The 133,169-nt window shown below is 34.7% G+C and overlaps 5 protein-coding genes and 1 pseudogene across 11 annotated transcripts; 4 read left to right on the plus strand and 2 right to left on the minus strand.

The window, feature by feature from the left end:
* Positions 1-3,175: 3,175 nt before the first annotated feature.
* On the plus strand, positions 3,176-28,882 carry LOC128231721 (uncharacterized). 5 transcript variants are annotated; one of them, XM_052944842.1, is made up of 33 exons: positions 3,176-3,497; positions 3,976-4,083; positions 4,265-4,467; positions 5,619-5,665; positions 6,092-6,270; positions 6,565-6,681; positions 7,088-7,249; positions 8,428-8,487; positions 8,621-8,721; positions 10,491-10,502; positions 11,555-11,697; positions 11,970-12,231; positions 12,826-12,918; positions 13,586-13,709; positions 13,940-14,016; positions 14,538-14,649; positions 14,906-14,998; positions 15,227-15,319; positions 15,738-15,758; positions 17,193-17,274; positions 17,555-17,628; positions 18,385-18,509; positions 19,142-19,257; positions 19,491-19,748; positions 20,351-20,523; positions 20,818-20,897; positions 21,307-21,373; positions 21,625-21,795; positions 23,280-23,349; positions 26,507-26,616; positions 27,309-27,494; positions 27,728-27,918; positions 28,372-28,882. In XM_052944842.1, the coding sequence occupies exons 1-33, from the start codon at positions 3,462-3,464 to the stop codon at positions 28,511-28,513; spliced, it is 3,888 nt and encodes a 1,295-aa protein (XP_052800802.1). In that variant the 5' UTR covers positions 3,176-3,461; the 3' UTR covers positions 28,514-28,882. The 5 variants fall into 5 exon arrangements, with proteins under 5 accessions (XP_052800802.1, XP_052800799.1, XP_052800800.1 ...); XM_052944839.1 differs by lacking the exon at positions 10,491-10,502 and adding an exon at positions 10,660-10,695; XM_052944840.1 differs by lacking the exons at positions 10,491-10,502; positions 15,738-15,758 and adding an exon at positions 10,660-10,695.
* Positions 28,883-28,888: 6 nt separating this feature from the next.
* Positions 28,889-53,732, minus strand: LOC128231722 (uncharacterized). 2 transcript variants are annotated; one of them, XM_052944845.1, is made up of 19 exons: positions 53,487-53,732; positions 51,787-51,906; positions 51,488-51,608; positions 51,145-51,264; positions 50,637-50,763; positions 50,348-50,521; positions 49,536-49,619; positions 48,960-48,974; positions 44,202-44,330; positions 43,630-43,739; positions 43,214-43,366; positions 42,247-42,419; positions 40,769-40,901; positions 39,701-39,831; positions 35,661-35,767; positions 35,180-35,282; positions 34,528-34,670; positions 32,652-32,829; positions 28,889-32,432 (listed from the first exon to the last, which is right to left on the minus strand). In XM_052944845.1, exons 1-19 carry the CDS (start codon positions 53,637-53,639, stop codon positions 32,307-32,309), a joined length of 2,400 nt encoding a protein of 799 aa, XP_052800805.1. In that variant the 5' UTR covers positions 53,640-53,732; the 3' UTR covers positions 28,889-32,306. The 2 variants fall into 2 exon arrangements, with proteins under 2 accessions (XP_052800805.1, XP_052800806.1); XM_052944846.1 differs by lacking the exon at positions 48,960-48,974.
* LOC128231724 (transcriptional adapter 2-alpha-like) lies at positions 53,731-64,328 on the plus strand. 2 transcript variants are annotated; one of them, XM_052944848.1, is made up of 13 exons: positions 53,731-53,810; positions 55,435-55,643; positions 55,810-55,901; positions 57,329-57,426; positions 57,608-57,658; positions 57,831-57,998; positions 58,232-58,295; positions 58,572-58,615; positions 60,160-60,270; positions 61,032-61,192; positions 61,651-61,738; positions 62,216-62,289; positions 63,240-64,328. In XM_052944848.1, exons 2-13 carry the CDS (start codon positions 55,458-55,460, stop codon positions 63,423-63,425), a joined length of 1,323 nt encoding a protein of 440 aa, XP_052800808.1. In that variant the 5' UTR covers positions 53,731-53,810; positions 55,435-55,457; the 3' UTR covers positions 63,426-64,328. The 2 variants fall into 2 exon arrangements, with proteins under 2 accessions (XP_052800808.1, XP_052800809.1); XM_052944849.1 differs by having other exon boundaries at positions 53,747-53,810; positions 55,439-55,643.
* A 93-nt stretch (positions 64,329-64,421) lies between these two features.
* LOC128231723 (A-kinase anchor protein 10, mitochondrial-like) lies at positions 64,422-88,940 on the minus strand. The gene is made up of 14 exons (XM_052944847.1): positions 88,803-88,940; positions 86,813-86,893; positions 86,188-86,262; positions 85,141-85,866; positions 84,800-84,898; positions 84,548-84,632; positions 84,126-84,249; positions 83,271-83,404; positions 82,721-82,865; positions 80,220-80,334; positions 78,154-78,352; positions 74,961-75,099; positions 73,405-73,567; positions 64,422-72,581 (listed from the first exon to the last, which is right to left on the minus strand). The coding sequence occupies exons 1-13, from the start codon at positions 88,825-88,827 to the stop codon at positions 73,439-73,441; spliced, it is 2,076 nt and encodes a 691-aa protein (XP_052800807.1). The 5' UTR covers positions 88,828-88,940; the 3' UTR covers positions 64,422-72,581; positions 73,405-73,438.
* LOC128231045 (uncharacterized) lies at positions 67,032-68,488 on the plus strand (annotated as a pseudogene).
* A 22,428-nt stretch (positions 88,941-111,368) lies between the features above and the next one.
* LOC128231046 (interleukin-1 receptor-like 1) lies at positions 111,369-111,902 on the plus strand. The gene has a single exon (XM_052943466.1). It carries the CDS (start codon positions 111,369-111,371, stop codon positions 111,900-111,902), a length of 534 nt encoding a protein of 177 aa, XP_052799426.1.
* Positions 111,903-133,169: the final 21,267 nt, after the last annotated feature.

The following is a 133,169-nucleotide window of genomic DNA, read 5'->3' on the forward strand; positions in this document are numbered from 1 at the left end:
TCACATACAAACAAACACCACATGCATCAACATGGATGAGAGACACTTCACATACACACAAACACCACATGCATCAACATGGATGAGAGACACTTCACGTACACACAAACACCACATGCATCAACGTGGATGAGAGACACTTCACGTGCAAACAAACACCACATGCATCAACATGGGTGAGAGACACTTCACATACAAACAAACACCACATGCATCAACATGGGTGAGAGACACTTCACATACACACAAACACCACATGCATCAACATGGATGAGAGACACTTCACGTACAAACAAACACCACATGCATCAACATGGGTGAGAGACACTTCACGTACAAACAAACACCACATGCATCAACATGGGTGAGAGACACTTCACGTACACACAAACACCACATGCATCAACATGGGTGAGAGACACTTCACGTACAAACAAACACCACATGCATCAACATGGATGAGAGACACTTCACGTACAAACAAACACCACACGCATCAACATGGATGAGAGACACTTCACGTTCAAACAAACACCACACGCATCAACATGGGTGAGAGACACTTCACGTACAAACAAACACCACATGCATCAACATGGGTGAGAGACACTTCACGTACACACAAACACCACATGCATCAACATGGGTGAGAGACACTTCACGTACAAACAAACACCACATGCATCAACATGGATGAGAGACACTTCACGTACAAACAAACACCACACGCATCAACATGGATGAGAGACACTTCACGTTCAAACAAACACCACACGCATCAACATGGGTGAGAGACACTTCACGTACAAACAAACACCACATGCATCAACATGGATGAGAGACACTTCACGTACACACAAACACCACATGCATCAACATGGGTGAGAGACACTTCACGTTCAAACAAACACCACATGCATCAACATGGGTGAGAGACACTTCACGTACAAACAAACACCACATGCATCAACATGGATGAGAGACACTTCACGTACAAACAAACACCACATGCATCAACATGGGTGAGAGACACTTCACATACAAACAAACACCACATGCATCAACATGGATGAGAGACACTTCACATACAAACAAACACCACATGCATCAACGTGGATGAGAGACACTTCACATACAAACAAACACCACATGCATTGACATGGATGAGAGACACTCAGTCACGTACACAAAAACACCACATGCATCAACATAGATGAGAGACACTTTACGTACAAAAAACACAACATGCATCAACATGGATGAGAGACACTTCACGTACAAACAAACACCACATGCATCACGTAAAAGAAAACACTGCTGTTGGATGGTGTATATAACGAGTATTCGAGTTTCACAAGACGGTTGAATTTACGAAAAAGACGCAATCCATGTCCATTGCAATATATATAGAAAAAACTAATGACATAAAGGACTTTATGGAGACGAGCCCAGACGTAAGAAAAAAACTATCATGATCAAGCTAAAGGCGAAAGGGTCAAAACCTAACACAGGTAACGTCACAAGAGAACCAAAACATAGCACAAATGCTGAAACATCAATAATGGCTGGGTACTTGCCTTTGAACATTTTAGAAAATAGTTCACTAGGGGTAACATAATGGACCATAAGGGTTAATTAGTAAAACAATTTTTAAAATTATCTAATATCAAGAATGCTCGAATTTCTGTTGGGACCTGAATCTACTGAGTTTAGAGTTTATGATAAATATAATAAGCAACATAAAACTTTCTTGATAAGTTTTTAATACTATTATAATAAAAAAAAATATTTTGTATTAAATGCCTTAAAAAGATAGTTTTGTCCCACAACAGTGCGCGCTGACGTTTAATATGGAAGCCAGCGAGGCTAAATTTTCATAACAGTGAGCACTATCAAAATGTAATTTCACTGTTTGAAACAGAGATTATATAATCAGTATTCACTGATTAATCTCTACAGTATAAATCACCAGCAAAAAACGACAGATTGGTAAAAATTGGTAAAAAAATAAAAAAAGTTTGACCCTAGGGCCGTGTTTTTCTTACCTATGCCTCTGTAGAGACCTAGGGCCGGATTTTATACATACCTGAAACATAGGGGCGATACTATTTCCCGGTCCCGGTCTCATCCGGTCTTTGTTTTCCAAATTTTATAGTAGCTATCGGGCGTGATCGAGAAACATTAGATATTTGATGATAATTAGGTCACCATTTATTTCATATTTTATATCAATAAAACAAATAATGAATTGAGGCAAAGATAAAAACATAAAATATGCACATGTACTAAAATCAATGTCATGAACAACAAACACATTGTGTGTTTTTTTCATATTAAATCAGTTATATATATACTATGGATAATAGTAATACAAAAAGAAACAATGCATGAATAAATGTAAATCAAATTTGTAATTTAACTCAGTACTTAAGGATTTCTATTATTTTTGTTTTGTTTAACTATTGATTTTGTTGCAGCAGATGCACGGCCACGACCAGTTGTCTTAACTATCGACGAATTCTGGCATTTCACATGAATAGAATGTTTTTATTTAGTTTTAGGGATCGCGACTTTTCATTTTCTTTATGAAACGGATTTTTTTAATTTTCTAGACAGCTGATTAGTGTTCCCTCATTACACTTACAACAAAATTCCACAGCATTAGCAATTGCTAAGACACCACAGGCATGTACATTTGGTTGTTGTAGAACTCATGGAACTTAAATCATAAGCTGATATTTCTTACTTTTTATAAATTAGTAGCATCGTAGTTCCACCGATCATGACGACTTTAAAAAAAAATATTCTTGTATCTTGTTAGTTACATTTCATTTGTAAAATAGCCTTCCGAATATTTAAGAAGTTTATGTAGCAAGGTGCATATTTCAGTATTTTATCAATTTGTGTGTTAGGTATGGTTCTATATCGTATATTGTTTTGTATTGTTGTGTGTTTATTATTATTTTATTTTGTCAAGGAACTCTTCATAACAGGTTTATGACAATACACAATAATGTCATACCATGAAAGGTGTAAATGCGTAAAACACCATTGTGTACACACCGGTCTTACACCGGTCTTACTGACTGTCTATTTTTGAGACCGGTGTGTACACAATGCGTAAAACATCATAGTAGTATGTAGCCCCTGAAGTCCATATATACGTGTAGTCAATGTAAACAACTTATTTTTTTGCAAGAATTCACATCTTTCAATGCAAGCTTAACACATAAAGGAAATAATTTGCCAATTCTTCCAAAATAGAAAACTGATAAACTATTTTAAAACTGTTTTCCGATAAAGAATAAACTTGATACTGCGTTAGTCTTAAAGGAGCTAAGATGAGCGGTATTTCGGATATTCAGTAAGCGATTTAAAGTGCTAAAGCAAAGACATATAAACTAGTTTATAAGTCCGTGGTTAAATTGACAAAGTAAAATACTGCAATAAATCAGAAAAAAATGGCTAAACCAAATAGTCGGAGCGGCACATCAAAGGTAATATCATAATCAAATGGATTTGATTCCCTTATACCTGTATATTATGCACCAGTCAATTGTAACCACGGCCCTCCAGGTCTGGGGAAATGAGCCATATTTTTCCTTTCAGGTGGCCCCGTAGTGCCGGGACAAATAGCGGGGAATAGGCCTTATGTAGTGTCCCTGGGGTGTGGTTTTACGAGCATTTTGTCCCCACCGGGCAAAGATTTTACCCGGGCTTGGCTGGACCGAAAGAAAAAGTCCTCGCTATTCCCTGGACCTGGGTGGGGGGGGGGGGGGCATGGTTTAAATTGACTGGTGCATTATAAAGTCTAGAATCTTGTCAACAAAACGTTTGCCAATTGTGAAAATACAGTACATGTATCAACTTATGGTTTTGTTTAAGGGTGCTTTACTTGAATGTAAAATACAATGAAGGTAATAAATGTGGTGACTTTGCATGTTTATAATATTCGGCTACCTATTTTGTTTTAAGACTTCTGGATCTAAGCCAGTGCCAAGTAGAGCAGGTTCAATACGTTCAGGGATGACTGCTATCACAGAAGATGATGATGATGATGATGGGGAAACACTGGGAACTGAAGTAAGACCATTAAAATGTTTATTTTACGAAATTACAAACTGAATTATCTATGCGGTATTATCCTGTTGTATTCAATCAAACGATAAAATCCTTTTTTGGCAAAAAAATGCTCCCTGCATGATCATTTAAAACATGTTCCTGTGTTTATGTCATTATGTTGTACACCACATGTGTTTAATAGTTGTCAGCAATGGTGCCTCGAGCAACCTACAAACCACCAGCAAACTACCACAGCCCCTCTATGGCCAGGTTTGAAGCCTACTTGGAGAAGACAGAGGTTCAAAATATCTTCAGGAAGCTTTTGCACATGCTCATCAGTCGACCGGAGCTGCCGTACAATCCCTTCCCAGGGTTCAGTGGACGCATTAGGATGTACCAGGAAAGGTATGAGATATATATGCAAGCAGAATAAAGGAACTCTGCATAGATATATCTTTGCCTAGGGTCTTGATAGGAGTTGTGCATATCACATCCAGTTCAATCATGCCATGTTCAGTTCAATCATATTGCAAAATCTTGGGATGCATGTAGCTGCAAAGACATTGCAGACACTTAGAACTTCATATAAGTATGGGGAATTGTGCACCTGCAATTTTGGTGACATTGCACTTTGTCTTACAAGAGTTATGGCACTTTACTTAAAGATGCACTCTTACCCCCAAATAAGATTTACCACAATTAATACTATTGTTTTAATATTCCAAATAGGATGAATACATGTCGAAAACAATGGTTCTCATGAAGGATACCAAGTTGAATTTGAAAGAAATAAGCATAAAACATGATATCTCTACCTTATAAAACTATAGTAGACCACAGTAAATCTTTTAGCATTCACCAATCATTTAATATTTTTGCGCTTTCTGCTATTAAATACACGGTTACAATCTTGTTATCAGTAATTAATATTTTTAATAAATGAATTATTTAGTAAGTAGTTTAAGGTTTATCAGTCAAAATTTATGTTTGTTATACATGTGTAAATATTGATTTTGAATAAGACTGTCGCTTTGATAAAATATGGTCTAAAAATGTTGTGGTGTATGTAGCAAATATTGCATCTACACTCATTTAACTTCATAGGGTTGTTGGTCAGCATTGGAAATTATGCACATGCAATTTGTGTGACATTTCACTTGTTCTTACAAAAGTGATGGCCATCACTTGTAAAAAATGGTCTGCAAAATTTTTAGGCTGACACAACTATGGCAGAATGATAAGTATGATAATGCGCATGCTCATGTGGTTAATTCCAAGTTATAATTTTTATTCATTCGTGTGTCCGGGCAGTATTTGAGGGAATTTATCAGTTATGTGATAGCTCTTTAATCTACATTAGTTCTCAATGGAGCAGAGCATAATAGTTTACCAGGGCATACGGTGATAATAAACCACAGCTCTCCAGAAAAAGCAACTTTGAATTATGTTGAATTTTAAAACTGTTGCATGTTCTCTGGTTCCATGCTTATCAGAGTTGCATAGATTTTATATTAACATTATTTACTTTGTAAAAAAAAAAAATGATATACTTTCAGATTTCATTTGCAAAGGGACTCCAAAGAACACATTCTGCGGTGTTTAAGTAAGTCTTTATACTCTGCAGTGCTTGAAATGCAGTACAAGACTAATTCATTAAATTGGTAACATAATAAGGGACCCGCAAAAAATTGTCTGTACCTTATTTGGTCAGAATGTGTATTGGCATAATACCTTAGGAAAATTTGATAACTAGCCATATCATTCCACTCAATTGAGAGTTATCACCCTTTAATTATAGAAATAGTCAATTTGCACTCCCTTTTAAATATGCTATCATTCAGGACCCTTATCACTTATGTGAAGGCTCCAGATTTATATCACAAACACAATGACAATTATTATGTTTTATACATGTAGATAAAATTTCAAACAGATTAGCCTAAATAGATCTTGCAAAAGTAGGTGGAATTGTTGGTTTGCTCAAATATTCAAGTTTTCTCAGTCAATAGTTACAATCTTTTCTCTGCAGATAATGATCTGGAAAGTAGCTATATTCAAAATCTGTACACGATAAAGCATTACCGGAATGTGTGGGGGGCAATCAGCATACTGAAAGTAGTCAACCCAGATGCCCTCGAGAAATACCGGTGGCTCATTGATGACCTTACACCGCAGTTAGATCAACTACCAGCCATGGAGGGATATTCAGTATGATTATATTGTGCACTTTTTTATTAAACACTTGTTTCAGTTGGTCCATCCATAGAATATGTTTCACAGGAAGATGTCCACTTTATAATTCATATGTTCACATCAGATCTAAGTGAAAAGAAATGTCTGCTTTTTGATAGAATATGGTTGCATCTGATCTAACTGAAACTTGAAACATTTAATATCAACTGTATCAATATTTAAATCATATGAATTCTTCATTTGGTTAAACCTCTCATATTTTTCCTTAATTTATCAAATCAATGTCTGTGATGAAGAATCTGGTTTCAGAATCAAGTGATGGTTGCTTTGGTGGGGCCTGCAGTGTTTGACGGCTCCTTCTACTCCTCGGTACACTCCATACAAGTACGCCTTGAATTCCTCGTCACTGGCTTTGATGTCACCCAGGTAGGCTTATTGTCTTAACCTTTCATCTTTGTGGGAACTAAATAAGTGCACCAATCCATTAGCACTAATTGACATAGATAACAAATTTCCTTATCCCACAATTGTTTGGAAACCAGGGGTATTTCAGTTGAGCTACTGTCCATATTATAATTTTTGCTTGAATGTTTATCAGCAAAATACACACCAGTACTTGTTTCTTGCCAGGAAACTGACTTGAGAGTGATTCCTATCGCTTAAAGATGTCTTATAAATAGGGCTTAAATAAAACACATGTGTAGCAATTTCTTTCAACCTTTGTGAATTATTTGTAGATTTCATCAGCTTTAAAATGAGTATAAAAAAGTATTGATATACCAAATTCATAATCGTTGTTTTACATTATATGTGAACCCTTTGTCACTTTCAGGGAATCTCAATCTTTGTTAACAGCCTGATGAAGGAGATAGACCTCATGTTCAGCAGTGAGCATCATTTCCTGTTGGGGGTCAGCGTCCCAGCTCTCAGCCCCCTCAACCCTGAGGTGTGGGTCAAACATTACTGGGAACCAGAAAAAATACAGACAGAAAAGGTAACCTGTAGATCCAACTCACTGTATGTCAGCATCATAGAGATGCTGGAAAATAACTGTGTGGTTGGCTAGCAGAGATCAAAACAAAATATCAAAATTTATATCATAAATGACGTCACCATTATGAAACAATGCCTTTATATATTTTTGACATAGAACTAGCCAAATAGCTTTTGATGGGACGTCATAAATGATAAGCATTGGAAATGTGCACACTAAAAAGTGATGTAGTATATGTTTAGCACTGTAAATCATGGCAAACATGCCATATCCCTCGGCGGGGGAAAAAATCCCCCGGAATTTCGATCCATCCCCCGGAATTTATAAGAATTTTTTTTTTTTTTTTTTTTTTTTAGAAATTTTACATCAGGCAATAATGACAAAGTAAGTGAAACCACAGTATGTGAGTGAAACTGAATGCAAAGAAACAACTCCACGAGGGTGAAATGCCAAAAGGAAACTTACAACAAGTGATCAATTAATTTGTAGTAATTATCAAAGGCAAAGAAATATTACTATTTTGGAAGAAAGAAATTAATTATTTATTCTATTCTCTTATTGTCTGAAAGTCATCAAGCTGATAGAATTAAGCACATTTTTTTAAAAGACTTTGGAGGAAGGTAAATTTAATTTAATTGTCTCGAAAACATATTTTTCCAATGACATATTTCGTTCTGCAAGTGCATTACAGTATGACATGACAGTGTATCATAAGAATGTGATAAATCATGACATAAAATAATTCTGTATAATGAAAAAGTTAAGAGGTTTTCAAAGCAAACTATATGTGAATACATTTTTTCGTACTTGCGTCTAAAAATACTTAAAAATTTCGCCAACTTAGACCTGCTAAAAAAATCCCCCTGAATACAACCAAAATCCCCCTGAATTTTCAGCCTTTTGAACAAATCCCCCTGAATGGTCTCCAGAAAATATGGCATGTATGTCATGGAATTAGTATTTATGATGTAAATAGAATATAACATTCATGGTTATTTAATGTATATGTATATTAATTTTATTCTTGTATACTGAAATTGATATTAAAATAACAATTTTAGGAAACTTGTAATGTACTTTATGCAATCCATTTATCTTCTAATGTTCCAATGCAAATCATTAATCTTTATGCTACTCTTTTTACAAGTTACATCTGTCTATTTATCACTACATTTCAGGAGACATTTCTGCAGAGACTCAGTGACGCAGTGATTGGCAACAGATATGTGTCTGTGGAGGTATAAACTTACCTTTCACATTTCTTATATGTAGTATCAATATAAAACCTATAGATTTAAACATGTAATGATCAGTTTCCTATACAGTTCAGTTTCCGGACTGATTATGTTTGCTTACTATGATATGTTTCAGTGCATATTCCTGCAGGACCCATCATACATGTCATATGTCAGGGGAGAGAAGCAGTATGGCTTCAATTTCATTGAGGTTATTGATGAGATGAAGGAGGAAGGGTGAGTTGTTTCCCTTGATGTGCATTTCACAAAACTTATTTTAACAAATCATCATTTTATCAAATCTAGGACTGAATATACCTTACGAATGATATAGTTGTACTAATTGAGTGTACAATATGGGTTAGAGTATGTGCCAAACTCCAGAACTATTAATGACTCAAACAAAAATGAATGATTTGATTTTTAGCTTGACTATTCGAAGAATAAGGAGGGCTATACTACTCGCCCCAGCATCGATGTCTGGTTAAAGTTTTAGGGCAAGTTGGGATTTTCACTTATAAGTCCAATACCCTTCATTCAATTGACTTAATATTTCACACAGTTGTTCAGGGCCATCAAATGTTGAGGTCAGATAACTCCATATTATCCTTAATACAAATTATGGCCCCTGATTGACTATGGAACTTAGGTTAAAGTTTTAGGGCAGGTAGGGATATTTATTAATTACTTCTACACCATTCGTTCAATTGACCTAATACTTCACACAGTTGTTCAGGACCATCACCCAATGAGTTAACATAACTCCATATTATCCTTAATACAAGTTATGGCCCCTGATTGACTTAGGTTAAAGTTTTAGGGCAAGTAAAAGTTAAGGGCAAGTTGGGATTTTAATAAAAAAACTTCTATACCTTTCATTCAATGCACTTAATTAAATGCAAAATTATTGACGACCATCTAACAACAAGAAACATAACTCCATTTTAACCCTAAATACAAATTATGGCCTTTGAATATTTTTTATTTTTTTTTTATTTTATTTTAATTTCTTTTGAAAGGTACATTTTTATATTCTTAACCAGGTTTTCATAAAGGAAAAACAATTTATTATAATGACTAGCGTCATTGTTCGGGCGGGCTGGTGGGAGGGCAGCATCAAAGTCACCTTATGTATTGAATAATTTTGGCTAGGTTTGACATAAAGAGACCAAACTTGGTATATATGAAGAGTTTATGGAGACCTTTTATGGAAATGCGTTTGAAGCCCCTACAATCAAGGTCAAGGTTACTATTAATAGAAAAAGGGTTGGTATTGAATAACTTAAATAAGGTCTACATATTGTGACCAAACTTGGTATATAGGAAGAGTTTATAGAGACCTTTCCTGAGATTGTGTTTTGGGCCCGAGAGCTATGGTCTAGGTCAAGGTCACTGTTGCTAAAAAAGGAAATATGGTTATTACTGTATAACTCAAGTAAGGGTTGACATAGTGTGACCAAACTTGGTATATAGGACAAGTTTATGCAGAGCTTTCATGGATTGCCTTTTGGCCCCCTAGGGTCAAGGTCACTGTTACTAAAAATAGATTACTGTTTCAGTTATGGTTGACATACTATGACCAAACTTGATATGTAGGAAGTGTTTATGGACAAATTTTCATGGGATTGTGTTTGGGGCCCTTAGGATCAAGGTCACTGTTACAAAAAATAGAAGAAAGCAGTTAATACTGAATCTCTTCTGCCAATCATTAAAAACCTGGTTTTTTCACATCACGATTCTTGTTCACTTTTTAATTTGATTGTTTTATTGTTTTTGACAGGCACATATTACATCGTTATTGTATTCACTTCTAAGTCAAAGCGGCGTAGTCGAGCGCGCTGTCTAACGACAGCTCTTGTTTTATTATACACTCAGATTTTCATTTTATACTGGTTTATAAACAATAACACTTAGTAAGAGTTTGGTAATGAAACTGGATCATTAAGGATTAGAATATTGTTGTAATTTTTATGATGCTCTGAATCTAGGAATTTTGCATTTTACAGGGACGATTTTTGGTATAAATAGTTTGTATATTATAAACAAGAAGTGTTGGCAAACGCATACTTAAGCTTTATTTTAGTTGCTCAGAATAGTTATAAAAAATACTATTAAAACTATTAACAAATGTGATATAGTGCTGAATATTGAGTATGGTTGAAATGTGTTTTAAAGGAGAAGGCTAGTATTTAAAAGAAGACTTAAAAAAAAGTAAGTTCTGTGCACTGGGCTCCTCAATTGTGGGTTAAGAATTTTCAGAATATTTTACCGCACAATTCTATCTTTTAGAGTACAGTCATTGCCCATTGGTGTTTTGTTTACTTGTGCAACAGTGGGATGAAAGTAAGAATTCCTCAATAGTACAATGGAATAGTCTTTCATTTTCATCTCTTTATGCATTGCACAAAAGAAAAATGATACAACCTTATTGTTGAAGTTCAAATTGGAATTATTTTAGGCCCTGATATCACAAAAATACTTGTTCTTGAGTCCAATTTATTATTCTTGAGTTATTACTCAAGAACATTTTGTACTCTAGAAATGATGTTTATCAACATAATGCATAAGAGAATGTGCTTTAAAAAGAGTAAAATATTAATAATTTGAATGATGTCATGCTGTAATGTGGAGAAATACCTTGAGTATTTTCGTGATATTTGGGCCAGGCCTTAAGTACATGTATTTGTAGAGATGTTGAACATTGCTGTGTTTGTTTAGAGTGACCGAGTTCGTCAAAAGACATGCTTTATGTAGTTATAGTAACACAATGCTTATTTTTCACTGTAGATAATTGTGTGAACACAATGTGTTATTGAGTGTTTTGCACAGCTATATGAATGTATGCAGATAAATAACCTTAAAATAATGTGAAAAAGCAACATTTATAACTTGATTTCTCCTGAATCTGTTAATTCTGCCCATTTGTGTATTTTTAAGTTCCTCCATGTATATTGACTTAAATTACTTACAAATGTTACATTATTAAGAAGCATGATGTGTGTACATCATCCAGGTCTACTCCTCACATAAATCTGTACAGCTGGAATGTTAATGATATATTTGACTCTAGGTTGTCGAGTTTCTGCGAGTATCCTATGTCGAGCCTACACGAGGGTGTATTCTTCGATCGTGCCCATGCAGAGGCATACATTTCCATTTTCCACCCACAGTTCGATGATTTTGAAACTGCAGAACCCTATGAGGCAGGGGAAGGTATGATTCAGTGTCAGGAAATTATATTCAGATTAATTTTATGTAATGACAACAGTGCATTGTTAATGGCTTAACGTTTGTACAAAAAAGACAGGTGTTGCAAACATTGTTGGTAGCATTAAGAATATTACTTCCCATGTGAAATGGTATGTAATAAAGAGAAGTTATCTGTTTATAAAGGGAAAAATATCTTATCTATATCACAATTTGAAGAGTAATGAAAGTCATAACTTCACCAAATATTAGCAAATCTTTCAAATTAATAAATTCAGGAGCCCCACCCAAGAGCCCTGGGATTGTGTCTCTGGGTGAGGGTACAATGGCAGGGAATGACCACCTGTCTCGTGCTGCGACCGCTCGCTCCATGAACCATCCCTTCTCTAGCACCCAGCAGCAGGACGTGAACAACGTCCAGCAACACGTGCACAATCGGCTTGACCACATGAATCCTCGCCGAGTGAAGATTGACGGCTTCAGGTTCGGGGATGAGAAGTCATCAGGGCCGTTTAGCTGGCAGATCACCACACCCATAAAGTAGGGATGTCATTTTTTAAAACCAACATGTGAAATAATGTACTTGTATTTTTAATGTTTGTTTTAAAGACTAAATTAATTGAAGTGCTGTTAATTTAAGAAATAAATGATTGCCTTTAGTATACATATTACTGATATATATATAACTTTTATAATTTGCATATTTACATTGTTCAGAATTTGTAAAGATATGATGTGGGTATATTTATTTCTTATGTTTTTTTTGCTTCTGTTGTTTTTGTTTTCAGTAAAACTTGATTGTGTTCCTTATTCCCCTGTTGAATTTGTTAATTTCATTTTAGTGTATGTTTTTAAACAATTTTAACTCATAATCTTCACTCTTATTGTGCATCCAAAGGACTATACTTTTTCTAATACAATTGAGTCAAAATCATTATTGAACACTTTTCTACTGGAAGATGTAGATGATACCCCCATAAATCACAATCCTTTCGTGTATCATCTTCCTGTAACAAATATAAGAATGTTTGAAAATTCAAGCCAAATAAACATAAATGCACTTTTACTGAGTCTATTTTTAATGTATTTCTAAATGATTTGCTCACTGCACTGTATCATTCCACTGTGCACCAGGTCAAACTACCAGAGGAAGATCTCAGGCTACTGGCGCGAGGTAGAGCTGTTTGAGATTGCATACAGCGTCATCATGCTCGTACTAATGGACAGGTCTGTGGCACTCAATTTGTTCTACTTACTGCATGTACAAGTTTAAAAAAAGCTGCAGTTTGATTGGAGCCCTTAATATTCCATTTCTGTTTCTTTGATGTGTTTTTGTATGTGATCTTAAACATTTGTAATTAAGCCTAGTTACTTCTTTTTGTGTTGCCTGTGAGGCATGGCTGACATATCAGAATTGCTTTGTCATGTGTCACACTTGTTTCTGGTCAATAAATTTAAATTATTTGATGTAGAGTCTTCAAACTTGGTTTACACATTGGTCATGGTCAGTTAATGACCTCTATTGATTTGGGGGTCAATAGATCAAGGGTCACCATGTACATTTCTGAAAGATACGGGCAAGGCGATTCCTGGAATTCTATTATTAATTAATTCTAACACATACTGCTTAGTAAGAAACTAGTTGTCAAAAGGACACAAGGGTTGTGTAAAAAAAGAAGACATGTTTGCATATATATCTACTACAATTTTCACCCATCGTACCCCGGTAAGTACATGCTTGTGATATAAATTTGAACTGGTGTAATCTTGTTTACTTCCCCATCCCAGGGAAGCGGAGGTGATGAAATTCATGTTTGCATATATATCTGCTACCATTTTTACCCACCCACAAGTATAAATTTGAACAGATGTAAACTTGTTATCCCCATCCCAGGGAAGCCTTTGGTGATGACATACTGGTGGAGGTTTGGCGTCTCCTGCATGGCACAAGTGGTGGGCTGCACCTGCTCATGGAGTACAATAAGGGGCTTAGGGCCATCATACAGGCTGTCGCTAATGTAAGAGGGCTTCATTTTCCACTGAATCTTGTCATTATATGTTTACTAACCTATTTATTGATTGCTTTGAAAAGAGGTAAATATTTGAAATAGATTGCATTAAGGGAAATGAAATGTTTAAACTTTCATGTGTCAGTTGTAACCATGTGAATTATGTAATAATAAATGGTATTTTTATGTAGGTTTTATATTACATTTTAGAAAATATCATTTGATGTTTCAATTTGCAGACATCAGATTACCCAATGATTCGTCCATTACTGAAGCAGTACCAAGAGTCAGTGGAAAAACTGTTCCTAAATCCTCTGTGAGTACATATAGTTGCGTACATTTATTTTCAATTACATTATAAATTGATTTTAAATCATAAATTAAGGAAAATGTTTAAGTGAAAATGTGAAAAATAAATGTCTAAGTACATGAACAAGAGCCAAAAACTGTAATGATTTGCTCACTTGCCATAAAGGGTACCACTGCATGCCCACGCAATTCCTTTAGGGTTTAAGCCAGTTCATGGTGCTGCAGAAGAGGGACAGGGTGTGAAAGGTGAAAAGGGCACATTGTATCGCGCTGTGAAGAACATGAACATTATGAATAATTATTATAATTATATGATGTTTTTTTGATGTTATGAAGTTTTAATCAAAACAAAAGAAACATTTGATTATATAAGGCACTTTGTTCTATGAAGGCAAAAGGGTGCACATGCTTGTAGAGAGGTATCATAAAGAACAGAGTGCAGTACCCTGCCATAACACTTAAGATAAATCCCTAATTCCTCATAATATGCCTCAGTGTATCCTGTACAATCTCTCCCTTGTATATCAGGTTGGAGCGAAGTCAGGACCAAATAACAGTGGGACGATCCATCGCTGCCAAGGTGGAGGACATGATCTTCGCCCCTGACATGGAGTTTGCCTCTGCATCGCATCTCCAGTTTGTATGTGGCTTATGCTGTAGCTATGTTATATAGTCTCCTTTTAATCAGCATTTTAAAGCTATATACCAAGTGAAAATGGTTCCATTTTAAATTTGAATTATATTTCTGACTTACATTAAATTTATCCATAATCATTTCCATTCTTATTGGTAATTTTAAAGCCCTTCTATTTGTGATTGAAAACTTTGTACCACTGTAACTGTGCACTGAGTAGAATCTTTAGTCGCATATTGAGTATTGCATGTATATTGTGCAGACACTACGAGGACTGAAGAACATCAACCTGTACCTGATACCCCTGCTGATGGAACTGGCAGAGGACAGCCTGCCCACCTGCCCAGAAATCACTGTATGCCTTTCCCATTATGTGACTCACTTAAGCATTGCTTTGATCATCTATCTTGGTTGGCCACTATTGCAACTATTGCCAGTTAGTATTGTCTAATTTCAATGAACTTGAATTTTTTATATATTTTTACAGTTAAAGTGTATTAATTTGATGTGAAAAACAATGGAAAAAACAAAAGTGTTTTATGTTAAAAAGAATGGACAAATATGATAAAATCTATGTTTGCAGAAATTGGTGACAACATTTGAGGATGCCTTTCCCGAGGAGGATCCGCGTCCTCCCACCCGCTACAAGAAACGCGCCCAGGCAACATCTTTCCAGGTATACATCAATATCTCAACTCTTATAGTATTTACAGCATAAAGTTATTATCTAATGAATGTGAATTGGATTTCAAAATTGTGTTGAATTCAACTCTGCTGTAACCCAAAGGGAGGCATACAGTAGTAGCACTATCCGTCCGTTGGTTTGTGACTTTGTCTGTCTGTCACTATCCTGTCACACCTGTAACTGGAATATAAAGCAGCTTTGGTAGTTGTGTTGAACATTCATGCTCTCACCTAAAACTACCGGTAACCACAATTTAGTTATCACTTTTTTTTGACAAGGCAAAAGCTGGCACATTTGTCATGTTCCTGTGACAGCTATGGCTTGTCTAAATAGTGAACCTTACAATTGATGTACACTAAGTATATTGATTATTTTGTAAGTAAATATAACTTTAAAATGATTTTTACAGAAAAAGACAGCAAATAAAACAGTAAGTTCTTGCACTGTGTGAGCATTAGTGCAAAAGCTCTCTTAAAAGAATGAAGGATTTTTCTGAATGATCTATCTTTCAGCTTTTAGAATAGAAGTCTTCTAACTATTTTTCTCAATTTTTTTCGATTTTGTGGTTAATTATAATGACAATTGATGTTACAAAATAAGCTACTTTTGTAATACTTCATTTCAGTCTCAATGTGAAAACAGGTTAGAAAATATTGTGATTGTGTTTAAATAATGAATAATGTATGGCTTTTATTAAAACATGGTTACGGAACTTTTTTGTCATAATATAAGTGTTGCATGAAAATGCAAGTTGCATGGTCGTATGACTTTCTTTATTTAATGCATGTCCATGTATACATATGTTATAATGTATTATGTGCTTATGTACTGACTTTAACTCAATTACTTTTTGTTTGTGTTATTGTTGCTTTGTACAGAAATAAAGAGCCTCCATAGTTATAACCAACTAGTATTGGCTGGTATTACTTGCATGCAGCAAGCCAACATTATATACGATAGCATTTGAAACATTTACTATTTTCCTTGTATGAACTTTTCTTTATGGGTTTCATTTTTAACTACTAATATTTGTTGGCAACAAGGCATTTGAAATGTATATGGCTTTTTGTTGGTTTAGGAACTTGCACTAACATTGTACTTTTTCCTTATATAGATTGACAATAACATTTTATTAATGTCTAATTTATATTTTGATAAGTAATACAGTTTTCATATAAGAGGAACATTTAATTCAGTAAGATGATGTAAGGAAAGACATGTTTTTAAGATTACTGACTTTATCAGTGTCTCTATAGTGTCACTTGACTTTTAAATGGATTGGGTAAGTTCTGTAGAGGCTTCTTCATCATCATCATCATCTTCAGAATTCTCATCACTCAAGCAGAGTATTCTTGGTTTTTTTTTCCAAAATAATGTTGGAACAAGGTCCCTGGGTGAGAATTACAGTGTATGTCACAATGTGATTCCTTAGTCATTACAGGTATCGTACCCCATGTGTCTTGGTTTGAAAGTGGTGATGTGTAGGTTAGCTCTTTACATTATTGTATCGTTAATGTGTTTAATGTAAAATATTCTGAAGTGTGCTATTCCCTTGTCTACATTTGGTTACTGAGTGACGCACTGAACCTTGTTGAAAGTAGGGATGTAAAGCTTGATGTATTCTGAATACATGACTCAACACCTTTTGCATTTACCCTGAGGGGAAGCTAGGGAAAGGGGGCGGAATTTATATGGGAAATTTATCTAATTATACCATGTAACATGTGACTCGCAGGCAGGGCCACAAGCAAATTGTATTTTGGACTCAGGATCACTCATTATAATACATGAAAACAGACCCTCTATTAAGCTATTGGCGATTATTATTATCATGTATTTAACCCATGTACCATGTTAAATACAGGCTGGACAGCAGGAGGAGGTGGAAGATGAGGTGATCAGACACGGCGTGGAGGACGAACATATCAAACGACATGAAACATCTGGTGAGAACAAGTCATACTTGAAATTCAGTTTTGGGGCAAACATTTTATTGTTATTATCCCAAAGATGTTAAAATTGATGTTTTAAGTTGATGGATAGTCAATGATTCTGTCCTCATTAAAATTCAGTATAACATGTTTCTTTATTCTATATTTGTTAACATTTTTCACTTTGAGTAGGTATGTTAGTTACATTGCAGCCTTTCCCTTTATACACAGCTAACTTAATACTGTATACACTTCAAAGACAGATTTACTTTTTACATGGCTGTTTTGTTTTCAGTGATTAACATGAAGGCATGTATTGCCAGGGACATGTCACCACAGGCAATGGTGAAGGAAAATGTCCTCATGAAGGTTTGTACTTTGCAGTGGTACTCTTGGCAGAGAACTCTCCCATGCTTGAATTGTTATATATCTATAATATATTACATACGTCAAATTTTGATTGGTCCAGAGGTGTCACATGAGAAGTTGATAATGACAGCTCAATAATATTTTGCTTTTTTTAAATAAAAAAATCAAGCAAGCAATGACAACTAAACAAAAAGAGGAGAGATGCATAGCCTTAACTTGCTTTTATGTTATTTCCACTGTAAACAAATTGTATACACTTAAGGCACATTGACTGCTAAATATGTTGGGTGTCAAGATTTTAATGTAATTTACTGCTTTGTTATCTCTTTTGCAAATTACCGGTAATTTGGTTGTGATATAACAATAAGAGACCACTGTTTTGGTCAATATCATGATAACATAATTTGCTGACCTATTAAATGATATGGACTACATGCATCCTTGGTCAGTATCTTTTGACAGGTGGCAAACTACATATTGAAATCAACAGAAATCGATGATTGCATACTATTTTAACTTGTCAGTTTTTATAGAACAAGTTTTGAAGAAAACCATTTGGAAGTATTGTGATAGCCTTGGGGTCTTTGTCATTTGCAGCTTCTTCATTTTGCACAAACTTATACTCACACCTGTAGAAAGGCCCAGAACTGTAGGCGTAAATAATAATTTAGTAACTCCCTTTATCGACTGAAAAACACACATATGCAGTTTGAAGATCCTTTGACTTAAAATGAATTTGTTTTCCTATTGTTTCAGTACATGTTGGATTGCCACATAGATGATGTATGGAACAGTTATCTGATAGAGCTAGCCGGAGGAGACGTATTTCCTCCCAACCCCTTCCCCAGGCTCATATCGATACTTAGACAGTCCGCTATGAAGTAAGTGATGTGTGAGCTATGTCAGAAACTATTCATTAATCAGTTCTTTCTCTAGACGGAGGGTCAATTTAATTCTATTGTGTCTAAATAAAATGAAATGTGACTGTCAGTAGTTTTAAGAAATTAACCTTCCACTTATTTTATTTTAGCTTGATTATGAAACAGTTGTGAGCTGATATCAATCATTTTTAAGTCTGTGGAGTACTGGTGTCCTTTATGATATGTGAAAAGAATGTGCAAAGTGGACACCTATAATGCTAGACTACTCTAAATCACTTTATTTCCAATCAGCATTTTGCCTAAACATCCGTGGCGGATTCATGGTTACAAAGTAACACACTTGACTGTCAACCCAGGGGTTGCAGGTTTGAACCCCTGCTTCATCACCAAAAATATTTGTAAAATCTTCTGGAAGGGATATTAAACCAGGGTACTGTGTGACAGTGCTAAAGAACTAGTGTAGCTCTAACCAAAGTTAAATTCCGTCCATGCATTTTGCCCTATTATCTTACTGACTGATACTCTCCCTGGAGCTGAAGCCCATGTATCAGGCCAGTGGCGTCTTAAAATATTCACCCCTGAAGATCACTCGCATTTAGAGTTTCATTTGTGTTGTTGTCGTTGTTCAACAGGATGGATCTGTTCTACGACAAGTCATCCGTGGTGACAGAGAAGATGTTTAATCTGGAGGTGAAGCTGATTGATGCAGAAAACTTCATCTACAATGTGCCAGGCATCGACGCTTATGGTAGTTATGCTTCTTTATTTTAAGTTGGAAAGCAGCGGAATGAAAAAGCTTTCTCTAAGAAAGTTTGACAGACTTGGTTCATGTTGGTTATAGATTTTAACATGCCAAAGAGATATGACTATTTGCAAGTTTCCTGGGAAAGCTTTGAAACACATGTATGTCCAGTGTATTGTTGCATATTATTATAAAAGATATTTCTGGTTCATACTAATTGTTGTTCATGATCCTTTTAGGCACCCTGACCTCCCTGATGATGCTAGACACAGGCATCTACATTCCGCTAGCCCAGATCTTCCAGAAGTTTCAGCAGAAATCGTACATACAGAAGAAAGGCCCATATCGTGTGGGTATCTGCCTTGCCCTCAGTGGTCCAGGTGTCTATTACGGGCGTGTCCAACCTTACCTGACTGAGATAGAGTTTCATGAACACTACTACATACAGGGGCCGTCGGGATGCTCTGGAGAGGCAATTCAACTGTGCTCCGTTATAGGTTAGTTGAGTCTGCTCAGTTGTAATATTGCATTAAAGAAGAGATAATGACACAACTTTCATAAGTAGGGTAAAACCACTAGGACCATGCAGTTCTACTTTTAAAAGAATGGATTATTGAATTGTTTAGTTTTTTGTATCAAATCCTAATTTGTTGCCATCAGTCATTCTAATTTATGTTATGGAAAGATTAGCTCAAATCTGTTTATTCATTTGCATGAATTATATGACTTCAAGTCAAGTCAACTTTTTAATTAATAATCAAAGGGCACTGGCCCAAAATACATTACATACATTCAATAAAACAATACATAAAATTAAACATTTTTTGAACATGTTTCTCTAGTTTTTTCTTAAGTTACTTTTGTTGTGATGGATGCTTGTCCATTTTTTATCTTTACATACACATAGCATCGGTGTGATAAGTTTTATTTTTTTTAAATTTAAATTACCGGGGGTAGGGATAAGTTTTTTAGATCTACTCCTCGTAGTATAAATTAATGCTAATGCTGCTTATTTTTGTTGGCAGAATGACAAATGATGTTAACATAGTTTCTGCTAGAATTAAGCACATGGCATTTGTAACGCATTGTTTGTCTTCAGTCCACAATCACATGGTGGACATGATCACAAAGTCAGGGTTGCCGGTGATGGGCGTGTACTTCGGGTCCCCGTCCCCTGACCACTGGACTGCTGATGACATCCTTGGCAAGAAGAAGGGATTCATGACCCAGTTTGCCTACACATGCTCTCTAAAGCAACCCATCTATGCTAAGGTAAAATACTCAAGAGGCCGTTTTTCACATATGTCTTGAGCCTTAGTTTTAATATAAAAAATGTACAATAAAATTAGGATTTTCTGTTTTAAGTCTTTAGTTTCAAACTCCAACCCAAGACACTAGTGAATACACACCCTGAACTTTACTGTGGGCTTTTTGAATGTTTTCAGTATAAAAAATGAACAAAGTAAAGTCAGGTCTCTTTACGTGTACAGTTATACTCTTAATCATTTTACAGACAGATGAAACAAAGTCATATCATAAATAGTATAGCAGTAAATATATTTGCAGGCATATGTGCTTATTGATGGCTGGCGATATGTTACCTTGAAAAAGTACTTCAAACTTCACTTCCTAGAGAATGGTGCAAGGTAATAGATTTGACAAAGAGCGATTTTCGTAGACATATTAAAACACCATATTGACCTGTCTGATAATAGACAGGAAACAGTTTATTATATGACATCATAATAATGCTTGAAAATCACTTAAAAAAATAATAATTTACTTGTCTTTTGATAGACGTGAAATAGTTTATCATATGACGTCATAATATATCATGTGGCATCATTTAATAAAACAGTTATTTACTTATCAGCTGTGAAACATGCAATTTATATCAATCCCAAATGGTATAAAAGTTGTTGAATTTTCCACCATATTTTCAGAAAGGCTTTCCACACAAGCATATTTTAGATGCATCATGCATCTTCCAGGCGTATGTGTTTGATATCAAAAACATTTACAAGTGAGAATAACATACTTTTTTTTACATTTCAGACCTGAAATATTTTACCCTGATGACCCAGCCTCTTTCTTTCAGTCGATTTTCCTTTCTAAAGATAGGGTAAGTTCTTCATTAAACTCAATACTAAGTGGACGGTCAACCTCTCAAATAGTACTATGTAGCCACTTTTTTTATATTTCATGAGGTTTTAATTACAATCTGTTTATTGTTGTGTTTTGTAAAGGAATAATGTGCTTGCTTTTTTTTAATTCATAATTTGGAGATCATTGTTTTTTTAATGTTTATACAAATGAAAGAGACACTACTGGAATACATCCTAACTTTGTAAACTACTTAATATATTTGTGTAGGCTGCGTTCCACTACCAGAACTGCGGGCCACCCCAGGGAGGGGACCCTATGAGCCTGGCGAATGTGCGGGCAGTGACAGGACACGTGGAGAAAGCCATGTTTGAGACCCAGCGGAAGGGCGACTGGCTCCAGTTTTACCGACACCTCCTCCTGCGGGATCTCATCAGTCAGGTACATGGATGTCGTACACTTAGCAAGGATGGGTGAAGTACTAGATTGTATCAAGAACCTAGCAATGGCTTTTGTTGGTCTTTGACTTTGTTAGAATCATCATTCAGTAAATAAAATGTTTTGACACCACAGTGCAGCATGTAATATTGTCCTGTATTTGACATTTGTTTATGAAAGTTTTCCATTGATATTGAAAGCAGTCTTGGTGATTTAGACTGTTTAAATTTAAACAATTCCGAAAAGCAAGAATAGCATTATTTAATAATACATGAACTAAGCTACTAAAACATAATAAAAAGTCTTAGATGTACTACTAGCTGTTGATTTTTTTTTTCATTTCCAGCTTATCAATTGTTCGTAGAAAAAAGTAGAAGTATTGTCAAAGCCTTGGTGTCATTGTTTGAGGCTTCAAAAACTTAACTTATCTCATATATTTATCTAAAACTTGATAAAGGCCAGTAACTCTGACTTTAATAATATTAAGTTATGCCATCTTGTTAACTAAAAATCAACAGATAAGCACTGTTGTTAAACTGTTAAAGCTCCAGTTGTATCTTTCAGAAATCATGTAAGGTATAGGGAATAATGTACAGTGGAAACTCACTAAACCGGACAAGGTCTGGACTGGGCAAGATTTCCGGTTTAGTGAGGATTCCGGTTTAGTGAGGATTTGATGTACGGAGTAAGTTTACTAAAAAATATTAACTGAGTTAACCTTAAGAGGGAAGTTGAAAACTGGAATAAAATGAAAAGGGACAGTTCAATTCTTCGACGTTTAGACGGAGGTCGAGACATGATTAAAGCACATGCAAAAGTGATAAACATAATTAAACATTTCTGCGTTTTTATAATCATCTTTTTTTCCAAGTCTTAAAATAAAACAACTCGCGTAATTTAATGCTTGTTAAGTATGTTTGATAGTTTAATTAACGCACCGCTCTGATTTGATTCAATCACAGAAGTCTTTAGATAAAACAACCTTCCAAAATGATCACTTAATAACCGTTTCTAGTTCTTTATTTTCTGCAACAAACAAATTAATGTTTCAATCAATTTTCTTTTCACAAGTTTGATTATCGCACGGCAGTCACTCCTAAGCGCAATCATCATTATCGATTATCGAGTTAACACAACATCACAGGTGCAATATTTAACGACGCACCAGCTGTCAAAACAAAGTGACATGCGATTCGCGAATTCCTAATACACAAAATCATTTTGACATGTTTGAACAAATATACATCCGGTTTTGTGAGGAAAAATTACGTTGACAACTAACAAGTTTTCTCGATTTTTTGTCCGGTATCCGGAATTCCGGGGTTCCGGTTTTGTAGGGATTTTTTTACATTAAAAATAGAAGGGGAAAACTTGGACTCTGAAAAAAGTCCGGTATCCCAAGGATTCCGGTTTTGTGGAGATCCGGTTTAGTGAGTTTCCACTGTATTTTCAATGTATTTCAATTGCTATAATCATCTGCTTTAAAGGACCAGACCCACCTAGCTGACTGTTGGCGTGTTCTGCACAGTATGGCTGGACAGGTGGAGTATGTTGTCAGTAAGTCAACTTTTAATGGTGGCCTTACATACACAATCCAATGATAAAATTGAATGCATGCATTATAGGTTCTTCATTTCATTAGTTCATACATTTATTGCAATATTAACCATGAAACAATTGTATGTTTTGTGGCATATTTCAGTATCCACAATACTTTAGGTGTAATTGTATGTGTGTTGCCACCATACATTGGCTATAAAATGTGTCTATAACCATGTTGCAGTACCCACCATACATTTGGCATAATAGTGTGTGTGTTGCCTGGTTGCAGTACCCACCATACATTTGGCATAATTGTGTGTGTGTTGCCTGGTTGCAGTACCCACCATACATTTGGCATAATAGTGTGTGTGTTGCCTGGTTACAGTACCCACCATACATTGGGCATAGTAGTGTGTGTGTTGCCTGGTTACAGTACCCACCATACATTGGGCATAATAGTGTGTGTGTTGCCTGGTTACAGTGCCCACCATACATTGGGCATAATAGTGTGTGTGTTGCCTATTTGCAGTACCCACCATAAATTGGGCATAGTAGTGTGTGTGTTGCCTGGTTGCAGTACCCACCATACTTTGAGCATAATAGTGTGTGTGTTGCCTGGTTGCAGTACCCACCATACATTTGGCATAATAGTATGTGTGTTGCCTGGTTGCAGTACCCATCATACGTTTGGCATAATAGTGTGCGTGTTGCCTGGTTGCAGTACCCACCATACATTTAGCATTATAGTGTGTGTGTTGCCTGGTTGAAGTACCCACCATACATTTGGCATAAAAGTGTGCGTGTTGCCTGGTTGCAGTACCCAGCATACATTGAGCATAATAGTGTGTGTGTTGTCTGGTTGCAGTACCCACCATACATTTGGCATAATAGTGTGTGTGTTGCCTGGTTGCAGTACCCACCATACATTGAGCATAAAAGTGTGTGTGTTGCCTGGTTGCAGTACCCACCATACATTAGGCATAATAGTGTGTGTGTTGCCTGGTTGCAGTACCCACCATACATTGAGCATAATAGTGTGTGTGTTGCCTGGTTGCAGTACCCACCATACATTGAGCATAATAGTGTGTGTGTTGCCTGGTTGCAGTACCATCCATACATTGGGCATAATAGTGTGTGTGTTGCCTGGTTGCAGTACCCACCATACATTGAGCATAATAGTGTGTGTGTTGACTGGTTGCAGTACCCACCATACATTGAGCATAATAGTGTGTGTATTGCCTTGTTGCAGTAGCCACCATACATTGGGCATAATAGTGTGTGTGTATTGCCTTGTTGCAGTAGCCACCATACATTGGGCATAGTAGTGTGTGTGTTGCCTGGTTGCAGTACCCACCATACATTTGGCATAAGTGTGTGTGTATTGCCTGGTTGCAGTAGCCACCATACATTGAGCATAATAGTGTGTGTATTGCCTTGTTGCAGTAGCCACCATACATTGGGCATAATAGTGTGTGTGTATTGCCTTGTTGCAGTAGCCACCATACATTGGGCATAGTAGTGTGTGTGTGTTGACTGGTTGCAGTACCCACCATACATTGGGCATAATAGTGTGTGTGTTGCCTGGTTGCAGTAGCCACCATACATTTGGCATAATAGTGTGTGTGTTGCCTTGTTGCAGTAGCCACCATACATTGGGCATAATCGTGTGTGTGTTGCCTGGTTGCAGTACCCACCATACATTGAGCATAATAGTGTGTGTATTGCCTTGTTGCAGTAGCCACCATACATTGAGCATAATAGTGTGTGTGTTGCCTGGTTGCAGTACCCACCATACATTGAGCATAATAGTGTGTGTATTGCCTTGTTGCAGTAGCCACCATACATTGAGCATAATAGTGTGTGTGTTGCCTTGTTGCAGTAGCCACCATACATTGAGCATAATAGTGTGTGTATTGCCTTGTTGCAGTAGCCACCATACATTGAGCATAAGTGTGTGTGTATTGCCTGGTTGCAGTAGCCACCATACATTGAGCATAATAGTGTGTGTATTGCCTTGTTGCAGTAGCCACCATACATTGGGCATAAGTGTGTGTGTATTGCCTGGTTGCAGTAGCCACCATACATTGAGCATAATAGTGTGTGTATTGCCTTGTTGCAGTAGCCACCATACATTGGGCATAATAGTGTGTGTGTTGCCTGGTTGCAGTACCCACCATACATTGAGCATAATAGTGTGTGTATTGCCTTGTTGCAGTAGCCACCATACATTGGGCATAATAGTGTGTGTGTTGCCTGGTTGCAGTACCCACCATACATTGGGCATAGTAGTGTGTGTGTTGCCTGGTTGCAGTACCCACCATACATTGGGCATAAAAGTGTGCGTATTGCCTTGTTGCAGTAGCCACCATACATTGGGCATAGTAGTGTGTGTGTGTTGCCTGGTTGCAGTACCCACCATACATTTGGCATAAAAGTGTGCGTGTTGCCTGGTTGCAGTACCCACCATACATTTGGCATAAGTGTGTGTGTATTGCCTTGTTGCAGTAGCCACCATACATTGGGCATAGTAGTGTGTGTGTGTTGCCTGGTTGCAGTACCCACCATACATTGAGCATAATAGTGTGTCTATTGCCTTGTTGCAGTACCCACCATACATTTGGCATAAGTGTGTGTGTATTGCCTTGTTGCAGTAGCCACCATACATTGGGCATAGTAGTGTGTGTGTATTGCCTGGTTGCAGTACCCACCATACATTGAACATAAAAGTGAGTGTGTTGCCTGGTTGCAGTACCCACCTTACATTGGTCTTAAAAGTGTGTTTGTTGCCTGGACAATTTCAAGGGCCATATTCCAGCCATGCATGAGAAAATCTGTCTGGTTTTCGAAAGGAACCGTCAATAAGTCAATATCAACTACTGTTTAAGTTTAGTAAACTTTGGGTAATAAATGGAGGCTCTGTTGTGTTTTCAAGCTCATGAACAGCAATCAACCTTAGGTTTTTCTGACACATTAAGCACAGGTTGTTAGAACAATTTGTCCCCGAGCTCTCAAAGATAACTAGCTACTGTTTAAGTTATATTAAGATACAAACAAAACTGAAGACATTTAAGTTCACAAGCAATTGTTTATAGTTGCATAAAAGTGTGTTTGTTGCCTGGTTGCAGTACGCATTATGCATTGGTCATAAATGTTATGTGTTGCCATGTTTCAGGTATGATGGAGGTGCTACAGGATCTCGTGCTTACATGTCTTCAGCTGGGCATAGACACACAGAGCAGTCGCGGGGGGTCAAGGGGCAGCACTTCAAACAAGAGGAGAAAGGTATTATGTACAGCTAAATGATACCCAGAAAACTTTTTTCATAATTTGAATATCTCGTGTCCTTTAAGTCTTGCCTGTGAAGCATGGCGGATACATAGGGATAACTTTGTTCGGCATAGACCTTCTCTGCATGGATTTCCTGTCAATAACATTTCACCACTTGTTGTATTGCCTTCAAACTTGGTAAGCACACTAATCATGGTCAGATAGTGACTGTTATTGATTTTTGTGTCAATTGAATAAAGGTCAAGGTCATGGAATCCTTCATTAGATTTTTTTTCGTGTCTTATATCTTTGAATGACTTGATTAAGAGTCTTGTTTTGCACATTGGACATGTTCAATAGATAACTCTATTGAGGGAGCACATTTGGCTTATGTTTAGTATATTGAGATCACCTTTTTTTAAAAGAAAAAGTAAAAAGTTTTTTCAAGACTTGATTGATTGGCTGGTGGCTTTGTGCAAAAAAACTAATGTTGCATTTACTTGAAATCCATTTTTATTAAAGGTAACAGTGAGCACATGTAATGCAATGCTTAATGTATGTGAAGCATATGCCGTCAATCTACCTGTTGAACAACTCAGAACAATTGTTGAGGGTTTCTTGTAAACTGTGTAACTATTTTTTAGAAAAGTTAGTTTTTTTACAAATTGAACTTAAATAAACTCTTGTTTTATTATTCCTGATCTTAGAACCCGGTTGAGCAGAAAGCACTAACCAAGATGGTGATGGCTTTCTACCAGAAGCTGATGTATGCTTGCGAGTCTCGTCTCACCATGGCTGCCCGATCTCTCACTGACTATATTGAAAACAAACTCAAGTCTGCCCTCGAGTTTGATCCAGAGACTGGCCAGCCCTATCTTGCCATCGAAGACAGGGTTAACAAATGATACATCGTTCATATTAAATAACCTTTTTCATGTTACATGCTCACCCAGAGAAATACTTTTTTTAAGAATATTTTAAAGAATTTTTTGAGTTCTGACTTTATTACTAGCATTAGATCATACTTGAAATGCAAATTGCTGTATAGTAAACTTCAAATATGGATTCCACCAAGACTTATAGAACTATTTGTAAATATTTCAGTGTTTGATATTTTTGGTTTCAGTCGATCTTCAGGCTGGAGGAAATGAAAAGTATTTTGAGGATCTTCCAGGACACGTTGAGTGGCGATGTGCACAGTGTGTGTGAAGACGTCATCATTAAGTACCGACCCAAACCTCTCCGTACACCACAGATGGATAAAGGGACTTTCACTGCTCGGGGCAAGGGAACACCGAGGACTGCTGATAGAAATAGGTATAGGATTCAGGATATATTGTTCTTTACTTTTTCTATTTCCTTCACCATTTTTATGACAAAGAGTGTGGCATTTTACATGATGTGAATGTTTACCATATAGAACTTGAACAAACAGTGTAAGAGTAGAGTTCATCATGTCACTGGCTTTAAAGTCCCTTAAAATATTATTTGCCAAACTTAAACACGTAATAACACCTGTTTAGAGATGTTGATTAGAATGATGTGCACATGTGGGTAAAAGTTGGTATAGTGGTATATGTGTCTGCCTCTCGCACAAAAGGTTGTAGATATGAGGGTGCTGGGTGTTTCCTTTTAGACCCTCTCCCACTGGGCACTTAAATTACTGGTTTCGATTCAACAGTGATCTATATCAGATAACAGCTGTATACATGATAAAATTCAAAGTCAAATAAATTGGTTTAAACGAAACAATAATTTGTTCCCATGCAGCAATGCAGCAGGAGATCCGTACCTGGGCCAGCCTGATGTGTTCCATCAAACGTCACGGCCAGCCAGTGTGGCTTCCAGTATCCTGGATGATCCAGATTTCTACCGTGCCCCTCACAACCCGATGATGACCATACGCGAGTGATCTCAAAACATACATGCAAACCCATGCATTGCTGCCCACAGCCATTTTCAATCCTGCTACATGTGCAGTGCAGAATGAATAACAGTTCCCAAACCTTTGGCATCCAAAATAACAGTAAATGTGTATGGCTTTGTCTTCCTTTTTACATGTAAATTTCCTAAACCCTGTTGAATTCTCTATTGTACATGAATGAAGACATTTAGCTGTGATCAACCTAGTGTTCATAATTTAGATTGTATGCAGTTACTGTTTTATGCCCCCATTACATAGAAGGCATATAGAGATTCTCTTGTTTTGATACAGATGTTATATTTATTTTTATACACAATAGTACATGTGTTTAAGTTTTTAAAAGAAATAAAACCTCAGAGGTGATGCTTTGTTTTATTTTATTTTTAAAACACATTTGACCAACATATTGTTTAATTATAACAAGAAAATGTCTAGGTACAAAGTGAAGATTTTTTTTAACTAAAATATACATGAATATATTTTGTTGGTACAATATTTGGCCTGCAGTATGTGAAGACAACACGAGGGCCAACGCCATAGCTCATCTGTTTTTTTTTCATTAGAAATAAATATTAAAGTCACATTTCTGGGCCTTGCTGTAAATATTGAAATTGGTAATAAGAGTACCAAGTTATAAAATAATATAATTGATTATGGCCAAGGTTGATTAACATTGCTCGAGTTTGGCCAAGGTTGATTAACAGAACTTGATTATGGCCAAGGTTTATTAACAGAGCTTCATTATGGCCAAGGTTTATTAACAAAACTTGATTATGGCCATTATGGCCAAGGTTTATTAACAGAGCTTGATTATGGCCATTATGGCCAAGGTTTATTAACAGAACTTGATTATGGCCATTATGGCCAAGGTTGAATAACAGAACTTGATTATGGCCAAAGTTTATAAACAGAACTTGATTATGGCCATTATGGCCAAGGTTTATTAACAGAGCTTGATTATGGCCATTATGGCCAAGGTTTATTAACAGAGCTTCATTATGACCATTATGGCCAAGGTATATAAACAGAACTTGATTATGGCCAAGGTATATTAACAGAACTTGATTTTGGCCAATGTATATAAACAGAACTTGATTTTGGCCAAGGTATATAAACAGAACTTGATTTTGGCCAAGGTATATAAACAGAACTTGATTTTGGCCAAGGTATATAAACAGAACTTGATTTTGGCCAAGGTTTATTAACAGAACTTGATTATGGCCAAGGTTTATTAACCGAACTTGATTTTGGCCAGGGTATATAAACAGAACTTGATTTTGGCCAAGGTTTACGGTAAGTTTTTGGGCACAAATTTACAACACTAAGGCTATGACAATCCTTTTGACATTTTTTCTTTGAAAAACATGCAAGCTAAAAGTTAATACTATCTGGACAGCTTCTATGTAACAAGATTCAGCAAGTATGGAAAGTCCCAAAAAGTAAAACAACAATCTCATTAACAATAACAAAAACATGTGTACAAAACATAACAAGGACGATGCGTGTATTCCGTGTTTGAGCTTATGTCTTTAACATGGGGATTTCCCGACTAATTCTCATTTAATTATCATTAAGGCCTGTGATTAAAACGACCCCTAGATTTATAATTAATTAGTTTTATAAAGAGCAATGGCTTGTATTAGACATTTTTGCTCCAACACAATAGCTGCTAATAAAAACAACAATAATCTATTAGTTCATGCTTATAAAATCTGGTGTAAAGCTAATAGTAAGGGGCTTACTTAAAATGTTTAAGTGAAGATCTGAACAACTCATGCACATGTAATATATAACTGATAATGACGTACAACTAACAGTATGCCTTTCTACCATTCTCAAAAGTTACTGACTAGGAAACATGAATAACCTAGAAGTCCTACATCACCTGTTACAGTGGCATTCCAAACAATTGTCCAAAAACCTTATTTAGATCCAACATAATAACATATACTAGCCATTTTAACTTTCAGCACAACAGCTACCATCTTAAAAAGAACTACAAATAGTTTATTTTAAAAATATCATACATTTCTTCCAAATATATTCCTACAAGAGGCCCATTGTTTGGTCATTTTTCCGTAGCATGTAAGTATGGGTAATTGGCAACATACTGATAGTTCACTCGGAACATTTCGTGTTGGTTAATGTGCGCATCCATTACAGTCTTGTAACATACTGGTACAAAATGCACATAAAACATGCAATGTGAATGTGGAGGGTCTTTTGATTACAGAAATATTGCCAATTTCAAGAGCCATAATCCAGTCAAGTCTGGGCGGATCTGGCCGTTTTTCGAAAATAACTGAGGTCTCATCAATTTATAACTATTGCCTTAGTTTGGTGATAATCCAATAAGAAACGGAGGCTCTATTGTGTTCACAAGCCATTTTAAAGCCATTTTTGACAATTACAAGGACCATATTCCAGCCATGCATGAACAAATCTGGCTGGTTTTCGAAAGGAATCGTGAATAAGTCAATATCAACTACTGTTGAAGTTAAGTAAACATTGGGTAATAAATAAAGGCTCTATTGCTTTCACAAGCTCAATAACAGAATTAAACCTGAGTTTTTCTGACACATTGCTAGTACAAGTTGAGTCTGAACTCTCAAAGATATCTAGCTACTGTATTAGTTATATTAAACTATATATAAAACTGAAGACATTTTCAAGTTTACAAGCAATTGTTATAGATGCACGCACAGACTTACTGACGAAGGACACTGCGCTATTGTATGAGCTCTTCTTACCTTTGGCCAGAAGAGCTAAAAATGTGTATACATAGACCTGATTTTCTAGAAAATATACATGGAAATGAATATGAGCAATGAATAATATATAAAACCTATATACAATCATTTCAAGAGTCTGTTTGTCTAGTTTAGAACAGTAAAACATTCCAGAACTGAGGACATCAAGAGTGACCTTGAGCAGAAATTTATTTCTATTGTCACTAAGGACATGATGATAAGATGATCATGACAATGATGGTGATGACAACAAAAACGATTATGTTGACAATGATAATGATGGTGGGGATGATAGTGATGATGGTCATGATGATTAAAATTATCACCAGGATTTTTCTAATGATAGCCTGTTTTGCAATTGTGGAAAACAATACTGCTTTGTGATTGTACAAAAATAGGCAAATAATTCTTTCTTATAAGTGCATCAGTCAGTCTGTACTGCTCTACTCTAATATACAAATAGAATCACTATCAATGTTCATATAATCATTTGAAAAACTGACAGAGTAAAAATGTCTGAACAATTAAACTCTTGAAGCCAGCACAATTCATATTCATTAAATAAATACTAGATAGAAATCAGCTACACATATTTACAAGTTATACATTAATATTGTGGAAGATGGTAGGCAATATTACAATATTATCAACAACAAAAAAATACTGTTCAGCTATGGTTGAGTAAAAGTCCTCAATAAGTAAAACATTCCAATGAACAATCTGAAGGATTCTGGTCAACATTCATGTAATTGACTAATTGACTGGATTAAGAAAAAAATGAAGATAACACTGGGTGATATTTAGTTCTACTACTTTTAACCTTTGCATGTAGATAAACTGTTCTGTAGTACATGTGAAGGTTTATTTTAAGATAGAAATAAATCTTTGGCATCGCTGCAAGATGGAGTCATGGAGTCATCAGCTTTTGATTATGACATGCTTTCTTCACAGCAGTAAATATGAAAACTGCCGAGTGATGATGAGATATGTGTCACCAGGGTTCTGAAGCACCTGCACTGTGAATACTGATCTCAGCTTGTGTCTATACGAATCATGCGCAGTTTGAAACTGTCTGCGAGGACACATGCGGCCTCGTTGCTACCCCCGCAGTAGTGGGAAGAGGAGAAAACTGTCAACAGTTTGCCTTGCTGCTGCACCTGGAAACGGAAGACATCATTATCATAATGACACATGGTATCACTGTATTCATACCATCACTCACAAAGCATCACTTGTTTCAATTACATTTAATGAGAAATAAGGCTATACTGCTTTCATCTAGAAAACGTGTGACAAAATTTAAAATGAAAAACATACAGATAGCAAGCCAGTTTAAAAGAAAACCATCTGATTTCTTGTTACATATATTGCAGTACCTGGAATCCAGCCTCCTGGACCTCGTGTGCCCGGATGACGTGGGTGAGGCCATTCCTCTCCAGAAAGCTGATAAGGGCATCACAGCTGAAGAAGTGGGCAGTGCCACGTCGGGTGTTGTTGATGAAACCTTTGTTCTCCTTTAGGTCAACAATGGCCTCTGGTGTCAAAACATCAAGGCTGCAACATATTTCATCAGAATTAGTGATAATCTCATGAAAAAAACACAACATATTTCATAGTATCAAAACATCCTTTCTAACCTTTATACATAATGATTGTATTCAGATTTAAAAGAAAGACCTGATAATAACAAGACATGTTTGTCAAACATTATGACCTACCTGAGCGCTATGTTGTCAGGATTATTTGGACAATTGAATGAAATTTGCATAGACCGAAATGAAAGCTGATTTGTCATTGACATTGGTTGCCTTTGAGGCAGTTTTAAGATTATGACCATTTAAAGTGTGAGGATAGAAGACACAGTTTATAATCATGTTCAGATGATGGCGGATATTTGCAGATAAAAATGTATCCTGACTAAGCAGCAGGGAATAAGTAAATATGATCAAATTTTAATGATGAATATGAGTTATGACCTTTGACTCTATGACATCCAATCCATAGGAATCATCAACTGGTCAGCCAAAACCTAAATGTCAAGTTTGAGGGCCATGGGTGCAGGCATAGTCAAGTTATCACTCAGACAAGCTTTTTGCGTTCAAGGTCACTGCGACATTGACCTTTGACCAGATGACTCCTAAAATCAATAGGGGTCATCTAATGATCAGGCCAAGCCTCAATGTCAAGTTTGATGATCATAGGTCCAGGCATTGTTCAGATATCACTGGGAGAAGCTTTGTTAACTTTATCACTTTAAAGGTCACTGTGACCTTGACCTTTGGCCCGATGACCCCCCAAATCAATAGGGGTCATCTACTGGTCAGGCCCAACCTTCATGTCAAGTTTGATGACCATAGGGCCAGGAATTGTTGAGTTTGCCTTCAAGGTCAGTGTGACATTGACCTTTGACCCCTAAAATTAATAGGTGTCATCTACTGGTCAGGCCCAACCTCCATGTCAAGTTTGAAGGCCATGGGTGCAGGCATTGTCGAGTTATCACTCGGACAACCTTTCATAATTCAAAGTCGCCGTGACCTTGACCTTTGACCTGATGACCCATTAAATCAATAGGGTCATGTACTGGTCAGGCCCAACCTCCAAGTCGAGTTTGAGGGCCGTGGGTGCAGGCATTGTAGAGTTATCACTCGGACAACCTTTTATCAATCAAGGTCACTGTGACCTTGACCTTTTGCACGATGACCCCCAAAATAAATAGGTGTCATCTACTGGTCAGGCGCAACTTCCAACTTAAGTTTGAGGGCCATGGGTGCAGGCATTGTTGAGTTATCACTCGGACAACCCTTCATAATTCAAGGTCACTGTGACCTTTGACCCCCAAAATCTTAAGGGGTCATCTACTGGTCAGGTCCAGCCTCCATGTCAAGTTTGATGACCATAGGTCTAGGCATTACTAGTTATCACTCGGACAAGCTTTAAAATCTTTTTACCATTAAAGGTCACTGTGACCTTGACCTTTGACCCTATAATCAATAGGGTCATCTACTGGTCAGGCCAAACCTTCATGTTAAGTTTGATGACCATATATCCAGGAATTGTTGAGTTATCACTCGGACAAGCTTTGGTCTACTGACCAACCCACTGACCGACCGACATGTGCAAAAGCAATATTCCTCTTCTTGAAGGGGGGCATAATTATAAATATTCCAGCAAATTTTTTTTCAAACAGAAAGAAAAATAATGATAGTTGATAGTTGTTTTTCTTGCGAAACATCAACTCAAAGCTCTATATACCTGATGGGGTCACTCCACATTATGTCCCAGGCCAGGGGGCTTTCATCTTCAGGGTTCTTCAGTGGGTGGGGCACCTTGTTGATCGACTCCACAAGCCCTCCGTCCAGCTCTGGGGCAGGGATTCCACCATGCACACAGAATATCTGAATAATAACTTTTTTTATATTCTCATTCTTTTTGCTCCTCCAAACCCCTGTCCTGAGTATTTTGTAACAAAAATTTGACCCTTAAGAAAAATGGTCAAGAAGGGGGTGGAACAACGCCAAAAGAAATTGTCCATTCAAGAATCAAAATATTATCATTTAAAGGCCTTAATTGATATATTTTACCTGTAACAATAATACTGATCCAGGGCCTTGTTTCATTAGAGACCTTTGTCGCAAGTTGAAACTATCTTCAGGCTAAGTTTTTGTTGTTTTGCTCTATGTTTATATATACTGACCTGTCAGATGTACATTTAAAAACAACTTGAGAAAATGTAGATAAACCAACAATGCTTAAATGAAATGGGCCGTAGAAATTTGTGAGACAAGAATTTCCTTCGAACAAATCTGATATTTTGCTAGTAAATTATTTGAAGTACTGTAACATTTTGTCAATGATTTCAGTTACTTTTATATTAATCTTATTACACTTATTATACAATTCTGACCTTGTCATCGACAGTTGCTGCGATGGGCATGACGTCAAAGCAGTCGTTAATGGCCTCCCACAGCTGTAGACCAATACTCTCACCAAACTTGTTCAAGCACTCCCTGGGAAATCAGTAAGGACACTTATATGTCTGTTTAAAGTCTATCAAATAGCACTGACAATGTGTGGTTATTTCATGGACAATTTCAAAGAATTACATTGAGTTACATTGTAAGTTCTGCTTTTATTTAATCTTGTTTCAATTCATCATGTATATAATAGTATAACACATCAATGTTGCAATCTGATGTTTGATATATATGTTGAATAAAATATGTTTATTAACCTAATACTTCTCCATCATTGAAACATGCTAAGAAAAATCAGAACAAAGTTTCTTACCTAATAAAAACATGTTAAGCAGACATTTCTATCCAAAGGTGTAAAACTTACATGCAGAAATGACTAGAAGTAGGAGATCATAAGAGAAGTTGACTTACGTCTTAAAGGAGAACATTTCCTGTACACTCCTGAGTTCATGATTGCCTCGCAGCAGGAAAAACTTGCTGGGTGCAAGAATTTTTTGAGCAAATAGGTAGGCAACAACCTGTAATATCACAAAACACAAAACTGCATACCGGAAAGTACTATATCTAGGTTACTTAAATATTTGAGTAAGTACTATAAATGAAGTATAATGCATAACAAGGGATGCCATAAAGCAACATATAATTTGGAAAATTTATGTTAAGGGAATCGAAATACAAAAAAATGACCATGACATTGTTCCTATTAACCCCAAATGGTCCCCACATGAGCTTGAAACATTCCAAGTTTAATCACCACATCATAATTAAACAAGTAATTGAGCAAAAACTATTTTTGAAAAAACTAATTTTAAGTAACATTGACCTTGGCATTGACCAAACAAACCTTAATACAATGCCACGTCTAAACACTTAAATTCATAAAAATTAATCATTTCTGACACAAGGTATTGAGCAGAAATCTTTCATTATAAACAAATGGGACCATGTCATCTCCATAACTATTTCCTCTTTTGAATAGCAGCAATCTCAACCTTTTATCGCATGACTTATGTTCAGATGAGCTTTCTTTGCTATTTTTAGCAACAGCTTCATTGGCCTTGACCTCACTGACCCCTAAATTTTTACATGAGTCTGCTATATATACCAATCTTATCACCACAAAATATTCTTTACTCAAGTTATTGTGTGAAAATTGGTTTTCTATTTTAGCAATAATGATCATGACAATATCTCCATTACTGGCAAATGCATTTCCAAAGTAAATCTTCATAACCATTTTTCTATTTATAGTTTCAGCCATCTTGATCCCACCAATATCAAGCTAACTCTTCACGTAAGCAATGTATCAACACTTTACATAAACTAGACGGTTGCAGATATCTCTCCTTCCGCACATTGTCTCAAAATAATGAACATTTGTGGCTAGTTATTTCAAAATCCCTTGTGTGAAATTGACCTTTATCCAAGCTAGTTGCAACATGGGCTCTGCACATTGTCTCAATATAGTAAACATTTGTGGCGAGTTTTTCGAAATCCTTGAAGCAATTAAGAGATGAATGGACACGAAATGTAGTCAAATGACCTTTGACTTCTAAGTGTGACCTTAATATGATAAACATTTGTGGGTAATTATTTCAAAATCCTTCAAGTGGTTCAAGAGATATGGATCAGACAAAACTGATAGTCATAATATTATACTGTGAAATCATTTATATTTGTTGGCATGAAATTTCGTGGTTTTCTGGAAATTTACATTTTCGTGGGTACTTCAATTTGTGGTTTTTCATTTTTGAAAAAAAAATCCAAAACTGCGGTCGCCTAAATTGTCTGCATAATCTCCACGCGCTGGGCACGTGATTTCCGTCTTGTACGTCACACGGTTTATGACACTCGCCATAGTGGTACAACATGCCAATAAGAGCATATACCAATGTCAATTATCAATTTAATTGGATATTACTGTCATAAAAGAAGATGGACCCTGATCAAAGATAAAGGGAGGGGAAGCCATCGAATATCATTTAAGAATTTTGCCAACTGTTAAAACACCGAGAAAGTGCATATATTTGAGTACAAACAATCAATGTTATTGATTAAATATTTCATTAGAGAAAAAAATTGAGTACCGACACTCAACATGCACATCTTGTAGACCTGGAGATTTTCATAAACAGCACACCTTACAGCACGTGTTTCGTCATTTGGTTAATAAAAAAAAACACAATTAAATGATTTGGTTTATGATTTGTTAAAGGCAGATATAATATATTACCAAAACAATTATAGTAAGATATACAGTGAGTTCAGTATTACCGTAAATGACTGGGTATTAGACGCACTTTTTTCCCTCAGATTTTGATGCAAAAAAATGCCTGCGTATAATACCCAGTAACAATTTTTTGAACTTTTTTTCTGATGTCAATTTCAAGCCGAGAGTTTGTTTAGATTTATGTAGAAAGGGATGTTACTCGCGTCATATTGATCGAGTATATACGGGTTAAAACGGCAGTTGAAGATCGGGATACGGTATATCGTAAGACGTTTATAATTTCAACAAAAATATTTTATATTTGGACACCCATAATTATTTCCCAAAATAATTTATTTTGCGTACCTAATTTTCGGACACCCAAAGGACATCAATCATAACTTTCATAGTTACCAAGTTTCACAGACGAAGAATATTGATTTTTATCTTTACACTGCCTGGCTAGATTACCTAACCGTATACACCACTGTGACAATTTAATTAGTTACTACCCATCCTAAACGATTTATTGCCTGTTGAAAAGGAAGTGTGATATATTTATTTGAGGATTAAACAAACAACAAGGGCAATCAAGGGATTAAGAAAACATCGACATGGCATGTTTGTAAAACGATCTGCCAATAAGCTTTCAAACTTGTACCACACTTATAGACTATATGAAGCAATAATCGTACAGTTATACATTAATCCTGCATAGCAATGTCCATGCTCTCCACGAGATCCTCGTGGGCATAACTGTAAGTTATGTGACGTCACACAGAGTGACTCTTTGATCTGAAGCCGATAGAATGTGTTTATTCAGTTCAGTGCATGTATAAAATGGTGTTTTAATTAACTTCATGAAGGATTTACACTTATAGGCGTAATAAATAAGTTTATGACCATTGATTACTACGGATAAATTAATAAGTGGTAAAAAGCAAACATGAAGAAAAAAGGCAGGTTAAACAAACATGTAAATAAAATGTAAAAATGATAATTTTCTATGTATTCGGAGAGCGAAAAAAATAATTAATTTATGGTGTCCGAACTCTTGTGAATTACGGTATTCAATATTATTTTGAATAATAAATTGAATTAAACAATAATCAAACCTACATATAAAAAAGCAAAGTTGGGCACTGTCAAAATATTTTTTGCTTAACATAACTTTTCATTGTCGACAGTATGGTTTTAAAGATAACCATCGCCATTTTCACGAATATATTTTTTTTGTCACTTTCAACAAACATGGTGGCTGAAAATGCCGGACGATTTTGACATTTTTTCTATGCGTCTTTTAACCAAAAACATAGATTAAAAGTTTTTTTCTCGGATTTTTCACAGATTTTTTCCCCTGCGTCTAATACCCCCTATCGTCTTATACCCAGTCATTTACGGTAACGCTGTATACTGCGACCTTAGTAAAGAATATACTAGGGTATGTACATAACAAGGCAATTGAAAAAGTGAATAAAGGGTCTATATTTCGTGGGATCTTGAATTCGTGGATCACCTAACCAACAAAAACACGAACATTAATGCCCCACGAACATTAATGATTTCACAGTATATGACCTTCAATCTCTAATTGTGACCTTATCATTAACATGTCTCAATAAAGTGAAAATTTGTCAAAATACTTCAAGCTGTGTTAAAGATATGGAGCAGACACAAAATAATGTCACATGACCTCTTGGTGTAAACTAGACCCAAGGGGTTTGTAACATGCGCTCTGCACATTGTCTCAATTTGATGAACATCTGTGGCCAGTTTTTTCAAAATCCTACAAGCAGTTCACAGATATGGAGCATTCAATAAATGTAGTCATATGACTTTTGACCTCTTAAGTGTGACCTTGACTTTGAGCTGAGCTGGTCGAAACATGCGCTCTCCACATCGTTTCAATATGACGAACATTTATTTCAAGCAGTTGAAGAGAAATGGAGCAGACACGATTTGTGATGGACAGACAGAAGGAGAGACAAACAAAAAGAGCAAAAACAATATATTTCCCATTTATTATCAGTCCACTTTTGTCTAAGAAAAAAAAGGTTAAAAATTCCATAAATGTGTACATTATCATTTTTGTCAATCACTTTGAGTTTAAAATTAATTAAAAACTTTATTTTGTGATAAAAACAGACAGTTGCATTCAAAACCATACACAAAAAATGTTTTACAAATTGTAAGTCAGAGTTATCTACTATATGACAACTTAATAAAGTAATTTGTATCATACCTCAATTCCAAACTCGCCCCTGTCCACGTAATCTCCCAGGAAGAGGAAAGATGCGGGGGTCAACAAGGGCCCCATTCTCCACAGGGTCTTCTCGAAACACACAAGGTCTCTGTAGTTACCATGGATATCACCTGCAAACACACATTAGCAAATAAAAAGTTAACAACCTCATTTGTACCAAAAATATCAAAGCAAATACATGGTGAATTTTAGTATGGAACCTAGGTGAAAGCCTATTTTCCTAATCTCAAAAAAAAATAATCTGGGCTAAATTCATTCACATTTACCGTAACAGGAGCTATTATGGAGACATTGCGCTCGATTATAACCCCACCAAAAAGTCTAAGGATTGCAAAGTTTTGGTGAAACATGCATGGATCACTGTAAAATTACATTGCATAGAAAACCTTCACCAGAATTAAATGATAATTCATCAGAGTTAAATAATAAAGGGTCAAAATTTGCATTATATGCAGGAAAGATTTATTTTACTTTAAACATATAAAGTTTCAATGTTTCAAGTAGACTTCTGTAGTTGCTGAGTTATTAACTTATACATGCTTTTAATACATGCACAACCTTAACCGGAATTGCTAAGCTGAATAATGAAGAATCATTATTTGCATTATATTTAAAGTGGAGTTTTCTAACTTGGTTATTTAAGTATGTTCAATGTTTGAGTACCATTGTATTACGTCTCAATGCAATACATCAAGAAGTTGCTGAGATATTTACCTTTGTGTGCTTGCATGTAAAACCTTTACCAGATTTTTTTAGTCAAATAATAATTATTAGGCCCAATATTAGCATTATATTTACAATAGTGTTATCTTACTTCATCAATTAAGTAGGTTGGATAGTTGGGAACACATACATGTATCTAAATTTTCAATGCAATGCATGATGTTTTCACTGAGATAATGATTTAAAGGTTCTTACATGCAAAACCTATACCAAGATGTGACGCTGACTCCACGGCTGACATTATGGTGAAAACTATAGCTCTCCATATTCTTTGAATAGTCGAGGTAAAAATGAAAAATCAAAGAAAAACAAAGAGCATCCTACCTAGTATGTACATGGGAGACTTGAGCTTGAGAAGGCGTGGCTCGCCATCGAGAATTTCCTTGATCTGGCGACACAAGGCCAGCAGGCACTTGGCCAGGGCACTCTTGTCTACCTGACCCCATTCAAACACATTCTGGAAAATATAAAAGCAATCATTTCATTGGGTTATACAAATACATGGAGAGCATTACCATGTCCAAACAATAAGAAATGAATATAACCAACCAGAGTTTTTCCAACCCTGGATGTTGTTTGTCTTGAGGTGCCAATTTTTAGTTTTTTTATGACCTTGAAATCCAATTGGGCAGCATTTTATTACCAGGGGAGATAAATGCATAATCCTTTTAGTGAAGAGCTTTGAAAATGCAGCAATTGATTATCATATTGCCATGTGACTGCCTTATTGTGTCCAAATACTTTATCTTCATGGCATTTGATTCTGTCCCTGAGTAAGAAAGAGTCATTGTGCAGGTGCCAGGTGTATGTATCAAACAAATCATATATTTGGCAGTGTTAAGCAGAAGGGTGTCTATGTTGGATTTCATGAGGGCAGAAGGTTTCTACCAAAAAAGGATAGGGTGCAGCACTTTTCCATAACTCTTTAGCTCAAACACTATTAGAAGATAAAGAATACATCGGAAATTTAATTAGTGGTCTATAATGAAACAGAAGTTTTGTTGGTGCCATATAAAGGTTAATAACTGTTGGTTGGTTAAAAAGGAATTTTCAAAAGCCTTATGATCATTTGTAAATGTCAGATATAAGTGTCACAATACACTTAGATCATACCAGTGTATGCCAAGTAGTACACATGGTATAGCAAGAGCTTGACTGTAGCCATGGCATGTCAAATGGATGGACACCAACTCCTAATGCTACAGGTAAGTGTATATAATATTAGAAAATCTCTCTGTCAGGTGGACCGAGTTGTTTAAAAGAAATAATGGTACAGTGCAACCAATTTTGTACTTCAATTGTCAGACAGGGACTTTAGTGTCGAAACAAATCAAACGGGAATGCTTGCCTGTTCAGACAAATTTTCTAATTATGCTACTTTAATGGTTTAACACAGAACAACTGTTCATTCTTTTAATAGCACCTGAATGGTAACTGCCTAACACAACAAATTAAAAAAACAGTGAAATAAGTGTAAGAATAATATCTTATAGTACAAAGAACATTATGACAATGGAACTTGAACAGAGGCATAAGCCATTAAAATTGTGTTGATTACAATTAAAAACATAAAGTATTTAAGATTTAATATACAATATACAGAAGTGTCAACCTAAGTATTCATTCAAGACTTGCTACGCTATTCTGACTGGACTAAAAAAAACAACAACAACACTACCCTACCTAGCACATTTGAAAATGTTGCCTGAAAATGCAAATTCTAGTATTTGTTATCAGGCCCAATCATAATATATTTGTTTTTGATTAGTTCATAGTTGGTCCTGGTTTCAAGTTGCTTCTACCTTTGTAAGAGTGCCATTATCCCCCTTGATAGATCTCTCGAAGTATCGCAGCCCCGTTAACATCTCGTTGGGGTGAGATCGCTGGTTAAAGGAGTCGATGGATGACATTCGTTGGAACCTGGAGATGTCCCCCTCTAGGTGACTCACTGATGTGTTGGTGATCGCTCCAGTACCTAATGACAAAAACAAGTAGAGGTATCACAAAAGTAATGTCTACCGAGAGGAAAATGCTTTGACACAAGATGATTTACTCAGGCAAATATTGAAGTTAAAAGCATAATGGATGTTTGAAGACTATGTAAAGCTATGTAATTCATGATCAATCCATAATCATAGAAACTGCTGGTGTAAAACTGATGTTCAAGGGCTTAAACTTGAGAGTTGGCCAGTGTCAATGAAAATGACTTGAGCCACGGGTCAAGAATAATTTTACTGGTATCATAGTGAAATTGTGTACCAAGTATCAAAGTATCGCTGAAACTCCAAAATAGCTTAAAGTATAAATCATATTCAAGGGCACAGAACTAAAGGATAAAAATGGCTGAAGGCATAGATAAAATATGCCAAACACTTCTAGCTATCATTGTGGTACCAACAATCAGAGTGATACATCTTAAACTGTGACAGAAGTTCACTCAACAAATTCAAAATATAGATTAACTGTAAAAGGTAACATAAGTCTAAAACTAAATGGTGATCATTATCATAGTTGTGTACCGAGTATAACAGAATGATACTGGTGCATACAAAACTGTTGCAGTAGTTTGATCCACAATCTTTTGCCAACAAACCAATCAGCTATATTGAGAATGATCATTTGGTTAAAAATGTTGGTTATAAAATCACTCATTTTCTATCTCGAAAGAGGAGCATATACATTGTTACTATCTTTCCTTTCTCGTATCAACTTCTGCAAAATGTCTTCAACAAAAACATACAACCACTACTAGTACACCATTGTCCGTACCCTGTAGGTCCCAGATGGCCATCACCTCCTGCAGTGCCCCTGTCCGCCGCACCTTCACTGTGTGTGTGGCCAGCTCATACCGGTTCTGTCTGGACAGGGCAGTCACTGGACGACCCTCTGGTTGCTTGAATAAGTCATTATTTGGACCTGGACCTGAAAGTGGGAAATCATAGTAAGGATATTGTTAATGGCAAGCTACATTTACTAATGGTGCCTTTTTAGACTAAATCTGTGTGTTTTTTATGTATACAGACTTATTCTTATAAAACTACATGCAGTTCTATGGTAGTGGTACCTCACCCTATAGAAAGCTGTTTGCAAGGCAACATGTCCAGTATTTGAACCAATCAGTTTGCATCCATTATTCATAAATATAGAAGACCCACAATAATACAACAATTAAAATTCTTTTATACCCGTATTTCCCAGTTTCTTATGGTTGCGGATAGGGTCGGTGATTTTGTGGCGACCTCGTTTGGATGGCGGCTCGTTGTCACCGTCTGACAAGCTCTCATCCCCATCCACGCTGTGCAACATGATAAAAACAGGGGTGTTAAAATACCTTTATTATAACCTTTCTGTTAAAAGAAAATCCATCAATGAACATTTTATATGTTTTAGCCAGTGTCCTGTATCTATATGTACGAAACTTGAAAGACTCACAATTCTCAATATTATTACATTTTATATTAATTTCATTTTTTCAATGGTCTGTTGTAAATTTCATTCTTTGTTTGTAGGTGTGAGATTTATCATTTTGCCTTTTGCTAATATTTGTGTCACTTTTTCAGAATTTTAAGTGACAAAGGCCCATTTACACAAAAAGGTGAGCAAAAACACTACCTGAATTGATAAAAGGAACCAGGTACTCCTTGGTAAAAATAAGGTAAAAATTAAACCTGTATCTCATAAAATGCCTTCAGCTTATCACAAAGACAGGCCATTTATACAAAGTATACCATAATGCAGGACTGTTTAAGTTACTAACCTTTTCAGTGACTGTGTACATGAATGTGGAAGACGAAATAATACTGAGGTTCCTCGAAACTTAAGCTGACCCACTGCACTAAGGAAATCTGCCAGAGGCAGCCTATCTTTGGTTTCTGAGCCAAATAACCTGAAATACAGAGCAGTAGGGGGCACTTTTGAACCAAGGTCACTTACCAATGATAACGACTAACCTCTCTTATGTGTCATAAATAATGTAGCTAATGAAATAGTGAAGCAATTAATAGTATAAGGGAAAATTAAAATGAGCAATCGAAATGACCAATGTGTAAAATGTAAAAACCCACTCAGTCTCATAGATAACGGTAGGTCCAATGATTTTCAACGGCCAAGAAATTTCAATACAATTTTTTCTGCTCTGACAAACAAAAGGATCAAATAATAAATTGATAGGACATTCTGAAATTACCAGCCAGTCCAAAAAATACTACATAGTATTAACAGATATAAAATAACTTCTAAAACATGACACAAAGAAAGTTGAATTGTTTGACATAAGAAGCGGCTAAGATTGACAGTCGATCATTTATACAGTCATCAAAAGTGATCAAAACCAGTATAAACCCCCGGCCCCTTTGTGATGTCTGGGCCCACTACCCCTCATATGCATAGCTGTCATTCCAACACTTTAATTACCTCAACATACTCACACCTGCCACATGACATGTCATAAACTTATCATTTGTGGCCTGTGTTCCAACAGTCAAATTTCCGGAAATTCTGCTTACTGGAATAAGCCTAAGGATGTCGCAGTAGTAATAAGGAATCAGAATATTAACTGTTCAAGGCAAGCCAATCAGTGATATGTTAATCAATGTCATTAAATTTAGTGCAATCAGCGTAAAGTGTGAAGGGAAGAAACTACTGCAATGATTTTCTGCAGATTTAACAAGAAATACTTTACTTATAACTCTGGCTGTCAGGTTCAATAACAAGAGGGCCATGATGACCCTAAAATGCTCACCTAAGCAAAGGGCCACAACTCTGTGATAAAGCATTAATAAAAATGTTGCAATTTTAACATATCTTGACTGATGACAATGCCTTGTTTTATATTTGTAAAGGGTCATTTCATGAAGCTACCTGAAAAGTTTCATTGAATTTGGCCTGGTAGTTTCAGAGATTTTTTTAAAGCAAAACAGTCAGTCAGCCACTTTGTTGTTGTTGTTGATCAATCGTGACCCCTTGTTGTGTCACCCAAGGAAGCTTCCTGTCAAGTTTCATTGAATTTTGACTGGTAGTTTTAGAGGAGATTATTTTTTTAAAGCAAAACAGGAAGTTGTCCATTTTGTTGTTGTTGTTGATCAATCGTGACCCCTTGTTGTATTTTTGTAAAGGGTCACCCAAGGAAGCTTCTTGTAAAGTTTCATTGAATTTGGAGTGGTAGTTTCAGAGGAGATGTTTTTTTGAAGCAAAACAGGAAGTCAGCAATTTTTCTGTTGTTGCTGTTGTTGTTGATAAATCGTGACCCCTTGTTGTATTTTCGTAGAGGGTCACCAAAGGAAGCTTTCTGTAAAGTTAAATTGAATTTGGACAGGTACATGTAGTTTTAGAGATTTTTTTTAAAGCAAAACAGAAGTTGGCCATTATGTTGATGTTGTTGTTGTTGTTGATCATTCATGACCCCTTGCTGTATTTTTGTAGAGAGTCACCCAAGGAAGCTTCCTGTAAAGTTTCATTGAATTTGGCCAGGTAGTTTTAGAGGAGAAGTTTTTTTTTTAAGCAATTGCTGACAGACGGACGGACGGACAGACAAAGACCGATCACAATAGCTCACCTTGAGCACTTCCTGCTCTGGTGAGCTAAAAACTGAATGTATTTATGATTGTTTAACATGAACAGAATACCAGTCTATAAAAAGTGACAAAGCTTTCCGATATGATTTTTATGTACAATTATGGCAGTTTTATACTAAGGAGTCAGGCACTTAGACACAAAATTATATAGTCTGCAACATATCTTACTAGACTCCTGTTTACTTTGAATGCTAAAATAGAATAAAACAATTATGTCACATTTCACAAATGAAGAATAAAGAAACAAAAATCCAACAAAACCCCTCCTTGACTCACCCCCTTATCATTGACATTCCTTAACCAAATCATGGGGAAAGTACTGAGCAAAACATTATAATTCAAGCAGAATTTGGACTATTAAGTTTAAATCACTATATATATGATACATGTACCGGTATGTTTTAAAAAGGAAAACACTGCATGCAAGGAGACAAAGAGCACAGCAAGCAGGTTACAAACACTTGTCTGCTTTATTTCAATCAAGGGGCATAACTCAACAGGTTTACAGCCAGAGTAAAGGGCCATTTCATTATTGTTTTTAATGTAACTGATTACATGAGCACAATGGTTCAATTAAAATCTTGAAGCATTTATAAGGTTTAAGTTCTTTCAAACTGTTATGGCCTCAGTGCCACTTAAGATTAAAAAAATTGAGAAAAAAATAAAAGTGAGTACATAACTATTATACGGTCTCAAACAGTGTCAGATGAATTACTGAGGTCCACATAATGTTTATTAAAAAGAAATGTATGGGAATTACCAAAATAATTCCAAACTGGTCCACTGACTTACAATATGCTTATAAGGCAGATAAGTGGGCGGAGCATAGAACCAATGTTGTTTAGTCAAAAATCACATATAGGTACTCGCTAATGTTTTTGTAAAATTCACTTGTTGTGTATGACGAAATAAACTGTTGCAAATGATTAGGAGTGTTTAAAGTAAAATACTAAAGCTGGAACCCTGCAGAAGATGTTGATTTTTGCACAAATATCATATTTGAAGACCACAAATTTCTTATTACATCAACAGCTTTATTCTTGCATGATTGGTTGATTGACATTATCACTTGATCTTATCAAGTTATGTATGATCAATATGTCAAATTATCAGTATAAAAGTATGAAAGTCTTCGTGATCTAGTGGATCAGATAATGTTTTCCTTTTTTTTCTTGACTTTTTTTTACAGGCGTGAGTTCAAACTGTATTTTTTTTCCAGCAATTTCGATGTCATAGAGTAAAATAATGATAAAGAAGTGTTTTCAGATGCATTACTAGGAAAACTGTTTAAACCAACAACGTCTGCAATTTATAAGTATAACTTTATTCCGCAACATAGAATTCTATGCATTTAAAGAGTCACGTTATATGCAAATTTTGTAATGACGTTGTGTATGCAAAATTTTAGATTTACTTTTGGTTTTGTTGCATTTTGTAATTGCGATAAATGCTAAATTCAGTCTAGGGGTTAAAAAGGTCAAAAAGGTTACCATCATTTGGATATGCTTTCAAATAGATAAGTTTACATTACTAAAACATAGTGAGACTTCAAGGAGCATATCTCGTTACTTAAGACAGAGTTACGGAACTTCTACACACCCGTGCATGTCACTTGTAACCTTTTTTACATCTTTCATCGCAATACCTTGAACTTTTTTTAAGTTAAAGCCAAGATTAAAGGCCAGGCACAAAAGCAATATGGTTGACATCAAGGCTCTTGAAAACCGACAAGCTAAAACTATTTCATAAATAAAACTATTAAATACATGAAAGAAACAAAAATATTTAAAGCAAATTTACAAAGTTATAGCATTTAAACAAAGAATTAAAACTGTGTGTCCCAAGTATTCTAGCCATACACTTATGCCTCAATAGCCTTGTTTTCCTATTGTAGCCAAGAACAATATAAATTGTTATAAAAGGCATTTATTTGATGAGTTGATTTAAACTAAAATGTTATTTACGATAATGAGCAAGGACTACCTTAACCAACAATGTACACACATGTAACCTGGCCTAATTCAACACCTGAACCAGTTCATTAATATAACCATATGCATACAACCAATAAGCAGATAGCCATCCTGATTCAGACTCTGTAACAACAAAGCTTTGTTGTAAAATCAGCACAAAAATTGTTACTCAGCTTTAAACAAAAGAAACATAAGCCGAAGTACCAATAATTTAAAATGTTGTGTACATTTTCCTTACTGGTCCCTAACCACTTTCTTGAATACTTCTTGTGTTATCATGGGATCCCAAAATGTTCAGAGAGACAGGAGGGCATTCACACTACTTCTGTTGTCAGAGTAAATACATGGCCTTCCAATTATATACTAATTTTCATTCACCTCGCTAGCTTACTTATTGCAGTATCCAGTTATCCTGGATGGACAGAGGGGCCAAATGAGTGGTAACTGAGATATTGGCATGATAGTGGCTTGCATGCAAAACTTAAATTAAGCTTCAATGGCGATGTCCAAGCTGACACAAAGGCTACTGTTATACAGTCCTCTGTATTTTTCATAATGCCATGCTAAAATGCAGATATAAAACATTGTATGTAAATAAAAAAGGTGAAAGCACAGCATTATCAAATGTGTATTAGACTTTTCCTACCTTACACAAAATGGCAAATCTCTAAAAGCAAAAGCCTAGATACATTTACATGGGTGATTAAAGTCCAGTAGCATGCAGGATATGAGTTCTCTAATGCATTTCTATATATTGTATTGTATTAAAAGATAAAATATTGTGTTAATTTACAGTAATTTGTGAGCACAAAATATATTCAACTAAATCAAAAAGAGGATTCAAATTTGTATTTGGAAACCAGAATGCTATTTCAACTTTATCTGTGTCAGTTTTCAAAACATATACTTTCCCTTCTACTGTTCAATATTTTGCCTTTCTTATATTGATCATATTGATCCATCACTTACCCTTCAATACAAACACTGAAAAGTCAATCATGTTTATAAAAAAGCTATAAAAATATCTCAATTTCTACAGCAGCAATTTTATACACAAACAAGTAGTGCATCAGTAGAAATGTTGACAACACTAGCATTGCATCAAAAACAGTCTAAAACAAACAATATACCTTGTACAAATACTGAAATATCAATATACATCACATGCAATGCTACAGGTATACTAAATTAAAATACCCAAACTAGAGAGATGAGGAACAAACACCCACCCTCATCTGTTTTCTCAGTCTAACAAGAGGCTTAGAGTCATAACTATTATTAAAACCATAGTAAAGGGCGTTGCTATACATGTGTGTATTGTGTCTAGCAACGTTTGTAACAATTTTCATTTGATTATCATCCAAGTTTTTGCATGGAAACGACGCCAACCACAATGCCTCTGACACCATTGAGATACGAAACAGACAAATTAGATGAGCTAAAATATATTTTTCTCTCTCTTTTTTCTGACTTTAATAGATGTTCTGACTGTACATTTTATCCCCAGTGAATGTCATCATGTAAAGGAGGACTGCCTGTACTCACCTGGCACTATTTAGAGCATCTTCATCTACTGCACTCTCATCTGTGGACAGACCCTTGTTCTGGCGGATGTCAAACACCAAACGCCTGCAATGATTGCATTATCAAATCAGAGGGATACTGTAATGTTACAACTTTAAATTGGGCAAAAAAAATCACCTCTGGCAATCTGTGTTTAAGGCAATATTAATTGAACACTATTGAATTGCATGCAAACGATTATTAAAATGGAAATAGAACTGCACAGATAAACATACACATAAACATTTTAAAAGGACATTCAAACCTCAAACATGCAAGAGAATTTGGCCACTAATTTTACAAACATCATTTAAGTACTACAAAAAATCTACATTGAAATGTTTGCATAACAGAGAGAGTCAAAGTGATTGTTAAACAATTGGAATTAAGATCACTGCAATAACTTCTTAGCCACACATGACGCACCAAAAAATGAAATTTCAAAAAAGAAAAAAATATGGAATGGCTGCATGTTTAAGTTGTTGGCAAGGGTCTTATATCTTTATCTAGATGACCTATATTGACAATGATGACAGTACATTCAAACGTTTGTTTAATGTAAAGATTTCATTGTTTTTCAGATAACAGCGATCAGAATCTTAAACTTTTGGTGGAAAATGTTCTGATAAATTGAAAGGCAGTTCACTGTAGGTATGTTTGTATACTAAAAATTACTTTGCATTTTTATTAATAAGATAAAATAAAATATTTGTCAATGCAACTTTTGAGACAGATATATTTTTTATTTGTTATAATAATTGAGCTGATAAATGTGACAATTTCCATGGCCTTACTTGAACTCATCAAACTGAAGATTTCCGTCCATGTTCCTGTCATAGAATCGGAAGATGTATCGGCACCTCATCTCTGCAGGCATACCCCCGTGTTGTGTGCTCGGCTCCATGGCAGCTAGACCCAGCAATACGTCCTTACACGACAAGTAACGACGCTTGTGAACATCAAATGCCCTACGAGCAAAACAAAAGTCGTTTCCAGGTTATTGAGTCACTAAAGAAAATATATACATCAACATCACCATGACAAAATATTAGCTTAAAAATTCTGGCATTAGGTATTGCTAACCTGAACAAATGGTCTACTTGATCCATCCTGGCTCCCTTCAGCTCCATATACTTGCTAAACAAGGTTTTGTTCATGAAGTGACTGGGATGAACTAGTTCCATAAACTCCTCGTGCAACAGCTCTTGTTCTAAAACATTTCAGGTGCACACAAAATTTTCCAATACATTTCTATCAGTTTTTTTCTAAATGTTAGAATTATATTTCACGCTGTCGATATACAATAATGACAATAAATGATGTTTAGTCTTTCTCCTTGGATAATTGATAAGGGTGAAAACTACATGTGGTAGTTATTTGATCTGCATCCATGTATTGAGTTTAACAGAAAGTCTTCAAGTTACTGTACTGATAACATGTGAAAACATCATTTAAACAGAATACATTACATACGCCATAGAAGGGCTGCTAAGGAAATGATGACTATTGAACACATTGTCTATATTCAAAACACTAAAATTATATCAGGTTCAAAAGTTAAGATTCAATCAGTATGAAGGGAAATGCCTACCTTTCCTTCCCAGTTTAGAGGATTTCACGAGTGATTCTTGGGGAGAGATTTGGGAGGACTCGGAGTCTACAGAGACATACTCCATTGTGTTTTCACTTAGTGATGTCTGTGGTATTATACCTACAACATTAAGCACATAATCTGTAACAAATGATGAAATCAGAAATCCTCAAGATTATCTCTTTAAGTGAACTGAATTTGAAGACATTAAAAGTTATCATATACAAATACAATATTATTACAAGTATGTAATAATGTACACATCAGAAGGTATAAACTGCTACTCATAAACATTCAGATTAATTTCTAAATAACAGTTTGAAACAAAGAATCCCAGTCCTACCAGAGCTGTCCTTGATCAGGTTGGCCATCTTCATGGGTTCAGGGCCAAGCAACAGAGGCTGTATATCATCCAAGTGCTGCTCCATCTGAGTATCTGACAGCCATACTGCATCAGCTGCACACTGAAACATGCACATAAACAGTAAGTCTGGCTGTAAATTGAGTATTAAGTAGCCAGTCTGAAATATCATTAAGTAACTCTCTTCAAATGAGCTGGCTTTGTAACATAACAGTGTTTACAAAAAAACATGTATGTATTTTGTATAAATAAAAAATGCAGAGTGTAAATGTTAATCTTACCTTTTCTATAGATGTTATTGGAATAGCCAAGAAGAATAAGTGGATCTTTGTAATTGTCCCACCTAATCTTGTAAATTGAGTACGTAGAACTCCTTTCAAAACAGCCTTCTGTCCACTCACCTGTATACAAAATTTTCTTCATGAAATTCTTCCCAAAAATAAATGTAAAAATTAAAGGAACATAAAACATGACCCTGCAAATAACATAATACATGAATGTTGAAAGTATTTCTTGGCAGTGTGGAGTATGGCACAGCATTAAAATTGTCATCAGTTTCTCCTCTCGTAGTCTCTAGATCAAAACGTTTGTGATTTTTGAAACCAATATATCCATAATATAATGTTGATTATGTTAACGCACAAAGACCTTTACCTTCACTGTAATTGTTATTATTTTAAGACTTTGGAGTGATTCGTAATGGCCAGCTTTAGCTGAGCCAATATTAATTGGTATAAACTATATATTTACCATTTTTAACACATAAAAAAACAGCAACAGTAAATGACATTTGCAATGACAATTTGCTAATGCAATACCAGCTACTGACAACTAGAAATGTGTCCATAGGACACGGATGCCCCCACTTCGATTTTTTGTCACAGAAAATAAGCCATAATGATTATTCAGGATAATCTGAGGGCCCTAACTCCTAAATGATTAAAGCGATTTTCATGGCTATCGAACTTGATCAAGATATTATGGTCACAAACATGTGTTAAAAGTTTGGTGAGGATTGGACAAACAGTTTTCAAGAATTAGATCGGAAACAATCTTTGGGACGTATTTTTCAAGTCTTTTTTTGCAAATAAAGGGCCGTAACTCCTAAATGACAAAAGCGATTTCCATGGCTATCGAACTTGATCAAGATATTATGGTCACAATCATGTATGTAAAGTTTGGTGAGGATTGGACACATACTTTTCAAGAATTAGATTGGAAACATATATTTTTGAAGTATTTTTGGCAAAAAAGGGCCGTAACTCCTAAATGACTACAGCGATTTCCATGACTATCGAACTTGATCAAGATATTATGGTCACAAACATGTGTTTAAAGTTTGGTGTGGATTGGACAAACGGTTTTCAAGAATTAGATCGGAAACAATCTTCGGGAATTTTGGGCAAAAAAGGGCCGTAACTCCTAAATGACTAAAGCGATTTCCATGACTATCGAACTTGATCAAGATATTATGGTCACAAACATGTGTTTAAAGTTTGGTGAGGATTGGACAAACGGTTTTCAAGAATTAGATCGGAAACAATCTTCGGGATATTCATTTTGTTCCCTTAACGCCACAAGTCGACTGATTCATACCAATGTAAAATAGATTCTTGGCTCGAAAAAAAAACAAGTGGGATATGGACACGTAGAGTTGCCACTCGCCTGTTTATGTGGACTACCCAATAACCAGATTAGGAGATAACTGATTATGAAAACACAGGTTGTCTGCGATAAGAAAAGGGCATCGACACACTACCCTCAATAACAGGCAAGCTGGAGCACAGATAATGACACCTTTTGCCACCAGATTGCATTTATTAACATGTATACGGAATTTACACTGACCATTTACACATTGTCAAATGTCACATATTGTGGAGGCACCACAATTCAACTAGACCATATTATTTAAATTCTTCCTATTACAAGCTCTGTTTATAATATCTACAGAATGTTTGACTACCATAGCCGTCAATACCTCTTCAACAAGGCTACAAGCAACAGTTTTCATCGACTCATCTCCCTGCCGTTCCGCAGTCGGGAACCACAGGCCGTTTCCACGGATATTTATCAACAGATATCTGTTGTCTACAGTCCGTGGAATCAGCACGCTCACAAATTCAGATGTCATTTTTGCTAAATTTATCAAGGAAATATAAAGAGAATATAACTTTTCATTTTGAGTAAATTTGTCATTTTTTGTTTACGGTCTAATGAATTATTTCTGTTGTGAAAACTGCAAAGAGACAGGTTTTGATAGTGAAATCTTAACTCAAAGTTGAACATTTAACACGCCAACGACGTAAGTAATGTAAGAGGAAACCAGTTTAACTATTTCTTTGGTAGTTCTAATTTGAACATGCCTTTGTCTCTGAACATTTTTTTTTACCATTTCAGTACATTTTATAGGTTACAGAACACTTGTAAAGTATGATTGACATAAGGTTACAGAACATCTTTTTCACCAAGGGGTATTTTGATTTATGACACTACATGTTTGTCATTTAATCAAAATTGAAAGAAGAGTCTTAGAAAAAAACCTTCAATCTCAGCCAATGAAATTTCAGAAAGGCGATGGTAAAGATACTAGGCTAAAATCATGAAGAATTCGAACTTTTTGGGCGATTATAGCTGCACTCTCACAGATATACCTTTTTTACAACATTTTTATTTTTCGTCCTGGAAAGGGCAACTTTTGGATAAATTTTTGCAAACAAATGATTTAAGATTGCTGACAAAAAATCAGATCGTAGATTTTCATATTTCTGTTCGAAAATAAATGTTTTATGGCTTAAAAAGAGTAATGCATAAAACATCATTTTTTGAACTTAAATATTAAAATCTGTGATCAATTTTTTTGTCAGCAGTCTTATATAACTGGTTTCCATGGATTTTCGCAAAATTGTCTCGTTTCAAGACAAGAAATAAAACTGTTGTCAAAACGTTCAATCTGTGAGAGTGCAGCTTTAAAGGGACTCGCTCATATTTCATAAAATGCACTCTTTTCTATGACAAAATAAAGTGTGGCAAAGCATTAGGTGACCATTCAATAACTTGAGACCCAGGAACTTCATACATGGTATAGTATGTAGTCCAAATAATTGTTTTTTTTTTTTTTTATGTGTCATGTTAGGGATTAAAAGAATCCCATATTGAACATCTGTTATTTAAGACTAATGCCAGTTGGTCATGATAAGTAAATGATCCCTACTGATATTTAGATCAGTAGGTCAAGGGTCAAGATTTTGGTGACCTTGAGATGAAAAAACAGTTTCTGTGCGCACATAGGAACTTAATACTCAAGGTATGCCCGTAGGTCTTGACTGAATTGTTGACCCCTTTTGATGTTGTGATTAGTAGGTGAAAGGTCAAGGTTTCATGTCCACCATTGATTATTTGTCAGCTATGACCAATAGGGGAAAAAAGCTTTTTTTGATAAAAACAATCTCAGTTTATTAATTACTTTTCTAAAGTAATTGTTATCTAATTGATTACTTTTAAAAATTCACCATTGAAATATATTTGATAACATGTTTTCCACAAATAATTGTAATTTTCATTGATTACAATTTAAAAGTAATTGCCCCATGCCTGTGTCGCTAGAGATTATCTTTAGAGCTCATACTACTTGTTCAAACAAAATCTTTTGTGGTACATAAATAAATATGTTAATTGAATAGCAGTGATACATGGATGCAAATGCGTTCATGGAGTGCATAACAAAAGAAAAGTGGTTTGATCATGTGAAGGACAAGAAGTATTTATTTGTTTTGTTTGATAGAAAGCTTTTGTAAGCAAATAATTTACATTTTGAACACAGGAGTATGTTTTCAAACTGAAGGATATTCCATGAGTAACTAACTCATGCCCTTTTCTCAGTGTTTTATTATTTATACTCTTTACAACAGTGTATATATTTTTCTAAGGAAGAACAGCAAAAATACTAACAATGGAGCTTGGACCAGATGTGCTAGATGAGCCAGCATGTGGGGGCTGCCAAAGTCTTGTCTTAGAACCGTATATCCAGTGTGAGACTTGTAGTAAGGCAGCCGGTAAAACCTTTGTCTGCCTTCACTGCTTCGCTAAGGGTGTGGAGTTTGATGGGCATCACAGTGATCATCCATACTCACTTGTGGCAAGTATATACACCGATGTCAATGAATCAGTGGCATTTAAAAATTTCCTCCTTATATTAAACTTTGTTGTTAAATAGCATTCATTTCATGAAGTAAATTCATACATTTTTAGTACCATATTCCTGTAGTAATGACCTGGTTTTAAACGAATTTGTTTTATTCCAGAAAAACAATTTCCCAGTGTTTGAGCGTAACTGGACAGCGTTAGAAGAATTGCAGCTTCTCAAGGCCGTCTCCGACTGTGGTTATGGAAACTGGTGAGATTGACAGTACAGTGAGACCTGTATTAAGCGGCCACCTTTGGGAAAAGGTCATAGTGGCTGCTTAAGACAGGTAGCCACTTAATTCAGGTGTGAAATATCCACAACTTAAGCTTTGATTAAACAGATGACTGTTATATATCTTAACCACCAACCCACACCACCATGAGTATCATCATCATTAAAGAAATTCAAATACAAATGTGGATAAAATAACTTTATTCCAAATTTATAAATAGAATGCAGATGATCAACGTTTTTATAAACATGTATGCAATTAATAACAGAAAAAAGAAAAAAAAAGAAAAAATGCATTCAATTTCCATGAATACATACACAACTACATCAACAAGCTCACTTTTTAAAGTAATCCGTCATTTTCATTTGCTTTACACCAGTCTCTAATCTTTCAGCATCAAACACTTGCAAAGTTGTCTTGCTGTAACTCATAATCAAAATAAAAAAGAAAATCACGCAAAATTCAACGTAAAGATTTTTACAAAATCCATGATTTTGAAATTTAAAATTGAAATGAAAACAAATTGTTACTCGTATTATCCCTTCAAGTGACAATGCAAACTGTGAGTTCATAATAACGGGTATTCTTTTTCGGTATTTGATCATCAACTTGGTCATTAATTTTTTATTTTTTTTCAAGTATCCATTCATTAATTGTGTTAATTTGAATCAAAACATTCACAAATGTGCTATAAACATGATTCCTCATTGAGTAAACATGTAGGGCAATCATGTGATGTAATATGCACTTTGATTGGATGATGGAAATATCTGAGGCCTCTGTATTTTTTCTGTAAATTTCAGTATGGAAGTAAAGCTGTGTATTGATAAAAATTGTTAGCAGAAGTGTCAGTGACCTAGGATGAGTAGCTGCTAATAAGTGCTTATATGGCTTCATGGGTGATGAAATTTTTGAGCGACATAACATAACGCGATGTATTGACGTAACGTGCGAAATGTATTTATACTTACGTAACATAACTTTCTGAGTGTTGTTATTATATGTATGACTTCAATAAAGGAAACGAATGTATACACGACGTGTTTAACTGTGACCATCTCAAACAATGGGGTCAAAAATTAGTGACCGCAGCCGAGTTAGACAGTTGGCCACTTAATGTACATACTTTATATAGTAAAAACATACTGGAGGAATTGGGACTGGCCGGATAGGGCAGTTGGCATTCTAAAACAGGTGGCCATCAACAGGGTTTGACTGTATCAGCTCTTTTATTGTGTAATAGAAGTAATTACTAGTATAAAGGAATATATTTTGCCAACATTTAAATTGTATATATTGAGATTTTATTTTAATTTTATGTTGTTATACCAAAATTCTTTAAAAACAGGTTTTTTTGGTAATATTAATAGACCATTGGTCTCCAGCCTTTTCCAATATTTTCCAGGTCAGATATTGCCCACAAAGTTCGCACTAAGAACCCAGTCGAATGTGAGCGGCATTACAATCACAGTTACATTGAGAACCCAAAGGAAGATATGCCAGGTCAAGTGTTGTAGAATTGGTCTCTTGCTGTAAGAGTTGTTGGCTAGATTAATACAAAGTTAATAAACAATCTCATCAGGGTTGTAACTGATTCTTTTAACAGTAGAATTTGCAATGATGTTAAAGTTTTCATTATTTGTATTTTGATATAATTTAGTATAACATCTTTTTTAATTTTTAGGCTTCTCAGAGGCTGAGTTAAACCTTTTCCCAAAGCCTGTGATCTACAAATGTATGTCTTCTTTTTCTTTCATGAATACATGTATTTTAGTTTTCTTATTGCATTAAAGAGTTAATTTAACTTTTTTGATTTCTATGCTGTAAGTCACTCTGAATGTGGTTAACAAAATTACACTGATTAACAATACAAACCACTAGTCTGTAACTCTGTTCCTCCCTGACAGTATGTGAGGATCCCCCACGGCCAGGAGAGGGGTCGCTCCTGGCAACAGAGATGGCGGGGTACATGGCTGGGCGGGGGGACTTCATGGTTGAGCATGAGAACTACATGGAGATGGACCTGCGGGGTCTCCAGTTTGACCAGCCAGACGAGGAAGACGCCCTTGAAACTGGTTGGCACCGTCTTTTTAACCCATTCATACAGTGTTAAATACCTTTGATTAAGATGTCCATTATTGAATTGTTGATGCTTAGACAATCATCTATACTTATAAATATGCACTCTTTTTAGCTGTACATAATTATTTATTTATGCATACATTGCTGTACAATAATTGATCAAATCTAAAATATAGTGAAAATAAAATGCTCTTTTTACAAAACAGTTGAATGGTCCTTATTTCAGAACTCAAGCTTACGGTTGTGGATGTGTACATGAGATGTTTGAAGGAGAGACAGAGGAGAAAAAGGTATGGAACATGTCACTTGACTCTTGTTGGTTGAAATATAGTTATTTTTCATGTCCTGCAGCCTAAATGGGAAGATCAGGCTGTATACAATTTTTGTAATTGGTAAATGGCTTGCATTATAACGTGGACATTATAAATGATGTCATATTTAACACCAACTGTAGCTTCACAGAAGCTGTTTTCATAGCTACAACTGTACATAGAACTATTGTGCTTCCAAAGTTGTCTCATGCTGCATCCTTTAGAACTTCCGTTGAAATGTTTTCCTGCTTTCAGAATTGTGAGAAGACATGGACTCATAAATCTCAGAAAGAATGCCAGTAAGCTTATCTCATTTTCTTAAGGGATTTCTTTTTAGCTCGACTATTCGAAGAATAGGTGGGCTATACTACTGGCCCCAGCGTTGGCGTCAGCGTCCGATTAAAGTTTTAGGGCTAGTTGGGATTTTCACTTATAAGTCCAATACCCTACATTCAATTAACTTATTACTTCACGCAGTTGTTCAGGGCCATCACATGATGAGGTAAGATAACTCCATATTATTCTTTACACAGATTATGGCCCCTGATTGACTATGGAACTTAGGTTAACGTTTTAGGGCAAGTTGGAATATTTATTAATAACTTCTATATCCTTTGTTCAATTGACTTAATACTTCACACAGTTGTTCAGGACCATCACACAATGAGGTCACATAACTCCATATTATCCTAAATACAAGTTATGGCCCCTGATTGACTTAGGTTAAAGTTTTAGGGCAGGTTAAAGTTTTAGGGCAAGTTGGGATTTTCACTTTAACTCCAATACCATTCATTCAATTGACTTAATACTTCACACAGATGTTCAGAGCCATCACATAATGAGGTTAGATAACTCCATGTTATCTTTTATACAAATTATGGCCCCTGATTGACTATGGAACTTAGGTTAAAGTTTTAGGGCAGGTTGGGATATTGTTTAATAACTTCTATACCCTTCATTCAATTGACTAAATACTTCACACAAGTGTTCAGGACCATCACCCAATGAGGTTACATAACTACATATCCTTAATACAAGTTATGGCCCCTGATTGAATTAGGTTAAAGTTTTAGGCAAGTAAAAGTTAAGGGCAAGTTGGGATTGTAATAAAAAAAACTTTTATACTGTTCATTAAATGCACTTAATAAAATTCAAAATTATTTACGACCATTATTTACGACCATACACTTTGTATATATTAAGAGTTTATGGAGACTTTTCATGTGATTGCGTTTTGGGACCCATAGAGTCAAAGTCATGGTTACTGTTACTCAAAGTAGAAAAACAGTTGAAACTGAATATTTTCAGTTAAAAAAACCAGTTGTATCTGAATCTCATAACACAGGCTGAAGTTTTTCTATTAATCATTGAAAACCCTGTTTTCGTTGCATTGCATCGCTGTTTATTTGATGTTTTTAGAAAAGAAAAAAGTTGAGGAATAGTTGCAGACTTTATGTCAGCGACATTGTCGTAGTTGTTGGCATGGTAAAAATATTTTAATGTTGGCAATGAGTTGAAACTGATTAAAGATATTTATATGAAACTTGAATACATTGTTACAATAACAATTCACATACGTGTATATGCAGCAAGTCTCTTCACTCTAGGTAAAATTTATTTTGAGTTAAGTTATTAGGTCAATTGTAAAAAACAGACAAGCAATGATATCTGCCTATGGTGCTCTTGATTTTGGTTAATGTTTTTATTTGCTGCTACTGAACTGCTCTCAATGTTGTAACTATGATGAGTAAACCATTTTATGTAATCAAATATAAAGACTTCATTTGTAAATATCTAAAAGCTGATGTATGACTGTTTATTACCTCTGTATTCGTGTTGTCAGGGTTTCGAGCGCGATGTGACATGCAGATGTGCCATTGCTTAGACAGTCTGCGTGTATTTACCCAGCTTGTGGCCCCAGGAGATCTCGATATCTACCTTGAGGCGCTTCAATGTACGTATACTACTGATACCATCATTAAGTAACATGCCCTGGTTTAGATTATTTATTTGTTTAAGTTTGATAGTGAAGATAGCGATAGACTGATATATATGAGTCATCAAGTTAAGTAACCTGAGAGACCAGTAATGGTGCCTTTTTGACAGGCCAAGAAAATGTACCTTTGGTGTGGCTCAAACTAAAGACCAGGAAAACCTACACATATACCAATCTCAGTCTTGGTTTACTGTCAATCTCATTTCAATCATATCGTAAAATCTACCTCGTTTCATAACGCTGTGAATGCCCAAAGTGTAATGTCATAAATGGAGCTTTGGGGATCTGAGTTTGATGGGATTGATGCATTGTATCAGTTTGGTGTATTTACTTTTTTCCAACTTAAAGTTGGAATACACAAAAATATATTCAGTTACACCGATACGGCTTTGTGATATTCACTTGACTGGAAGTTCTTTTCTTCATACATTAGCAGACTATGTAAATGTTTACAAGAATCACAACGTAATCATGCTTATATTACATGCTTGGTTGTTCAATACAAAACTTATTTTACTCACTTTTATCTATTTAAGTAACAAGTATAAAATATTTCATATTAAATGACCACAAATGGGGTGTTCTATTTATATCGTAAATACTGATATGAATGTTTACAGAGCAAAATATGTATTTGTGACATCACTTAAGTTATAGCCTTAGTTTCGTATCTTATTTATAAATATAAACGTACATTCCGACTGTCTTCTATGATACAGATGAGCATGAATTGAAGCAGGAGATATCAAAGCTGCAGGAGTATCGACGAAATCGACTCACCAAGCTGCGACACATTCCCGTCTACAAGGCACTCAGCAAGTCCCGGGATAGGCAACGTGAGGGCCACCACCTTCTTGATGATGTTCTCACTCATGTAAAGGTATCTCCTTTATTCACAGGTTTAAATTTGGACTCAGGATATAAATGTTTGTTTTTCTCTTCCAGACGTGACACAATAATAAACTTTTCTCTTATGAAATAAAAAATAGTTTCCTACTGTATAATGTCATGACAAAATAAATACCTAAATAAAGTTCAAGGTCACACTTAATAGTCACTTGAGTGCAATTATTGTTGTCTTAAGTGGATTTTAGACAAACTTTACATAAATTTGTAGCTCTAATATCAAAAATCAAGGTCACACTTGAAGGGCAAAGATTTGCAATAAATACATTATAGAAAAATGTATGCTTCAGCTGTAGCTTTGGATCTGTGGGATTTCCATTATTTAATGTACTACACACACAAATGTTTTGTAATCAGGGATATTTGACACATTTCATATTATCAACCTATTATAATGCTATGGGACATTTGGTGACTGGTTTCTCTCTGCAGGATGAGGCTGCATGTCAGACGTGGCTCCAGCGACAGGCCACCTTCGACAGCCTTAACAAGGGAGTGGCCACAAACCTACCTAACCCAGGTCAGTAACTTACACTGCATTTTCTTTTTCGCTTGTTATAACTTGTGGTTATTAACACTGCTTCAATGGTTGATTTTAGTGTTTTCTAGTGTTCAAAACTTAAATTTAATCTATTAATTTTTTTGACGTATACATAAATGAGATCGCCACTGTCTTCAGTAAAAACAGAATTGTGTATGTAACCCAAAACTACTGACATCTAGGGTTACTGTGCATTTGTTTGTTGTTGTTTTTATCTGTTCACTGGTTTAAAGGTTTAATACACAATATTCAAATCATGATGGCTTATTACCATTTAATTTCGAGATGAAGTCTTTCTTTTTTCGTTGGATGTATGTTTGTATTCTAGGTAAAAACAACTGTACTACTAAAACACCCAAATGACCTGGATCCTGTGAGGAACTTCTAGACGTTAATTTTTTTTTTTCCACTGGATTGTTCTGTATTGTTTCAATGGTGTTTTCTTCTCTATTTTAGTAAGGAAAACAGCACCACCTTTGGAAATTGTAGAACTTCCTGGATTTGACCAATTGACCAGTCAAGAAAAAGAGGTATTCATATCAATTCATAAGATTTCAAATTTAGTACCCCAAATAAGCCTATGGTTATCATTCTATTAAATAATGTTATAATAGTTTCAGCCCAGAATTATAAATATTATGGTTTTCCCCAAGCTAATCCTTCGGCACAAACAAAATTATACCTTTTTAATATACACACGTTACTTCAGAAACAATAGAGTCATTGGTCTGTTACATGAATTTCAAAAGCTCAAAATTCACCTTTTATTTGTACTGGATGGGAAAACCCAGTTTTGTAAATTCCGGGCTCCCCCGTATATATATTCCATAGCCGTTGTGTCAGCATCTGTCACTCTCAGAGTTGATTCACTCATTGCCTTGAATGTTGACCCAAAATATTTCAAGAAATTCGCATGTAATAACATTGCATAACACTCACATTCAAACTTAATCAGGTTAATAATCATATGCCTGGGAAGCATGGCAGAAACATAGGGATTACTTTGTCGTCGTAGGCATCACATTTAAGTTTCTGATCAGTAACTATTGAACTTTGTGTAGTCTTCAAACTTAGTATGCACATTTATCATTGTAAGTAATGACCCATTTGATTTTTGGGTCAAAGTACATGGTGACCTTTACTAGAAAAAAGAAAGGCGCTTTTGTTTCCGATCATTAAGATTTTATCAACTTGGTATAGAGTCTTCAAACTTATTATGCACATTGGTCATGGTCAGTAGATGTCGCCTATTGATTTAAGGTTTAATAGATCAAAGGCCAGAGTGACCTTACCTAGAAAAATTGTGGGCACTCTCTCCATGGGACACATCTGATCTGCGGAATTCTGGTGAAGCAAATCTTACAACTCTTGTACTATTTGCTGAGTAAATGCCCCTTGATCAACTGATTAACAGGACAATGGCTAATGGTCCATGCTGTGACTTTGTGATTATCTCCACATTGATTTCCTTCTATTTCAGCTGTGTTCTCATCTTCGACTGGTTCCAGCTGCCTACCTTGACTTTAAGGCCACTCTTGTGTCCGAGGCCAGTAAAAACGGCACTTTACGGCTTGCACAGGCACGCCAGCTTATCAAAATTGACGTCAACAAAACTAGAAAGATATTTGACTTTCTCGTTACAGAGGATTATATCAAGAAAGAATAGAACTGTTATTCATTGTTTTGTGAACACAATAAATAAAGATTTATAAAAACTTGCACAGTTTTTTTAACAATAGTTCAATGAACGCTAGCAAAATATTGTACTACCATGATCATATTGTAATAAAATTATTGCTGCCTTTTTTATCATTGTTTGCAAGTTCATTGGATGTAAGAAAAGGCCAATATATATATTGTAGATTTTAATATGTCAACCCCTTTCAAAAGTGGCATAACTGTAGTGTCACAAAGGTGATAATTCATCAAACTTGACCTGGACATTGTGACTGTTACCATGGTTAAATAACACATTTTAATAAGTTTCATCATGATTGGAGAATACTGAAATGTAAGAGGCATAACTCTGGTGATATTAAAGCAGTTTTAGAATGGTTTGACCCAGGACACAGATAGGTTGTATTGGGCTAGTAGATGACCTACTGACTTTGGTCAAAGTCGCAGCCAAAATTGAAATCTTTTTCTACATGATAGCTTGAGAGCAGTTCACTTAAAACCATGATACTTCATGTATAGGTTGTTGGATCTAGACCAAAAAATGACCCTTATCAGTTTTGGAGTCAGTAGGTCAAAGGTCAATGTCATTGATAATGCCTTTCTTTTTAAACACTTTGCAGTCCAGCATTTATTTCTGACAAAGCAGCACACATGGGCATGTTGACAAAATCATTAAATGTGAAACATCTCTCATTTAATGTTAAAGGGATATAACTCTTAAGTCACTATGGCATTTCATTTGACAATCAATCTTTACCTGGAGGTAGTGACCATTAACACTCTCACCAAATTTCATCATGTTTGGATAATTATTAGTACCGGGTATGTCTTAAATTACTGCACAATATTTATTTTATGAACTGACGCTACCACCAACACTTCCACTAGAGATTGCACCAAAAGTAAATACAAAATAATGGACAAATATAGTTCTATTCTAAAAAGCTTTTTTTTCTTTGGACACAGGTCAACCCAAAGCAATATATAGTCTTTTATGTTTTATTCTCATTTGATAACATTATTTTGATTATTATTTAACATGAAATTAACAACAAATTCTTTAATCAACAAGCATACTATACAAAACACATTTCCACCTTATAAAAATAATGCAAAATATAAGCAGTTAACATTGGTCATATAGCAAAAACAGTTCATTCTTATTGTGGGCAAACCTCAGCCTGTTCTGTCCAAAAAGTAATAAATACTTGAAAACATATTAATATGTTTTGTTTTTTTTTAATTTTTAGACCAACACCATATTTAAATGGGAAGTCAGTAAAATGTTTAACTCTAAATCACATTTTACACATTTTTTCATCACATACTATTTTTAGTAATTTGTTGTTTAAGATTTTTTTGTTGATAGTTCAACAGAATATAAATAAAGGGCAGAGGCAATGTTTTGTTGCTAAATGTGCATCAAAATGATGATGACAGGGCAGCCTTCATACAACTTAATCACTTATTGTCTGCAATGCCATACAGGTGACATAAAAACATATAGCTAATACTCATGGAAAAGAAGAATGTATATATAAACAAGGGTAGTAAGAGGAAGGGTATGGGGAAACTGAGAGCTCCTCAGAGGTGAAGATGACACATGTATGGCGCTCCTAATGTAGCAATAGCTGAATCTTGATCGGAACAGAATCCCAATCATGTAGAGGAAATCTCAGATGCATTAACTCTCAGATCACACCTTCGAACTGGACTGACTAACATCAGCCTGCACCAGTCTAATCAGCACCATTGGGGATCGTCAACGGGCAAAATGACCTGGATTTTAATGATGCATTACTCATACAGGCTGATAAATCTCACTGCTGGTGAAAAAGTCAGAATGCCTCTTTTATGTAAATAAAAATTTACAGCACTAAAAACATCAATGCAAAAAGAACCACAGCAGCAGCAAGGATCAAGCTCACAAACATCATTCTGCACAAATGGAAATCGTAAAAAAATATTAAAAAAAACTAACAAAATTGTATGGAATTTTAATTATTTTTCATTGCCCTGAATTTCACACCTTAAACAATGAATGTTTCTTTGCAATAAATATCATTCAACATGTTGCTAAAATCAGGCTTATAGTGTGTATACAAGGATACATGTTGACTACATACCACACAGGCACGCTAGTACCAAGCATTCACTATGTACCTATACGCAAGGTTATCACAATAGCTAGCACTATTGCAGCTCTGACTTGAAATGCAAAATGATACAAACAATTTAAGTAACAACAGTGCCTTAAAGTCCTGAATATTCACCTGATTATCAAAAACTTATTTCTGTTTTCATACTCTAGCCAAAAAATGTTTTAATTTGTATTTGAATTTTTTGAAAAATTGAATTTAATCAACCAACTGCTATCTGCTACATGTTATACATGTCTCAGACTATTCACACAAGCTTATCGGAATGCCAGGCATAGGTAAAGGGTGAACAAGTTAAAACTAACCCTGAGCCCGCTTCAAAGGATACGCAGACAAGGGCAAAGTGCCAAACCAGGAATGTGAGGTGGTGGAGGTAGTGCGTTTGGTCCCGGATGTGGAAGAGGTGGAAACAGAAGCCGAAGGTGATAATATTGGTCCCTTTATTGATTTTGGGAAAGCGTTACGGGCTCATACATGTGAGCCATTTGTTACTCTGCCAGAACTATTAAGGTGTGGTGGGGATGGACTTTCTGCTCATATATCTGTCCAGATATGTAACATGATATGGAATACTGAATAAATTAATCTTGCCGTACTGTTAAAAGGTTCAATTGAGCTCACAGCTATGTGCAATGAGAGCGATGTTATACGGTTGAATGAGCAAGGGGTCCTAGAGTCTAAAGCCAGGTCATGCATGGACAAAGTGACATAGAGAAATGGGCACATGCCTTTGTGGTATTCATGGGCATCTTTCTGTGCAAGACCCTCAACAAAGCATGGAAACTGTTAGGGTACATGAATACCATCAAGTTCTGCACGCCAAGGAGGCTATGCATGGCGTACATATGACGACCAGTTCAATCTGCAGCAGAACATGTCTCCACCTCTATGGGATAAAATAAACTCTGATTTGAAATAATAATTCAAGTCCATGCCACAGCCTTCAGTTATATATTAATTTATTTATTTTAGTTTTTGAGTTAACAATGATTCACGTAGCTAGAAAAAAGGGACATTTTTCAAAGAAAAGAATTGACAAGGATAAAGAAGATGAAAGGAAGATTTTGAAGAAAAACTTGACACCTTACACTAAAAAGCAGAAATTAGATGTGCAAGACATAGCCAAACTAAGACGGACACTATTTAATTTAGCCTGTTAAGAAGTAATAGACTTCTGCTTTTTCATCTGAAGGATACAGGTTAAAAACATGACTTTAGTTCATAGCACTTGCAAAAAATCATTTTTTGGATATAACTTTTCACTGTTTAGTATAAGCACTGACTTTATTACACAGGTGAATGTTTACACTCCGAAAAGCCGGAAGTAAGTCAAACAGGTGTTAATTAGAATTACCATGTGTCTATTCACAAAATTTAAGTGGATTCTGATTTGGAAAGCACAATACTCAAAGATTCATTTATTGCCAATATGATTGATGGATGATATATCTGAGATTCCTGAAAACTGGGATGGAAATGATTCAGGGAGACATACAACCCACTTAGAACTGACAATAGATAAAGATGATGATTACTGTATGATATTGAACAGTCTGGGTTTCCAACAGTTCAAACCTCCACCCCTTATCACCAAATACCCACCACCAGCATTGGGAAGGGATCACGACATAAAGAATCTGAAGGAAAATCTGGATGATGTCCTGATGAAGACAGAAAACTGTTATGTTGATACACATAAGATTGATCATATTTGCACCATATCACAAAATCGCAGCAATTCTTCTTAGACTCCAAGACAACAATCCAAGATATCACATTTTTTTGCCTTTTTCGAGTTCCCTGTTCTTCATCTGAGTAAGTCGAAAATAACAATACTTTGCAGTCCGAACAAATATGCTTGAATTTTGCACATCCATCAATAAGAGATGAATAGTTTCATGAGTGGAAGAAGCTCATATCTGCTGAACATATAGAAATGGTCACCAGGTACATATGAAGACTGGCTGTCACGCTTCATATGGCAATTTTCTTCAAATTTCTACAGTCACTGTTGATGTCAAGTCGAGAAGAAACAGAACTGAAAATGCTTAATGCCGAAATTATAGGTTGTAAATGGGAAGAGTTACAACAATTCATGGTCGAAGGACGAAAAAATAATGGAACATTTGCCATGAACTACGATATGATGCAGTAATGTACTGAAGTAGGTGCAATAAGTTTTGCTGAAAGGCTTGGTGGAAAGGATGGATATACTCTGATGTTAACTGCTGTCAATTCAAGTCTACCATTTTCCTATTTAAATGGGGCTTCTTCGTGTGCAGCATTCACCACAAGTCTCCTATATGAACATTTTAAATGTGGGCCTTATTAGAAAAACAAAAACAAAACATGTTTACCAAAGATAAACAATGCCCTGATTCAAATGCTAGTTGAGACTGTGACAAGAGATTTCAAAGCACCAAATACCGATGACATCCTTGAAGATCAAAAGTTGGTGTATTTGTCAAAAAGACAATTCCATCAGATGTTATTTATTCTGTCTCTGTGGCAACAATTGAATATGCAGGAGTCAAGTTTAAAACCCAGTCAACATCAGGATCCCAGTACCTAAGATATGTCGAAAATGGAGTGATCATGAAAACAAAGATTTAATTTCCACATTTGCGGCAACTTGTGATCTGTGAAGAAAAGTATCACTTTACACCAGATGATGTGAAAGCCGCTACCCTGAAAAAGTTATTCACAATAACACACCTGAAAACAGCAGAAGAAATTTTGACAATAAAGAAATTTGCCAAAAACTTATATAGTGACCACAAGCGAGGGCAAAAACCTGTTCAACACATATCTCGCAAGAAATGTGGAGAAATTGAACAATCGTTCCTGTCTGATCGTGGTTATCGATAGAGAATACAAGATGTTAGATTGCTAGTGTTATGACACTCCATGTGGATGTGTAAAATTCACAAATCCAATTCAATCTGTTTTTCCCAAACTGGAGCACCTACACACAGAAGAATTGTACAATACAAGGCAGGCAAAAGGTGAGGCAGAAATGGCCCAAATAGATTGGCTTATGGAGTACAGCAGTTGTCTTCAACAGGTCATTATCCCAGCATCTTGAAAAAAAAACACTGACCTCTGGTGGCGCTGTTCTCAGAATAGAGAGCCAGTAGGTGGCCAGCCTTCCCAGGTAAATTGTGGGCAAAAACATGAATTAATCATGCTGCTTGGACATTGGAAATCTTTGTTATTATTATTGTTATAAACACTACATAAGAAGGTTTATGGTGCTTTATTTAGATTCTTTACGCGATGTCATTTTGAAATACATGAAATAGAGTCAAAAACATTTAATTCATGGGAACCAGCTATCTAATTTTTTGGGAAACTAAGTTTCTGTGGCGGAAAAATTCAGCCAGCTGGGAGTAGGTCATGTTCAACAAGATATAGAATATATTACAATAATTTAGCGTCAACTTCATTTTCGTAAGTATGTTTGTTCCCATCATGCACCTGCCAATGAGGCTACGGCTTCATGTTATGGAAATGTTGTTTGTTAAGTTAATTAAACAAAATAAAAATAATGAGCTGTGGCAGGGACAAATTAGGGACTTATGTTTGAAATGACCAGTATTCGAGAATGTTCAAGACAATCTTTCTAACCAATTTTCAGAAGCATTGGTCCAAAATTGTCCATTCTAGAATGTCAAAAGGCCAAATTGTTGATGACAGACAACCCACCCTGAATAATCAGGTGATCCAAAACGTTTCCATAAAAAAAGACACATTTTGAAGTCATAGGCTTGCCATTGAGTGTTTACAACTTCCAAAACGGACAGCAAGGATTCAACAACAGTCCCAATACCTCAAAGGATCATATTTATAGCACTTAGTAAGTGATTATTAACTCATGCTATTACTAATTTAGTTGTTAACTTCTACAACCAATCATCTCCAAGGATTTTGTGAAAATAGACATTTCCACAACTGATATACAAATCATGTTGATTTTTGGTGATTTCTATACAATAGGAGTGCCATTCTCAGCCATTTCTTGCAAGTCTGACAAAAAAGGCAGATTATTTCCCATGAATATATTTTAAATCCATTCAATTATATTCCTCAACATCCACCAAATAATGCAAGTGATGGTAAAGAATATGAAAATTGTTGATGCGATGTTTCGTATGCACCACAAAAACATATGTCAAAGACTTTCGACCAACAACCTTTCTGTAGTCGGTAAGGATGGATGACAAATGGTACAGCCTTGCATGTAACCAGAAGTTTGACCAGTGATGGACATGTAATTTGTTCTGTTTTTTTTTGTTTTTTTTTTGACACCTCGCCAACTGAGCAATTTCACATTTTCATTAAGATGATATGCTTGCTATTCAGTGTTTACAACCAGTAAAAGATGATAAACTAAAACAAGAGGTGACAAAGCAACATTAACACACAACTGTTTTTCTCTGTCAAACATGAGCATATGGTCTCTGGCAACATGTTTTCATTTTATATGAATATCATGAAACAATTTTTGAATTATGACCACAATTAATGCTTTTGCACTATGAGACCAAGAACACACAGGCAACTCAAGAGCCCAACCTTTTTTCTTAGAAAATCAGACAAGTTGAAAATGCATCAAAATAATATCAATGCCAAATCAATTGCAATCAACATGCCTGCCTTTGAAACTGAAAGTACTGTATGTTTTATTTTGCAAGTACACATTTTGAGAGATCCGAAGAAGCAACCTCAGCAGACAGGAGTACCCATGTAATCTTGTCTGTAATTTCCAGATTAAACATCCTGCTATTAACTTTTAATGACATCCAAAATAGAATTGTTTTTATACCACTATCAATACTATACATTTTGCACCAGAAATTGTGAATTTCTTCTAATCATGCTTACCTTAAGAACAAGAGAAATGAAGAAAAAAAGAAAGGAAAGAAACACCCAATCAAAACTAGTACTTAGAGATCTTGTCGATCAATCAATTGAGAAGGAAGATGCTTTTTATTGCATTGTGGGACAAACGACATCAGACATTTCAAGACACGAGATATCACGCTTGAGTTTGAAAAATAATGGAGAGCAAAAAAAATATTCTTTTCTTTCATTGCAAGAAACATCGTATTTCAAATCTAATGAAAGGCTCTGAGCTTGTCTGTCAACAACATGATTGATTTGAAAGATGTCTGCAGCAGTAGACTATTCAAACTATGCATCAGCAGAGAGGGTTCAGAGATAGTTTCCCTATCATGCTACATATCCTTTGTCAATGGCCAATATTGGTCAGTGTCTAGAACTAGAATAGGCCAGCCTCCTCACATTGTATAAGTGAGATGCATATTTCCATAATTTGGCAGGTTGTTTGATCTGGGAAATAGTAAAAAGTAAAAAAAACAAAAAACAACCTTACCAACAAGCAACATTTTAAAAAGAACATGTCTTAATCAGCTTGATCACTCCTGTATTTTACTGTTTACAGTAAGTTAGCATGTTTTGTTGCTACACTTAATGTTCAAATATTATTTTGCAATATTTTGGAACATGTTGCAATCTTACAAGTATAAAGATAAGTTGAAACTTCACTTTGCTGTCTGTGAAAGACATGAATAACTGTGAAAACAAAGAAATAAAGACAAGAAGAGTGTCAACAGACACAGTGACATTTAAAAGAACTTGATATTTGATCCCATTTGCCCAACAAAATAAGACAGCAAATTCATAGTGGCAAGGACATTAACATTTCCCATTAACACGCAATATACAATAACAGTAACAAGATGTTACTAGCAGAGGATGGGTTTAAATGCACAGACAGGAAGGAATAAACAGGATAGCTTAATAACAGAGCAATTTTCAATATTTGGATCTTCCAAAATATATTTTTTATTGCAATTTTGCATACTTTTGATATTACTTAAAAGGATTGACATTTGATGGACCTTATTTAGTAGAGCAATTTAGTCTTTATTTTCTGAAGTAAGTATTAACCCACATGTCATATTTAAAGTAGACTGGATAAAAAAGTCCATGAGATTTATGCAAGCTTTTCAAATAACAAGAAATTTGCTATCCAAGAGATTCCTGAGCTTTTCAAATAAAGTCGCTAAAACTAATAGTGTTGACTACTACCTTTCATAAAATAAAACAGAAATATTGGAAGGTTAACATTAGAGAAACGAGAATCAGGCTTGAAATTGAACTGCCATTATAGTACTTACAAATCAATTTTTGCCATTCTGACGAATTTTGGTTGTCATGACAGAAATACTTAGTGTCTTCAATGTCATTTCGCAACAAAACATTGCATCTGATTTAAAATACATGTATACAAAGATGCAAAAGAAAATGCCCTCTAAGATGAAAATTTATAGTCAAAAATAGAAACACTTTAAACTTAAAAGTAAAGAACAATGAAATCAATTAAGGCCAATTGTACATACACTCTGAACATATAACACCTCAAATATGTTAAACCTTCTACATTGCACCAACTCTCATTTAGAGAACTTTAGTACCATTTCATCTTATTCACCACTAAAGTTTTAACATATATTACATGTACATAGAAATCAATGATTTTGCCTGTTGAACAGATTTATCAAGTTACCACATTCTATTAGAGCAGAGGCCATTATATTAACATCATTCTTAAAACTGAGCAGTACGTTAATGTATAATTGGCACTTTCTTATCAATACAAAAATACAACCTTAGAATGCAAGACACATGAGATAGCACTGTATTACAAGATAATGTCAGTAGGAATAAAGGCTATGAGTCTCAACATGTCTCATAATGCGGTGAATAGAACCCTTGATTGTTCAATATATACAGATTTAGTGAAGTACATACACCCAAGGCCACACCATGTCTTGGTCAATGCTTACAAATGTAGCATTAGGTCTACTGTTGTGAGTGTGAATGTCAATGGTAGCTGTATCAAATATAGATAACTCCTCTTAAAGGTCTGGCAGATAAACTCTCATCATGTTGCACCACTTCTGAAAAAGTAAGGTATTTAAGTTATAAATGTTATATTTTTTTTTTTTAAATATGGTCTAAATTGGTCGTTCATACACTGCCACATCCAGAGAAAATATTATTTATAATATTTAAAAGAGCAAAAAATAATTCACCACATATACTCGGTACACTAAAAAACGTCAATAGTAATGAAGTAATGTACAGATTCAAAAATGATTTGCAAATGTTATGTATAGTCTGTATTGATCATTTTATAGAGATCTCACATCACATTGTTTGTGAATAATGCTAGGACTCAAGACAAATTGAGTAAAATTTTGAGATAAAATGAAAATTTGGTTCAAAACCAGATTTCTCCTGCCTAAAAGCAAATAACAAACTGATTTATCAATTAGGAAATCAAAACATTTCTAAAATTGTACTGAACTTTCAAAAAAATGTCCTTGATTTTCTCTTAGCTGTAAAATTGACCTTATTACATGATTGACAAAACCTGTTTTGGGCATTTTCAATATGAAACTTTTTTTTGCATTATCAAGCAATACATTTATTATTTTTTTCTTTTATTAATTTTTTTTACAGATTTTTTTTTAACAAAACACGTGTGTTTAGAAAGACCTCAAAATGCTAAGCTTAAGAGACGTTTTTATAGTTCGCTTACTAGAAGTAATCAAAATGTTCAAACTCCAATAAAAATCTAAAATCCTGACATCACGCTAAAGGAGTAAAGCTACTTTATGGAAGACAAGTATTGTTTAAATGATCAAATTTAAAAAGCAAAAACTTCGCTGCAATAATGAGCTTGAGATATTCACTTAACTGAGCATATTAGTATGTTACCTATCACAGGAATGCTTTATCACAAGAGTGAGTGTCAGGATTTCTTCATCATCTCAGTGTTGGTGTGTATTGCAGGGTTTTTTATTGCACCTATCGCCTGGTTGACGGAAGCGACATCTTTCAAGATCATCTCCGCCACCTTTCTCGCCATCTCTTCCTTCTCCTGTAAAGGTCACACAGAACTACATCACACAGAACTTCACCCATAGAACAACATCACACAGAACTACAGCACACAGAACATTTCACAGAACTACATTACACATAACTACAAATGTACATCATATGATACTACATCTGACATAACTATTTGGCATGGAACTACATCATATCATACTACATCAAATGAAACTACATCAAATAAAACTACATCATATGATACTACATTCACCTGGAACTTCATAACACAGAAGCACACAATATACCATTTTATATCACACTTAACTGCATCAAATTTAGCTACATTCATCACACATAACTGCATCAAATTTAACTACATACATCACACATTACTGCATCAAATTTAGCTACATTCATCATACTTAACTGCATCAAATTAAGCTACATACATCACACATAACTGCATCAATTTCAGCTACATACATCACACATAACTGCATCAAGTTAAGCTACATACATCACACATAACTGCATAAAATTAAGCTACATTCATCACAGATAACTGCATCAAATTTAGCTACATACATCACACATAACTGCATCAAATTAAGCTACATACATCACACATAACTGCATCAAATTTAACTACATTCATCACACAAAACTGCATCAAATTAAGCAACATACATCACACATAACTGCATCAAATTAAGCTACATACATCACACATAACTGCATCAAATTCAGCTACATTCATCACAGATAACTGCATCAAATTTAGCTAATTACATTTCACATAACTGCATCAAATTAAGCTACATACATCACACATAACTGGATCAAATTAAGCTACATACATCACACATAACTGCATCAAATTAAGCAACATACATCACACATAACTGCATCAAATTTAGCTACATTCATCACACATAACTGCATCAAATTTAGCTACATACATTTCACAAAACTGCATCAAATTAAGCTACATACATCACACATCACTGCATCAAATTAAGATACATACATCACACATAACTGCATCAAATTAAGCTACATACATCACACATAACTGCATCAAATTAAGCTACATACATCACACATAACTGCATCAAATTAAGCTACATACATCACACATAACTGCATCAAATTAAGCTACATACATAACACATAACTGCATCAAATTTAGCTACATACATCACACATAACTGTATCAAATTAAGCTACATACATCACACATAACTGCATCAAACAAAAATAAAACAATACAGCTACATCATCAATGCAACACAAACCATAAGTTAATTACAACACCAACCAAAAATTAAGAACACTCAGATGTCAAACATATATTTTTTTTATATTTTGATGAGATTATTAACATTTTCATGTCAAGTTTTGTTATATGTTATATTCCTATTGCCTTTAAACCCAACCTTTTCTTTATCCTTCTTGCTCTTGAAGAAGCGGGCTCCACCACTGGGCTTATTCTTGCTGGTGCCCTGGGATTCTGGGTCTGGGTCAAACCTGGACACAAACTGACCAAGGATATCTATCTGGCCCAGGCTCATACCACTGTGGTAGCAAAATGTAAACAAGCTTTGAGGAAGTTTTATATAACTAAAAGGCCTTTTTTTAATTCAAATAACTACCGGGGATTTTAGGAGGATTCCAATATGTCTTTAATTGTAATTAATTGTTTAACTAAACAAAATGAAAAACAATAAAAAATAGAGATTGCTTTTTTGAAAAAGCGCTTGTCTCCCCTATTGTGTGGTCGTAGCTGAGAAAAAATAAATGACGGACATGAAATTTGTATTTTGGGCTGGAGACAAAACAACAGTTAAAATTGGTTTATTCACCAGTATTAAACAGTGAAGAGAAAAAAGTATTTTTGATTAATCTTGAAAAATGTAAAGAAAGTTTGCATTGTATGAAGTTCTTGGCACAAGCGTTATTCAATTATTGATCGGAAACCATTTTTCAGCTCAAGGTCATCGTGACCTTGACCTTTGACCTACTGATCACAAAATCATTAGGCATCATCTACATGACCAACTTGCATACCAAGGATTAAGTTCTTGGATGCAAGTGTTTTTAGTTACTGAGCGGTAAATGACGTTGACCTTTGACCAACGTATCTCAAAATAAATAGGGGTCATCTTCTAGTCATGACTGACTAGCATACCAAGTATGAAGTTCCTGGGTGCAAGCGTTCTTTATTTATTGAGCGGAAACAAAGTGTGACATACAGACTGACGGACTGACTTATGGATTGATCACAAAATCAATGGGGGTTTTCTACTAGTCATGACCAACTTGCATACCAAGTATTAAGTTCCTGGGTGAGAGCATTCTTTAGATACTGAGCGGTAACCATTTCTTCACCTCAAGGTCACGGCAACCTTAACCTTTGACCTAGTGATCTCAAAATCAATAGGGTTCATCTACTAGTCATGACCAACTAGAATACAAAGTATGAAGTTCCTGGGTGCAAGCGTTCTTTAGTAATTGAAAGGAAACCGTTTGTTTACCTCAAGGTCACGGTGACCTTGACCTTTGACCTACCTATCTCAAAATCAATATGAGTCATCTTCTAGTCATGACCAACTAGCATACCAAGAATTAAGTTCCTGGGTACAAGCGTTCTTTAGTTATTGAGCAGAAACCGTTTTCAAGCTTAAGGTCACCGCCAACAAGATAACCTTGACCTTTGACCTTTTGATCTCAAAATCAATAGGGGTCATCTACTAAACATGAACAACTAGCATATCAAGTATGAAGTTCCTGGACCCAAACGATCTTTAGTTATTGAGCAGAAACTGTTTCTTCACCTCAAGGTCATGGTGACCTTCCTTTGACCTAGTGATCTCTAAATCATTAGGGGTCATCTACTAGTCATGACCAACAAGCATACCAAGTATGAAGTTCCTGCATGCAAGCGTTCTTTAGTTATTTAGCAGAAACTGTTTCTTCACCTGAAGGTCACAGTGACCTTGACCTTTGATCTACTGATCTCAAAATCAAAAGGAGTCATTTACTAGTCATGACCAACTAGCATACCAAGTATGAAGTTCCTGGGTACAAGTTCTTAAGTTATTGAGCAGAAACCTTTTTTAAGCTTAAGGTCACTGCCAACATATCGTTTTTTACCTGGAGGTTACCTTGACCTTTGAATTTTTGATATCAAAAACAATATGGGTCATCTACAGGTCATGAACAACTAGCATACCAAGTATGAAGTTCCTGGCCCCAAAGGATCTTGAGTTATTGAGCAGAAACCGTTTCTTCACCTCAAGGTCATTGTGACCTTGACCTTTGACCGAGTGACCCCAAATTATACAGGGGTCATCTACTAGTCATGACCAACTAGCATATAAGTATGAAGTTCCTGGGTCTAAGCATTCTATAGTTATTGAGCGGAATGAAGTTTGACGTACAGACTGACTGATGGACTATCTGACGGACATGAATGGGGGAGACATAATTGTATATCAAGAGTTACATTAGCATCACAAATGAACCTTTGTGCACTCATTAAACCCACATATAAACGATATTTAATACTAATAATGCCTTACTTCTTACATTTCCAGACAAAGTTAACCACTATGTTCATCTTACTATGCATGTTTTTCCTACATTGCCAGACTGAATTTCTCTTACATTGCCGACTAAGTTGACCACAATGTTCACCCTACCCTGCATGTTTCTCCTACATTGTTAACAGAGTTAACCACAATGTTTACCCTATCCTGCATGCCTAGTCTGCAGGTTTCTCTAACATTGCCAGACTGAGTAAACCACTATGTTCACCCTACCCTGCATGTTTCTCTTACATTGACAGAATGGGTAAACCTCAATTTTCACCCTACCATGTATGTTTCTCCTACATTGCCAGACGGAGTAAACCACAATGTTCACCCTACCCTGCATGTTTCTCTTACATTGCCAGACTGAGTAAACCACAATGTTTACCATACCCTGCATGTTTCTCTTACATTGCCAGACTGAGTAAACCACAATGTTCACACTACCGTGCAGGTTTCTCCTACATTGCCAGACGGAGTAAACCACAATGTTTACCCTACCCTGCAGGTTTCTCTTACATTGCCAGACTGAGTAATCACAATGTTCATCTTACACTGCATGTTTCTCCTGTATTGCCAGACTGAGTAAACCACAATGTTTACCCTACTCTGCATGTTTCTCCTGTATTGCCAGACTAAGTAAACCACAATGTTTACCCTACCATGCATGTTTCTCCTACATTGCCAGACTGAGTAAACCACAATGTTTACCCTACCCTGCATGTTTCTCTCACATTGCCAAACTGAGTAAACCACAATGTTTACCCTAACATGCATGTTTCTCCTACATTGCCAGACGGAGTTAACCACAATGTTTACCCTACCCTGCAGGTTTCTTTTTCAATGCCAGACTGAGTAATCACAATGTTCATCTTTCTCTGTATGTTTCTCCTGTATTGCCAGACTGAGTATACCACAATGTTTACCCTACCCTGCATGTTTCTCCTACATTGCCAGACTGAGTAAACCACAATGTTTACCCTACGCTGCATGTTCCTCCTACATTGCCAAACTGAGTTAACCACAATGTTCACCCTACCCTGCATGTTTCCTCTCCCAGAGGCGGTCAGGGTTGAGGAGGGTGTCGTCCAGGTCCATATTCCTCATGTTCTCCTCAAGACGACTCAGCTGCATGGGGCGACTCGTGCCAGAGGCTAGAAGTGTGTTTCGCGAGCTCATACTTTTCTCACTCGTCACAGACTGACCTCCAACACTGTGCTCAGATGAACTCTCGCTGCCTACAGGTGAAACATTTGGTTCATTCAACAATGATCAAAAAGAAAGGTCTACTTATATTCCACATACCCGGTATATATATAATAGGGATGGCAACAAGTAGTAAAATTAATACTCGAGTACTCGGACGATCGTTCGATCGAGTACTCGGGTACTTGATTACTCGGAAGAATTGAAAAAGTGTTCGCAAAGACAAGATTGTGTATACATGTATCGTTAATGACGTATATTGTGCGTTGGTCGTATTATTGGTCATTTTCACCTTCAAAGTAAACTTTCATTACGTATTTTAACAAAAAATGATATAAAAAGAAAACAAATGTTGTTTCAGGCTTTTAATTTGTCTTATTCGTTTCATTTTATACAAGTATGCACTACAGAAATGAACAACAATCAGAATTACAATGAACGAAAATTGATAGCATACATAAAAATAGTTAACAAAATTCAATACGAAGTTCAGTTGTTTACTCTAGAATTATTTTTTTAAATGATAGTTTTTCGTACTGTGTAATTGTTGTTTACCTCCTTAATATTCATAATTCTTGATTTAAAATATCAACCAATCAATTGTGATAATCATTGCAAAAATAGTTAAAATACGCCCATTAAGAAATACGCCCATTAAGAAATCAATTCTCGTAACGGTCGATACTCTTTCGCTCGTTAGCGTCCATTGTTTGGTGAAAGGTCTCTAATTGGTATACAATAGAATTGTGTAGGTGAAAGTACCGCTATCAAAACTTCGCTAATTGACATCAGTGCTAATTTGAAATAGGGGTCCTTTGTTGACAGTTTGCAACTATCACAACAACTGTCAACTAATTGATTGAGGTCAATTGTGTACACAGCGGGGATTAGAGGGACCGTAAATTGTCCTCTTGGCAACTAACCAGATCTGATATTTTGTCTGTAAATCGTATATTTGGTGATTTTTATAGATTTGTTTGGTACTCGAGTACTTGGACGTTCGATCGAGTACTCGGGTACTCGTTGCCATCCCTAATATATAACAAAACTCAGAATATAACAAACCCTAGAGTGAAGTATTTTCTGGGCCTAATTTTAGGCCTTCCATGTTTAATTTTAAATGAATAGTATTTTTCTGTAAATTTGAGGTAAATTTAAGGCTTAATTGTTTATTCTGAAATTGGTAATATCTTCACACATGATAACCATAGTGGCATAATTTTTAATCGTTAATTGTCCTTTTCGAATTTAAAGAAGTTTAATTAATGCTACTGGGTACCAGTATATCAATTGAAACATCTTGCCATAAATATGACAATGACTTGCTGAAACAACACCAGTTTACAATCCTCTATACATGGTCTATGGATTTTGTGCAAAACACTTGCATCTTTTGTCAAAGTCAACTGCATAATATATCATAGATAAGGCCTCACATGAAAATCTCTTATGTATATGAAAAACATTTTGTCTGTATGGATATTTATATATCTATTAGAGGTTGGATAAGATGCTAATACTTGTCCAAGTATAGACATAAATTCATTTGTAAAAATATATTCCAAAGTTAATTTCTTTAAGTATTTTTTTTTTCATTTTTAAAATTTCAATTCCATATACATGTAGATCTCTATTTTTATAAAGAAATAAAGACATTTAATATAATATAAAAGCCGCTTGGTGAGAGTGGTCATGTGGTATAGGCATTCTCCTCTCATCAAAGATTGTGGGTTACTTTCTAATGGCCTCTCAAATAGGACACAGTACTGGTTGTTGCCAAAGAAACAGACTTGAGAGTGATTCATATCAGCTTTCAATTGACTTTATAATCGGGCAATCTTTTTTTTTTAAATAAACCAAAGCCAGTTTTTCCACTTACTCAGGGGAAAAACCACCCACCTCTACGTTTCCTCGTCTGACCAAGCGGGAAATCCTGGGCTGTCTGGACAGCAGACACCAGCTCTGACAGGTACTTGTAGTAGATGTCACTTGTCAGGTACTGCTGGAAGTGACGCTGAAAAACACATGCAATGCTCTAGACTTCTTCAAGTGGCATTATTCATAGATCTTAATCACAAGATAAACAAAATGGAACTGATATGGAGTAAAATGCTTGAAATAATCATTGATTTACCTGTTACTGAAAGAAACTAAAGCTATCACTGGATGTGATTGATACCCCCACTATAACTCCTTCTAATACCGTAATAAGAAGTATCACTGGGAGTGATGTATGCTCATTGAATGCCCTGTCATTGAGAAGGCATAAATAAAGTTAACAATGGTCCTACTTTATAGAAATAAGGACTTTTACATCAGGGAAATAAGGCATGAAATTTTCTTATATGTTTCAAAAGCAAAGCACAGTTTTTAATTGAGATGACAAAACAAAAACTAATGTTTCATTTTTACCGTTTAACTCAATACCTCAAAAACATGTTAAGTAAAAATACTTTAACAAGAGCATTCACAGACTGCTATATCCCCCACCAAATTAAGAACAGTATCAACCCCGCCTTACAACAAAGGATTACAATTAAACAATGGATAATAACTCAAAAATTACTGCAACCAGATTTATTGTTCCTGAGCACTGCACATGAGATCTATCTGTACATGAAGTTTTAAGTCAATACCACAAAGACTTTTCAGTTAATACTCCAGACCAAAAAATAAGTTTGAAAATTAATAACGGGAAATAACCTAAAAAAACAGCAGCTAGAGTAATGGATCCTGAGCACTGCATTTATTTTATATTTAAAGTAAATACCTCAAAGACTTCAGTTATGCTCCGGACAAGAAATAAGCATGAAAATTAACAATGGGCAGTAACTAATAAAAACTGCAGCCAGAATTATGGTTCATGTGCCTTGCTCTTCTCCTCAATGAGATATATCTACATATGAAGTCAATACCTCATTGGTTTTCATGTAATGCTCCAAACAAGACTGCCCAGTGGAGAGAAGTAAAACAAGAGCACCGCGAAACGGAGCATTATACGCCCGAAGAAGATTCGACTTGAGGTCTTTAATAAACATTAAGGTTATGCTAGTATACTGCTTACTAGGTGTGAAGTGTTTACAACAAAGGCTTAAACTTCCAATATTGAAACGGAATTGCTAACGGCCCCCAGTGAAATTAGCCTTTGAGGTACGGACCTGGAAAGCATGCTTGACAAATCCTTTTAATGTAGAGATGATTTGTATAAAGTTATTTGAAAATTGCTTTAGTAGTAACCCAGTTATGGCCTGGACATGGAATTGCTAACGTCCCCCCCCATGGTGATTCTAGTGTTTGAGGTATGGACCTGGAAATTGCGTGCGACACATCCTTTTTATGTAATGATGCTTTGTATAAAGTTATTTGAAAATGACTTTATTAGTGACCAAGTTGTGGCCCGGACACGGATTTGCTAACGCACCCCCATGGTGATTCTAGTCTTTGAGGTATTGACCTGGAAATTGCGCGCGACACATCCTTTTAATGTAGTGATGATTTGTATAAAGTTATTTGAAAATCGCTTTATTAGTTACCAAGTTAAGGCCCGCACACGGAATTGCTAACGGACGGACAGACAGACGGACAGACGATGGAGGCCATAACATAATACGAACCTTCGGGCGTATAAAAAAAGGATAAAATTAATCAAAGGGAAATAACCTTAACAATAACATATATAAAATGGTGTTTCTTTAGCACTTTTCCACAACACAGTCAATATGTGTATGAAGTTTGAACATATACCTCCATATCTCAAAAGACAGATGCAGAAATGGAGAAAAGTAGACTTGTACTGATGTCCCAGGACAGGCGGACATAAAGACGAATGGGACCAGGTGATTTCTATATAGCCCAGATCACTAAGTGGTAGGGGGCATACTAATTTTATAAGAACAAAATAGCTAGATCATTCCCTTATTTATATAGTTAAACTGTCTAGTTCTACTGTTTGCAAAAAACATCCAAGTCATTAATGATTGTCGCTGTCAGTTTTCTCAAATCCTAAAAGTAAATTTCAAATCAAGTGTAACATCTAGAAGCCTGTCAATCGACGTCAATAGAAATCAACTGCAGCCTTCAGGGATTTGGCATATTTTGATGTATCACCATACCTTACTACTAAAGAGGCACAATAATATCCCCCAAGGCATATACACATTCTGTTTGCATTGGTTTAACATCAACCAACCAATTAAAGTTACACTCACAAGAACGACACAGTTACAAACAAATTCACATAAAGTGCCGCAAACTAACAATTCGAAACTGCTTTTGGGCAGTACAAGTTTAAACTGTGAAAGTGCTTTTATAAACTGATTGAAGAGTATGCTTGCTCATTTAAAAAAAGTGGTATAACAAGAGCTGAAGAAACAGCAAACAAGTCCATTCAGACTGGTTACCTTCTCTAGCGTGTGAAGGACAATATGCCTTGGCCTGGCAAAGCAGTCTGGTAGCGGCCCTTCCTCTCGACAGATATTCCCCTCTACCTCAAACCTTACAGCATCCGGAAACCCAAGTGGCACTGATGCCTGCAGGGAGAAGTACCTGCAACATACACACAAAAATGTGGCCATAATTAAGGTTTTCCAATATTTTATTCCTATGAGATATACCTATTTTGAAAAGAACATAATTTCAGAATTCAGTATGATCTTCACTTTAAAATAAAATCCTAAAGAAACAGCGCCTTTTTAACAACTATTAAATCTTCAAATTATTGTTACTTAAACAAGAAGCATAAACATATTTATTACAGGATACTTTTTTGTTGACAATTGAATGTAGCTAAAATTTCAAAATTTTATCATAAATTTACATAATTGAAACCTTGTATTATCAGTTTTGTTGATATGTGAATTAAATTTTATTTTACAAAGTTCTCTTTTTGAGATAAGGGGTGGCTGTAAAATTTCACCCCATACTCACATTTATAAATATATTTAGACTAACTTGTCATATATGACCATGGCATCATTCTGTGCGACGTCCCCACTGTATGAGTCGCTATGACTGAGGAGATCATGATAGTTATCCATGGCAATGAGAAACTGCAATAAGTCACATAGCCCCTCCTGCTCCAGGTACTGAAAGGATACAATACACTTACATATATTGAACACCTCCTTAACCATGCCATAGATACATTTACAGCAGCAGTTACCACACTGGCCAGGCTAAGTTGACCTAATATTTCTTATCAGACAATGTGTATTGGTGACAGGTGAATTAATAATACTTTTAAGTACCCATTATGCTACAATATTTCTTGTTATGGTTTACAACAATGTATTTTATTATCATTAACACATTGCCAAATTAGTAATTGGTTTACACTTTCATCATCAAGAATGACTTTTGAGACATTTCAATACAAGGAGTAATGTAAACTAGTGAAAGTCAAAGGCCCAAATTTCTTGAAAAATATAAGAAGTAACATGTTATAGTATCTTATTACGAGTAGCCAAATTATTTGCTTCTACTTGATTTTACAAATCTAAAAGGCGTTTTGATTGCGCAAATCTGAAAAGTTTGATTTTACAAATCGGAAGTTTGATTTTACAAATCGGAAAAGTTAGATTTTACAAAAAAATCGGAGGTTTGATTTTACAAATCGGAAAAGTTAGATTTTACAAAAAAAGTTTATGGTGATTATCTTTTTAAAGTTTCAAAAGTCTTTAAAACAGAAAAGATTGTATTTATTTAAGAGTTTAAGAGTCAATTCTGTTCTAAGGGACTTGGGAATGATCCAAGAAATTTGTGCCCTCGTTCGTCCATAGCATGTTAAACATGCAACCCATTGAGTACCTCCATAAAGTAGAAGAGTGCCTGCTCGTTGTAGATGACATCGTTGATGTGCAGTTTCCCTCCTGTGAGAACGTCAACCTGATACTTGCAGTGATACACACTCTCCTTGTAGTCAGCAAAGTACCTACACATATACATTTAATGAAGAGTTAAAAGGTCCAAAGAACTGAACTCATGGCATGCTGGCAGATTTTAAAAATTATGGAAGCCCCCAAGACACAGATTGAGGCACAAATTCTGATTTTCATATATATCAGGGCTTGTTGAATTCTATTAATGTCAGTCACTAGTGTTTTGAATCGGGCTTATCCTTTCAAAAGTCTCATTTCAATGACAGACAAGCATACCTGTTAAGGAACTACAGTGTATGATTTAAAATTAAGTGAACAAAAACTCTATTATTAAACTATTAACAGACATACTTCTCTTCAATTTTATGTATGGCAAATTTCTGACACTCGGCAAAACACTCTGGATCCACCTGTCCATCTTCCCTGCATATCTTACCTGTAACAAGCAGGAGTGCAGTGAACACAAATGGGCTGAATAATTAATCAAGATAGGTCCATGTTCTAGGTATGCAAAGAGCTTTTACTCCATTGAGGCTTTATATCACTTGGGAATGACCAAAGATTTAACATAAGCTTGTAATATCTTACACAATGGTAACTTACTGATAGTGTTGTTTCTGAGATCATCGTTGATACCGATGGGATGTGTGGCCTCCTGCGCCAGGTACTTGGTGAATATTCGTACAGCATCCTGCTCAACACCTAAACAACAAACATTTAGACACAATTATTTCCATACATTCATGTCTGAGTCTATATCCACTAGTAAAAACAATTTCCAAAATGAAGGCTGAATACAATTTTCTCTGTATACAATACTATTGTACTATCATACCGCAGCCTTGAAGAAACAAACGTATATTTCAAGATTAGAACGTCCCAATTATGTAGTGAATAAAGACGTATAAGCAAACTTCACAACTCCATGATTTGTGATAACATACTTTTCTTCAGTTTTTCGGCCAAACTAGAGGTGGTTTGGTCTGTTTTAGAATGAACGGTGGGCTGTCCTTCTGTTGGTGGACTTGGAGTTGCAAGGTCCCTATAAGATATTGCACTGACGGTTTCATTGCTTGCACTATTATCACAGTTTTGTAATGGAAGATCCAGATTTTTCCTGCATGTCCCTGGTTTACACTTCTCTCTATCACGACAGTCACAGTCATTAGAATTCAGGACAGTTATAGCACCACTTGTATCTCCACTTTCAACACTGCTAGTATGCAGGTTTACACCTTTACTAGAAGCACATTGTTCCTTGACACTGCCATTTTCAACAATCACTTTCCGGACAGGATTTGAACTATTGGAATCTGATTCCTTTGACGTAAATGCTTTATTCTGGCATCCAGTTTCTAAACTGTCAACAGAACCTGGACTTGTAATATCTTTATTTATAGATCTTGTCAATGAAGGACTTGGTGAAACCTGTCTGTCCTTAATCAAAGAGCTCTTGCTTACAAACTGAAGAGAGTGAGTTCTGATCCGGGTCCAAGTGGATGCTTGAAAGCTCTCAGCATCTAGCCAGAACCGGATGAGTTGGGAGGCCTTGCATGACTCCAGGTATTGTATAAGGTAAGGCACTGCTTCATGGTCATGTATTGTGGCATCCAAGCCTCTCCATAACTTAGACTCCTTCCTGTATTCACCTTCCGGATTCAGACTCACACCTGTGAGCAGAATTTAATGCTGTTATTTCAGAAATTGTTTATGCTTTCCTTTCTTATACATCAACTCAAGGGGTGCCTACAAAGCTGTAGTAACTACCTGGTGTTATAGAGGAACTGACTATAGTCTTGCTAGCACCCCTTAAATCATAACGACAAAGAAGTATTCTACACCATAACAAAATCTAATTTAACTGCAAACTACAGTTCTAAACTTAATTTTATTGTTGTTTCAAAATTACACACAAAAATATTTTTTAGGGATATAAATCTTTATGACAGTAAAATCAAAATATCCATTTAAATCAAAATATCCATTTTCACCTAGGTCTCCAGGATGAAATTCATCCTGTAGTAAGAGCAAGTTTCTATTGGCAGATCCAGCTTCATTGTCAAATCCTGAAAAAATCAAATCAATAAAGCTGTTAAACTAAATTGCTTAGTTACCACTATTCCATTTTCTTAAACATAGGGTGTTATAGAGACATACATAACTTATTCTCCAACACCCCAACATATTCCTAACCCACTGGGGTTTACCTTAATTTGTATTCTTGAACAGAATCATTATAAAATTTAGATCCAATTCATGGCAATACTTTTAAATATTAAGACCATAAGGATAACATGAATATTACAGAAATAAGTTTTGAAAACTTAAGTTGCTATGGAAACATGAAAAAAATGAGGCTACGATAACATTCCTTTCAAAGAATTTTTTTTTTGAAGAAATTATAAATTTTTGTGGCACTTACATTTTTGATAATTGTCGGCTTTTATAAAAAATAATTATTTTCTTTATCAGATTTATGTCAGAAGCACAGAAATAGTAATATTAGTCTAGCATGTCATGTATGCCAGAGCAGACTTTTTGCATAAATATATCTAATAAAGTATAACATTCAAATAATATATTGGAATTAAGTATAAGAGAGGCAAAATGTGGTACCTGTTGTTTCATTGAACATATGTGCTTGTGCTTTCTTCGTTTCAGAAGCTGAGGTTGACTTGGTTTTATCATTCTTCTTTTCTGTGAAAGGATAAAAATATATGAGCAGTTGGCAGTTGTATTTCAATGATAAAACAAGGTATGCATGTATTCTAGGTTATAAAACTTGAAAAAAATAAAATATTTTTATAAAAATAAAATAAATTCATTTTAGCAGTTATGTTTAATTTTTATCACTACAATAGTGTTACTGGTACCTTTTCTTTTTACCTTTTTATGATATATCATCTAATCTATAACAATGACTGTTCAGCAAACAAAATTATTATTATTATGATTACATGGCTAACATTGATGCTCTTTTGAGGGTAGAAGCCACACACATGAATCAACTTCAAAAGAGATATACCATGGAGAAAGTGACATTTTGGTGAACAAAGAAATGATATACTGTACTTATAATTAAACAGCCTAGTACCAGAAAAGATCATACACAGTAGAGTTTATTAATTGAATAAAAAAGTCTGTTGAGTTTATTTCAGATGAAAATAAAAATAACATAAGATTTTATTAATGTTTTTTATTTCTCAGATTAAAAAAAAATCAAAAAATCAGGACATTCTATCATAAAGTGGTATAAAAAAAAATGCTATAAGCATTGAATTGTCTTTTCATAAATGCTATTAAAGAATGGAATGAAGGTTGCACATTCATTAATGGGCAACTGTGACATGGTCATAAATTCTTAAGGGATTAAGGGGCTTCAGAACACCTTTAATTGAGGTTATAGTAACTTGAAAGTGACAGTTAATTAAGGTTGTAATACCCTGATGGCCATCATTCCAAACTATGAGCAGCTTGATAAATTTTGTGTATGATTTTCCGGATATAAAACCAAACAAAAAATATATTTTATTTATTTATACCCCAAATCTCAGACTTTTTAGATGAAACTTTATCAAGAACTAAAATCAAACTGTAATGAAATAGCAATATGGTACTACAAAAAATGTTTCGACTGTTGACCTTTCTGTAAAAGTAATGAAAGTTCAATTAATGTTCAAGTTGAGGTTTTGATTGGCGTTCTACAGGAAAAATAAGGAGAATGTTCCATAAATCCTTCTTTGCATTCATTTTCTTTTGCAATTATTCAAATTTGTTATTTAAAGAACAAAAGTATGTTCATAACTTTGTACATAATATATGTAAATTCGCTGAAATATGTAATATCCTTAAGAATAATACAACAATTGTTCGGGGTTACCAGGCATCAAAATCTTACTTTACTGTACCACTGTTAATGTTCGGAATATTTTAGCATATTGAAAACACTAAATATCAAGTGCTTAGTAAATCAAGGCAAAGCCATTGTAAATTTCATCTAATACTTTTGGGAAAAGTGTAACAAATAAGACAAAGTTAAATTGTATTTCAATAACAATTTGTTAAGTTTCTTTGCAAAAAAACAATTAAAAAGACAACACCTGGCTGACAAAAATAAAAGGGATTGAAAAGTCTGATATAGGGGTTGAAAAGCCTTCAATATGGCTATTAAAATAGATCAACTAGGGGTTGAAAAGTCTGTGATTTAGGGGTTGAAAAGTCCAAACAAGTAGGGGTTGAAAAGTCTAAGGGTTGAAAAGTCTTCGTTTTGAGAAGGGGTTGAAAAGTCTTGGGGTTGAAAAGTCCTGCTCCCAATATTTCTAAGGGGCCGAAATGTCTGAGGGGCTGATTTAGTAGCAGGCCGATTTAGTAAGGGGCCGATTTGTCTTCCTCCCCACCAGTGTTCTGGTGGTCATAGGTTCGAGACTCCCACTGGGCGCTATTTTCCACCCAGGTTTATTTTAGTCCACAAACAATACAGTTCTGAAAGATACCTTATAAAAGTAGGAAATCACAAATAAGAAATCTATTCTATTTCAAACAAGTGTACCCCTCCCACTATTCAACATATGCAGACACGCCTCCTAAATGTTTGAATATCATATACCTGATTTGCGACGGAAGAAAGACATTGCCGTTATTCATAAATGAGATAAATTCGCCGTGCTATTAATTTAACATCAGTTTGCCACTACGCGTGTCTGCATTTCCAGATACATTTTCGTATTTCATCTTACTCTTCCAACCGGAAGTAATAATAATGATTTACTAGTTAATACTATTCTGAATGTGAAAAAAGCAAGTGGTTACAAACAACCATTTGAACAATATGGCACATACAATGTAAGTGTAGTGGCGGGATTCGTGGTATAGTGGGAAAAAGCACCCTGCTTTCAATCCAGGTGTCACAGTTCGATCCCACGCCTTAGCTAATAAACAGCGTCAGTTTAGGAAGGTGGACAGTGTATTATAAGGAATAATTAACAACTTGCATTATTTCAACGGGAACTATTCATTTCCTACCCAAGTCATTTCGTTAAACAGGGGTCGCATTTGACAATGCTTTGCAAAACTACTGCACGATAGATAAGGAGCCAAAGAGTAGCTCTAACCAGTGTCATATTCTGTCTGTACATCCATACTAGTTCGCCTTAGACTTATTTCGTTCAAACCTATCTTTCGTCAATATATAAATGCTCTTACTGCCAGGCTACTAGGTCTCAGACGCCGAAATATACCTAGTGTCCCAGTGGCGTCGTAAAATAAACGAAAATTATTTCAGGGGTAGTCAAAACTACCAATGATTATAGATTATAATTCATTCTTTGTTTAATGTGACATGTTAATGCATCATCCTTTGTTTAATGTGACATGTTAAATTGATGCGACATCCATTGTTTAATGTGACATGTTGATGCGACATCCTTTGTTTAATGGACATGTTGATGCGACATCCTTTGTTTAATAGACATGCTGATGCGACATCCTTTGTTTAATGTGACATGTTGATGCGACATCCTTTGTTTAATGTGACATGTTGATGCGACATCCTTTGTTTGATGTGACATGTTGATGCGACATTCTATGTTTAATGTGACATGTTGATGCGACATCCTTTGCTTAATGGACATGTTGATGCGACATCCTTTGTTTAATGTGACATGTTGATGCGACATCCTTTGTTTAATGTGACATGTTGATGCGACATTCTTTGTTTAATGCGACATGTTGATGCGACATTCTATGTTTAATGTGACATCTTCTCCTTCTTCTTCTTCTTCTTCTTCTTCTTCTTCTTCTTCTTCTTCTTCTTCTTCTTCTTCTTCTTCTTCTTCTTCTTCGAACAGATTGTCATGAAGGAATAGGGTGGAGATAACAATCAAAGCACTTAAAGCGTTGAAAGGCCTGCAACATTTTGTGAGTTTAGCTATATAATTATAAAACAAATTAACATAAGCATCTTAAGATAGTACAAAATTATGCAGTAATACGCAGTTGCAAATGTAGTCTTATCTGAAACGTTTCTGTTTTCATAAACAATACACTTCCTAGGATAAAGCGTTTAGGCATTTTTTAAAAAACAAAATGTACTCTACAATTAAAGACGTATATAATTTATTCCAGGGTATGCCTGTTAAACCAAATGCATCCAACAAAATCCATTGGACATGTTAATTAAGTTAATGTTTAAGGTCTCTTTCTACAATGACAAGCTCCTCGCACATAATTCCTCTGGATCGAATCACCCACATACTATGTATTCATTGTATGTATTGATGTATCTCAATATTGCTCTCAACCTATGTCACTCATGGAAAAAATGAGCATATTAATATCAGTGGTTTAAAATATGCAAATGTAACATGCTCAAAACTCTGTGCTGAAATTACTGAGACAAACTCCATTCGGCATTACATGACTTTAGTCACAAATCGTAGCCGGCCGAAAGGCTGTCAACGCTTTAGATCTATGAGTCTAATTGTTAACGTGTATAAAATGCATTTAGTAATGGTTGAATGTTGCTAGTATGTACCTACACAAGTAAATGGTTTGATGAGACACAGTCGCATAACCATTTATTTTGTTTAAGTAGAAAATAACAATCTTAATAAAAATGTCAAGTAAGAGCCGATTAAAGCTATTTTAAAAATCGATGACGTAAGAGCCTAATTTTAATGTGAAACAAATGTGATTTTATTGTGAACAGCCACTCGATCCGGCTTCCAATTTGATCAACATGTATACAAGTATATGTTTTTCAAAGTCAGTGCCTCATTGAATAAAAATCTAATTTCATTGTTGGTGAAGTTATCTAAATTTGTTTACAAATTCTATTTTTAGAATGGTTTTTATCAGGATTTGTTTAGAATGATCTAGAATTTGATATTTATTTCATGTATGGATGTTTAGAATAAACAAGATATTTATAGAACTTTAGTTGATGTTCTTGATGAGTTTCGTAGTAAGTTTTAAGAACATTCTCATTTGGTATATAAGGACAAATTTCTCTGATGATTTATCTTTGGTAAAACTTAGAATTGAGAAAAATGAGTTTTATAAAAGTTCCGCCAGTGCTAGAACATTTCTGAAATCTTGTATTTAATTTGATTATTCTGCGATGATAACATTCCGCCCTTTTGTTGGAATTCTTCTGCAAGTGTTATCGGATTTAAATAGTGCTCAACTATTTTTAATATTTCACGTGGAATTAGCTATGTGGACAATCAAGAATAACAAAATCAGTCAAGATACATCGTGAACGTTTGCACATTATTTCTTATTCTACTTATTTCATATTAGTTATTTAAAATCTCTTTTGTTTTTTTTTCTGTAACGAATCTCAGGACAATTATTTAATAAAATGTTTTACTCTTTGATATCATAATTGTAAAAAACGGAGTGCAGCCCCTTTTAGTGTTTTGCTATTTTTTCTCTTTTCATGAATACAAGATACACGATCTTGCTGACCAAGATTCAGTGCTGATATTTTGCAAATGTGGTTTATTTTCCAAATGTCCTTGAGATAGTATTTGATCAGTCCGTTTGTTATTGCAATCATCTTTTAGATACCAGTGCATCACGAACTCGTCCAGGACATCAAGTCGATCAACCTCCCTGTTCCCACAAAATGCAATGCCCATTCAGCTCAATAGAAAGCAATTTCGTTAACCAGTGCGCCAATCCTCATTTCTTTTAGCTACATTTGACGTTATGAATGCCATAATTCATACGGGCTCAATAGAATCTTCATACGCCAGAGAGGTTCTAATATTTTCCGAGGAATTGAATATGACAGTCAAACTTTGGGAATTCATCCAAAATTCGTAATTGGATTGGATCGGATTGCTTGTATGATTTGGTGCTATTTGTTAAGAAGATGGATGGTAAAAACATCATATTGACCCATTCCTGTTTTCGGTTAGTTTCCTTTGGCTGACTTGAGCTTTGATCAAATGACTCGTCAAACTCTGCTGACAATGTATTGTAAAAGACGTACATTCATAACCACATGACTGACAGTGGGAAAACATCCAGACAGACTATTTAAATTGAAGAGAAAACCTTCTATCAATCTAGTTCGAAGTAAAGAAGTAAGTATTTAATCGAAATAGTCCGCCCGAGAATCAGTCCGTCCGTTATCATTATGTCTCTGTCAATTTTAAACCTATTTTATCATTCACAGAATTGTAGCGCAGAATAGGAGTGTGTGTCTGATATAAAAATACATTACTCTAATCTCAGAGGTCAAGGTTACACATAGTGGTCAATGGAGTCCAATAGGGATTTCTTAGTAACAAAAACAATTTCCCCGATAAAGCATCTGAAAACAATCATGTACTAGTTATTTTACTCTATGATACCGAAAATGCAGATAAATACAATTTAAGTATAAGAAAACACTGGCTTTAGTGGGGAGCGAATCCACCCCTGAATAGTAAAAAAAAAGATAACCGATACCTTCTCCATTCGCCCACAGGAATTCGTACTAAGCTGATTGATATTACGAAAACTATTTAAAAAAATGGTAGCATCAAATACCAATGCCAAAGAACCAATCACACAATACAGCCTTTTTTGAATCGCGTTATTAATGTGTTTTTTTCTCAAAATTGTGGACTTCAAACATAATATTTGAGCTTATATGGAAAACATTATTTGAAGGTTCCAGCCGTCAGTATCTTAGTTTTAACACTGCAATTTTCTTACCATGAAAGAACATAATATAATTACAAAGCAGGCTATTTTGGATTTTATTTTGTCTTTATTGATCACATTTCAATCGAACTTCATACATTTGTATCGCAATATATGCCGTTTATCACTCATAGCATTTGCTTGGTCAATACGGCCATTCTTCATGGTCAATTAAGTTCGGGTTTCAAAGCCACAGTTCTTTTCTCAGTTGTAACTTTTATACTTGTTAATAAATTAATTTGATCGAATTGAAGAGCAGCATATGAAGGTGTGTCGTGCATAACACCCATGCTGTCATCTCACAGGTAAAGGTCACACTTCATTGTCATAGCAGCTCGATTTAAATTTAAAAGTGGCATTTCTTCTCAGTTATAAAGGGGATAGGTTTTATGAGTCATCAAATTATGCAAGTATACACATCGTGTTCTTCAAGAATTTGATGGAAAAAATGAAGGTGGGCGCACATCTTACCATAGTTACATAATTACATGTTTCATACATGAAACGCAAATCATTCGACCCCAATTTCTCGAAACTTCTTAAGCTTAACAGGCTTAAGTAGCTTATTCCAATTAGCCGAAATACATACTTATATTGAATGTTGATAAATGAAAAATGGTTTATTGTGATTATCATAAAGATGATTCCTACTTTAAGTATACAAACACTAAGAGAAGCAAATATTGCACAAATTATTGAAAAACAAAAATAGTGAACTTAGCTTAATCCTGTTTTAAGCGACTAAAGAAGTTTCGAGAAATTGGGGCCTGCAAAACTTAACGCCGGTGAAGAATACAGTATGGCCTCTTGGAAAAATCAATATTTCCATAAAATGGCATAAAATGGTACCCACGTCACTTTGGTTGAGAGACACCCTGCCTTTATAAACATAAAACATAATTTTTCTTCCTTTTAAAACTTCAGTGAACGAAAATCTCCAACACTTGTTCCCTTGTTCCTATAACATAAACAGCGATGTAATAAACAATGTATTTTTATTACTCGTAATTTGTGTATTAATTAATTAAACTAAATTTGCTTTTATTTTACTGGCAATTCATGCCAAGAAATAGGTAAAATTGTATGTTGAAAATGTTCCTTTACTTATGTGAGTCTAAATTAAAATTGAATAATTAGACGATTGTTATGCATTGGCTGTGAACATATATTTATTATTGTTACATATAATAATAACAAAATGTTTTGGGAATATAACAATGCAAGTGTCATTTTTTGGTGTTCCTTTTTAAAGAGCTGACAAAATATTTCATTTCTTTTTAGAAGCTTTACAAATCAAGGTAACATCGTTTTCGTTTTCATTTATTATTTCTAATAAGTATCGAAAAACTTTAATAATAAATTATTTGAAAGTTTTAATTTCAATTGCCATAAATTGATAGTTTGACTATTTTCATTACTATCTTCAATCATTGTCTTTATTTCCAAAAGCGAACACACAACAATGCCGACTTCTTCGCAATACATTTATGATTCTCCTCCAACCTACATTTAGGTATATTTAAGTTTGTTGCGGCCAGAGTATGCTTTTTATTTTAAATGGTTTAATTTTATTATCCACAACGGATTTATAAACACAATTTTATCCAGCGTTCCAGTAAATGTGCTCTTGTAACTGTCAAGCCTAGCCCCCGTTAATATATGGATTTTCATAAAATTGTTCTACACATGTATTTAGATAAGATATTCTTGCTTATCCATCATGTCCTTGAGGGGCAATGTTTTGGAAACGTATTAATAAATTTGTATTGACTTTAGTCGTTGTAGATAGTGTCGATCTAAAACTTTTAGTCCAAGACTTTCTTTGGATTTGCTTGTTTTAAAATATTTAGCTCCCCTATCTAATTGTATTTATTTTTAAGCTTATTTAGAATAGAATCTGCGTATTTGTTGTCCGAATGCGATAAAACTTCTTTTTTACCCCTTTATCTATTACCCAAAATTATAACTTTTCTAATATTATAGTAGCTTTGTGTTTGTTTGATTAACAAGCAGTTGTTTAAACAGTGTTAATATTAATAAAGCATGTGCTTAGAGGACAAAGTTCTAACGTTTATACTGGTGTGTAGAGAATATTGATAGAGTCTAAATTCATATTTCTAGTTTGAATCGATTGAATAAGTCAGATGGTTAACCCATTTTATTTTCATTGTTTCGGAATAATATCGAAAGTCTTGAATCTCTAAACCACCTTCCAGTGTGTTCACAATAACTGTTGAACCCTTTTTCATTTCATATTTTAACACCGCAAATTAATAAAAAAATATTGGGATTTATAGTGTATTTATATAATTGAATCAGATGTTACGTCCATTTATTTTGAAAAATCCCAATTCAAAGACATTGGTGTGTTTTCGTTTAAATTAAAATATATTCAAAATTCATCAATTATCTGAAGAATGATTGGTATATCTGGTTAATCCTTTAAAAAACAATGTTGTGTCATCTGCTAGCTGAGTAACTTGATGTTTTCCTTCGATTACTATACTTTCATTATTGTCACTGTTTCTTAAATGAACTGATGATACTTCAGCTAATATAATGAAAAAAAAAACGTGTATACGAAACCCGGTCGTGTTCCATGCTGTCTGTATATTAAAAGTTAGTATCAGAACAAATATAGCACCACTGTTTAATACTGCTATCTAATGTTGTTATATATTGATTTGATTATTCAAAATGGGGCTACGAACACGCAATGCCCTAATCCATGAAACGAAAATCTTGAATTGAGCAACATTTTGAGGATGATAGCACTGCCATCATTTGTAGACATACCTCGAACGGTTTACATAGTATAAAACAGGTATCTATATCAGGTGTTGTATTGATAGCAAAAATCACATAAATCATAACTTTGCCAACATAGACAATTCTGTTGATAACTCGGTGAAAACGCAAATAATTTAACACTGTAAAGTATATGTAATGCATGCATTGATTATAAGTTATTTGCAATAACAATATGTTCTAAAAAACTACATATATTTTTTAATCCTTAAACTTACTTCAGTGGTGCATCATTATAATTCTAGAATAATAGTATTCTGGAGCATATATCAAAAGGTTCGGAGAATTGTTATTTTGATGACTACACACTGACACACCTATTATGAAAGCTTGGAATATAAATCCATCACTAGACATGGTAAAGGTGTAATACATCTATTTATATTAAAAAACGAAGTGGATAGCATTTGGAAACTTCAAGGCATTTGAAAGAGACGCAAACTACCTTGGCCAAGGCAAACAGTATTCTTATGTAGACGGCGATAGTGCGAGTGTCGGTCATATCTGATAAGTTAGCACCTGAATGTGCGAGACTATTGCAGAGAAAACAAACGTCGCCTACAACAGTCAGTTTAAGGACGCCCAAACGCGTCCAAGACTAGTACTTTCAGTTTTGGGTTTTATTGTTCATGGAATTTCGATTGGTATATATATAGAGCTATCACATGACGCTGATGTGATAAGTTAAAGATCGGTGAAAATTGTGTTTAATTGATATTTATTGAGAACATACCCATTGGGAATGCACTCTTCGGTGCAGATCGCGTTCTTCTCACGAAGTCTTGCGCTCATAGCGCACATTTCGTTTTGATATCATTTCGGGCTTAGCCCGAAATTGAAAGTCCCCATTTTATACTTATACAAGTTCTCTCAGTGCAGCCTGACCGGTTTGTGATGGATTTTTTTCTTCATTTTTATGATATTCTATACACTTTCATTCGTTTAAGAGCATTATTCGGGAACATTAAAAGTGTGCTCTTTTGTCTTTGAAGTCAATAAAACTAATGTGTCATAACTCTGGGCGAGGGAAGCATTTGGTTAAACAAATGTCGTGACGGCTCCAATAATATATAGATAATGTAAATAACTTGAACATGATACACTCCTTTCAGATACTAAAATGTATCGAACTATTTTTGGTAGCCTCTTAAAACCTCTCTCAAAGATTCTGTGACATTTGTACCATCATGGGACGAGCTTTCTAGGAAACTTTTGCCAATGTCTTTTTTCACGGAAACATCCGCATAATATTGGAACTTTCTCTGATAGAGCGTTATTATGATTCCCGGCAGACGACATCGCGGCGCCAGAAGTCATCTGCGTGAAGCCGGAATAAAATGCAATTGCTGCCTTTTTCGTCTACATTGCAACGATTTACAGTCGAATTTGGGTAACATCATGACTGGCAAATGGACACAATATTTTAAATGGACCAGACTAAGAAGGTTAGTTGGTTTTGTTCGTTTGATTAGCTCTTTACGTATTAATACTATGAATTTTCACAACATTTTGTTAATTTTCTTTCATTTACCAGGCAACAGGCAAAAACAAAGTTAAAATTGTTTATTGTTAACATCTAATCTATGAATTAAGGATGAGTCCAATAATCTACGTAATGTTTATCCCAAATTCTTTACGCGTTTGGCTTATGTTAATGTACTGAAAACGTACAGATATTTTCAACGCAATTACAAGGTAATATCACAAAAATTAAATACTCGATTTAAGAACTTTTAAAAATGAACAAGAAATATAAAATCTTATTCTAAAATAAGCGCGCATGCTATTAATTTATATATGAGGAATATGTATAGTACCACTACCAATATGCCATTATTTTAAAATGTACATTGTTTTTATTGTACATTGATGTCATTAAAATACAGAGACTTTTTCACTTTACATGCCATATTCTGAACATATACCAAAACAAAAACACATGTACGTTGTCATGTACATACATGTAGATCTTTATGAAAAGTAATGTCAATTGGAAGTTTATTGCTTTGTTAAGGTTATTTCTAAAACTGTAAAAGAACTAACTGTTGATCTGGCAGACACAGGCGCTTTTGTGTTATTGTCAGAGGTCAGCGGCAGAGATGTTCCCTTTGAGGGTAGTGTTTAGAATGGGACGCGGGCTGACACCGTCAACCATAGCTCTTCTCACTTTTTCATAAATATTTTTGTACACAAAATCGTATATACGTCTACCTCAATAATACTTTCACAAATATATTTTATAAAATTATAGTATAAATTTATTATTTTAACGGTTTATTTTATCTATTCGACATAACGAATACAAATTCGATTAAAATAATTGATATTTCAATATATTTCATTTTCATGACAGGAAATTAAGATGTATTATTTCGTTAAAATTTATTTTCGTTAAACCGAAGTTTTATTTTGTTATTTCAAATAAGTTCTCGTAATTATGAGTGACACGCTAATATTTTAAAAATAAATATTACAACATAAGTTATGAAAAATTCGAGTATGTTTTTTTGGTAATTATTTCCGTATCTTATATCACACCCTATCACGATATAACACACGTAATTTGACAGTTTCAGAAACTTAGCGTGCTAAACGACACTGAAAATGTAAAACACGTTCATGGTTTAGGCATCATTTTCAGTAGCTGGATTGCGAAAAAGGCTGTACAACGGAAGAGCTAAACCAAATGAACAAAAGTGTACGTCTACGAAAGTAAACTCACATTCAATTTTGTATACATTGTTCTTTCGAATTGTTACACCTGTATCAACTGAATACCCCAAAGAATGTTGTCCGGGCCAAAAAAAAAACAACAAAGAAAATTAGTATGTTGAGAAAAATGAAAAACGTGGCTTCTTCATGAACATAAGTGGTCATTTTGAGTGTATTTTCATGTATTGCGTTTTGTCTGATGTAATGTACCCCGGATATCATTCTTTCAGGAATGTAAAACTAAATGTAATAAAAGCGCTGAACGCGTTTAAAGGTTGTAGGCGCGACAAGCGTGATTTTACTTTTTTAAAGAGGCACTAAATCGAATCAGAACAAAAATCTTTGGGTGGCTTTGAGTGAATTTACGATATGATAAATAAACTCTTTAAAATGCTCTTTGAAAGCACAGATTTGTATTACAAATTTAAGTTCTATAATGGCAACAAAAGTAAAAATGGGTATTTGCTTACTGAAAACAAGTCATATTTTGTGTATCACTGTTTTCAATAACAACATATTTAATGATAATACGTAGTTCATTAGTGATAAGAGATACAAAAAATATTAATATTTTGTTTATTATGATTTGCTTGCCATTCAAACATTCCTAAGAACAATAAATATGTGGTGAACTGGGAGGTGTTAATTACCAGACATTAAGATATTATAATATTATAAAGTATTGGGTTGAGTTGCTACGTACAAACGATAATAAGAAAATATACCTTACTTTGTTGAATGATTGTGAAAGATTCCCAAATAAGAGTTGGTGTTCATTGATACGGACCTTGTTAAGTACACTGGGATTTTATGATGTATGGCTTTTACAGGATGTATAGGTAATGAAAACATATTAATTTCTTATGTTAAACAGATATTAAATTATAATTTTATTCAAAATTGGAATGAAAGATTAGACTTATCTAGTAGAGCATTTGTTTACAAGAACATAGCAAGTTTTAAACATCAACCTTATTTAATTGTATGCAATATTAAAACGTTTCGATATAGCTTAACTAGGTTACGTGTATAGTGTGTGTATATTCAAATATCTCATGTGAAAGTTTTGAAAGAGGTGTAAAATAAGTTATATGCGAAGTGTTTTATAATATCCAAAAACAATTGATTCGTATACTACCAGAAAAGTCATTTATCAAATCGCCATACAGTATAGAAAGTAAAACTGCCAAACTTAATTTTATTTTAAAGTATTTTGCTTTATTGCTGGATGTGTTTTACACTAGTGTACGAGTACATACAGTTAATTTTGTTTATACGAATGATAATACTTTGTTGTATATGCGTTTCCATGCAAATATTGACATATTTGTCCACATGGGACATGTCCTTCCGGATGTTATGCAAATAAAACTTGTATTTGTTTTGCTTTATGAACATACTGTATGAAATGATTTTTTTATGAAAACATAAACGGAATGTCAGCTTTTAGCAATTCCCCCCCCCCCTCCAAAAAATAATAAAAATAAAACCTTTATCAATAACTGTAACAGACAATACATTTCTACATATCTAATATGCTATTTTTGAAGTATGATAGCTCATATAGTGCTTAAGGACCTTAATTTTCAACATAGACGTAAATAAAAGCCTCTCCAAACAACAACACTTAATGGTTTGTACAAAAACTGTCCGCAAATTTGGTTGTTTAAGTTGTGCCTTCAACTTTTCATCGAACTTTCAATACATTAGGTTTGATAAAATGAACAATGATCGTACATAACTGAAATAACTGTACAGCATAAGACTGACATACCTTTATAGTATCCCTGACCATTGAAATCCTCACAAATATGTTCTTGTCCAAATTACAACAACACATACATGTTTATATATTGTCCTAAAATCAAGCCGCTTTACCCTAAAACAGCAATAACTACTTATTTTTTTATCAGATTTTTTGTTATCCCCCGTCAAACTGAAGGTTTTGGGAAGGAGATATTGTTTTGGCGTTGTCCGTCCGTCTGTGTGTCCGTCCGTCATTCCTTCCGTCGGTTCACCACACTTTTTACCATATATTTATTATATTCGTAGGGAGTGGTGAGATAATGTTTAAACTTGGTCAGAATGTTCCGCTTAATGAAATCTAGACCGCTTGTAAAAATGGGTCACATTGGATCAAACACTAGGTCACTAGATAAAATCTTAGAACAATATTTGGTACACAGTAGAGATATTATATTTGGTCCAATATTTATGAAACGTAACCAGACTGTTTTCCTTGATGAACTCTTAGTGATTGTTTAGCTTATGTTCAAACTTGGTCACAATTTTTCCCTTGACCAAGTCTCTCTACCGCTTGTTAAAGTGGGTCAAATAGGGTCAAAAATAAGTTGACAAGTTCAAATCTTTGGGAAGCACTAGAGGAATTATATTTGGCCAATCATTTTATAAACTTAATCGGAACGTTCGCTCTTGATTAACGCTTGGGCGAATTTATAACTGGGTCACATCTGATAAAAAATGTCAATAGGTAAAATCTTAGATTTTTTTTCTTGAACCACATCATAGTAATTATTGACAGACTACGTTCAAACTTGATCAGACTGTTTCCCCTGATAAAAACTTACTACATTTTGAAAGTGGGTCAACTATTTTAAACAGGGTTACATGAGTTTATAAATTAGGTTACTAGGTCAAATGTTTGAGAATAATTCACGGAACCAAATATTGATATCGATTGGTTACGTCAAATTTGCTGTTTTAGAAAGTTAAAAACATAATTTGAATAAAATTTTTAAAGTTTGTAGTGTTCCGTGATCAATACAAAAACAATGATTGTAACATAATGAAGTATATGAGCAGAGGGTCATCCGGCTGTAATTCAGCGGAACTCCGAGGGGTCGGCTGGAATCTGATAACTGCCTAGATGTCCGTTGAATTATCACATACGAGTGTATAAACCATTAAACGACTGTCTAAATAAAAATAGCTTATGACGGATCCGTGGTAGAAAAATGATTTCTGCCCCAAAACGTACGTTATAATTAATGGATAGCAATGAAAGTTGGTGTGAAGATAGCTTATGTGAACAACAAGCTTGGTTTTTTTAAGTGGAGGATCAAGGCCAATGTCACTGTAACTAAAATATATAAATGGTTTTGGCCAATTTACATTAGGCTGCCACTTTTTTTTCGAACTCATACAATAAATTAATTGGCTATAGTTTCTGATGGCCCATATAAAAGACCTGTTTGCGGCGTTTCCAGATTTGTTCTTGAATGCATGTAGACGCGTTTACTCGCATAAACAGAACTAAAAGCTACACATGTTGTCAAACATCACGTGACCAGTGCAAGAATTTACCGCATTTCCTGTTTTTTTTGTTATATGCAAAAACGTCTGGAAAGGAATGGAATGAGATTTTGAGTGTTGTTTTTCATGCCTAGCCTAAAAAACATTCATATATATTCTCACGTTTTCATTTCATACAAAGTAGATGGACTTCAACAATTGCTTAACAAGTAACTCGACCATTTTAATATGTGTGCTATATCTGTAAATATAGACTAAAGCTTTGTTATGGTTTGTGAAAAGGGAAATAGAAAAAAATGTGGATGTTGTTAAAAAATATACCCATCTAGGTGTTACTTTATCACAGAATGAAACCTATTTGCAAACGCAGTGCAGGGACTGTGGGCTTTGTTCTCACTGAAGAAGGGTTTCCATGAAGCCGAGGATACCGGAGTACAACTTAAATTCTAAGAACAAAGTTTATGTGTAAAACAGCAATCACAAAATGCTCCCGTTTATGGTGCATTGGTAAGATTTCCATTACGTTTGGTCAGGATATACGAATTATTAAGTACATGTACAGGTTTAAAGGTTTAAAGTCAAACGGTATCCCGTGTCACTTATGTATAAGATATCTTATTAAAACATGTTAATGACGAATATATGAAACACAGTACTAGAAGTATTACAGTCAAACTTGAAACAGTTGTTGAATGAGTTGGTTTTGCTTATATATTTACATGTGAAAACGCAACGAATTTACCGATAGAAGCTGTTGTTAGACGATTATTTAATACTTAATAACAACATTTTTAGAAATTCAGAAAATCTAGTTTTACTAATATGTTAATTTTAAACAAGAGCTTGCAAATGAAAAATATTTTTGTATTAATAGCAATAGGACAATACAATTTAGATGTTCGGTACACAATCTCAAAAACAAAAGTAAGATATAATTCAAACCGAGAAGATATAAAATGCAGTTAATGTAATATAAATATTGTAAAATAAGAGAGAGTATCACTATGTCATCATTATAAAGTCTTTAAAGTACAAACTTTATACCCAGGTATTATATTTACTGGTCTAATATGGCCCAAAATATCTACTTGATGTCCTGTTGTAACAATAAAGTATTAAATCATATTGCTACTTATTTATCATTTTCTATAAATAAAAGAAATGCTTAGCTTTTCGTAATATGTTTAAATACATGGCACATACAGTTGTAGCTCATATCTTTCTTCTAAAGAAAAAATGATCTCATATTTATTTCATACATATATTTCAATCATTTGCCATCTTGAATGTTCTTTTGAGTAAGTGGCAATTTTCTAATAAATATGCTACTAAAACTATGACTTGATCAACTGGAGTTGACATGTAAATACAAAGCAGATCTCGTGTATGGGTTTCAGTTCTAAAACGGACAGGAAGTGGGGGGTTTCCGGATGTTGAAGAAACATTCATTAGAACATTCCCTTTTTATGTAGAGTCTTGAATGTATCTATCAAAGTTCAGCTGAAAAATATTTTCAGAATTGATCGAAATGGAGAATCCAATAAGGATTATAGTGACGACAAACATGATGCAAAGTGAAAAGCGCTCACATTTGCGGAAAATATGCAGGAGTATGCTATCGTTGTCTACTTTATGTTTGCGATTATTCAGACATATGTATTCGCTATTGAAAATTACAAGTGTCTGTATGGTATCTCACCAGAATTTGTCCAGCTTTGGAACATGTAATTTTAATTTCATATATGGAAACTGTGTAGTCGTGCCATCATTAAAACAACTACACCTATGGGAAGAACTATTTCCGCATTGAGGCCACTCAGGTGTGGAATAGCCTCTTAAAGGTACCAAGGTACCTCTTGTAAATGCTCAATATGAAATTAATATAGTATAACTAAAAATAAGAAGAAAATGAGAATTAAAAAGGGTCTCACTGAATATATTTTATCATTTGGCTTAACGGAAAATGAAGTTTGTTTTCAGTAGGGTTGTTTACATCATCAGTGGTATTTAAAAAAACAGAACAAGAGATCTCAGAGGGCATTTAGAATATAATATTTAAAACTAGTTGATGTTATCATCGTATATTGTACATCTAGATAACTTTGTGACAAGAAACAAAAAGATTTAAATATTAATTCTTATCATTGTCTTATAGAATTTTCATTGTTAAGCAATGTTATTCAAAACGATTATGATATAGAATGTGAGAAGAATGGACGTTGGTTAAACATGAATGCATTTTATAAGTGGAACCCAGATATTTATATTGTGAACCATGTACAGCTATATAGTGATATAAATAATATAGTTTCAAGTAGTGACATAGACTTATGTTTAGATACATTATTAAATCTATTGATAGTGTTTGTAAACCATTGTCCGAGAAACATTCTCACACATTTTCTGACTGTCAAGATTTACATTACAATACAAAAAAGTGACGCCGTATTTCCAGATACATGTTTTGATAGAAGAAAATACTTTTATTGCAACTAAAATATCTATCGGCGTGAGAAAACTGCACAGAATAGAATAAGTATTATACAAGCAAGAAGTGTGTTTAAGGAAAATATAAGATCTTTAAATTACAAAAATGTTGAATAATAACCGAAGCACGTTTTAAAAATGCTAAGTTGTATTGGAATATGTTAAAATAGACTGTTACACATAAATCATCAAAGAATATCTCATAAGAAATATTTACTGCCTATTTTAAAGATATAAATAATCCTGAGAGTAGATTTTTTTAGGCTGAAGGAGATGTATTATATTTTAATAATCAATTATTAGGGAGTGAAATAAAAACTGTGTTTGCAGAATAAGACATACCATTTACTTTTGTTGATATAGATAAAGGCATATCAGAATTGAATCTGGGGAAAAGTGGAGGCCCTGATAGAATATTAATAAATTATTGTTTTAAAGTTAAGAATACATTTAATTGAGTATAAGCAAATCTTTTAAATGAAACAAATAGGAGGCTATTTTCCTAAATCCTGGGAAGAAGGCCATATAGTGCCTATATATATACATATATATATATATATATATATATATATATATATATATATATATATATATATATATATATATATATATATATATATATATATATATATATATATATATATATATATATGGTGTTATTTATATATATACAAGAAATGAAGTGAAGTGAACACATCACAGAATAGGCTGAGAATTATTATGTATACATCGAATCTCAAACAGAGCGAAGATGGACAATGTTGTTAATGCTTTTATTTTAAATGCATTGATAAATCATTGTTTAAAAACAATAATGACAAAATATATTGTTTATTTGTGGATTACTCCAAGGCATTCGATTTTATTTGAAGGCCGACTATTTGACAAAAGAAATATAGTCTAGGTGTTAGAGGAAACTTATTTAATATTATAAAGTCAATGAATACTTCTGTTAGTTCACGTGTTAAATCACAATGTAAAACAGCGGAAGCCTTTGAATGTACTCGATGTCAGGCAAGGTGAAAAGTCCATTTTTATTTGGAATGTGTCCAAACGATTTAGAGGAAGAGCTTATGACAAAAGGTGCGAATGGCATTGATGTTAAATACACACTAAATATATTATTGTTGATGTATGTAGACGATTTAGTTTTTCTTTGCAACTACAACATAAGATATCCAATCAAATTAAGATTCATTGTGAACGCTGGAAATTAGATGTTTATAGAGATAAAACAAAGACAGTGGTATTTAGGAAAAGTAGTAGACTGCCTAATGACTTGTTCTTCCTTTATGAAGGTGGTAATATTGAGATTGATGACAAATATTGTTATCTGGGTATTGTTTTCACACTTGGTGGCTCGTTTCAAACATATGCAGGACATTAGCTAGAAAGATAGCACCAACAATATTTTTACCCATGCATCTTTTAAACTTGTTAACGCTGTACAACAAGAATGTTTTTTTCCTAAATCCAGACTGTTTAGTGTGTATAATGTTTGTAGAATGGAAGTAATCTTGAACTTAGTTTGCAAAAAAATGTGCCTTTCAAATAGTTTTGATATTGTTGGCAATATCGAAATTGGAAGATAAGTACTTGGATCATCCTTACATCCTAATTTAAACAACACGTGCAATTTTCAAAGGCTCTGGAAATATTCCGTTCATGGTACTGTTATTTATAATAGACGCAATGCATGGTGTGATGATGTCATCGCAATGTTTAATTACTCTTGGGCCAATCTCATCTATCCCAGTTGAATAACTTATATCGAGTTTATCAATGATCTGTTTTACCTCAAGTGGTGTTATATAATTTAATTTTTTGTTCCCTAATTAAACGTTTATGTAATATTTTAGTTTACTAAAACGTTCGGGTTTAAAGGGCATTTTTTCTGTAATATTTGATCAATTGGTAAAATGAGTGTAAAGTTCAATAATAATATTGATTCCTGCAGAAACCTCTTTATTACCAATAGGTAAAATTATCTTGCTATTTTTTCAAATGAGAAATATCCTTTAATGTTATATTACTTTGGGGAGATATCGTTCATACACATACACTGAAAACTTCTTCTTTCTTCCTATTTTTTTGTAATTGTCTGAATGAATATAATTATAAACAGTCTGTTTAATAGTCCTCCCCATGTGTAAACTATTTAAAACTGTGTTATATCTTTTATTCGGTACACTCTGGGTGGTATCCATATATTTGCAAAAAAACGATATATTTTACGTTGAATTCCTAAGAGATAGCAATTGAGGGAGGTGGGAGGCTTTGACTTTATTATGTATAAATCGTGCCTTACTGAACTAATAAGGTTTTCGGTAGAGGAACAGAGTGTCTTCCGACTCTGAAAAGTTAAGAACCCACATAATTACAATATTTATGCGAAAAGCTACAGAAACAAGCTCAGTAGCAAAACGTTTAAACATAAACCCGGTTTAATGGCAATGGGTAAACGCCAAAGACATAGAACGTCAAATCACAAACAAGAAACATGGAAGAACAACACAAAACTCCATAAACAGCACAGTACATACATACTATATATAAAAAAACTAGGTATGTTTATCAAGGAGTGTTAGGTACCGCCTTGGAAAGTCAATAAAATGTAAATTTACTGGGTGTTTAAACCAGTTTGTGTGCACAACCTCACTCTTGTCCCAACAAGCATTTACATGTTTTTATGAAATGTGGTACTTGTAAGATTCCGAGCATTGTATATTTTCGCCGTTATGTCTAGCGAGAATTAGTTATTGCAGCTATTGGTTTTTTATTGTCACTTCATGGCGCTATATATGACGAGTTGTTGACATATAGTATATAACAGAACCGTTGAACTGTATTTGTTTTAATGACATGAACATCTTAACTGTAATCGTAACTGCATCATTTATGTAACATGCAAATAATTATCATTGTACTATATGCTGTGAATGTCAGTATTCATAAAGAGTGAAAATAAAATCATATGTAAGCTTTAAATGCCTTCACGCGACAACATCTTAAACTGCCATTTAAAATTACGTAGTCTACAGCGTTCTATGTAAAGTATCAAAGCGAACGGACTATTTTGAAATTGCTAAAAACAGTATTTAAAAACACCGTGCTATCAGTGTTGTATCCGGAAAATATTGTGTTTCCCGAATGATTTGGGAAACCAAATAAATATATGGAATCGATACTACTATGAGGCACTTCTTGTGAAAAAGCGTTTTTATTTCTCCATTATTTTTAAGTGACATTGTATACCACTATCAGAGGCATGAGCGGCACTGGGCGTCACCGGGGGCGTCCATTGTATTTCAGTGGGAAGGCTATGATCTTGCTGACCACCACAAACCAACGTTATTCCACCAATAATAACTAACGTTCCTTCCATCAGTTCACCCCTAAACGATTGGACTAGGCGTAAAGGAAGCTGCCTGTTGATGGTAATATAATACGATAACCATACAGTTTGTGTTTGATTTTTGTCCAATTTAACAGATTTTATTAATATGTTATGACTTGATTGTTTATTATTGTGTTTTTGTACTGCAGTCGTATTGAACGAAAGAAAGACCCGACTCTGAATGCGTCAAAAAACTGATTGTGATCAGGGCACTGCAATTCAGAGGTACAAAGGACACATATAAAATCCCTCCGTTCAACCAGTTTGTACAATTCATCGAATGTAAGAGACCAAGCATGTGGTACCATGTATAAAATGTAATGTATAGGAGTGGCAGAAACAAATCAATAGGTACGGTTTTCTTAGGCCACACAATTGATGTAATTCTCTTTTGTTTTCCTCTACGGATATGGGTCGACAACTTTTGAGATATTTTTGCTCTTTTTCAGTTTTAAAGGAGCGGGCGGCAGTTTTTTCCGTATATTATTAATACTCATATATGTTCAATACTCTAAATGAAAATGTTAACATTTCTACCCTCTTCAATGTCAAACTGTATTGTTTAAGGGAAGAAGTACTCGCCTTTTATCGTGATATGATGCAGTATTTTATCGCAGGAAAATAAAAGTATGCAAACGTTCGCTTTTTCAGACTGATCCCCCCCCCCCCCCCGAGTATAACTGTGAAAAAACAAAATCGGTCGGTTGAGAAATAAAATCATGTGGCCTTATTACCTGAATGAAAAAAAACGGGTAATAACCACGTCTTTACATTTACCTCACAAAGACATTTGTCATATAACCATGGCAAAGTACTTCATACTCCATAGGATTGGCCATTGCTGAATGATTTGGAACAGTGTATATTGATTGATAGTTATCTTTTTTGGTGGTAAATCATGTCAATTCGGCACATTGGCAGCTAGTTCATTTCACAAGATGTATTTTTTAAGCATGTATATGACTTTTATTATCTAAACGACGTGATTAGTTTTATTAACTTTTAAGAAATAATAATTTAATGTTGTAAAAGACATAATGGGTGTGGAAATAACAGTGCTTGTGCTTTGGTTCGTTTTCTGTGGATATACGATGTCTCTTTAATGTAGCATACGGCAATGTAACCAAACTAAATATATTCTCGATGATACTGAAGCGGAGCTTTCTTTTAGTGTATTCTTTCCAACGGTAGATAACGTAACTATGTGCTCTTTAAATATATCTGAGTCTGTGCTGAAAATGGAGCAGAGCTCTTTGTTTTCAAAGGCAAAAGATGACGAACGTTTGAGTCTGACCCTACAGCTTGTTTGTATCAGCAGCGGCATGGTAATTTTGGATTCTTTTCATATACAGTTCTCTGGTACGGTGCTTTGGACGTTTGTGTTCAAAAGATGTAAAATGCTTTACACAAATATTGAACAAAATTTCGCGCAAGAGAACTACACCATAATTGAAATGGACCTTCCAGATTCAGATGTTCAAATGCATGATCATAAAAATTGCACATTATTCAAACATTTGCATAGGCTTGTTGCTTCAATTTCATTTGTCAGAAATTGCAACATGACGTTCAATAATGCCAGTGGTCTCGTCTTATATCATGACAAAGATAAAACGATGTCGAATGTCATAGAAGCTGTGCAGCTACAAAGCTATTTTCCAGATGTAGTTATACTACTAACCGAGAATATCTTCATTGAAGGCCAATACGTTTTTCCTGTTTCAAATGCTGTCTGTTGCAGAAACGCGCTGACAGAGACTAGTGACTACACTCTAATCGTGACCGGTAGGGGGGGGGGGGGGGGGGGGGGGGGGGGGGTTGAAAATCTCACTATAAATGGTCAACTTGGATATCACCGATCGTATAAACTTTAATGATGCATCAATTGATACGATTGTAGTCAAGGAAATTGATTCTCTAAAATTAGACACTTTGTCGTTTTCTGGATTAAAGGATGTGAAACATATATCCTTTTCAAAAACTAACATTGAAAAAGTGTCAAAAACGATATTCAATTTGCAAACTTTGCAAACTCTGGATCTATCAGATAATTACCTTACTGGCCTCGAAGATGGCTTTTTCAATAATCTGACTTCAATAACAAAGGTTAAACTAGACCACAACAGAATTCAGTACATACGTGAAGGAACATTTGTTCCAGTTAAATTTAGTATACGAGAAATTGATTTGTCTTTTAATCCACTGAAGGTCATACCAATATCTCCTTTCTATTCACCAACCCTGAAAGTTATGAGCCTACGGAACACTGATATAGACGAAGAATCAATAGATAAAGCATTGTTGAGTATACGCAAGGATATACTACCGGCCATTGCCGGCCATCGATATAGTTTTCAAGCGGTTTTAGGGGGGGGGGGGATCGAACGTGCAGTGTTAGATTTTTCAAATAGTAAAGTGCGTAATTTGGACTTCATTAGACAAGAGACTATTGAGACGTTCATAAAAATATCCATCTTTTTTACCGTTAAACTAGACGGAAATTCATTGGATTGTAGATGTTTTAATGTAAACGCTATAGCATTTGATAAAAAGTTAATAGAAGGAATGAAACAAATTTCATCATCAGAAACGGTTCTTGGTGACGTTTCGGACACTTTTTCTAATGTAAACTGTATATGCCAAAGTCCTGTGCAAATGCGAGGAAGAAATGTAGTGAGCATACAGCCAAAAGAGCTGTTTTGTCCAATCGACTTGTTGCATTGCCCCAATCGGTGTCAATGTTACGAGCGTCTACATGCTCGCCCTAAATCCAACATTATAGACTGTTCGAACACAGATATGAGGTTTCTTCCTTTGATGTTAGATACAGGCACACCCTTAGAGCTTTGGTTTCGAAACACGTCTCTAAAAAGATTAGATTCACGCAATTATCTTAGGTCTGTTATATATTTTGACGCGTCTTACAACCATATAAATGAAATAGATGCTTCTGCGTTGCATGAACTTAAGCACATCGATGTTTTAAGACTGGATTTCAACGTTCTTCAAAATATTCCCCACACCATTGCTAATATTCATGCATCAGTGATAACACTAAGGAATAACAGCTTCAGATGTGACTGCACAACTGGCTGTAAATTGGTTACTGCAACACGAGGTAGTTGTTGATGACTGGGTAAGTGTGAAATGTGTCGATAACAATGAAAACTCTGTACAGTTGATCTCAGTGCCCGACAACATGTTCACGTGTGTGCCCCGGACAACATGGAGCGTGGCGGAACACGTCGTTTTGCCATCCACGATTTTGGGCTCATGCGTGATTGTCATCACTGTGTGCAGTACACTAGTCGTAATATTCAGGAAGACAATTAAGGTGCTGATCTTTATTCGCTTCGGGATTCATTCGTTTGATAGAGACACGATAAAAGGATGTAAGTACGATGCCGTTGTGATATACAGCAAAGAAGTAAGCGTATTGTTGAAAACCGAATAGAATTACTTCTCAGGAAAAGAGGTTACATGTTAGTGAACATTTTTCAACACCCTATTGCTGGCTTTTCTCATTTCGAAAATGTAGATCGTATGATTTCCTTATCCAGCAGAGCAATCTTTTTCTTTAGCGCAAGTGAGCTTTTAGATCCATTAGTTCGCAATGCATGGCGCTCAGCCTTTAAACGTGCCAAGGAGACCCACATGAACTTCATTATATTAACAGGATGCCCTCAAATTAAGAAATTAATAAACAATGTATCAAGTGATTTTTGTTTTAGATCTTTGTTGAAAAGTAATAACATGAATTACACTGAATCTAGGTTATTTGAACCTTTTATATCTTACGCTATGCCACAGAGATGTCTCGAACATCACGGGAGTGAAATGGTCGAACTTGAAGGTCGTGTTCTTTTTGATGCGCACACTAATGATGAAGAATTTGTCTCCAAAAACATCACTGGAGCTCTCGAGGAGAAGGGTATAACAACAAGTCTAGTGGATTACGAGTTTCTTCCAGGAACGGACATCAGGGATGAAATATTTGGAGTTTTGTACAATGCTAGGCGTCTTATTTTTGTGTTATCACCTGACACATTAAAAGATGAACAGTTGATGTACCGCCTGTCAATTGCCATAACAGTTGCACTGAGAAGACAGGACAACTTCCTGCTGATTTGCACTAGGAGTAATTTAGATTTTGACAGCAGATACCTAACAACTGACGTTAAAACATTCCTTAAGAACTTTGTATACCTTGAAAGTGAAGATGAAAATCTTTCTCATAGACTTTGGAAAGCTATTACGTTTTCAAACGAAATAAGAATTGGCGAAGATCGACATATATGGCACAATGGCGAAAACATCCGGCTTCTGGAGGACTAGGCCATGAAATACAGACAAGATGAACAGATAATAAACAACCATTACGCTAATGCAAATAAAAATACATTAAACTGATGCATTGAATGAGGTTAAATGCATTCAAATCGGATCAATTGCAATATATAACAAAAACATAAATGTCACAAAATTGAGAATTAACCCAAGTGTTTTTTATTCTCATGTGGAATAGTGTTCTATGTAAGACATGTTGAGGATTTTTATTAATTTTGTGTGTTTATTCTTAATAAACAATGATATAAAATATATTGTTTGGTATTGGAAAGTGCTTCTTTGCTTTTGCATATGCATTTACTTTAATATATAACTATTAAATATGTAACCAGTAGGTAACCAAAAGGTAACCAAAAGGCAACCAGTACGTAACCAGAATGTAACCAGTAGGTAACCAGTATGTTACCAGTATGTAACCAGTAAGTTACCAGTATGTAACCAGTAGGTAACAAGTAGGTAACCAGTATGTAACCAGTAGGTTACCAGTAGCTAAGCAGTATGTAATCAGTAGGTAACCAGTATGTTACCAGTAGGTAACCAGTTTGTATTATAAGTAGTAAGTAACCAGCAGGCAACCAGTATGTACCCAGTAGCTAACCAGTAGTACCGTGTAATTAGTAATTGGATGAGGAATTGTTGCTACGCAATTCAAAAATACACACTATTCTAAGTGTTAACTTGACAATATGGGATAATCAGTTTCTGCGTTCACTACCCTCGTCATTGAAAGTAAACCTAACTCGAGTTTCATGCTCGTGTAAACTTTTAAAAACTCGTGTAGTGTGTACAGTAACTATTACGTATTCCTTGCTATTCTGACATTGATATATCATATTGTACATCTATAACACATACTTATCATATGGCTAACGTCTTAGAAAAATATGCTTTTAAGTGGCATCGAAAATATTAAAATTGTATTATCCAATGCTTTTCTATACATAGTATAGACACATGTTTGTAAGGCTAATCATAGAAACATGTTTACTTCATGTCACCATAAAGGGAACGCATTTGGTTATGGTGTTATACTATTGTTATAATACTATTGTAGTTAATGTTGTGTGTTTAGCACACATTGATATGTTATAAATATGCTTATATTGCTTTATCATACATCAATACAAATTAATGACATTTTATGTATTTTTGGTTGGTTGAATATTTTCAAAACAATAACATATTCTACGATTGTCTGTTTTTGTAAAAAATAAAAGCGTTCCCTTTACGTTGGTGCGATTTCTAAAAAAAATATATTTCTTTCTATTTGGTTTGTAGATGTTTCCGATGCGTTTGATAGTATTTTAAGAATTGTTAATTGAAGAAAGGTTCTTTAATGAAATGATCGGGAAGTTGCTCATAATAACACTAAACGAACTCGAAAATAAAATAAGTTTTGATAATTCTGCATAATGATAACAACCGATTGTTTGTGACGCAATACAACAGAGGCGTAGCTTGACCAACATTTAATAGCCAGCCAAACTTTAGTGATTGTTTTCTTTTTTATAATGCATGTAGAAGCGTTTTCTCGTATACACCGAACTAAACATTGCACATTTAGTGAAACATCATGTGACCAGTGCAAGCAAACAACTTAAAAACACAATAGTTCCCATCTTTAGCGAGCAAAGCATTTTCTAGTAAAAGAAAGCCTGTGTCGTGTATTTGTGCTTAAACATAAAAATGCATTATACAAACAACTATGAATGTTATTTTAGTAAAGAAAAAACGTATTGAAAACAGAAACTGAATGGTATTACCATGTTTTAATTGTGTATCAACAAAACGGAGATATGAATCAAAGCACTGAAAATGCTGAGGGACGGTACTGCTTAAGGCTGGCAGCAGTAATGCAACAACTGGTAGTGTAAATGAAGTTATGTGCTAGAAAGGTAGTGATATGGACTATACAACATTACTACTCTGTTTGTTTTGAAGAAACAGTGGATGTTGTATGGCAATGTTAACGTGCGATGTTTGTCAAACATAATGTCCCCCGCTGAGCACCATGTTGTCAGGAATATTCGCAAAATTGAAAGAAATATGCATGAACCGAATTGACAGCTAATTTATCATTGACATCGGATGCCTTTGAGGCAGTTTTAAGAATATGAATATTCAAAGTATGGGAATAGAAGGTACATTTTTTAATCATGTGCAGATGAAGACTGATATTTGCAGATAAACATGTATCATTTTGGTAGAAGGAAATAAGTAAATATGACGTAAATTTAATTTCGATCTTTGACTCTTTTACCTTAAAATTCATAGGGGTCATCTACTGGTCACTCCGAAACTAAATATCAAGTCTGAGGGCCATGGGTGCGGAGATTGTCGAGTTATCACACAGATTAGCGTTTTGCATTCAATGTCATTGTGCCATAGACCTTTAACCCAATCACTCCAGCAATTAAAAGGTGTCATTTACTGGTCAGGCTCAACCACCAAGTTAAGTTTGATGGCCATGGGTGCAGGCATTTTCGAGTTATCACTCGGAAAACCTTTTCGGAATTAAGGTCACTGTGACCTTGACCTTTGACCTGATTCCCTCTTTAATCAATATGGTTCTTCTACTAGTCAGGACCAACCTCAATGACAAAGGTTAAGGCATGTTGAGTTATCACTCGGACAAGCTTTAACAACCTTTTCCTGTTAAAGGTCACCGTGACCTTGACATTTGACCCCTAATATCAATGGGTTCATCTACTGATTAGACCCAACCTTTATGTCAAATTTGATGACTATAAGTCCAGGAATTGTCGAATTATTAATCGGACAAGCTTTGGTCTACCGATGGGCTGACCGACATGAGCAAAGCAATATATCCCTTTTCTTCTAAGGGGGGGGGGGGGGGCAAAGAAATTTGGAACAGCAACAACGCAAAGGTTATCACAACAATTGAAATGATTGTCTTTTATAATAATAAAACAATAAAAACGCAGTAGTGCATACTTATATAAATTTAAAATTTATCTTTCACGTAAAATTCAATTGATGAATGTAAAATCTACATACATAGCAGGCAAACACATTTTGAAAAATCAATGCATCAACAACCAGTGCAGTTCAATTTGTATAACAACATTAACAATTATATAAGTGACATATCCTTCACTGCCAGTACGCAAATGAGCACCATTTGGATAACAGCACATTTGTATACGTTTATATTCTCAATCTAAAAAGCGCAAAACGGAAAATAACAATTATACCTAGTATTAACAATTTGAGCACAACGGTCATTCGGTCATTAATTCTTTAATAATTACTTTGTTGTTGAAATACATTGCACTTCTGTTTGGCTACAATTAATCTTATAATTCCTAGTATAATTGCCATTTATCAACAAATATGGGCTCCTCATAAGCTTCTGTGAATTGGGCTCAAATTAAGAATTTTGGGAGCCCAGATTGTCTGCAAATGTTCACACACGCTATTATTAAATTAAAGCCTTGGACTTTGTGTGTACATACATGTAGTTATAAGTTGAAATGTATTTTGTTTTGTTATTTTAATCATGGGCAAATTATAAATATTTTATCTATACATATATTCATTTTAAGTTGAATGGGAATAATTGAATTGTTATTGAAACCGCAATGGTGACTGATGTTAAAAGTATGACCTTGCAAACTGATGGATATAGCAGATACAATAGTGTAGCTCTGTCAATGTTGAGGGAAATCGTGGTTAGGATGAGTTGGAGCTGGCTGTTCTAAAATTTAAATTACCTGTATGTTGGTTGTTGTTGTAGTAGTTGATAAGCATATTTTGTGGGTGTTGGCAACAACATCAGTTATGCACGACATCAGTAAAGTATCCCTATGCTCGCATTTCTCTATCTACGACATTAAGCATAATGGTCACATACTCATTGCATACCTTGTTATTATGAGCTGAGCTTCATCCTGCATTTATAGACAGAAAAGAAATGCAAAATTATCTGTGTAGTTTACATTTACTGTTCAGAAACACAATAAAATGTATACAATAACTTTAATAGTGCAAAGTTATGTTCATATGTACTGTATGCACTTTGATTAAGATAAAGGTACGAAAATCCCACTAGGTTCAAACCAAGGCGACATGGATTCGATTCCCGGCTTCCGCGCATGTTAGTTTTGTTGGAGGTCACCAAGCTGGACAAGAGGGTTTTCTCCGAGTTCTCTGGTTTCCCCAACATCCACATCCCAAGGCCACACTCTCGAGCAACATCATACCAACAAGTGTGACCTAGTATAAGTGAATATAACTTTCTTGTGAACTAAATAAAGTTTAGAATAAAGGCACTAAGTAATCTGATACGGACAAGTTGGTATTTAGATAAATTGTATTCATCTAATTCATATAGTTATTTTGAAGGTGAAATGCCTTGTGAAAAATGTATGAAAGATTCCATACCTGGAAAATTATGCCGGAGACTGACACTCTTGTTTTCTGTGATGACTGGAGAGTCACCTGGAGGAAAGGTTGTAGCTCCTGGAGGCCTGCCCAAGGAGCATTTGCTGCTCATACACACCCAAACAACTGTTACAAGGATGTGGAAGGTTTTTGAGAGCGAGGACTCTCTTGACTTTGGTCGTTTGTCTGCTGATGGTAGTGAACACCGAACTTTTAACTTGCTGAATTTGGCAAGATTGTATTATTGCTATCACTGAATGCCATCTGGGTTCCTGTGGTATACTACATCCCCACTGGCAACATTTATTTACTTTTCCAAAAACTAAGATATGCCCCACTGGACTTTTTGCAAAGGCTTCTTTAATGAACGTCATCTGCAAATAAGTATGATGCATTAAAATGATATGGTTTATTAAAGTAATTTATTACAATTAATTAGCACAAATACTTTTTATATGAAATGCGAAGAATCTGAGTTTCATTTGAAATGCAACAATACTGAGCTACAGAAGCATTTACTGTCATTTACAGCTTCTTCATAAATCAACAAGTGTTTTATTAATTTTACAGTAAAAACAGTTCTTATACATTATGTAATAGTTGGAACAAGACTTAGTCCTTTACCAAGTAAAAGGTTTTCAAGCTGGCAATGTTTAAAAAAGTTTAATCATAAGTTAGTGTAATGGTTGAATTAGAAGTATTACTCTACATTAATTTATGTTGAGCAGTGGGTACAATTAATACAAACTCGCAAGCCCTGCACTGGTAAAATGTTTTCCGGGCTTGCTCAAATTCTGCATTTTATATAGCAGGGCTAATTAAAAAAATAATGCAAAGCAATAGTAGCATACAGTGTCATACAAAGATTACAGTATTGCCAACACTGTTTTTCTCTATTAGACACGTCATCCAAATTAAAAACTTATTGTAGTATAAAGCGTAGGTTTGGTTACGAGAATTATCTAAATTGTATTAAAAACGACAAACATCGTGTTTCGCAAACCATATTAAGGTGCTCAGCTCACAAACTTGCAATCGAAGAAGGCCGTTTTAGAAATATAGAACAATCTGAACGTAAATGTATATTTTGTCAAGTGAATGTTGTTGAAGATGAGTATCACTTTGTTCTTGTATGTCCTTTTTACAGAGACATACGGATTGAATGCTTGCCTAGATATTTTTGTCATTGGCCCACAATGCAAAAGTTTAAATTGTTAATGTCAGCTGAGCAGTACACAAATTAAACTTGCTAAATATGTATATCTTTCAACTTTAAGACGAGAAAGTATCATAAACCAATAAATGTTTATTTTATTTTATTTTATTTCTTTTTTTTTCTTGTATTGCTATTATTGCTTGCTTTAGAAACAATTGTGTTTTTGTTGTTGCTGTTTTTATTCTTGTTCGTCTTAAGTCTGACCAGTGAACTAAACCAAATAATAATTATTCTCTGAGCAGTGGCCTTACAACGATCACCTTTCATCACTAATATACCCGCTGTTGTCAAAACATGTCTGACCGCATACCTTATTAGCGAGGGTGGTCAATCTATAGTTATTGTTCAGTAAAGGATTAAGGTACGCCACTGTTCAAGCAATTTCACGTTAATAATTACTTTTTATTAGGGATGCAAACGAATGGCAAAACAGATATTCGAATATTCGGTAATTCTTTCGATCGAATATTCGATTAGCGAAATACATATTTTAGAAGATGTAAACTACTATTATTATTCGCTAAAGTAATAGCCGGGGCATTTAAACCCAATTTTGTCGTATCCAGTACGCGCGGCCGACCCTGATTTCCCCAAATGAGCCTTTGAAATTCTCCATTTCCAGGAAGTAAAAAGCAATACATTATAAACAGACAAACAACAAAATCGAATAATTCAATTCCGCTGCCTTTTGTAAACAATGTGAAATTAGATGGATTCCTTGTAAAACAGTGTTTTGCGCCAATGGAAGGTCTTTCCGTAGGATGATCAGCCTCGTTCTGAGATTGACCTCTAAACTGACTAAATATAACTATGGAAAACTCAAACCAACTCGGGAACTAGTAAAATAGTAAAACGAAAACATAAGTGGATTGGACTTATTTATTGTACAACAATAGAGGAATTATATTCAAAAATCCATTTCAAAGCACGAAAATTGTATTGAAAGATGAAAACAGTTTAAAGCACATATATGCAACAACATTATTGAGCACAATATTACATTATTGTGGCATTTATATCATCACCTCGTTTTGCGCTATTTTGCACAGCATAATTTGCAGCCAAGACAACACATTGGTGTTAAAGCCGATCCCTAGCCAGTTATTGTAAAAGTAGGGGGACTTTTTATAGTACCCGACGAAATGTCCCTAAATGACACATGTCGCGTGTCTAGTCATCACATTCACACCTCTGGGATTAGGGGCCAATCGTTGTAAAAACAAGATAAACGAGCTTTATAAACAACATCAGTGATGAAGGCAAAATGTGTTTTGTTCTCTTTATTGATTTTTTTTTTTCGAATATTCGAATACAGATTTTGACATTCGAATACCAAACGTTTGATCGAATATTCGAATATTCGAATATTCGTTTGCATCCCTACTTTTTATACGTGAACTATCAATATCCTAATAGTAATAATCTGTGATATCATATTATCATGCTCTTCTCATGTATGTAAATAAAATGTTACCGTCAGAAGTAAAGGCGATGAACTTGAATGTTTGTGCTAATAAACTACTGAATTGAAAAAAAGTATAAGAATTCGGGCTTGTTCATCGACTATTCTAAATATGTCCACTGACTGAGATGAGCGCTTCATCTAGATTACTTCAGATTATTTGTTCAACTACTGATTGTTTGTTCAATGTTCAGTTAATATATCAACAAGTTCAACTGCAGATTGTTTGTTCTTTTCCAGATTGTTCGTTCAATGTTCAATGTTCAGTTAGTATACAGACAAGTTCAGCTCCAGATTTTTTGTTCAATGTTTATTAATTATGTCCACAATTTCAGATCCAGATTTTTTTTTTTGAGAAAGTACGTTAAAAACTAACAATTGAAAATAAAAAACTTCTCAATTTTCAGTCGATGTTTAATTAGTGTTTCGTTATCTTATTATCAAGTGCAAGGTACTCAATAAATAAAAACAGCTGTCAACCGAATGGGCAGTTCAAATTGTTTTTGTGGGTGATCAATTAAAAAAGGACATTAACATAGAGCGACTTGATCAACAATTCGACACAAACAAATACGTCAGAATGATAAGTGAAAACGCGGAGTGTGGCCTTCTCTTTATTTATGTTTTCTTTTTATTTAATTGATAGATTTTTTTAATTTTCAGACACGGCTTTGTGCCTAATTATTAGGTCTCAGCGAATTATACAAATCTATATGGATGAGCTTATATGTCCATGTAATTCAACTTCCAAATGGGACTGTTTTTGACCTTATATTTTAAACAAAAAGGGCTGTAACTTTAAAGTATAACAACAACACAACGTCATTAATTTTAGCATTCGCAAAAAAACAACAACGGTAAACACACTGAACCAATCTTAATAATCTGTAGTAATTATGCAGTCAATTAAGTAACCCTACTTATGTCTTTACCTACGTTTATCTTTAGAGGGTAAACAAACTGCGACACTATTGGACAGTATTGTTGCAGATTTGATAATATAGGCGGGCAGGCTATACAAAGCTAATAATATATATGCAAAAAGCTACAGAAACATGCTCAGTAGCAAAAAGTTTAAACACTTATTTCGCGTTTAAATGGCAAAAACAATACTCACTAATACACATAGGCGTTAAAGTCAGTCACTTGCTCAGTTCTTGATTGGCGCCGCACTGAAGTGCGCGCCTATTATGGAATGGGAATTTATTTTAGTTAGTGGTAGGAGCGTTTTTTAATTTGATTGACAGTTGAGTTTTATTGTAATTTTATTATGATTAAAAATGCAAATGGATGGCGATTGCATGGGTGTTAAAAATGTTATTTATGGTTGAATAGATTGTCTTCAATTTATCTTAAAAACATTATTTCGGAAGAACGACAAATAAGTTTAATAACTGTTCCCGATTAGTGTACGTTTTCCGATTGGTTACCTGTAATCATGTGCCGGAAATGTAAAATGTGTGGACCGCTAATTATGTGAATGGGAATAATTATGTTTTATTTTGTTTTGTTGTGTTTACTGCATTGAAAAACCATGAGGTAAGCTGTTTTCTTTCATTTAATCGAGATCGGAATTAAATGTTCACCTAACTTTATTTGTTAATGTGTTGAAGGTGACATTAGTAAATTTTCATTACGATAGCCCCCGAGTTGTTTTATTTTTAGAACGCTACACAGTGCGCACAAAATGGTTGGGTATAAAAGACTAACCGGACCGGACCAACGGAAATCTCCGAACTGCTACGAAATTCGTTCGGAATTTTCCTAATTTTGTGTTGGTATAAAAGACTGGCCGGACCGGACAAAATTAAAATACGCATTGCTATGTTTTATAGATATTTTATTTATTAAAATTATATTTTATTATGTCTGTCTGTGCGCCTATTTGTGCGCCTGTTCGTGCATCTGTATGTGTGTCTGTATGTGCGTCTGTATGTATGCCTGTCTGTATATTTGTCTGTCTGTATGTGCGGCTGTCTGTGCGGCTGTCTGTGCGTCTGTATAAATGTACGTCTGTATGTGTGTACGTCTGTCTGTTTGTGCGTCTGTATGTTTGTCTGTCTGTATGTCTGTGTGTCTGTTCGTACGACTGTATGTGCGTTTGTATGTATGTATGTGAGTATATTGTTCACACGGAATCATTTTCTAAGATTAAATTAACTTATGTATAATGAATACATATATATATTTAAAAATACTATGTAATATTATTATTATTATTATTATTATTATTATTATTATTATTATTATAATTATTATTATTATTATTATTATTATTATTATTATTATTATTATTATTATTATTATTATTATTATTATTGTAACCTGACATAATAAATTATATTAATTAATAAATCAAATATCTAAGAAACATAGCAATGCGTATTTTAATTTGGTCCGGAAATTAGGTAAACTTCCGAACGATTTCCGTAACAGTTCGGAGATTTCCGTTGGTCTGGATTTGGTCCAGTCCGGCCAGTCTTTTATACCCAACCCACAAAATGATTGGTCGGGTAAGTCATGTGATAAAATGTTTCGCGGAAATTTCATAAATCTTACACTTTAATTAATTCAGTTTAAACCATTATGGCCTTTAAGGATTTTTGTTTTCATATAGATTTCCTGTTATATTGAGCTTTGTCAATTTTGTTGTTGTTTTGTATTATGTACAATAACTGCTTCTATTTCTTAAAAAAATCGTCTCATTTGTCAAGTTGAATTGTTACATATTTCATATAAGTGAGAGAAAAAAAAAACCACACACAATATTTTTAAAGATGCACTCTTACTCCCAAAAAAGACAATTAATTAAGAATTAATATTATTGTTTTGATTTTTCAAAATGGGTTGATAGATGTCGACAACAATGTTTCTTATGAAGGATCTTGAGTTCAATTTGCGAATAAGAATAAACATAAAACATTGCATTTCTGCCTTGTGATACTATAGTAGACCACAGTAAATCTTTTAGCAATCACCAATCATTTAATATTCGTCATGCTTTCTGCTATTATAAACAGGGTTACAAGCTTGTTATCAGTAAACAATATTTTCAGTAAATGCATTATTTAGTAAGTAGTTATTGGTTTATCAGTAAATTTTATGTGTGTTATACAATTATATGTATTGATTTTAAATAAGAGTTTCACTTTAAAGATGCTCATTTAAAGAAAATGAAAAGACACTAAACAAAAACTAGACACATGTGATACGCATTATATGAATGATTATTGTTAAAGTGACCTCTGATTTGTTTTGGAGATATTCATAAATGGGTGTTATTCTTTGCTGTCTCCAGTTTATTATACATTTAAGGATTTTTATAATTGCTTTTCTGGTATATATTGATTTAATGCAAATATAAACACACTTTAAACTAGACACATTTAATACTAATTATATAAATGATTATTGTTTACATGTACTCTGATTTGTTATAAAGATATTAATAAAGGGGTGTTCTTCATGTTATTAGTATTTAGTATTTCTATTCTGGTATATATTCAGTTAATGCACAAAGAAATTATTATTAATGTTCAGTATCACTTTCATACATTGTCCACTATTATTCTGTGCATATTTGGCCTATTAATGCTTATGTGCATTGATGTATTTCAAAACCTATGTGAAAAATAGAAACAGTATTATTTCTTTCATAAATAGTCTGATACATACACAGTTTGTATGCATTCTTTTTATCATATTTGAAAATTGTGCCATTGTTCAATAAGACACAAGCTATTTTTGTGTTAGTATCATTATCAACTAAAAACATCCTTTTTCAACTCTTCTTTACCATGTAAATGAAGAAGTTTACATCATAATTCCATTGACCAGATTTTTTATGCCATTTGTCCAATTGCATACATTTTAGTATTATAAACAGCTAAAAACAAGGCATGCTATGTTTTAAATGCATTTCATCTAGTCAACAATGTTCACTATTTATATAACAGTTCAATAATTATGTTCTATTTATGTTTGTAACTTATTCTTTCCCTCACGTTGTCATTCCAACATGATGACGTGCCCCCCCCCCCTCCTTAAATGATTTGAACTGCAGTATACAAGAACAATAACTATTTCAGCGAATTGCAGAGTTATTCCTTTTGTACCATTTCCTGTCCGAAAGAAAACTAGAAAACTACTGTTTGGAATTTCATTAAACATCATTCAATGGTAAAGCACAGCGAGAAGAAGTGCAGTGCACAATAACTTTAGTTGTATTTCAGCTAATTACAGGATTATTGCCCTTTTCCGCGTTTTCTTGCCCAGAGCATTACTTTAAACTACTTATGGTATTGAAATACAACTTGGCATATGGATAGGTGGCAATGACAAAAAGTACAGTGCACAAGCACCCTAATGTTAATTAATGTACCACACCCCTAATGAAATCTTCAACTTGAAAGTCTTCAATATCAATGCTTTAGCCTATGTTGTTAAGCAGAATACTACAAATATTTTGAGAAATTTCATGGATGCTGTTCTATGCACCATAATATGCTTGTTGGCCTTGACTATTCCTTGTTTTTCAACATATAACAAATGCATAAACTATTAAACGGCGCCCTTTTGATGCTTTGCATCAATGGTCTTTCTTGTTTGTTCTGTAACGCTTCGAGAAGAAAGCGTGTGATCCCACTTGTTGTTTTCCTACCCAAAAATGACAGATCCTAGCAGCAAGATAACGCGCATCTGCTAAATAGTTCCAAACACAGGCGGCTGACTCATTGTTTGGTACATATATAATGAGATAAAAAAACACATCTGAAGATATTTTGTATATCATAGGCATTAACTATCTTCAGATTTGTAATTACTATAGGAAATTCAAGATTATTATTATAGGCAATACAAGAATATTACTATAGGCAATACACTATTATTACCATAGAAAATATTAGATTATTAATATAGGCAATACAAAATTATTATCATATTATTTAGTACTGTAGATCGTACAAGGTTAAAACTGTAGGCTATACAAGACTTGTACTATAGGCTATAAAAAGTATTATTGTGTGCAATAAAAGACGATAACTGCAGGCTATACAACCTTATTTATATTGACAATACAATATAAGTACTGAAGGTTATACACGACTATTACTCTAGGCAATACAAGGTTATTACTATCGATTATACAGCTATACATGACGGTGTATACGTGCATACTGTACTTTGAATTGAAAATGACTGTAGCTGGGTTGCTTATCAATTATAAGTTTATAACGTCATCATAATCATATATCAATATATAATGTTTACCTAAAGTGATCTCTATAAACTGTTAAACCGAACAGCATATAAACATTTTGCTGTAAAAGCCTCTTATTCTGTTGCGTTACGTTGGTTACAAAGCAATACTTATAGTATTTCTATTAAAAACTTTAATTATCCTAAGTTCAGCTATGTTTATAAACACTAAATATACCATTTAATTCACTAGTTCAAATCATTATGTGGACACATTATAATATATATATATATAAAGATTTGATTGAGGCTGTACAAGATAAGTACTGTATGTTACAAATGATAAGTACTATAGCCAATACAAGACTATTACTGTAGGCAATACAATTGTATTACTAATATGACTTTTATGTAACTGTTACTGTAGGTTAAACAAGATTAGTGCTATAGACAGTACAATATTATAACTGTAGGCAATACAAGATAAGTAGTAAAGGCAATACAAAAGTATTACTGTAGGCTTTACTTGATTACTACTGTAGGTTATACAAGATTAGTACTATAGACAATAGTATATTACACCTTAAAATGTCATTTAAAATTAAGTTGCGCAAGTGCAGAGGTTACAGCGATCTATGAAAGGTATCAAAGTCGACGAGTAATGTTTGAAATTGCTTAAAAAATATTTGGAAACACCGTGCAATCAGCTTTAAATCTGATAGACCACCACAGCATACAGCGTTACAATATATATATTGTCAGAAAGACACCCTGAATGACAATCTTACACGTTGATTAAAGCAAACAGTATCAAAATGCACCACAGAATAGAGATTTTTATGGCAAACCTGTCTTGCCAGTCTATGGTTATAGCTTTCCATACAAAACGTCTTGTTTTCTCCGAAATGGGTAAACAGCGACATTGTTGCGAAGCTTAATACATATATGAAATCGATAATACCATGACGTTGTTTCGCACTTATCATTGTGAAAAAAACTTTTCAGTTTTTCGATTACTTTTAAGTGACATTGTTTACCTCTTTCAGAGGCATGAGCGGCTCTGGGCGACACCGGGGGTGTCCATTGGGTTAAAATGGGTGGGCTCTGATCTTGCTGACCACCACAAACCGACGTTATTTCAACACTTACCAACGTTCCTTCCATCACTTCAACCCTAAATGATTGGACTAGGCATAAAGGAAGGTGCCTATTGATGGTAATATAATACGATAACCATAAAGTTTGTGTTTGTGTTTTGTCCAATCTAACAGATTTCATGATTAAGTTATGACTTGATTGTTTATAATTGTATTTTTGAACTGCAGTTTTATTGAACTATAGGAAGACCCGACACTGATTGCGCCAATAGTCTGATTGTTATCAGGTTACTGCCATTCAGAGGTACAAAGGACACAAATAAAATCCCTCCGTTCAACCATTTTGACAATTCATCGAATGAAATAGACCTAGCATGTGGTACCATGTATAATGAAGGGGTGCCAGAAACGAATAAATGGTACTAGTTTTCTGAGGCCATAGCCAACGTATTTGGGCCGAATAAATTGCAGATATATTTGCTCTTATTCAGTTTTAAACGGACGAAATGTTTTTAATATACATGTATTCATAATACTCATATATATTTAATACTCTAAATGAAATGTACAAAATATAGAAAATATACGCACACATATAAATGTTCAGTATGGTCCCAACGATGCATGGCCTAAATACAAAGAAGAGGGAAAAGTAAAAGTGAGTTAAATTAAAGAACATACAAGAGGGTATCAAAAAAGGAAAAGGAGATACATATCAAAATCAAACTGTGATATATACGATAACGTTGAGCTCTACTTATTTTATGCGAACATTCGCTTATCATTACAACTGATTTTCTCCCCGAGTATAACTGTGAAAAACAAAAGAGGTCGGTTGAGAAATAAAATTATGTGGCCTTATTACCAGTATGAAACAACGGGTAATAACCACTTCTTTACATTTTTCTTACAAAGACAATTCTTATTCAACCAAAACAAAGTTTGGATGACAAAGTACTTCCTACTTCATAGGATTGGCCATTGCTGAATGATTTGGCTCAGTGTATATTGTTTGATAGTAATCTTTTTGGCGGTAAATCATGACAATTGGGCACACTGACTTCTAATTCATTCACACGATGTAATTCTCAAACATCGTTATGACTTTTATTATCTAAACGACGTGGTTAGTTTCATTAACCTTTAAGAAATGATAATTTGATGTAAAGACATAATGGATGTGGAAATAACAGTGTTTGTGTTTTGGTTAGTTTGCAGCGGATGTGTATGTACGATGTCACTCCAAAGTAGCATACGGAAATGTAGTCAAAATAACTCTGTTCTCGATGATATTCAAGCGGAGCTTTCTTTTAATGTATTCTTTCCAACGGTAGATAACGTAACCATGTGCTCATTGAACATGTCTGAGTCAGTGTTGAAACTGGAGCAGAGCTCATTGTTTTCAAGAGCAAAAGTACACGAACGTTTGATTCTGTCTCTAGTGCTTATTTGCAACAGCAGCGGCGTGGTAATCTTGGATCCTTTTCACATGCCATTCTCCGGCACGGTGCTTTGGACGTTTGTGTTCCAAAGATGTAAAATGCTTTACACAAATGTTGAAAAAACTTTCGCGCAAGAGAACTTCACCATAGTTAAAGTGAACATTCATAATTCAGATATTCAAATGAATGATCATGAAAATTGCACATTGTTTAAGGATTTGCATACGCTTATTGCTTCAATTCCATTTGTCAAAAATTGTAACATGACGTTCGATAATGCCAGTACTATCTCCTTATATCACGACAAAAATGACACGATTTCAAATGTCATAGAAGCTGGGCAGCTGCAAAAGTATTTTCCAAAAGTAGTTATACTACAAACCGTGAATATCTCCATGCAAGGCCAATACGTTTTTCCTGTTCCAAATTCTGTCTGTTGCAGAAACCTGTTGAAAGAGACTAGCGACTACAGTCTAATCGTGACCGATGGGGGGTTTGAAAATCTCACAATAAATGGTCAACTTGGATATTTATCATTTGAAAAAATGTCAACATTGAATATCACCGATCGTATAACCTTTAATGATGCATCAATTGAAACGATTGTAGTCAAGGAAATTAAGTCTTTAGACTTAGACACATAGTCGTTTTCTGGATTAAAGGATGTGAAACATGTATCCTTTTCAAAAACTAACATCGAAAAAGTGTCAGAAACGATATTCACTTTTCAAATTTTGCAAACCCTGGATCTATCAGATAACTATATTACTGGGCTAGAAGACGGCTTTTGCAATAATCTGACTTCAATAACAAAGATCAAACTAGACCACAACAGAATCCAGTACATACGTCCTCTAACATTTAATCCTGTTATATATACTATACAAGAGATTGATTTGTCTTTTAATCCACTGAAGGTCATACCAATAATTCCTCTCTTTTCACAAACTCTGCAAGTTATGAGCCTACGGAACACAGATATCGATGAAGAATCCATAAATGAAGCATTGTTGAGTATAAGCAATGACTTACTAATGGACATTGCTTCCATGCGATATGGTTTTCAAGTGGTTTCAGGAGAAAATGTCAGACGTACGGTGTTAGATTTTTCAAATAGTAAAGTGCGCAATTTGGACTTCATTAGACCAGAGACTAGTCAGACTTTCATAGATATTTCCACCTATTTTAACGTTAAACTAGACGGAAATGCATTGGATTGTAGATGTTTTAATGTAAACGTTATAACAAATTATATAAAGTATATAGAATTATTGAGAAACACGTCAATAACAGAAAGTATTGCTGTTGATTTTTCGGACACTCTTACTAGTGTTAACTGGATATGCCAAAGCCCTGTGCAAATGCAGGGAAGACATGTCGTGAGCATACAGCCCAAAGAGCTGTTTTGTCCAACTGACCTATTGCATTGCCCCCAATCGGTGTCAATGTTACGAGCGTCTATATGCTCTCCCTAACTCATCCAACATTATAGACTGTTCGAACACAGATATGAGGTATCTTCCTTTGCAGTTAGATACAGGCAAACCCTTAGAACTTTGGTTTCAAAACACGTCTCTGAAAAGAATAGATCCACGCAATTATTTTAGGTCTGTTATTTATTTGGACGCGTCTTATAACAATATAAGTGAAATAGATGCTTCTGTTGTGCATGCACTTAAACACGTCGATGTCTTAAGACTGGATTCCAACGTTCTTCAAAATATTCCCCACACCATTGTCGATAGTAATGCATCAATGATAACACTGCGGAATAACAGCTTCAGGTGTGACTGCACCACTGGTTGGATGAAAGAGTGGTTACTGCAACACGAGGCAGTCGTTAGTGACTGGCTAGAAGTGATGTGTGTCGATAACAATGAAAACTCTGTACAGTTGATCTCAGTGCCCGACAAAATGTTCGCCTGTGTGCCCCGGACATCATGGAGCGTGGCGCAACATGTCGTTATGCCATCCACGATTTTAGGATCCCTTGTGATTGTCATCACTGTGTGCAGTGCACTCATCGTAATCTTCAGGAAGACAATTAAGGTGCTGATCTTTATTCGCTTCGGGATTCATTCCTTTGATAAAGACACAATACGAGGATGTAAGTACGATGCCGTTGTGATTTACAGCAAAAAAAGTAAGCGTATTGTTGAAAACCGAATAACATTGCCTCTCAGGAAAAGAGGTTACATGTTAGTGGACATTCTTGAAAACCCTATTGCTGGCTTCTCTCTTTTTGAAAATGTAGATCGTATGATTTCCTTATCAAGCAGAGCAATTTTCTTTTTTAGCGAAAGTGAGCTTTCAGATCCATTAGTTCGCACTGCATGGCGCTCTGCTTTTAAACGTGCAAAGGAGACCCACATGAATTTCATTATATTAACAGGATGTCCTCAAATTAAGAAATTAATAAACACCGTATCAAGTGATTTTTGTTTTAGATCCCTATTAAAAGGTAATAATATGAATTACACTGAATCAAGGTTATTTGAGCATTTTATTTTTTACGCTATGCCACAGAAATGTCTCGAGAATCGCGATACCGAAATGGTCGAATTAGAAGGTCGTGTTCTTTTTGATGCGCACACTAATGATGAAGAATTTGTCTCCGAAAACATCACTGGAGCTCTCGAGGAGAAGGGTATAACAACAAGTCTTGTTGATTACGAGTTTATTCCAGGAACGGACATCAGAGATGAGATATTTGGAGTTTTACAAAACGCAAGGAGTCTTATTTTTGTGCTATCACAGGACACATTAAAAGATGAACATTTGATGTACCGCCTGTCAATTGCCATAACAGTTGCACTGACAAGACAGGATAACTTCCTGCTGATTTGCACTATGAATAATTTAGACTTTAACAGCCGATACCTAACATCTGACGTAAAAACCTTCCTTAATAACTTTGTATACCTTGAAAGTGAAGATAAAAATCTTTCTCATAGGCTTTGGGAAGCTATTACGTTTTCAAACGAAAAAGAAGTTGGCGAAGATCGAAATATTTGGCATAATGGCGAGAACAACCGGCTTCTGGAGGACTAGGCCATAAATGGGCAGCGATTATACAAACAAGATTAAAATACACTAAGCAACAATTACGAGTATGGCTGAATGCTGAAATGCAGTAATTTAAAAAAACACACAATAGATTCATAGAAATTCAGTGTATTTTGTCTACTTGTTTTAAAACATAAAGTCAGGTCTTATAAAACCTTGTTGATTTAGCAGAGAAAATTCCTCATTTAAAACGTTCCTTTATAAATAAATGTTTCATGGACAACAATGATAGTTCTAGGTTGATTAAACTCATTGTTAACATCCCATTCTGTTACCTACTCACGAGGGCATTCATCACGTTTAAAACAAAGTCATGGATGTTTTCGTAATCAGTGAAATGTTGATGCGTTTGCAATGTATCGTTCCATACATATTTATGTACATGTTATATGTGTTGCAATTACATATACATTAAACAGATGCATTGAATGAGTAAAATGCATTTAAATCGGACCATTTGCAATAGCATAAATATAAAATAGCATAAATATAAATGTCAACAAATTGAGATTTAACCGAAGTCTTTTTTGTTCTCATGTGGAATAATCTTTTATGTAAGACATGTTGAGGATTTTAAATAATCATGTGTTGTTTTTAAACAAATAATGATAACAAATATACTGTTCGATATTGGAGAGTGCTTCTTTGTTTTTGCTTATTCATTAACTTTAATATTAGAACGTTAACAAGTAGGTAACCAATATGTAACCAGATGGCAACCAGTAGGTAACAAGTTGGTAACTAGTAGGTAGCAAGTATGTAACCAGTAGGCAGCCAGTATGTGACCAGTATGTTACCAGTTGGTACCCAGTAGGTAACCAGTAGGTAACCAGTAGGTATCCAGTATGTAACCAGTGGGTAACCAGTAGGTAACCAGTATATAACAGTAGGCAGCCAGTATGTGACCAGTATGTTACCAGTAGGTAGCCAGTATGTAACCATTGGGTAACCAGTAGGTAGCCATTATATAACCAGTGGGTAACCAGTAGGTAGCCAGTATATTACCAGTGGGTAACCAGTAGGTAGCCATTATATAACCAGTAGGTAACCAGAAGGTAGCCAGTATATAGCAGTAGGTAGCCAGTATATAACCAGTGGGTAACCAGTAGGTAGCCATTATATAACCAGTAGGTAACCAGAAGGTAGCCAGTATATAGCAGTAGGTAGCCAGTATATAACCAGTTGGTAACCAGTAGGTAGCCAGTATATAACCAGTAGGTAGCCAGTATATAACCAGTAGGTAACCAGTAGGTAGCCAGGATATAACAGTAGGTAGCCAGTATATAACCAGTAGGTAACCAGTAGGTAGCCAGGATATAACAGTAGGTAACCAGTAGGTAGCCAGTATATAACCAGTAGGTAACCAGTAGGTAGCCAGTATATAACAGTAGGTAGCCAGTATATAACCAGTAGGTAACCAGTTGGTAGCCAGTATATAACCAGTAGGTAACCAGTTAGTAACGAGTAGCTAGCCAGTATGTTGCTGGTGGGTAACCAGTAAGTAGCAAGTAGGTATATAGTAAGTAGACAGTATGTAACCAGTAGGTAACTAGTAGGTTACGAGTAGGTAGCCAGTATGTAACCAGAAGGTAACAAGTATGTTACCAGTGTGCAACCAATAGGTTACCAGTACCGAGTAAGTTGCCAGTATGTAACCAGTAGGCAACCAGTATGTTGCCAGTATGTAACCAGTAGGCAACCAGTAGGTTACCAGTATGTTCCCAGTAGGTAAGCAGTAATACCGTGCATTAAGTAACGTGATAAGGAATTGTTGCCACACATATATATTGTTTAGCACATATTGATACTGATTGACCCTGACATTTTTTATATATTTTTGGTTGGTTTTCAAAACATTTTCAAAACAATAACATATTCTATGTTGTTTGTTTAACATAAAAGTCATTACCTATGCTTTTGTTTGATTTCTTTTATATTTTTGTATCTTCATCATAGTGGAATTAAAGAATTCTTCTCTCTCTCTCTCTTTCTCTCTCTCTCTCTCTCTCTCTCTCTCTCTCTCTCTGTTTTGTTTCTGCTGCTTTTGATAATAGTGTTATGCTGTAAAATTTCGAGTACTTTTGTGTAATGAAGTTTTACGAAATGTCATCAATACTTTTCATGTTTCATAATTTTAGAATATTTTGTCTGTTAGAAACACATTCCTGGTGCTTAAAGTGAATTTTGATAATAGCCAAATTATTTCATGACATTTATTACTCTATCCAAACATAGTTGTCAAACTTTATATTATAGTATACACAGCGTATAGCATTTTTATTATCAATTAGTCTGTGAAATTATTTTTCTTGACAACCTATCACTACGTCTAAAGATTGTTGCGAAACTTTAGATTGTAATATAAACAGAATGCCCGGTTTAACTGATAATTGAGATTAAGTCAGACAATGACATTTTTAGGGCCCAGCCCCTAGTGTCCCCTGCGTCTGGATTAATTGTCTCAATTTCATTGGCCTGACTTTTTGTAACATCCTTTGTCATTGGATGATGATAGTTTTGGCAATTCTCTAAAAAGTTGTGTCTTTCCTCGCTCGAGTCACTTTTACTGTTGACTTCGAAGTGTTTCATCTCATAATAAAACGAGGAAATAGACACATTTCTTGATCCTTTTTAGATCTCGGGAAGGAGTCATTAAGAGTCGTCCACGCGGCAATAAATGTTTCACATGGTTAGTGTACAATTTTTTTTAAAAACCCATAGGAGCTCAAATTAAACCACAGGAGCTAATAAACACAATTAGTCAAAATGGTGGTGTTATGAGCATTTGTATATTTTTCATATGTTGTGCATTCCCCGAGTCCTACAACTTTATAGGAATAAAGTAAAACAAGGGAGAGGGATAGTGTTATGCTGTAAAATTTCGAGTACTTTTGTGTAATGAAGTTTTACGAAATGTCATCAATACTTTTCATGTTTCATAATTTTAGAATATTTTGTCTGTTAGAAACACATTCCTGGTGCTTAAAGTGAATTTTGATAATAGCCAAATTATTTCATGACATTTATTACTCTATCCAAACATAGTTGTCAAACTTTATATTATAGTATACACAGCGTATAGCATTTTTATTATCAATTAGTCTGTGGAATTATTTTTCTTGACAACCTATCACTACGTCTAAAGATTGTTGCGAAACTTTAGATTGTAATATAAACAGAATGCCCGGCTTAACTGATAATTGAGATTAAGTCAGACAATGACATTTTAGGGCCCAGCCCCTAGTGTCCCCTGCGTCTGGATTAATTGTCTCAATTTCATTGGCCTGACTTTTTGTAACATCCTTTGTCATTGGATGATGATAGTTTTGGCAATTCTCTAAAAAGTTGTGTCTTTCCTCGCTCGAGTCA

The sequence above is a fragment of the Mya arenaria genome, chromosome 4 (assembly GCF_026914265.1).
Source record: "Mya arenaria isolate MELC-2E11 chromosome 4, ASM2691426v1".
In the NCBI taxonomy this organism is placed as follows: domain Eukaryota; kingdom Metazoa; phylum Mollusca; class Bivalvia; order Myida; family Myidae; genus Mya; species Mya arenaria.

Coding starts and splice junctions, on each gene's coding strand:
- LOC128231722 (XM_052944845.1), bottom strand. CDS start 53,639: ATGACATCTGAATTTGTGAGCGTGCTGATTCCACGGACTGTAGACAAC. Junction 43,740..44,201: donor TGTACACAGTCACTGAAAAG/GTTAGTAACTTA, acceptor CATGTTGCACAG/CGTGGATGGGGATGAGAGCT. Junction 42,420..43,213: donor GGCCATCTGGGACCTACAGG/GTACGGACAATG, acceptor TTTTGTCATTAG/GTACTGGAGCGATCACCAAC.
- LOC128231721 (XM_052944839.1), top strand. CDS start 3,462: ATGGCTAAACCAAATAGTCGGAGCGGCACATCAAAG. Junction 6,271..6,564: donor CAGCCATGGAGGGATATTCA/GTATGATTATAT, acceptor ATCTGGTTTCAG/AATCAAGTGATGGTTGCTTT. Junction 8,722..10,659: donor GATGAGATGAAGGAGGAAGG/GTGAGTTGTTTC, acceptor TGTGTTTTAAAG/GAGAAGGCTAGTATTTAAAA.
- LOC128231046 (XM_052943466.1), top strand. CDS start 111,369: ATGCCACAGAGATGTCTCGAACATCACGGGAGTGAAATGGTCGAACTT.
- LOC128231724 (XM_052944848.1), top strand. CDS start 55,458: ATGGAGCTTGGACCAGATGTGCTAGATGAGCCAGCATGTGGGGGCTGC. Junction 57,427..57,607: donor CCCAAAGGAAGATATGCCAG/GTCAAGTGTTGT, acceptor TTTAATTTTTAG/GCTTCTCAGAGGCTGAGTTA. Junction 60,271..61,031: donor CTACCTTGAGGCGCTTCAAT/GTACGTATACTA, acceptor TCTATGATACAG/ATGAGCATGAATTGAAGCAG.
- LOC128231723 (XM_052944847.1), bottom strand. CDS start 88,827: ATGTCTTTCTTCCGTCGCAAATCAG. Junction 84,899..85,140: donor GGCCGAAAAACTGAAGAAAA/GTATGTTATCAC, acceptor TTTGTTGTTTAG/GTGTTGAGCAGGATGCTGTA. Junction 84,633..84,799: donor TCTCAGAAACAACACTATCA/GTAAGTTACCAT, acceptor TGCTTGTTACAG/GTAAGATATGCAGGGAAGAT.